Below are 144,179 nucleotides of genomic sequence, written 5' to 3'. Positions count from 1 at the left end.
CCCCTCATCCAGGTCATTAATGAATATATTAAACAAAATAGGACCAAGTATTGACCCCTGGGGGACACCACTGGTTACAGGCCTCCAACTAGACTCTGTGCCGCTGATCACAACCCTCTGAGTCCTGTCCCGCAGCCAACTCTCAATCCACCTCACTGTCACCTCATCTAGCCCATACTTCCTCAGCTTCCTAATGAGGATGTTATGCAGTTATACATTTAGTGGAGCTTCTGAGGTGATTTAAATGACTAAATATAAGGGTGGGGTTCAGTTGCTTCTAGCTGTCAATACAAGATGGCTCACTTGTCAAATCTCCAGATTCCATGTACGCACCAATAACACTTTACAGCATTTAGAATAGCAGCTCCTCTAAATGTCTACATAGGCTGAGATGAATTTTTCCCTGATCACCTCTGATTATATTGACGAGAGCAGACAGCTGGTTTGTGCACTTTAAATATACTTTTTTTTCTTTTTAAAGTGAATTGCATTAACACAAGTGACTATATAAGATAAAAACATCAGAAAAATGTCATATAACTACGTTCTTGAAGTTTCTTCAGAGAATTCAATAGATTTTTTTAATTAGCTTGAAAACATTTTCAAAGAGAGGAGAAGTTAATGATTTGTCATATAGTTATCCTGCTAGAGGGCAGACTGAGTTGATGAATTACATGAGTATACAGGGATGTCTCAATTTAGTAAGTAGAAGTTGCTTAATAATTCTAAGATTCAGTGCATGGCACTAGAATTCAAAACTTTGCAAACCAGCTCTTCCAGCTGTTTCCTTTAGTTGACTGCCATAGATAAGGCAAGTTGTGTTTCAGCATGCTGCTCATGAGAATAAGAGCTCAGAAATAACATTGTGTTATCAAGTCAGAATGACCTAAATAAACAGTTCCAGACAATATTCCAGATGCTGCTTAAAACAGCAGTAGCTACTCATCTCAGTCACAACAGAAATCCTTGTCGTCTGTGTACAAATATATTCAGGATGTATACCTCCGAAAGGAGAGTCTAATTTAATTAATTTTAAAATTCATGGTCTTTTAAACCACTCGTTCCCAAGTTTTAGTGGTAGTTTCCTTTTATCTTCCCCCCTCAAATAGGGATTTACCAAGAATATTTTAGCTGGTTATTAAGTTAAGTGGCCAAGTAAGAATGTAATTTATAATTAATATGAAAGTTGCTATGTGCTAATTTAGTTACAGTATATCTTTAGGTAAACATTGGGAGGTTATTTTGCTAAGTAGGCTCTTTCTTGCTAATTTTCCAATCTGAACATCTTTTTTCACATCAGCAACTTCACAAATGGCTTTTAGGGACCTTAATTTCTCGTATCTTTTTTGAAAAATAACAATTTCTTCCTACTCCTGTATCCCCATCATTACTCTCAGACAAGAGCGTGTAACTCTCTGACCAAAAAAATAACATGCTGTTTCAGGTTGTTTCCTAACCTCCTGTCTTTGTTAAGCATTCATAAGGTATTCTGTGCTTTAACATGATTAAAGCCTTAGAACACTTCTCAACTCTTTTTGCATTAATCTAGTGTCAGATTAGAATATTCTTACCAAGAACCCTTTGATGTAGTAGTTCAAATCTCATAATGAGAAAAAGATATGATGAGTAACAATAACCAGGGTAATTGTGGCAACAGAAGCCGGAAACTACAAAGTACCTTGTTTAAATGTAATTCCTTCCATGTTTGCATGTCATTTATTACATATTCACCAATGACCTAACTCAGCTACTACCAGTCTAAATAGTTCCACTAATTAACTTTAGTAAGAGCAGAATTAGTCTTTGGTAAGAACAAAATTAGCAGAAAAAGAGTAGAAAGGAGTCTAAAAAAAAGGAAAACAAAACAAAACAAAACAAAAACAAAGCAGTCCACAATTAAAGTAACAGCTGTTAGGGAGTAAGAATTAAAGCAAAGAACTAGAAAAGTATATCCCTGTACATTTCCTTCACCATATAACTTCAGCCAAATTCCTAAATATTTTCCATTTACTTTGATATCTCCATAAAATCCGATATCTTTAAAACTAATTAATGTAGTTAGACTAATACAAAATCAATATATGTTATCATTTGACTTTTTTGTAGTCATTTCTTATTTTCTGAATGAAGTGTGTTTCTCTAGGCTGCTTAATGAGATTATCTAGCTGAAGATTATTACTTGTCTAGCATTGTTATGTCCCTTTCTTTGACTATGTGACATCTGTTTTAGGATGGAATGAAGCTCCCGGAAAATCTTCTGTCTCTCTTTCTCAAAGGAAACCAGGTGATTAACAGATACTATGTGCCAAAATTAAAAAAGGTCAAAAGCAGGTAGCACAAAACACATGCATTCTCTAGGGATAATAGCTCTGGTCTCTAAATGGATTGTTGTAGCTTGTAAGATTTTTAAAATAAGATGAAGAAAATAATGCATATATGTTTCTGGTATAGCTGAGCTTTGGCAGACATTGAAAAAGTATTCATAACCCCTCAGTTTTCTTAATCTATTGCAAAATCTTTTACTAACACATATTACACTGCCTCCTGCTTACAAAACCCAACAACTTGCTCCATTTGCTAGTTTCCTTCAAGGCATTAAGAATAGTTATGAGTAATTGATAAGTAGAAAAACCATTATTAGCCATTTACAAGATATATGTATTTTTATGCCAGATCTGAATACTGGTATGTTCTGCAATGACTTCCTCCTTCAGAAAGGTCTTGAGATGGACAACACTTCTTTTAATGAACATAGTTGTTTTGGAATGAACTAGACAAGGTTTTAGGAAGTTACTAACAAGAAAGGAAGATGGTCATCCTCCTGATCTCCACAGAGCCTTCTCTTCTCCAGGCTGAACAGCCCCAACTCTTTCAGTCTCTCCTCTTAGGGGAGGTGCTCCAGCCCTCGGATCATCCTCGTGGCTCTCCTCTGGACACGCTCCAGCAGGTCCCTGTCCTTCTTATGTTGGGGACTCCAGAGCTGGATGCAATACTCCAGGTGGGGGTCTCACCAGAGTAGAGAAGTGGATCTTATTCCCATGATGAAGTTTGCAGGCAAATTCATTCAAAAGCTTGAATTTCCCTGGGGAAATTTAGTAACCGTGTGTCTTCCTAGATCATTGATACCACAAGAAGACAAAAAATTAGGAAAAAAATAGAAAAGCAAATCAAATAAAACACTATATAGAGATGATGTTAAAAGATAAGCCTTTGGTTAATGAGGGAAGGTAACAGAAATTTTAATAAAATCATGAGTTCCTTAACATCTCAGTCATCCATGGAAGACTTTCTTTTCATCATTCTGCCTGTAAGAGTATTTTTGGGACACCTACAATTCAGATATCCAGCCATAATACATGTATAGCAGAATATTATTTAAAGGTTTAGAAATTGTACCTTCTAAATCCATAAGCCAGAGAAAAGTGAGGGGGAATATAAAAACATCATTTAAAATGTCTTCCTTACATTTAGGTCTGCACTATTATAATAAGGAAACAATGATAGCCAATATACCCATCAGGTTACATTAAGATGCACAGCATACTGTAATCTTATATAGAGATTCGGAATAAGCAGGATAAAATTGAGCATACACAGCTCCATGTTTCTACAGCTTCCAGGGTCTACAGTAGCATAGTAGCTCCTCACTTTATTGCAGTTTGCAGTATATCGACTTCTCATTTGCTCACTACAATTTCTTTTGCTATTCCCGGGCAGAATTTTTAATCTCTTCAAGTCTTTATTCCCATCAGATCTAATCTAAAAGTTGTACTTGGCTTGGCTTTGTTTTTATTCTTTTCCTTGCTTGCTCTTCCCCTTTTACAGACTTCAACGAAGGGAGTAGAGGTTGCATACATGAATCAAGAGAGTCATTGACCTCCTACTATTTTGACATCTTCCATTTGAAGACCTGGAGCTTCTTTTTTCAGTATTCCCTAACAAGAGGGTTCTAACATTAATTACTGTTTGTGTAGTAGTAAATAATAGATCCTGAATAAATAAAAGATGCTGCAGATAGAATGCAGAAGAGGAACAATGTTCAAAGAGTGAATGAGATGTTTACAGGGAGATGGTGCACGTGTGTTGGGTGGAACTCTGTCGCCAGCGGTATTTGTCATAGCTTTATAGCAGCACTAGACTGCACATGAAAGAAGACAGTCTGAGCCTGAACGCTGGAGTTCTGAATATGGAAGTGTAAAAGCAAAATTATAGTTAAGACTTCTCAAACCATTTTTACATTCATTAAATTCAGAATGGATCATTTTTAATAATGAGATTTTGCAGCTATTTAGTCACTGATCATTTTGCCAGTTTTAATTAATTCCAATTTTAAAAGATGGAGTTCTGGGTACACATGGAAGAATTGGAAATGAGGCTTGCCTTAGCTTGGTTTACAGCAATAATTTAGATGTAAATGGTTATAGAGAATTAATCCTTCCTCAGAAAGTTTAGAGTATCATAGGCTGAAGACATGATCCAGGGTAATGCTGTGTGATTCATCTAGAGCTGATCAGTACTTTCACTTTGTTTTGAGGATGCTCTCAACCCTCCAGGATTAATCCTTTACTTTGAACTTCCTCCTACGTATTGAGAATAATCTATTGAGAGACAGAAACAGAGATGGAACCCCATATGTGATACTATGCCACTTATATGTGAAGTTACTATAGTTACCGTTTTGCCTGTGATGGCTGTAATGAATTACTGTTTTCAATATTCTCCATAGCCCAGTCTACCAAATAGTGTATGTGTGTTTCTCAAAGCCTAGCCCAACAGTCTACAGTTATTCAGCATATGAAGGAAATTTTGTACCAACACACCAACTCTATAATCAAAGAAAAAACACTCTGCCTTTACAGGGTAACTTCTACAGCTACCAGATACACACTTTCCTCCCCCCCTCCTCCCAAAAAAAAAAAAAAAAAAAGATCTATCTATGTATCTTCAAAGATTATGTTGGTGAAAGAAAAAAATCTTCTTAAGGTCTATATTTTGTCAGCCATGGACAATGACAGAGATCCTCTGTGTTTGGGTTTTTGCCCCAAAATTATCAGGGCTCATTAACTGAGCTTTAAACTACATTTGACAGGGGAAGGGAGAATTATCGGGTTTGCCTGTGACCAGCCAAGGGATGTTGTACCAAGGAAAGAAGAACAGGGTGTTGGTGAGGGCCTGCAGCCATTTGCTCCAAAATGTGCTGGCTATGCTGCAGCATGCTCAAAGTCTTATGTAGACAAGCCAGGAGCTCCTGGACCAACAGGAGCCAATGGGCAGGAGCCAATGGGGAGGCACCGTTAATACACGGCAAAGGAATGCTGCCTGGAGAGCAGCACAAAGTAATTACAGCTGTTCCAGCCAAGTCAGCCTCAACAAAGACATGGCTGAAGCGCCTCTATGCAAATGCACGGAGCATGGGGAACAAACAGGAGCTAGAGATGTGTGCACACCTCCAAGGCTACAATCTCATTGGCATTGTAGAAACTTGGTGGGATGACTCCTTTGACTGTTGGTATGGAAGGCTACAGGCTCTTCAGGAGAGACAGGCAATGGAAACGAGGAGGAGGTGTTGCCTTGTATGTTAACAAGCAGCTGGAATGCATGGAGCTCAGCCTAGGGACGAATAAAACGCCAACTGAGAGCCTATGCGTCAGGATTAAAGGGAAACTGGGAGCAGAGGACATTACAGTGAGAGTCTGCTACAGGCCACTCATCCAAGAAGACTGAGTGGATGAAGACCTCTATAGACAGATAAGGGCGGCATCAGGTTCACAGACCGTGGTTCTCATGGGTGACTTCAACCACCCTGACATCTGTTGGAAGGGTAACACAGCCAGGCATAGGCAATCCAGGAGGTTCTTGGGTTGCATTGAGGACAACTTCCTTCTCCAAGTGGTTGAGGAGCCAACGAGGAGAGGAGCTATGCTGGACCTTGTTCTTACCAACAGGGAGGGGATGGTAGACAGTATCAAACTCAAGGGTAGCCTGGGCTGTAGTGACCATGAAATGGTTGATCTTGAGATCCTCGAGGCAGTGAGGAAGGTGTGCAGCAGGCCGACCATCCTTGAATTTGGGAGAGCTGACTTTGGCCTCTTGAAGAATCTGCTTGGTGTGGTGCCATGGGATGAAGCACTGGAGGGAAGGGGGGTCCAATAAAGTTGGTTAATATTCAAGGACCACCTCCTCCAAGCTCAGGAGCAATGCATCCCTACAAAGAGGAAGGCAGGCAGAAAAGCCAGGAGGCCTGCATGGATGAACAAGGAGCTCCTGGGCATGACCAAAAGGAAAAAGGAGGCCTATAAGGAGTGGAAACAGGGGCAGGTAGCCTGGGAGGAATACAGAGGAATAGTTCGAGCAGCCAGGGATCGGGTTAGACAAGCTAAAGCCCAGATAGAACTAAATCTGGCCAGGGATATTAAAACAAACAAAAAATCCTTCTTTAAGTATGTCAGCGAGAAAAGAAAGAGTTGGGAAACTGTGGGCCCTCTCCAGAAGGAAATGCAAGAACTGGTTACCAGGGACAGAGACAGAGCTGAGATACTCAGTGACTTTTTTGCCTCAGTTTTCACTGGCAAGGACTGCAGCTGCACTGCCCATGAGGCAGAATGCAAAGGCGAGGATTGGGAAAATGGAGAACTGCCCACTGTAGGTGAAGATGAAATGAGACCACCTGAGGAATCTGAAGGTGCACAAGTCCATGGGACCTGATGAGACATATCTGTCTAGCAGATGAGGTGGCTAAGCCATCATATTTGAGAAGTTGTGGTGGTCTGTCAAGGTTCCTGCTGACTGGAAAAGGGGAAACATAACCCCTATTTTCAAAAAGGGAAATAAGGAAGACCCAGGGAACTATAGGTCAGTCAGTCTCACCTCTGTGCCTGGCAAGATCATGGAACAGATCCTCCTGCAAACTCTGCTAAGGCACATAGAAAACAAGGAGGTGATTGGTGACAGCCAGCATGGCTTCACCAAGGGAAAGTCATGCCTGACAAATTTGGTGGCCTTCTATGAAGGGGTTACAGCAGCAGTGGGCAAGGGAAGATCAACTGATGTCATCTACTTGGATTTGTGCAAAGCATTTGACACTGTCCCACATGATATCCTGGTCTCTAAACTGAAAAGACATGGATTCAACAAATGGAACACTCAGTGGATAAAGAACTGGATGGATGGTCACACTCAGTTGCTGTCAATGGCTCGATGTCCAAGTGGAGATCAGTGACAAGTGGTGTTCCTCAGGGGTGAGTACTGGGACCTGTACTGTTCAACATCTTTGTCGGTGACATGGACAGTGGGGTCGAGTGCACCCTCAGCAAGTTTGCCCACGATACCAAGCTGTTTGGCGAGGTAGACACGCTGGAGGGGAGGGATGCCATCCAGAGGGACCTGGACAGGCTGGAGAGGTGGGTCCAAGCCAACCTCATGCACTTCAACAAGGCCAAGTGCAAGGTCTCACATCTGAGTCGGGGCAATCCCAAGCACAAATACAGGCTTGGCGGGGAAAGGCTGGAGAGCAGCCCTGAGGAGGACCTGGGGGCACTGATTGATGAGAAGCTCAACATAAGCCAGCAGTGTGCGATCGCAGCCCAGAAGGCCAACCATATCCTGTGCTGCATCAGAAGAAGTGTGGCCAGCAGGTCAAGGGAGGTGATTCTGCCCCTCTACTCCACTCCCGTGTGACTACATCCAGCTCTGGAGTCCCCAGCATAAGAAGGACAGTGACCTGCTGGAGAGTGTCCAGGGGAGAGCCACGAGGATGATCCGAGGGCTGGAGCTCCTCTCCTATGAGGAGAGGCTGAAAGAGTTTGGGCTGTTCAGCCTGGAGAAGAGAAGGCTCCGGGGACATCTTATTGCAGTCTTGTAGTGCCTAAAGGGGGCCTACAGGAGAGCTGGGGAAGGACTTTTTACTAGGACATGTAGCGATAGGACAAGGGGAATGGCTTTAAACTAGAAGAGGGCAGGTTCAGATTGAACATTCAGAAGAAGTTTTTCACTTTGAGGGTGGTAAGGCACTGGAACAGGTTGCCCAGAGAGGTTGTTGAGGCCCCATCCCTGGAGGTGTTCAAGGCCAGGCTGGACGTGGCCTTGGGCAACCTGGTCTAGTAGGAGGTGTCCCTGCCTACAGTAGGGGGGTTGGAACTCGATGATCTTCAAGGTCCTTTCCAAACTAAACCATTCTATGATTCTATGATTCCAGGAGAGACAAGATTAAGATATTCATACAGATTTTGCTGTCCCTGATTTCCTTCAAGAAAAGAGTTTCTATCCCTTCAGACTGCGAAGATAGCTTTGTTAAATACACTCTGAACTTTCTGAGTCTACAGATTCAGAAGCATCACCCTAAATGCAAATGCCCATCTCTTACCAGAAGTTCCACTATAATGGTAAATTACATTCCCATGGCTCAAAACAAGAAACAAATTATCGTATACTGCATGAGCAGAATATAAATTAGTGGATGAAAGGATACAAAATCCCACTTTGCGCCTGGAGAAATGAAATCTCATCTTGAATGTGTTTTATTTACTATTGCTGTCCTTACATATTAGTTTTAGTAGTGCATATACTATCTCAGAATATAAGATAATTCCTGAACATAAAGTGAGATATGGCCTTCCTCAAAGGCGTTCAGAGACTAATTTATATAGATTAAAAGTACTTAAAATACAAAATATGATAATGTAACAAGGCATAATTATGGCAATTCTTATCAGATGAGTTGATTTTAAATAATATTTTAAGTAGAGATTTTCTTTTTTTTCTACTCCGTTGTCCACTTCTAGTACTATGCCCTCTATTGAAAAATCACATATATCCTTTCTTCTTTCAGGGGTTTTATTCCAGCACAGCACAATTTAATCCAAGGAAAAACCCCACACAATATCAATCTTAAATGTATTTAATTCTACTCTGTTGTGGTTTAACACAGCATGCAGCGAAACGCCACGCAGCTGCTTTCTCACTTCCCCTCCTTTCCCCCTCTGCCCCCCTTCTCTGGGGAATGGGGGAGAGAATCAGAGAAAAAAAAATAGGGAAGGAAGAGAAAATAATATCAATAATAATAACAAAAGAATATACAAAACAAGTGATGTACAATGCAATTGTTCACTAGCTGATCACTGATTCCCAGCCCACTCCTGAGCAGCAATTGTGGATTCCTGCCCCCCAAGCCAGCCCCCATATACTGAGCATGATATTTATGGTATGGAATATACCCTTGGCCAGCTTGTTGTGTCTATGCTCCTTCTCAGCTTCTAAGGCAAGCTGAAAAAGTCTTTGGCTTAATATAAACATTATTTACTAACAATTAAAACAGTATGTGTTATCAACATTATTTTCATACTAAATCCAAAACACAACAGCTACTAGGAAGAAAATTAACTTATGCCAGCTGAAACCAGGACATACTCTCAACACTGTTTCTATTGCTGAGCTTTGCTGTCTGTTGAACAGAGAACAGCAGTGTCCCCATTTCTAAATCTTGGCCGGGCAAAGTATGTCCTGGAGTTTTTTTTTTATGTATGTGGGCAGGAAAAAAGAGATGGTGCCTGTCTCCTAAGGAATGTCACATATTCTTTCCTATGCAGCAAATTGGTTGCCCTTGATGGCATATAAACAAACCCTGTCTCACCTTTCTACCCTTTTTCTAATTAATTGCTCCCAGAGAAATATTTCTTTTGCAGAAAACACCAGCATAACTTTGCAAGCTATAGAGATTAACAAAATTAGAAAAACAGTGAGATGTCTTTGCCTTCAGGTTATTCAGAAACAATATGAATATTGACATCAGAGGAATCTTATTTACAGAATCATAGAATCACAGAATTTTCAGAGTTGGAAGGGACCTCTAGAGATCATCTAGTCCAACTCCCCTGCCAAAGCAGGATTGCCTAGAGCACATTACTCAGGACTGCATCCAGGCAGGTCTTGAAAATCTCAAGGGAAGGGGACTCCAAAACCTCCCTGGGCAGCCTGTGCCAGTGCTCTGTCACCTGAACCGTAAAGAAGTTTTTCCGTGTATTTGAACGGAACTTCCTGTGTACTAACTTGTGCCCATTAACCCTCGTCCTGTCACTTGGAATCATTGAAAAGAGCCCGGCTCCATCCTCCTTCAACCCACCCTTTAGATACTTGTATGCCATAATAAGGTCTCCCCTCAGCCTTCTCTTCTCCAGGCTAAAGAGTCCCAGCTCTCTCAGCCTCTCCTCATAAGGGAGGTGCTCCAAGCCCTTAATCATCTTAGTTGCCCTTCGCTGGACTCGCTCCAGCAGTTCCCTGTCCCTCTTGAACTGGGGAGCCCAAAACTGGACACAGTATTCCAGTTGTGGCCTCACCAGTGCAGAGTAGAGGGGGAGAATGACCTCCTTCAACCTACTGGCCACACTCTTCCCTATGCAGCCCAGGATTCCATTGGCCTTTTTGGTGACAAGGGCTCATTGCTGGGCCATGGATAATTTACTGTCTACCACAACCCCCAGATCCTTCCTTGTCCTCAGAGCTACTTCCCAGCAGCTCCGCCCCTAACCTGTACTGGTGCCTAGCATTCTTCCTCCCCAGGTGCAGGACCTTGCACTTGCTTTTCTTGAACCTCATTAGGTTCTTCTCTGCCCAGCTCTCCAACCTGTCCAGGTCACGCTGGATGGCAGCACAGCCCCCTGGGGTGTCAGCCACTCCACCCAGTTTGGTATCATCAGCGAACTTGCTGAGGATACACTCTGTCCCCTCATCCAGGTCATTAATGAATATATTAAACAAGATTGGACCAAGTATTGACCCCTGGGGGACACCACTGGTTACAGGCCTCCAACTAGACTCTGTGCCGCTGATCGCAACCCTCTGAGTTCTGTCCCGCAGCCAACTCTCAATCCACCTCGCTGTCGCCTCATCTAGCCCACACTTCCTCAGCTTCCTAATGAGGATGTCATGGGAGACAGTGTCAAAAGCCTTGCTAAAGTCAAGGTAGATGACATCCACGACTCTCCCCTCATCCAGCCAACCAGTTATAACATCATAGAAAGCTATCAGATTGGTCAAGCACAATCTACCCTTGGTAAATCCATGTTGACCACTTCCAATAACTTCCTGTTCCTCAACGTGTTTGGAGAGGACATCCAGAATGAGTCGCTCCATTACCTTCCCAGGGACAGAGGTGAGACTAACCGGTCTGTAGTTCCCTGGGTCTTCCTTCTTGCCTTTTTTGAAGATCGGAGTGATGTCAGCCTTCCTTCAGTCCTCAGGCACCTCTCCTGTTCTCCATGACCGTTCAAAGACGATGGAGAGTGGTCTAGCAATAACATCCATCAGCTCTCTCAGCACTCGTGGGTACAATTTAAAATTGTTGGGCTTTTTTTTAGGATTGGGAATAAAGGCCAGATAGATTGAGGTGGGTAGGATAAAAGAATTTTGTCAGCTCTCCTTTTTTTTTTAAAAATAGTGTTTTATATTTCGAAATTGGGCAGACTTCATGAGCCTATGCATTGCATCATTTTCTTTCCTGGGTGTAAAATAGTTGCAATGTCTGGCACATTTGGAATGGACATGGTATTTTCTTTCTCGAGAGGACATGACAATATCAGTTTATCGACTGGAGAAGAAGCATCACTTTAATGTCTAGTAGTATGAGAGAAAATAAATCAAAATAGTGGCTATGAAAATATGCTTTAAAACTGAAAATAATAATCTTACATCTTACTGACCTGGAAGACAGCTATTGTATAGTCTCAATATTCATAACAATCAAGAAATAATCTATGAACAATCCAGAAGGCATTTATGTCAGTTTTGACAGTTCCCTTCCTCCCCTGCTCCTGGTATGCATCTTTGCCTGCAGCCTTTCTGTAATATTCATTTGGCAAAATGCCAACAGCCTAATTTCTGCAACCATTCATAATGTTGTCCAAATGTATTAATTTTTAAAGTCTTTCTTACCCAGGTCTCACAAATACTTAAAGTTATTGTCTGAAAGATAGAATGATCCAGAGAACTTAAGCCCAAAATTTTCTCTTAGCAAGACAGACAAGAGGTAACTCCATCCCACAAAGAGGGGCATTTTGCTATAACCGATATACTAAGCCTCTCAGCGGGACTTTTTATTTCAGGCTCAGCCACACAGGTGCAGAATTCTTAGTATGGAGTTGATCCTTTGCTTTCTGGTTCAGAAAACAATTCAGTTGTGTCAATCTGAATGACAGACAGATCCAGAATTAGAACTACTGTAAGCAGATTCACTTACGTGATTTCAAAACCCATAATAGCACTGGTCCTACCAGATCTCCCCAAAGAGCTGAAAGCGATTAAAAAAGTTAGCGATAACAGATGATAGCAATTACATTTTACTATCTTGCATTATAGTACTGGGGAAGGCTACTTATCCTAAATTTGAGTCTGACCAGTATAATAGCTTTCTTTCATTCAGAATTAATATAAAACCAGCTGAACCCTATTAGGAAATAATTAGCCAAAACAACAAGTCACATACTGGGCTGGTGGAAGAGTAGAATTAGTTCTAACATTTCTAATAAGTGCTGTGAACACGAGGCACTGACTGTGCTGCTTTTTGTGTGAAAGACATGGGTCACAAAGAGGACCACAGGCTATGGAGCAGAGCCAGAGGATATGTAACTGACTTGAAAAAGGTGAGAAGAGATTTGTGGATGAAGTGGTAGTTAAATTTATACGTGGAATAAAAAAAGAAACATATAGTGTTTGGTTTTCACTCTTTTTAAAAGGATTTAATTTATATACCCTTCACTAATAACTATGATTTCACAAATGCTTAACTTTCTTAGTTTTATCTTTCTTCTGTTTCTTTGCTTTTCCTTATAAAATAAATTCATGGAGCCAGAGTTTTTGTCCATCTGCACCAATAAATCTCTGATAGCAATGATTCTATAAATAGTGAAAATAGATGTAGAATTAAAATGGTAAATAATTATAGTATTAAGACTAGATTACAAATCATAATATGCTCAAAAGTCATGCACAGTTAAAAGTTCAGGACTGGGGAAAGATTATTTTTTATTTTAAACTTCTTTTTTTTCTTTTACTGGATGTTGGATATTCCAATTTTAAATTTATATCCATTGTCGTATAGGCAGAATTTAATATGGAATAATCAGTCCAAATTCTGCTTCTGTGGGCTTGTCTGACAAAAGATCATGTTATTTTCTCCTTAGAAAACTGCAAAAGAACTATACTCCCCCAAAAGCAAACACACACATCTTACAGGGGAACAATTACAGTGTTCCTAGGATATTTGCTTTGAATACTAGAGAGTATAAAGACTTTTATACAATACTTTTCTGTAATTCCTCAGCTAGTATTACAAGAGACTTCTGTCTCTCACTAAAAAATAACACCATATAACCATAAGAATTTAGTCTTAATTTTTGTTCATCTTCTGTGAGGGACATTTACTAGAACTTCTCTTAGTCTTCTATTTTCTGAAATATGTTGTTTGTAATTATTCGACCTCTTTTTCTCTTCAGTGGTGACAAGCTCAACAGGCCATCAGTTTTGTCTTTTTTAAAACCCTTAAAGATAGCCAAAAAGAAAAAATGTTACCTGAACATTTCTGGTTGCTGTACATCCTAATGCAGCAGCTGCCTTAGATAACATTCTTCTAGCTGTCTTCAGACTTGCTGTCTTCCTTGGGAAGATGACGTATATAATTCTGGGTTGATTAACAGCTAGAGGATCCATCAGGCTTTTGGGGCTAATGACTTCAGAAGAAAAATATAAACTCCTGGCTTTGTGCTATCAGCAAACGTCATTCAAATTGCTACTATTATCTGCACGTACAGTTGTGGCTACAGCCTGACCAGATATCTGGGTTCTTCCAGTCACTCTGTCTTTCAGGCCAGTTACCTGAGCTATCATGCAGACAGGACATAGGTCCCACAGCAAAACATTTTAATTCACGACACAGATTTTAGTCCAGCTAAGGTCAGCAAATCTACTACCAAAAAAGTGTTGCCATTTTAATTGAAATTTTAATAGAAAAAAATATTTTTTAGCATGTTCCAAAGTACCTTTATCTAAAACATCATTTTTGAGATATATATATAAGAAGCATTAAAGGAAGTACTTTCTTTTTTATTATTAACAACTGTTATTATTAATTAATAGCACTGATAATGGGCATCTGTCGTGGTTTAGGCCAAAATCCACTACTGGGGACCTGAGGGACCCCAGATGGGACCAACAGATGCTCCCCTCTACCCCTCTTCAAAGAGAGAGGCAGAGGAGGGAAAAGAGACTTATGAGTTTAGAAGGAACTAAGCTACTTTAATGAAATATTAATAATACAATAAAAAGAAATAGTGAAAAAAATATACAAAACCGTATCAAGCTCCCGAGATGACAATCACATCACCGGCTGGCACTGGGGCAGTCCCTGGCTGGACTCAGTGACAGACGGGAACCAGATTCTGGATTTGCATTCAGAATCAGGATTACAGGCAGATGAACAGAGTCCTCCTCAGACGTCGGCCATTGAAGGAAGAGGGCTGACCCTGTGATCTTTCAGCTTTTACACTGAGCATGAGGCAGATGGGATGGAATACCCTGTTGGTCAGTTTTGGGTCACCTGTCCTGTCCACTCCTCCCTGCAGGTGAGACCCCACTATGCTTTTCCGCTTCCGACCCTCCAACGGGGCAAATAAAGTTGGTTGCCCTTGGCTGTTATAGCAGTAAGAATAAGCAGGAGCCTCTCTGCATCCCATGCCTGGGCATCAGCTATAAACAATTGGTCTTATCACTCTGAGAGAGTGAACACTGTCTGCACAATATGCAGTTCATTTCAGTAGTTAGAAGAAGCCCAGCTAAGAAGCGAAGTTACTGAACAAAATTGGTTCTGTTTTACCTCAAACCAGGGCAGCATCTTAAAAACATGTAGGGAGATTATCATGTTTTGAATGCAAATCGGGATATGTTAAACTGGATCATTGCCGGTATCGTTGATTTATCCAAAAAGCAAGTGGGAAACACCTGTCTGGGAAATAATAATGGTAATAATATTTTTCCTTTCTTTTCCCCTCCAAGTAATTATTGAGAAAATCAGATTTCTATTTGAAACACAAGACAGGAAGATATATGCAAAGTACTTAGAAATGCAATTGTGATTTGGTTTTGGTGAAATGCAGTTTTCACTAGAGAAATCCATTTGTTCATAAAGATTACCTCTGTAAAAAGCCAACTGTTCTCCGATTCTTGTTTATGCTCAAACAGGAAACTTATTTTATATATGAAGCCAAGAATTCATGTTTGTTATTATTTAAAGTCTAATTGAAAAATCATTATTAGTCTAGATCTAATTATTACAGAAAAAAAAGACAAATAATAATACTAATAATATTTCACTACAAAGAAGGTCTCAATAATCATACAATTAAAATTACAACTTACATATTTGTAGTTACTATTCCTTTTCTTGAGGTTATGCTTACCTTTCAGTTGCTCTTCCCAGTCTTAAAGCCAATAGTTTCAGCTGCTGGAGAGGAAAACACTGTTTCTGGAGTTCTTCATCAGAAGATATTTCATGTTGATGTACATGTTTTCTTCTGCTCTTTAGGATAGATTTGGTGTCACTTTTACATATTTGCTAACAGACATTTTCTTCATTGACCTGCATCTCCATGTTACATGTCTGTTGCATGTTAGATACTATTTCTTCATTATCTGTTACCCCTAAAAACACTTTCCCCCTTCATCTACAATTCTTTAACTGACTCTTTATGAATTACTTTTGTCTGTGGACTTTATAGTGGCAGACCTATGCCCCATGTTTTATCACTCTATGCCTGTACTCCTTCTACCCTGCACTCTGTCTCAGCTTCTCAAGGCCTTTCCTATCATACACACCAGGACAGTATTTCTCTATACTACATCATTGTGTTAAGAGCTGGAAATATCACTCATAGAATAGATGCTTATTACTGCTGTAAAACTGTGGTTGTATCACATGAAGACAAACAAACAAAAAAATTAGTCCTAGATGCCTGGTCAATTAGAGAAATTAGTGTCATACCTACACCAAGTAAAACAAAATTGCAGGCAGATCAAGAAAAATTCAGCCAGAGCAAGCCTGACAACACTCAGCCCTGAAGCCACGCAAATTTGGTACGACTCTTATGGCCTGTCAACAGCAGTGACAATACTATATTACAGGGCTACATGGTTACACAACACACAGACTAGATACCACTTTTCGTTTGAGTCATTAGAGGAAAAAAAGGAACTTTTTCAGGAATTCTATATGGTGAATTTTACACTGTGGAAAAAAAAAAAAAAAGTGTCTTAAAATAACTTCTCTGTCATGGTTCTTATTAGGAAATCTCAAGAAAACAAGTACTTTTTTTCCCAGAGTGAAGAAGAATTAACAAAACAAATAATACACCATAGATAAAAACTGAAAAATCATGATAAGTAGTTGTACCATTTTTGATTATTCCAAAATGGAAAACTGATAACTAAAGCAAAAAAGTAATTTCCATTTAAAGCACTCGGGTACCTTGACAGATGACATAGATATTAGTTATTCCATTTCTGAAAAACATATTTCGATGGCTGAGGTATTACTTCTGAGATATGATAGCTTTACACACCTATACTACTGTTAGGTCAGGTCAACAAAAAGATTCTAGGGTGATGGCAAGAGAGTTCTGAATTTTATTTTTCATCACTGTTTTAAAAAGTAGAAAGACAAAGGCTATTTGTCCAGGTGCAGTATGGGCAGGGATTGCTAGCCTGTCAGATATGATTAATAAGAAGATGGTCATGCACCACTAATTTGATTAATTTTCACAGGGAAATGACAATGAAACCTGACAACAGCAAAGCATTATATATAATTGACTTAGACTTCAGTACATCTCATGGTACACAGGACCGCATGAAATATTTTTTTAATAAAAGATTAGGAGATGAGGTATTATGGATTAAGTTCTGAACTGGTGTAACTGAATTCATATCAGAGTGTAACAGAAATGGTATACAGATAGAGTAGGGATGAAGGCATAGAGTCCGTGCAGCTGTGGTTGATGGGAGACTTCATTCATACTACACAGTATAGAGGGTGAAGGACCAGGAAGGTATTGGAGTATGGCTATCGATGGCTACAGGTTGTTCAGAAGGGACAGGCGAGGAAGAAAGGGCAGAGGCCTTACCCTCTATGTCAAGAAATGGATAAGTGTGTTAAGAGCTGTCTCTGAAGAATAGTCACAAGCAGATTGAAATCTTATGGGTAAGAATAAGACACTGAGGCAACAAATGGAGCCTTGTGGTTGGTGTCTACTACAGTATGCTCAATCAAGGGCAGCCTGTTGATGAAGCCTTCTTACTCTAGCTACAGAAGTCATCGTGTTCGCAGGCTCTCATCCTGCTGGGGGACTTCAACCACTCCAACACCTACAGGAAAAGTAGCATGGCAAGCTCTAAGCAATCCAGAAAACTCCTGGAATGCATTGAGGATAACTTCTTAAGCCAGGTAATAGACAGCCCTACCAGAGGGGATACGATACCAGACCTGTAAGTCACCAATGCAAGTGAGCTAATCAGTGACGCCAAAACTGGAGGCAACCTGGGCTGCAGTGATCATGCACTGGTCGAGTTCATAGTCCTGAGGGATATGAATCATGCAAAGAGTAAAGTCAAGACCCTGAATTTTAGAAAACTGAACTACCAGCTCTTCAAGGAGTTAGACAATAGGACCCCCTGGGAAACTGTCATCAGGGTCAAGGGAGCAGAACAGAGCTGGCAGATCTTTAAAGACACTGTCATAGAGCACAAGAGCTCTCAATCACCAGTGTCCTGGTTTGAGATAGAACAGAACCAATTTTCTTTTCTGTAATTGTATTTTTCAGTTAAGTCTCTTCTAACTGAACTGTACTCTCTGAAATTAATAGTGTATTTTTCAGACTGCTTCCAGATTGATGAAGTCTGATGTTTATAGTGAATACCAATGAATGATATGCAGAGAGGCTCTTGCTTGTACTTATTGCTGTAACAACCAAGGTAAATTAACTTTGTTGTGTGCCACACTGGAAAGTCCAAAGTGGAAGAGTGTAGAGGGGTCGCACCTGCAGATAGGACGGTGACCCAGAACTGACCAATGGGGTATTCCACCTGCATCATGCTCAGTATAAAAGTTAAGTGACCGAATGTCGTGGTTTGGCCTCAGCCAGCAACAGAGAACCACGCAGCCGCTCGCTCGACTCCCACAGCCGTGGGAAAAATCAGCAGAAAAGGGCAAAACTCGTGGGTTGAAATATTATAATTTAACAGAACAGACAAAGGGAAGGAAAAAAAGAAAAACAATAACACTGGTAAAGGAATACAAGAACGCAATTACAGTACCGCCGTGAAGCACACCAACCAGACCCACACCACCGCAGCCAGCCCCCAAGTGGCGACTGACTCCCCCGCCCCGGCTAGCTCCTTTTATAGCTGGCATGGGTCACGTGGTATGGAATACGTGCCTCCCCTGCCGGCTCCTTGGGGAAATTAACCCCATCCTTGCCGGAACCAGGACACCGAAGGAGCCAGTATCTTTCTTCAATGGCCAGTGTCCGAGGAGGACTCTATCTGAAAAGTCTGTTTATCTGCCTTTGATCCCGATATGAGCATTCCTGAAACCAGTTCCTGAATCCAGTTCCCATCCATCTCTGAGTCCAGTCTGGGACTCTCCCAGTGCCTGCCGGTGATGTGAATGGCATCAGGGGAGCTCAATACTGTTTATATATATAAAATATATATATTTCATTATTTTCTTATTATTTTCTCTTTTTATTATTATTATTTCTTTAAAGTAGTTTTAGTTTCTTTTCAACCCATGAGTCTCTCTCCCATCTTCTCTCTCCCCACTCTTCTAGGAGAGGTTAAATAAAACATCACCCACACCATTGACGTGATTGGAGTCATTTGAATAAATCTGTTGTGGTTTAGGCTGGGCTGGTGACTAAACAAATGACACTCAGGTGTAAGGAATCAGGAAAGGAAGGCAAGAGACCAGCATGGTTGAGTCAAGACATGCTGGCCAAACTAAAGGGCAAGAAGGAAATGCACAGGCAGTGGAAGCAGGGACAGGTATCCTGGGAGGAGTATAGGGACACTGACTGTTTGTAGAGGGATGGGGTCAGCAGGACCAAGGCACGGATGAAGCTGAACTTGGCAAGGGACACAGAGAATAACAAGAAGGGCTTCTACATGTATGTCAGCCAGAAAAGGGAGGCCAAAGAAAGTGTATTCCTCATGATGAGCAAAACTGGCAAACTGGTAACAACGGATAAGGAGAAGGCTGAGGTACTCAACAACACTTTTTGCCTCAGTCTTCACTGGCAATCTCTCTCCTCACACCTTGAGTGGATGGACTGCAAGTCAGGGACTGGGGAAGAAAAGTCCCTCCCACTGTAAGAGAAGATCAGCTTCATGACCACCTGAGGAACCTGAACATACCATGAGTCTATGGGACCTAATGAGATGCATCCCAGAGTCCTGAGGGAATTCTCTGATGTAGTTGCCAAGCCACTCTCCATGATATTTGAAAAGTCACAGCAGTCAGGTGAAGTCCCCGGTGACTGGGAAAAGAGAAACCTTGCACTCATTTTTAGAAAGGGTAGAAAGGAGTACCCTGGGAACTACCGACTTGTCACCCTCACCTCTATGCCTGGGAAGGTCATGGAATAGAAGCATATGGAGGACATGGAGGTGATTTGAGGCAGCCAGCATGCTTCACCAAAGGCAAGTCCTACCTGACTAACCTAGTGGTATTCTATGATGGAGTGACTACATCAGTGGACAAAGGAAGAGCTATGGATGTTGTCTATCCGGACCTCTTTAAGGTTTTTGACACAGTCTCCCACAACATCCTTCTCTCTAAATTGGAGAGAGATGGATTTGATGGGTGGACTATTCGGTGGATGAGGAATTGGTTGGTTGGTCGCATCCAGAGGGCAGTAGTCAATAGTTCAGTGTCCAGATGGACACTGGTGACAGTGGTGTCCCTTAAGGCTCTGTATTGGGACCAGTACTGTTCAGTCTCTTCATCAATGACATAGCAGAGTGGAGTGTACCCTCAGCAATTTTGTGGATGACACCAAGCTGAATGGTGCGGACAAGATGCCTGAGGGATGACATGCCATCCAGTGGGACCTGGACAGGCTTGGGAAGTGAGAAGGACAAAATTAAAAGAGATTACTATTTCACATACATGCACACTGGTGCAGTCCTTGTTAGTCACAGCACAGGATGAACATGCTTCAGATGTATGCTAAATGGTTTCATATGTGCCAAGCTTAGCAGGACATAGTTCAGCTACAATCAGTTAATTTTCTATCTGAGCTCGAAAGCAGAAGTATAAAACAAACCTTTTACTCTTAAGAGTTGATTAAAAAAAACCAACAAAATCCTATTACAGACACTTGGCAAAATGTAATGGGTTTATCAACTCCATGGAAAAAGAGCAAACATTCTGTTTTGTTGGAATACATAAAACAGGGCATTAGATTTAAAATATATTTATGTACACAACATTGTAAGAGCATGGAGATGCTTTGTCAGTAGTCCTATTTGTATGGTTATTGAAAAAAATATGTTCAAAATCATCTGCTTTCCTTCTTTTGAAAATTAAAAATATTTTTAATGGTTTCTTTTTCTGCCCCTGTCCATTATCTTTGGTCATAATGTCATATTTTAAATTCAGCAAAGCAGGTGAATTTTCTTCAGAAAAAATATTTTAATAACTATTAAATATTATTTTAGTTATCAATACATTTTTTACATTTATACTGAATGTTTCTATTAATTATATTTATTATGGTTTTAAATCACTGGAATACAGTTTAATTAATTTTCCCTGTTGTAATTTGAAATGGACTATTTTAGGTGCTTATTCATGGACAATATTTATTTTTTTTTATTTCCATTCTTAAAAGATTAAATTATTATCTTTTGCATGTTCAGTGCTATTCAAGCTAGAAAGTAAATTTATGAATCTATGACAATATATACCATGACCTGATCTGATAGCTTGTTGCATTTATTTTCTTCCTATCTGGAATGTCAGGTTGCTGAGATTTTAAAATCAATTTATCAAGGGTTGAAAGGGAAATTCAGAAAATCTTAAACAGTATCACCTTTGCTTCATTCACAGGTTATTAATGAAACTGAAGCTATCTGCTTTAAAGCAAGTCTCATTCACACCACTAATACACCAGAAGAGGGAAATTAAGTGTATTCTCACTCATCATCCACATGATAAAATCAAAATTATCCTTCATCTCAGGGAGATAATGGAAATATAAAAATAAATGAAAAGCTTAGTCTCATTTATTTTTGCTTTTTCAAAAGCTGCTTGTTACAAGCATGAAAGAGATTTTCTTGGCTATTCACAACATTTAAAGACTTGGTTCTTTTCCAACACTTATTTCCAATCCTCAATATATAAGATTTTGGGAAAAGGGAACAGGAAGGAACACTACCCGCATATGTGAGCTAACATTAAGAACTTCAAAGTGTCAGGGAAATAATGTCATTTAAATGAGAAAAAAAAAAAAACAAGACGGAATGAGTGTTGTGAATATCTTCTGTACAAGGAATGACCAGTTTCTGAAAGGAAGTAAGAAAAGTCTAAAGCTGTTGGGATCTTTCCTTGCCTAAAACAGATACATAGCGGCATCATTGTCACAGTGGAAAAAATACTGTTTTGCTAATGGATTTCCTTCAAACTATTCACTGCTCAAAATGATCCTATCTGAAGTCTTAGCCATAGGCCTCATTTGAACATATTAAAAAAAAAAAAACAAACCCTAGAGAGATAAAAAGACAGCAACAGTGAAAATCCCACAAAACTTTGTGGCACTATAACTTTGGTACATTTAAATGAGACCTAAATATCTTTGTAGATCTGGCCCTATCTTCTGTGGCCTAATTAAACTTCATACACATTCACAGTTTCTTATTCAAAATAAATTGTTTCTCTTTTTTTTTCCTTTAATGACCATGTCCACTTAGATTCCAGTGCCTAATATTATCATTTGGAAAACCTGATTTGGGAATTAAAATTTTTAGCAGAACAAGCTGTGTGGAATAAGTAGATATATTTGACAATTCAGTAACAGAAAACTATCTATCAGATGCCTTTTTGATCAGCTGTACTCCAGAACTTACCCATCAATGATAGGAGAGCTGAAAGCCTACTCAGGGATTCAAGTTCACAGATTTTTTTTAAAAAAAGCCAAAACCATTGCATCCATCTGAGGTTCTGTAGTGCAAAAACTAAAGCAAAAATAAATGTAATCTAAATGAATAAATGTCATCTTAACTCTCTTGTTTGTTTGTTTGTTTGTTTTTTATGTCCCTGTCTCTTGATAAGGCAGCCCATTGTCAGCCTTTCTAGAGTACAATGTCAGAGCATGAGCTGGCACAGTACAGGGCATCCAGAGTCAGCCTGCAGGCTGCCCCTCGGATACCCTCATAGCCGGAAGGGGGACTGGTGCATACAGTCTTTCAGGCTTCCATTAACAGTTATAAAAAACATGGCCTCTCCCTAAATTCTACTAATGAATTTTTTGTTGTTGTTGTTGTTGTCATATGAAATAATTTTCCAGGACCAAACTATGCTATCCAGTGATAAACACCTTAGAATCTTTTATTCAAGATACAATAGCAAGCAGTGCTCAGCTCTAAGCGAGACAGATGATGTTTACCTTGACCTTTTAAACTTGGTTTGATGAAAAGAGGTGTTATTGATTCATGCAGACAATTCATTTCAGCCTCACCACACAAAATAATTTCAAGTTAATCACTGTTTTTATAAGAAAAGTAATATATGTCCTGAAAATCAAATACTGACTGCTTAATGTGTTTAAAGCTATCACAAGCAAACTCAAAGCTATGAGCACATATTTTAGTACGGTATATTATTGCTGATATTTTGCTAATATTTTGCTGCCTTTCTGAAGTTAGTGCAGAGTTTTCTTCTTTGTTTAGAACTTTTTACATAATTTAAATCCAAAATGGGATAGGTAACAAAAGTACCAAAATTTAAGGATCTCCATCTTTTATTTTCTTTTTCTTGTTTTTCTTCTTTGTGTAAATTCTCTACTAGTGATACTAGTGATGAAGTAGCTCTTCAAAAGGCAGTATCCCTAGCTAATGTATCATACAGATTTTCTGAATCACAGATTCACAGAATGGTCAGGGTTGGAAGGGACCTCTGCAGATCATCTAATCCAACCCCCAAATTTTATGGTAGGTTAGTACTCAGGAAGTTCCATTCAAATACACAGAAAAACTTCTTTATGGTTCAGGTGACAGAGCACTGGCACAGGCTGCCCAGGGAGGTTGTGGAGTCCCCTTCTCTGGAGATTTTCAAGACCCGCCTGGATGCAGTCCTGAGTAATGTGCTCTAGGCAATCCTGCTTTAGCAGGGGAGTTGGACTAGATGATCTCTAGAGGTCCCTTCCAACTCTGAAAATTCTGTGATTCTGTAAGAATAACATTCTTTAGTGTTTATTGACTTTATTAAAAAAAAATAAAAATGATCAAACAAAATCAACCAAAAACCCCCAAACCAATCCAACTGAGTTCAGGGCATAGTCTGAAATGAGATTTATAAGTATGCCTTTATTTTGCTTACTGTGAAGCGTTGTGATTACTATAAAGATCAAATTAAACATTTACTAGGATTTTAGCAATAGCCAAAAGAAAAAAAGACAGATCAACAGCACCACAGAAATTTGTGTTTCAGTTAAGATCTTTATAGGTAAATCAAAAAGCAATAGCTATGTAACAGGTACAAGAAAAAGCCTGTCACCAGAAAAAACTAACCCAAACAAAAAATAATGACAATAAAAAAACCCCTTAGACTTCAAGAGGCTCATTTCTTGTGCTGGGTACGTGACTGAAATGTAGTACATTGTGAAAGTACTTGCTGGTATCAAATGAGTTAGTAAAAAAAAAAGTAACTGGAAATAAGTTCTGTTCAAATACATAATGGGTTGTGACAGAAGAAATATATATAAAATATTCTTAAATTACGTAGAAAAAAATAATATCCATACTTTCTATTTTTGCCATATAATTCAATAATTACAACTTTTAAACACAATTAATACTTCCCTGGCCTCCTTTTCACCTTTTTTGTAAGCTTTTATTTTAGTAAGATGTCAACTGGATATGAAGTGATCCAGAAGCATTTATGTTGCATGATATAATATCAGCGAGTGACCTTCTCTAGACATTTCTCACTTCTTTCACCCCAGTTCCCAAGGATATCCATGCTTGAGGGGGTACCAACTTTTGAAACAATTTGGGCACTTTACTATGCAGAATGATGAAGGTAAACAGATTCTTGCAGTCTTACCTGTTGTGTAAGGAAAGGGAAAAAAAGAAAAAAGGAAAAGAGAAAAAAGAAAAAGAAAAAGAAAAAGAAAAAGAAAAAGAAAAAGAAAAAGAAAAAGAAAAAGAAAAAGAAAAAGAAAAAGAAAAAGAAAAAGAAAAAGAAAAAGAAAAAGAAAAAGAAAAAGAAAAAGAAAAAGAAAAAGAAAAAGAAAAAGAAAAAGAAAAAGAAAAAGTGTCCTGGGTCACTTAGGTAAAATGGATACCTAAAGATCAAAATCAGTAAAAGTTGAATGGGCGTGAGAGGAATAATGCCTCCTTGAATTTTCTGTGTCATAGAATATGTTTGAGAAGAAGGTCCTTCCTCCAAATGACTCTAAGAAGAACATGAAATTTATACTGAAAACATTTTAAGACCCGTGCCTTGGGTTTTAGACAGAGAGTGAACCTTTTGAAGGGTTAATTAGAGAACACAATATATCACAACCACAATTAGACCTGAATTTGTTCATACTTTTGGGGAATGTAAATGCCTGGTAAAGTTTACTCTACACTGTCCAGCTGGTATTAGCTGCCCTTAATCTTTAGAATGTTGAAGCTAAGGAAAATGCAGACTCTTAAATAGCTCTCCAAATGTGCTAGTCATTTCCATAAATATAAAAGGAAGTAGATTTATAGAGATATTCAGATAACATAATTTCTTTGAAGATTTGAGTTCCATTTTCCATACTTGAAAGATACAGTAAGCATCTACATAACTATTTTTAAAAAACTAAATGCTTCATTAAGCTACTACATTTTCTTTTCTAAAGAACATTAGTTTATAATGAAAGGCCTGCATTTTATATTTCTAATGATACTGAAATAACTCCAAATAAAGTTTAGCTCAGAGAAGGTGATTCAAATTAAAGAACAGGGTAATCTGAAAAACTCTGACAAAAGTTTCAAAGGCCCTGATTGACGTAGCCTTACTACAGCTGCCTTATGTCACACAGCAAGTACTTTTGATGTGTGGCAAATAAGCCTCATGATTTCACTGATGTTTCTCTAACCTACAATGTTTCAAATACAGAAAAAGGAAGACAGTTGTGCTAGTCTATGAAAATACTGAATAAAAGGAGACCAAGTCGGCACTGAAGATAATACAACACAAACTGAGAAAAGCTCACAGAAAGAAAATATTATTATGTCCATGCTATAAAAAAGGAACTAGAAATAGGAAAAAGCAAGTGTCTTAGCTTTGGGCTGAGTAATAAATGGTAAAACAGAGAATACAGTGAACTGTAGTACAACTTAAGAGGCAATGTTAGTAGTAAATGGGTATGTGGAAATGTGATTTGTGAAGCAAAGATTGAAATGAGACACTTGCATTCTGACAATTAAATGCATTCATTTTACTAATGAAGTAACCTCTTCTGCTATTATATTCCCCGATTTCTTAAATGTTGTCCTCTTAGCTAAGTGGTCCTCTAAGATCCAGAGGTGGTTCCTAGTCACATCCCAGTCACATAGTAGGACAAGACAGGAGCACATCTCAGATCTACCCTTTTTTTTCCTTTTCTCCTCAGTCCCACATTTTCATCTTTGTCACGGAATCATGGAATCATGGAGTTTTCAGAGTTGGAAGGGACCTCTAGAGATCATCTAGTCCAACTGCCCTGCTAAAGCAGGATTGCCTAGAGCACATTACTCAGGACTGCATCCAGGCGGGTCTTGAAAATCTCCAGAGAAGGGGACTCCACAACCTCCCTGGGCAGCCTGTGCCAGTGCTCTGTCACCTGAACCGTAAAGAAGTTTTTCCGTGTATTTGAACAGGACTTCCTATGTTCTAACTTGTACCCATTGCCCCTCGTCCTGTCACTGGGAACCATTGAAAAGAGCCTGGCTCCATCCTCCTTCAACCCACCCTCATTCAACCCCTCCATTAATAAGGTCTCCCCTCAGCCTTCTCTTCTCCAGGCTAAAGAGTCCCAGCTCTCTCAGCCTTTCCTCATAAGGCAGATGCTCCAAGCCCTTAATCATCTTAGTTGCCCTTCGCTGGACTCGCTCCAGCAGTTCCCTGTCCCTCTTGAACTGGGGAGCCCAAAACTGGACACAGTATTCCAGTTGTGGCCTCACCAGTGCAGAGTAGAGGGGGAGAATGACCTCCTTCGACCTACTGGCCACACCCTTCCTATGCCGCCCAGGATTCCATTGGCCTTTTTGGTGACAAGGTCACATTGCTGGGTCATGGATAATTTACTGTCTACTAGGACCCCTAGTCAGCAGTAAAGCCACACATATGATTTGAAAGGAAGAAGCCCATATTAGCAGTCTATCTTCTGAAAGTTAGGCCATGTTTTCTACTTCCTCTAGATATACCCAAAAATCTGTCAGCAGAAAACCTAAGCTCAATAACAATTAAAACCCTCTGTCTGGATGCCCATGCACATCAGCTAATCACATCAGACTGGCCTTCCATATCCACAGAGAGCTGGACAGAATTTCTTTCAAGCGACTATATTTCTTTTATTAAGCAACTGTAAACAAGTTAGGAAGTTGCATTTGTCAATCAATAAAAAAATCTTTAAAAGTGAATGGAAATACCTGTGTGACTAGAGACCTCTATTCTAAGCATCCCTGAATTAGTGCTGAACAAGATAGTTTAACTTCCTGTAGGCATTAAACATCACGATAACAAAGCACTGCATCAATAGCCGCTTAAAAGCAATAACAAACAGTCTGGGTTCAAAAACTTGCTCTTACAGAGTTTAATCTGTTAGGTGAACAACGTCATCATATAGGCATTTGCAATTGCTCCCAGGCAACTCAGAGAATGCTAATAAAACACTGAATAGCATAAAATAAATGCACTCTACAGACCTGTCCAGACAAGGTCAGGCAGGATCAGAACTACTACAAAAACAGCAGTAAAGTGTGTAGCTCAGAGGAAAAACTGGCAATATTTCCTAAGGTGCCAACATCTTAAAGCTTCATAGTGTCAACAACATAGACATATTTTTCAGAAATTGTTGTTTAAGTAAAACATATTATACTAGTCAAAAAAATGTCATGCTTTTAATTTTACATATTTTTTGATGGGGAAAAAATTACCACTATTATAGCCTGTCAATAGGCATTGAAAAAGTCCAGACCTATATCCCTATAAAACAATACTGGATTCCAGTTTGTATATTTTCCAGATATTTATTTCCACAATAAAGTGGAAGTAACCTTTTCAGTTCCTTTTTCAATTCAATAATGATATAATAAATAAATAAATTCCAGGAAATAATAGCTATATTGAGTTTGAATTTGAAAAAGTATCTACCAGATAGTTGGGCTTTTTGTGAAACCAGTTAATTTTAGTAGCTTATATCATAAAAAAAAATGTCCCTTTTGAGTTAGTTAAGGGCTTCTGGTTGAAGTATGTCAGTCAATTATGTTTCTATTTTTCACTGTTTAAATGGATTCTGTTGAAGAATACCTGGCAAGTAATTATTTTAGATTTTTTTTTTTAAATTCTTGCAATAAAATAAATAGGATATTTGGAAGAAAGAAGAGATCAGTATTTGCTTAACATCAAGGATGTCTGCTCTTGCCTCAGTTGAAATAAATGGGGATATGAAATTATTGTAGCTATGTAGGGTCTTTAAGAGGCCTAGTGAATTGCAAAATATTCTACTTTTACTTCCCCAGATACCAGACTGGAATTATGGAAAGTCTTCTTTAATAATGCTAGTTCTCACCTAGCTTTGTTAGGTTTTTTTAATGCTTTGATTTTGCTATTGATTTATACTCTGTTTTTGAAACATCCTACAAATACTACATCATTCACTATGTCAGAATAACCTTTTAAATTCTAGCCAGTTAATTTCTTCAATGGTAATTAAAAATTATGCTTTATGAAAAATAACAATACCTCAACCTTACATTGTGATGAATAAACTCCAGTTTGTAAAAGAATATAGAAAAAAAACCCCAAAGTTTCACAAGAAAAGACAAAAAAAAAGAGAATGATCAAAAGAATAAAGAAGAAAACTTAAAAGAGAAAGGAAAAGATATTCTAACAACAAGAGTTTATAGCATGCCATGACTGAAAGAGTATCCAGGTAGAGAACATTCCCCTAGTTGCTTCAAAATAGGAAAAAAATCAAAGAAAATTTAATGTACTAAATTATTAATAAAGCATTAAAAAAAAAAATAATCCAAAACAAAGAAAGACTTCCAAGAATAGAGAAGAGAAAATGTACTAATTTTGTGTTTCATAGCCTTCAATTCAGCTCCAGTCAATTAACATAATAGTGAGTTTACGTTATGGTCTTTCTCTTTCTGGAGAATTTTGCAGGATATATATCTGGGAATTGCTTTGTAAAAAAGAAATAATAATTTCCCTTCTTACTAACCAAAGCCAATTATGTGATGTAAAATTGATATTGCTTCATGTTGAAGAAAAATACAGTGCAAAAAAAGAAATAGCAGAAATAAGAGAAAGAAAGAAAAGAAATAACAAAAAAAGCAGAACAAATATACTCGAATTACAGTTTTGAATGACATACATTAAAAAAATGTTTTGACGTAATTCAAAAAGAAAAATAAAACCCTTCCAGGTTTTCAGAAGAAATGTATTCCACCATGTCGTTGTTGGGATGGACACGACACTGAACATCAAGTTGCAGAAATCCAATTCTTTATTTTTCAAACAGTGCTTTTTTATATCCTTTTACCCGGGTGCTTATCTATCCGTATATTCTACCATTCTACTTTTGCCCAATCCGCTCTCACATCACACGTCAGCCAGCCAATACAATTGTTGATCACGCACTGTTCATGCTCTGGTCAAAGCCAGGATGTTTGCCAACCCTTATCTTTTTTACTCAGCTCTTCTCAGGACCCCCCAGTCTCTTCAAGGGTACACGGATATCTGCTCAAGGTCAATGTTAAATTTGCATTCTGATCCCTCGGACCCGCCAAGGTCTCCCACACTACCAATGAAACTAAAATAAGTAGAGACGATTAAATTTTCTCCATTAAGGTTTCCCTCTACGTTGGCAATCTTCTTAAAAACTGCATCTTTATCAAAAAGCTGCTTGGCCTTATTTATTTTCAAAATAAAAATAGCTTTTTTACTAATCTAACAGCTAGAATACTGATCCAAAAGAATAGCAGCACCTGAGTCATTTTTACATTAAATTCTTCTTGTGAATCAATTAAAAACAATTAAAGCTATAAGCATATAGTGACTGCAGTGTAGTGCACATAAGGCAAACATATCAGTATTTATTATATTTTGAAAGTCCAGGACAGTTTCAGCATGCATTGTTTTTTTTTTGTTGTTAAAATTAGAACCCTCAACCTTTTTTTCTTTCCAGAAAAATGTTAAATTGGACTGATATAGTCGACTGCCAACTATATTTTTTTTCATAATCAGAGTGTGGATTAACTATGTTACAGCTGTAAACACATATCTAAACCAGTTTGGGTTCAGGAATGGTACATTTATATTTTGATCAAATTCTTCGATGTGGATTCACTGTCTCAAGTAACTAACATACATCATACATAAGACAGAATAATGGGCTTTGTTTATAAAAAGATGAGAGATACCATACATCTTTAGTAAGGCTTTTCCATTTGGAACCAAACTTTCATATAATTAAAAAAAGAAAACATCATGTCAATGAAACTTTTACAGAATTAATGTAAAGTTGTTAAAAAAAAAACCACACCACCCCACATTAAAAGGATAGCTACATTTCACCATGCAAATGAAAGGAATACAAAGTTGTTTGGGTTTTTTTTTTTGAGAGGAACTTTCATTAATGCAGTTTCTATTTGATATTTTCATTAACATCATAGATCATAGCAGGGGCAGCGTACAGAGTAAATGCACAGACCAGAATTCTCCAGTGGCCTGAATCTACATTTAAACAGGAATCCTGTATTCAGCATGAAACATCATACTACTAGATCAACTGTGGATCAACTTAAGAGTGATAAGAGGAAACAAGAAGAGAACAAAAAAATCTTAAAGACTTTATAAGAAGGAATGTATAAACTGGCATTGGTTAGAATAGAGAAGATTTTATATATATATGATAAAGCACTTAAAACATAAATTTGTGGTAAAAAAAAAGGTAAAAAATCTGTTCTACATGTTAATGGCAAAGTATCAGATGCAGTGGGTTTAAATTATAACAAGGAAGGTTCAGGTTATACATTAGGGCATTTTTAAAATAGAAGAGAAAGTAGATAACCAGAATAAATTGGAGAAGGCATGCTGTCCCTTACACTAGAGGTCTTCCAGAAAAATTTAGTCATGAGTAATGAATATATCCAAAGGAAAAAAAAAAAATTAATGTTCATGTGTAAAAGTATGTTAAAGATAAAATACATTGGTAACGCTTATAATAATCTGCAATCATTGGAAGGATCAGGCAATTTATGTTAAAAAGTCACCCCATTTTTGTGAAAAAAGGTGTTGAAATATAAAAACAAACAAATAAAAAAAAAAAAAAACAAAAAAAAAGAGATCAATGGATGATTGAAATAGTTGTTATTTTTTTGGCAATCCAAATCATTTTCAAATTGTCTTGTGAACACACCTATGTATACTAGAAAGTTAGGACTTTGTTCTACTTAAATGAGCCCACAACAGGCTCAAATACTTCACAGGTAAGCTAATAAGATACTCTGTGGAACCACATTTAAGTCAAAGTCAGGGAATGGCCAAACTTCTCATTGATTTCCACACAGGAAAATTTGCTTCTTTGTTTGTTGTTTATTTTCTCGAGTAAGGAGAAGGTAATTGTTATAGACCCTTGATAATCACCTTACAAAAGACATCTGATAACTCAAGAAAACTCTAAACAGACACTAGGCAGTTATTTGTGAGTGATGTGAGAAAAGCTGTCATTCATAACTGCAGTATTACATGCAAATGATGGAACCAACTGTAGTAGTACTTTGATTAAATTTGGATTGCTTTTTGGAAACTGTTTAATATGCAACTAAGGCAATGTATGCAGTAGAAGCCAAACTACATCCCTAGGCATTTTCTTTCAAAGAATTATCGAAAGCATCATAACATGGGCTGTAATATTTATGACAATACATTTTATAGTATGATGTAGTTTGCTAAAATAGAACATTTTATATTCCAAGTAGCGAGAAAGGAACATGCAGCTACTTAAAGAGATTTCAGGCCCTGAAAATAATTCTGCCCTTCAGTAAACTGATTTTTTTCAGCTGTGTTTAGAAACAGAGAGCAAATGCAATTAGAAATATAAATGGAAATTTCTCATTGTTAAGGACATTGCTACAGTACAGAATATATTACATCCTACAAAGATTCTGTTCAGACCATCCAAGCTTTTGCATTCTGAACTTCTGCAACAGTATTGATCCAAGTAGAGCTCTACTCAATTTTGCTATTAAGAAAAATAGTTCTCTCTTATAATTTTAGATTTCTCTAGTTTTTGTGCATGAGTTAAGATAAATTTGCAGTAGCAACCCTCTGTCTTTTTATTGTCCTCATATATGAAGGAGAATTATGAACTCTTAAGATCTCAATATTTAGTTAAACAGTGTAACTTTTTACTATAGTTACTACCCTTTGAAACAGTACGATACCTATGTAGTATCTACCCAGTGTTCTTTTTTTTTAAAAAAAAAAAAGTGTAATAGTTCTACAACATGGCACAAATGATACTACGATTATCTGAAATAACTTTATGCATATATATAAATGGGTTTGTATGCACATAAAACTCACAAGGAAAGAACTCTAAGGTAAATTTATACTTCTGCTACCATTAATCAGCCCCTCCAGAAAGAAACATCCAATTACTCTTCAGCCGGTTCTCTTTGGGACCTGTTTCTTTTGATCTTTTATAGCATCCTCTTTCCATTCCAGTGCCCATTTCCGTATCCTCCCTGGATTATTTTCCACATCAAAGCAGGTCTTCCTTGTCTCTACAGACTTCTTAATTTTGATCTTTCTAAAGTCGTCATGAGAGAGAGAAAGCAGAAAAAGTAATGCTAATTATACACTACGTCAACCTCTATTGTATACAGTGTTTACCAAAGCACTATCAAGGAAACTAAAATTTTGGTTTACCAAAAGTTTTGCTGCCAAGAGAATTGCCGTGAGAAGAAATACTAGCTTACTCATCATTAATCTATCAGTTCCCCTCTATGTTTAACCAACCAATGGTAATTGTTCATTTGAGAGGTCAGTGCTGTAAGGAAAACTAAAAGGTATTTTCACCTCTAATGTTTTAATAAATAAACCCAGTTCCTGCTTACTAGCCTAAAAGTATGGAATTGCTTTGATTTGTTCAGACTATTAATTTTGATGGACTTTGATTTTAAATAAATGGAACAAATAAAGTGTCCTACATTTTGGGGGAAAAATTCGCAAAGGAACAAAAGTAGCTATTATACTCTCATCGAATTATTTGTTTACCTTAGATTTATAGTAAGCCAATTTAATTTAGGAAGAGTGGAGAACCGGCAGCTCGGGGGCGGGCTGCTGACGTGGCAGGGGCGGAGACAACGTCAGGCGCGGCAGTTCTAAACGGGCGGCCCCGCAGCGCAGCGGCCGCTGCGCACCCAGCACGCGGGCAGCCAGTGGGCATCACCCAGGCCCTCACTGCGGCACCGCAGCGGGAGGGGGCGAACAGGGCGCAACTTTTCGCAGGTAGGTCACTGAAAGCCCTGCATCTGAGCTGAACGCAAGCTGGGCAAGCGCAAGCAGAGGAACATCGGCGTGCAGGGGCACGGGCTCAGGGCTTGCGGGAAGCTGACGGCAGAGATTCAGCACCTCCTGCCACAAGAGAAGAACATGCCCCCAAAACGGTCAAGAGCTGCTGCGAGGAAGAATGTGGGAACTCAGACCGAGCTCCCACGAAAGCATGTGGCTGTGCAGGTTTCGGGCTGCAACGAATGCCTGAGCCTGGCACTGCTCTCACAGGGAGCCAGAGACACTGCCTGCATGCGGTGTGATCAAGTAAATGATCTGCTCAGGCAGGTGGTCGAACTGAAGGAAGAGGTAGAAAGGTTAAGAACTATCAGAGACTGTGAAAACGAAATAGACTGGTGGAGCCATACCCTGAGGCAAAGGCAGCAGGAAGAGGCTCCATTGGAAGTGGATGATCCCCTTCCCTCCTGTCACCAGGCGGAAGGAGAGAACTTAAGGGGTAAGGGGGAGTGGAGTCAGATCCCTCCTCAGAGAGGCAAGCGGAACCCCTCACAGCCCCCTCACCATCCCAATTGCCCTTGCAGAATAGGTATGGGGCTTTGGAATTCGAAGACCACGCGACTGAGGATGGGAAGGATGATCCATCCAGTGAGGCGCCCAGTGCTGGGCACTCACCCCGCCGCCTCAGGACTTCCTCAACCATGAAAGAAAGGAAGGTAATTGTGGTAGGTGACTCCCTTCTGAGGGCAACAGAGGGCCCTATCTGTAGACCGGACCCATCCCACAGGGAAGTCAGCTGCCTCCCTGGAGCCAGAATTAAGGACATAAGGAGAAAACTCCCTTCCCTGGTTAAGACATCAGATTACTACCCACTACTGATATTTCAGGTAGGTGGTGATGAGGTAGGTACCAGAAGTCTAAGGGCAATGAAGAATGACTTTAGGGCCCTGGGACGGCTGGTTAAGGGATCGGGAGCACAAATAGTGTTCTCCTCTATCCTACCATTTGCAGGGGTTGACGAGGGGATAAGTAGGAGGAGTCAGGAAATTAACTCCTGGCTCCGAGACTGGTGTATCCGGCAGAACTTTGGCTTTTTTGATCATGGGCTCATCTACAGGAAACCATGGCATGCTGGCAACAGGTGGGGGAAGCCTAACCAGAAGGGGAAGAAAGATCCTGGGACAAGAGCTAGCAGGGCTCATCTACAGGGCTTTAAACTAGGTTTGAAGGGGGATGGGGACGAGACCAGGATTACAAAAGTGGTGCCTGGGAGAAGCGTACCAGTGCTTCTGGGTAAAAGTGTTAGCAAGGTCTTGCAGCCTGTCCCAGTGATGGTGGGGGATGGTGAAATGTGTGACAGCCAAGACACGAGGGGTAGTGATAATTTGGTAGCTACAGTAGTGTCTGAGTATGATCAGGTGCAAATTAGGGCTTGTTCCCCCAAGAAAGTGGCAGGACAATTAGCCCAGCTGAAGTGCATCTATACTAAGGCACGCAGCATGGGAAATAAACAGGAGGAGCTGGAGGCCATTGTACAGCAAGGAAACTATGATATAGTTACCATCACAGAAATGTGCTGGGAGGACACACACAAGTGGAGTGCTGTAATTGATGGCTACCAACTCTTCAAAAAGGATAGGCAAGGAAGGAGAGGTGGTGGGGTGGCCCTCTATGTTAGGGGCAGTTTTGAATGTCTGGAACTTAACAGTGTGGATGACAACATTGAGTGTGTATGGATAAGAATTAAGGGGAAGGCCAATAAGGCAGACATCGTGATGGGAGTTTGTTATAGACTTCCCAATCAGAATGTAGAAGCTGATGAAGTATTCTATAAGCAGCTGGCAGAGGTCTCACGATCATCTGCCCTTATTTTTGTGGAGGACTTCAACTTCCCAGACGTCTGCTGGAAATACTATGCAGCAGAGGGGCAACAGTCATGGAGGCCGGGCATACTTCAAGCAGGTGCTCTTAAAAGCGCAGGAGAAGGCCATCCCCTTGTCTCGAAAAACGAGCAGACGGGGAAGACAACCAGCCTGGCTAAATAGAGAACTTTGGCTGGACCTCAGGAAAAAAAGGAAAGTTTACATTCTCTGGAAAAGGGGGTTGGGAACTTATGAGGACTATCAAGATATAACAAATCTATGTAGGGGGAAAATGAGAAGGGCCAAAGCTCAATCGGAACTCAGTTTGGATACTGCAGTTAAAGACAATAAGAAGAGATTCTTTCAGTATATCAATAGAAAAAGGAAGACTAGGGAAAATGTAGGCCCACTGGTGAATGAGACAGGCACCCTAGTGGTGGAAGACACAGAGAAGGCAGAGTTACTGAATGCCTTCTTTTCTTTGGTCTTCACTGCTAAAGCTGTCCCTCGTGAATTCCATACTCTGAAGGCAAAGGGGAAGGTCTGGAGAGAGGAAGATTTTCCCTCAGTTGAGGAGGACGGTGTCAGAGACCACTTGGCCAAGCTGGACATTCACAAGTCCTTGGGCCCTGATGGCGTGCACCCACGAGTGCTGAGAGAGCTGGTGGATGTTATTGCTAGACCACTCTCCATCGTCTTTGAAACGGTCATGGAGAACAGGAGAGGTGCCTGAGGACTGGAGGAAGGCTGACATCACTCCGATCTTCAAAAAAGGCAAGAAGGAAGACCCAGGGAACTACAAACCAGTTAGTCTCACCTCTGTCCCTGGGAAGGTAATGGAGTGACTCATTCTGGATGTCCTCTCCAAACACGTTGAGGAACAGGAAGTTATTGGAAGTGGTCAACATGGATTTACCAAGGGTAAATCGTGCTTGACCAATCTGATAGCTTTCTATGATGTTATAACTGGTTGGCTGGATGAGGGGAGAGTCGTGGATGTCATCTACCTTGACTTTAGCAAGGCTTTTGACACTGTCTCCCATGACATCCTCATTAGGAAGCTGAGGAAGTGTGGGCTAGATGAGGTGACAGCGAGGTGGATTGAGCGTTGACTGCGGGACAGAACTCAGAGGGTTGTGATCAGCGGCACAGAGTCTAGTTGGAGGCCTGTAACCAGTGGTGTCCCCCAGGGGTCAATACTTGGTCCAATTTTGTTTAATATATTCATTAATGGCCTGGATGAGGGGACAGAGTGTATCCTCAGCAAGTTTGCTGATGATACCAAACTGGGTGGGGTGGCTGACACCCCAGACGGCCATGCTGCCATCCAGCGTGACCTGGACAGGTTGGAGAGCTGGGCAGAGAAGAACCTAATGAGGTTCAACAAGAGCAAGTGCAAGGTCCTGCACCTGGGGAGGAAGAATGCAAAGCACCAGTATAGGTTAGGGGCGGACCTGCTGGGAAGTAGCTCGGAGGAGAAGGATCTGGGGGTTGTGGTAGACAGTAAATTATCCATGGCCCAGCAATGTGCCCTTGTTGCCAAAAATGCCAATGGAATCCTGGGCGGCATAGGAAGAGTGTGGCCAGTAGGTCGAGGGAGGTCATTCTCCCCCTCTACTCTGCACTGGTGAGGCCACAACTGGAATACTGTGTCCAGTTTTGGGCTCCCCAGTTCAAGAGGGACAAGGAACTGCTGGAGCGAGTCCAGCGAAGGTCAACTAAGATGATTAAGGGCTTCGAGCATCTGCTTTATGAGGAAAGGCTGAAAGAGCTGGGACTCTTTAGCCTGGAGAAGAGAAGGCTGAGGGGAGACCTTATTATGGCATACAAGTACCTAAAGGGTGGGTTGAAGGAGGATGGAGCCAGGCTCTTTTCAATGGTTCCCAGTGACAGGACGAGGGGTAATGGGCACAAGTTAAAACACAGGAAATTCCATTCAAATACACAGAAAAACTTCTTTATGGTTCAGGTGACAGAGCACTGTCACAGGCTGCCCAGGGAGGTTGTGGAGTCCCCTTCCCTGGAGATTTTCAAGACCTGCCTGGATGCAGTCCTGAGTAATGTGCTGTAGGCAATCCTGCTTTAGCAGGGGAGTTGGACTAGATGATCTCTAGAGGTCCCTTCCAACTCTGAAAATTCTGTGATTCTGATTCTGAGAACAAAAGATCCCAAGCTGAGCTCCAGCCTTATAGCAAAACTTATACTCTCAGCTTTCTAAGGTTTTTTTGTGACTGTTCACTCTGTTGTCCAAGTAATCAATCCCACACACTCAGACAGAATAATTTTTAGCTCTAGTGACAAAACACAGCAACTTACAGCAATTTTAGATAAGCCCAGTGACACATACAGTTTTACCAAGTGGAGAAGCACGTGTGACCTTTCTGATTTCCTAAACAGAATCACTTTAGTAGATCTATATGGTTGAAGCAATCAGTCAGTTTTTGACTTCTTATAACATATTGGTTGTAATTTCAAAGCTGAGCCCTAATTATCTTTGGGTTTTGTTGTTTTTTTTTTTTTTCACACAGTAAACTCTCTCAAAGAAAATGTAAGATAAAAGAAGAACGTAATGAGAAACAAAATCGGGATGTAGAGTATTTGATAAAGTGACAGAAAGCTAGTTCAGGAGAAATAAGAAAGGAAATGCGGGATATGTTACTGCGGGGCTCCTGTTTTTCTAAAGTTCATGCCTCCAATTTAACACATAGCATTCAAAAGAGATTATTATGATGTGAACATGACAAAAGTACTACTATTCTATCACAATAAAAATGTTTTATGTTCTGCTTATCAGTAATTCTTGCAAGTCATGTCCCTATTTTGAGCAAGTATACCTTGACCGAAATTCAAAGTTCAGCAGATGTCTGTTTATTTTTATAGGTTTTATTGGTTTCTTTGTGTTAATTAGAAATATTTAGACAAAAGTTAAAATCTCAGTTATATAGCAGTTATAAGAGCTTTCCCTAACTTCAAAACTTGGGAAGGACTAATATCTTTGGACACACTCTGTATAACCAGTCTAAGAATGATCTGGAGTCACTATCTCTACATACTTTATTATAATCTTTGGTTTGATGAGATAGTCTCAGATATACAATCAGAAATGGCACGACAAAGTCATTGGAATTACATTAGACAAAGAAATTACATAAGTCTGAGAATCTATTTATTACTTACCAGCATACAGCCACTGTAGCAAAAAGCTAACGGAAAGATCAAAAGTTCTTGGTTTCCTAGAGTAATTTTTTTTCTCTTTATTTGTCAAAAAGCAATGCTTAGGAAATTTAAAAAGTGAGCTCAACTTCAGAAGTCCAAACCAGAAGTAATCTTAACCAAGAATTAGCATTAACAAAATTCTGCACAGACACATTATTTGCCACTTTTGTACTTAAAAATTGAAAATAGTCTTCCATAAAAATAGTAAACAAATACACACACACTCTGCCCCATCCCAAGAGTTGGCATCAAGAATTAAATAGTGTTCTCACCACAAGAATAGAAACTTCAAAACATATGGGGAATTATGTGGAAATGCTTTCTGATTAACTGTTGCTTGAACACTGCTCTTGGGAAAACAGAATCAGATTCACTCATTTAGTTCATCAGTTTCATTGCAGTGGTATAAATTCAGTCTTTCTGTCTAAACAGATAGTCAGATAACATCAGAGCACTCTTGATAGGCATGCTATCTTAAAATATTTTAAAGTGATTTAGAGGCAATGATGTATTAAAGCATGCCCTTATGAAAGGTGACCGTTTATCCATTACTGGTTGATTCTATTTGAATGTGATAACAAAAACAATTTCACCTAGTAAGACACAACCAGTTATTGACCGAACAATTTTAGCACAGTAAAATATTTAGAAGGGGTTTCTTACAATCACTCTTTCCCAATGAGTACTATAACTTATAAAACCGGTACAGGATTACTATCCTCTCAAGAAGTTTGTGCTGGGAAAGTAGACATCTGATAGGATTCAAAGGGGGATGACTTGGGGGATTGTGGCAGGTTTTTTTTCATTTTTAAAGCTATTTGGAGACCACTAAGATAAAAGGCAATCAGACACAACTACAAAAATTAAGAATATGGTATACAATTCTAAAACTGTATTTTTTTTTATTCTATCTCTGACATGATAACAAAACTGTGAGATACTAAGTACATAAAATAGTAAACATCTATATTGTAGATCTTAGCCTGAAGTGAGATAATGAGATTAAACAAAACTAGACATTTAACTTTTTTTTTTTTTTAAGGAACAAATATGTAATATATAAAAGCCTTGGTGCCTTTTTTGGTTGTTTCATAATCACTTTTGTCCAGTGATGAAATAAGACACAAAGAGAATCATAAAATGGTTTGGGTTGGAATGGACCTTAAAATCATCAAGTTCCAACCTCCCTGCTGTGGGCAGGGGCACCTTCCAGTAAACCAGGTTACTCAAAGCCCCATCCATATAGGCATCAATAATTAAAAAACCTCTTGTTTTCAAAGTATAATAATGTGATCCATGATGTGATAATATGACCCATATGTCTTATTCTCTCTATAACGCCATTGTTAGCAGTAGTAATGATGCTTGTGATAATAATGATGCTGCTCAGCCCCAGGAAATCTTTCTTTACAGTTTAGCACACAATGACCTCTTTACAATGAGTTCTTGTAGATGTATCTTTTTTCATCCAGCTAATAAATTTCCTCTGATTTTTTTTTTCTTATTTTCATTCTCATAAGATAGATTGCAGTTCATCAGAAGTTACTATCTGGGAATAATTAAAGAAATTCAATTTGTACATTTGATTGTTAAATTGCACAAGAAGAAATAAAAATAAAGTCACTCTAATGCAAAGGTACTTAATTAATTTTGACAGCAAATATCTTTATGGTTATTGACACAGACATACAAATGTCTTAGTAGACGACTTTATTTGATTAATTTTAATTTCAGTTATGAAGTAGAGTATTAGAAACACAATATATTCATGTTTAAATCATCTTGTTTAGCTATATTTGAATCCTGGTGAGATTGGACTTACGTGTCTGCTGGACTGCCTGTGTTGACAATATGTTCAATTGACATATAAAATTAATATGTGCTATTTGAAGTCTCAGACACAAGTAACAGCATGCTGGAATAACCTAGGGTGTAAAACATAGTTTCCTGAAGACTGATGGGGTTTTGCAGAAGTGACAGAACTGGAAAATTAATACACATATCTTGATTCTATCAGCAATAAATATATAGATATCAGCAGAAGCATTACATTCTCCACCAGGTATGTATTGTGTACATAGCCAGAAAATACAGCAGATGACCATGAGATTTCAGACTGAAATGTAGCAATAAGAGACCTATAAACCAAATTTACCTACAGAACTCTGTGTGGAACAATCTATATGAGAACAAACACACTTCGTGTGGTCTTTTTTAAGATATCTATTACTGAGAAAGACAAAGAGTTTATAGTGAAGGTATGCATCAGCCTTCATTGTACATGCCACCTGATGGACTTTTTTTTTTCCCAACATCTTATCCAGAAGATGATATCGCAACATGATCGCTTCACACACAAACTCTGAAGGAACAGCAGACACAAATAATATAAATAACACAGAAAAAATGATTGAAAAGAATGTGTATGGCCTTTTTTACCACAATATGTTCGTGCTTTTTCTTGTACAGAAATTGTTAAGAAATTCTTGGATCCAATCATATTTTCTATATTCACATTTAATTGTTATTACCTGTTCTTGTGTTACCATTGTATAAAAGGAAGTATTAGCAAAATATTAAAATACCCATGACAATAAGGCGTATTGTGTGAATTATTTGTTTGTGATAGTATCTGTTAGATATTTTGCTACCCATTTCCTTATTTCCAAGTTACTGGAAATAAGACAAATAGACAAAGCATTTGGAAAATATGCTGGTATTCACAAATTACGTGTTGCCTGGGCTGAGAACCTATTAACTGCTACAACAATAATTCGAGTTAGTATGCTGCATTTTATACATTGTGCTTTTAAACTGTAAGTTATAATTCACTGGCATAATCTTTGCAGGAGTCAAGTAAATACTGTGAGTTCCTTCTTTCTCAATCTAGTTTTCACTAAGAGACATTAACAGTTTTGAAGGGCTTTCTTCAAGTGAAGGGGTTTTTCCTGGATTAGGGTATTAGATTGGCTTTTGGGAAATAGTGGTTTAATATTCCAGACCATTCTTGAATTTTCTCGTGACTCTTTTTTGTCCTCCAAGTTCTCTATTTTGATATTGGCCTATCAGACTACTTAATTATCATGCAGTCACATTTGGAAGGAGACTAGTGTGTTATGACTACTCTTCAAAAATGAGATAATTTTCTTCAAGGTAGTATAAAAAGTCAAATTTAGGTAATGTAAAAAGAGTGTTACTCAGCGGAGTGGACACTGATTGAAGGCAGTCATCTTATTGTGACACAAGGCCATGTTTATTATGCTAGAAATTTGAAATCTGGATGAAGTTCCAATGTTTTATGGTCTATGGAAGATTTACGGGTGCACATGCATGAAAATGATGATTGCAACTACAATCAATTCCTCAAATTTTGGACAAAATTTAATAGCTCTAGCAGTTCTCAGTTATCACATTTCTTATATTTGATACTTGTGTTTTATATATGTATAGAGGTACAAATATTATCCTGAATAATTTCATTTTAAAATTGAAAACATTGATTGCAAAAGCACAAGTCAGTTAAAATTAATAGCAATCTCGTATCTAGGAAGGATGAGATGCAGTATTTGCTTGTATTTTCAATTTTCTGCATTTAAAGTGTTAACCTAGTAATACTATTGTTAAAGCTTCCTAGAGCTTTATTGATCACTTAATTCATCAAGTTTTGAAGAAGAAAGCCAGTAAAAATCCAATACCTTTGTTTGTAAACTAGTGTATGGGTTTTTAATACTGAATTCGAGGACCATATTAATTTTTTATAAAACCCTCCCAAGATGACAAAGATTTTATCCATATTAAATCTGGAATAATAGAGAGTACGTATTTAAATTTTAATATGAAATCTTGCATTTGTACCTCTAATGACCTCTTTCTAGAGTATATGTAAATGTTAGAGGAGTAGTTTCTATAAGCATTAGGCAAAATAATATTTACAATAAAATCTCTGACTACGTCTTGTAAATTAAAAATTAAAGAGTCTTCTTGTATTACACCTTTTTATTTGCTTTACTGAGAATGGGATTCTTTTCCACAGTTAAAATTCAGTGTATTATATTGCATATTAGTTTGCATTTCAGTGGATTGCCCTAAGTATATTTCATGCTGAGGTCCGGTACAATGTTAAAATGCATGATACCCTCTCTGAAGTCAATGGCATTTCAGAAAGCAAAAGTTAGGAATGAGCAAGAATTAGACCAAATATCAGCTCAAAATGCATGTTAAAAAGTTACTGTGACATGTATGCAGGTGGTGTGTGGTGATATTGTCAATGCTATGTGACCAAGGCTTGACCTCCATCTGTCTCCCATGGGCAAGAGGGCAAAGAAGAAAAATGAGACCCCAGTGAAAGTGTGGGACACCAGGACCTGCCTCTACAGACTATAAGGACTGTCTGGGAGAAGAACTCAAGGGTAAAAGGACACCCTCTTTCTAAAAGAAAAAAAGCTAGCTTTTTTCTCGGAAAAAGGGAATGTGTTTTTTTTTTTCTATAAAAGTTTTGACATTGGTGCAGTTGATGTGTGATAAACTTACAGGAGCCTGAGCAGTGGGCATTTCTCATGCCATGGCTTTCTTCCACCTTGTCTATGTGAAGTTTCCCTTCCCTGGAAACAAAAATGTTACTGGGGAGGGCTGGTGCACATCTTTATAATGTTTAAAAGTGGGATCTGGACATGAACAGGATACCTATTGAGACTGAAGATGCAAATCCAAAACCCAAGTCCCAGTAACAACTCTATAATTCGAAACAAGGTACTATCTGAATGTGGCCTGTGTGGAACTTACTCTGGTGGCCGCACAACACATGGGAAATAGGCCGTAGCTTCCTCTTTCTCTTAATCACCTCTGATTCCTTTCAGCTTGCACTACATTTCCATAAACAATGGTTTCCAGTGGAGCTGTGCAGGTCAAAAAACATAAAAATGTGTTTCTGTGTAGTGCTATTGTCTTTTATTGCACCAGATGATTGAGTTTGGAAAAGATAAATGAGTTTTTAAGCATCTTGTCTGTTAGTTGTATCATTATATATATCACATGCCTCTGCCATTTTAAAATAAAATTATAATTTTGTTTAAAAAACAAAACAAAACACCAAAAAACCCACAATCCACTTCTACAGTAAAGAATCACAAACAAATTTTTAATTATTTTGTTTATCAATTAAAGAAAAACATTTTGATATGGGAAGTGTTAGCTTATGAATTCCACTGAATCAAACACTCTTCAATTAAAAAAAATAAAAAAAAAAGAAGTTATAAAAATTCATTGCACTCTTTCAAATATTTTTTTAAACTCTTTATGTTCACAATTTTTATTTTATTGCCAGCAGAATAGAGATAGAATGATGAGAGTTAGCACACAGCAAAATTTTTGTTCTAGAATAACCTTAGATTTTCTAATAAATTTCTGAGAGATACTCAGAAGCTAAAGTTAAGTGTTATATCTTGTGTTACACCGTATACAGAGTGGCATGGGACATCTTATTGGTTTGTATTATGTGTCTGTTCCCTGAATGAAAACAACCATGCCCTCTTTCAAGATCTCAAACCAGCCCTTTTACACTCAAACATCACTTTAAAATTAATTAATTTTAAAACTCTTTGTTCAAGTCTAGTTTTTTAAGTTCTTTCATTTTTAAGTCATTTGTCTTTATTGGCAGGCTAGAATACTTTTTTTTTTAATCTCTACTTGGTATACATAGTGCATGATTGTTCAGTAGCTATTGCTCCTGGGTAAACATACACAATATTTCTTGGTATTAAATATATATAATTTTTTTTCTAGAGGAAGAATAAAGACACATCTGATAAAAATAGGAATATGTTCTACACAAATTTTTTATGCAACTAATATTGTATGAATTCTTGCAAGTTGTCTCTTTTGTTAACTCCTTCAGCAAGTAAATGTTAATATTTTTCTAGAGAGGTTGTTTACTGGTGCAGAAAATCTTGTCATTAATAGTCCAATTCACTGATACTGGATTCAGTAGGAAAACAAACAATGGGCCTGCTGTTAGCAACTTATCTTACCTATTTAGTTGTAAACAACACTTCAGATGAATAAATTAATTGTTTCAGTTAATCTAGCTTTCATTTGTTAATTACTTGATGCAGATGTTTTTGTTTCCAAATCATTTTATCTTAAAGCTGTAATGATTTATTGAAGGGAATCCCATAGCATAAACGCAGAACTTCTGAATCTTTCAGGAAAATCCCCTGTCTGTCAAAGAGCTCTATTGTAGATTTTGCTAAAACTTTTACTCATTCCTGCAATTAATAACTATAATGCATATATACATATATAATATATATCATTAGAGTAAAACATTGAGAACAAGATTAGTGCTATTACTAAATAATCTTTTATTATTATTATTTTAGGAATACCACTGGAGCTGACATAAAAAAGAAACTGCTTTAGAAAGGTGAAGGTTAAATGTCTGATATGCCAAATGAGCTTCTGAGGCAAAAAGCGTGGTATTAACCATTTCTGGAGTATTTGTACTATGGTAATATCAGGATTCTGAATAAGGAAACTAAATAAAACCAGACCTGTAATTGTGCCTTTTTTGAGACACGAAGGGTTTTAACCTTGGAATACATATTAGAGAAGAAAATGTAGAAAAAGAGCTATTTTTAAGGATATTTAAATACTAATGCTGAAATTTTCAGTAATATTTCATACATTATCTTTTTCATCTACCTACTGCTACACTGTCCTGTCCTACACACATTTGCTGTAAGGTGCCATTTAAATCAGCACTTTATGTAAAGGCAACAAACACAGATGTATTGCTCTTATTTTGATAATCACGGAATGGATGAGGTCAGAAGGGACCTCTGGAGGTCATCTGGTTCAACCCACTTGCTCAAGCAGAGCCACCTAGAACCACTTGCACAGGACCACATCCACAAGGCTGTTGAATATCTTCAAGAATGGAGACTCAACAGTCTCTGTGGGCATCCTCTTCCAGTGCTTGGTCACTCTCACAGTAAAAAAGTGTTTCCTGTAGTCATGTAAGGTTATTATCATCCATAACTGAAAAACTGTCTAACTGTCTAACAGTGTGGCCAGTAGGTCAAAGGAGGTCATTCTCCCCCTCTACTCTGCACTGGTGAGGCCACAACTGGAATACTGTGTCCAGTTTTGGGCTCCCCAGTTCAAGAGGGACAGGGAACTGCTGGAGCGAGTCCAGCGAAGGGCAACTAAGATGATTAGGGGATTGGAGCATCTGCTTTATGAGGAAAGGCTGAGAGAGCTGGGACTCTTTAGCCTGGAGAAGAGAAGGCTGAGGGGAGACCTTATTATGGCATACAAGTATCTAAAGGGTGGGTTGAAGGAGGATGGAGCCAGGCTCTTTTCAATGGTTCCCAGTGACAGGACGAGGGGTAATGGGCACAAGTTAGAACACAGAAAGTTCCATTCAAATACACAGAAAAACTTCTTTATGGTTCAGGTGACAGAGCACTGGCACAGGCTTCCCAGGGAGGTTGTGGAGTCCCCTTCTCTGGAGATTTTCAAGACCTGCCTGGATGCGGTCCTGAGTAATGTGCTCCGGGCAATCCTGCTTTAGCAGGGGAGTTGGACTAGATGATCTCTAGAGGTCCCTTCCAACTCTGAAACTCCGTGAATATGTAAAATTTTCTGCAACAAAACGAGAAGTATGTACTAAGCTTAAGGACATATTGAGTAAAAATCTCCAGATATTCACCAAAGCAGTCCAACTTTCTTTCACAAAGGAAATTACAAATATTAATACTAAATACTAAAGTTAGGATATAGAGAAGTGTTTAAAATGAGGTATTAAATATGCATATTAAAATGTTAATATTTGCAAATATTAAAAGAGTTATGTCTAGAGGAAAAGCAGTATGTGATATGTGATTTGATTTTAATACAACATTTGCATGAAATTATCACACTTAATAATTCCTTAATAAAGGAATATAGGATCTGGCAAGATCCTTTTGGATCAAGACAAGTTAGTGGTTCATTTGGTAAACTGTCTGAAATATAGTCAGTCTATAGCCAGTAGGAAATAACTAAAGAAAATAGGACATCCACTGTAGAACCTTTTACCAATCAGAAAACCCAGTTATGGGAACTATACATTTTTTTGGGTGGTGTAATTCTGTGGAAGGTCTTGGTGATCACTGCCCACACTGAAGGCTCTTGCAGCACCTGCAGATCACTCCAAGTGACCGGCAAAATAAATAGGTTAGATGTGTGGCTACTTCTAAATAGCTAGATACCTTTTTCAGATTTGTATCTTTTATGTAACTCTATTCCAGTCCAAGTTCAATGCACCTTATCAGCTATCTCCACCAACATGAGACTATCTCAGGTAATCTTGATCAAGGTATGGACTCACATTTTTCCCTCTCATGTTGCCCACAGTAATCCGAGGATTAATAATGCCTAAATTAGAGGATTTCTTATTTAAATTGACATTTTTCTTACACTATCTAATGAGTCAAAGAGGCTTTGCAATAATTTTACTTCATTTAACAAAAAAGAAGGGATGACATCCCACTTGAAAAATCCCCAAACATTAAAAATACAGTGTCCTTCTCCCTGTGCCTTCTTGTCAGATTCTGCTGCCATCACCAACATAATTCTTATTCACTAGCAGAAGAAACATGTTAGTAGTTTTTCATTTCCTTTTTGTTTTGTTTTGTTTTAATTGTGGAGGAGAGGGCTAGATTACTGGTGACAGGAAAGACACTACCAGCAGAATATATTCCTCTTTACAGTCCTCCTTCTTTTACCTCTCATGTTTCCATAACTATTCTCTAGTCTACTTTATCCTTTTTTTCAGATAAGTTTCTTGTCTGTTTCAGCAAATGTGACACTCTAAGATGCTGTAAAAGTAATGACCTCCTGTGAAGAAGGACAGAGGATCTCAAATCCATGCTGTGGGGTTCTCAGTTTGTGTTTTTGTCTTTATTATTGGAAATTATGTGAAAAACATCAGGAAACTCAAGCAAAAAATTAGGTTGTGACTCCTTTCCTACTGTGTTTTTAAATGTGGTAAATCACACTTAATTAGAAAACTATCTTCAGAAAAGATGGGGACACCTAATGCATAGTCTAGACACAACATTCCTGCTGGTGGCAGGAAATTTTGGGCAAGATGTATAATGTCTTCACTTACTGAATATAAAAATTCCATATCTAATATTTGGAATTGATCTACAGAGACAAGGACTTAAATTTTAAGTGTTGTCATGTTTAAGAAGAAATTATTTGAGTAGATACGCTACATTTTAATTGATAACAATGACAAAACCACAAAGTGTTGCTTCTTTGTCTGAATAAATTCGAGACAGGGAGCTTTCATACATCAGTGAATTTTCAAAATGTCCTTTTAGATATATAAACAAAATCTATTCTTCCAATAAAAGATACACTTTTGGGGGTTTAGTTTTTATCATTTCTTGCCTTTCAAAACTAGAAGTCCCAAATTTTTTTTATTACCCCTTCCTTTTTTTCTAAAATTACTGTTTAAAACAAACTCATATGGAATGCTTTTAAATTTCCAACATGTGTAATGCTATCCTATAGAAGTTCATGAGCATTTAAAATAGTTATGCAACGTTATGAAGCAAAATAATTATAAACTACATTTATTTTTATGTAAATATGTCAACATGTTTTTACTTTCCATATCCTTTTCTTCCCCCAGGAATTTCATTACAATTTTTAGGCTTTCCACATATAACTGTTTAGGAGTTCTGTCCGTATTTCATTAGAATTAAAATTACTATTTCATTGTTTTAATTTAGTTTTCCATCCCATAGCTAAAAGATATTTAAAATAGAGTCTTAATTTATCACTATAAACCTTTGCACTCTGGGCTTCACATTCATTAAATGTCATTAGATGCTCCAGCAACACATTAAACATATGTACAAAGAAGAATTTCTGAAAGCTTACGTAGAGTTCTATTACATTAATACAGCCTTTCATAAAAACTGAACATCCCCTGCACTAGATGTTATCAATTGCTCTTCAGGAATCTGCTAGGGAGTTGTCAAATCTGGTAGCCCAATGGAGGCAAGGACACCACAGCTCTGTGTCCCTAGGTCTAGGTCCAGCCAGTAGCACAGCTAAGCGTGTATTCCCAGTGGGCACACACACATATAATACACATATATGCATATATACACAGCTGGCCACACAGAACAACACAAACAGGAACACTCAGCACTCAAACACAAACAGCACTAATGGTTTCACCTTGTTCCTCTCTCTGTCTGATCAGAATGAAGGTCTATTAGTGGGAATATATTCATATGGTACCTTTAGGTGCAGTGTGGTTCCCTCCAGCAACAGGGCTCAAACACTCAGTCTGGCCAGTAACTGCCCCTGAATCCCAGTCTCCTCTCCACCTCAAGGTCCCTTGGGCTTCTGTCACTGTGCACAGTACATCTGAAGTAGTCACTTTCACTCAGTTGTAAGTTTTCAGAGCAGGGTACAATTTCGTCACTCCTGTCTGTCATCATTCCTCTGTGTTCCGTTCTGTGTGTGGAGATCAATTATTCTATCATATACCCTAGCAGAATGTACAGTATTGTACAGTATTTATATTATATTTTGATTTTTTTTTTAATAAGGCTGAAGAATCTAACCCTCTAGTTTATTAGGAAAATTCAGGACACATAAGAACATATTTTAAAATCTAGCTTTATTTATTAAAATTATTTTTCATTTGTACCTTTGATAAAAACATAGGAAAACTGCAGAACAAACCTAAACAAAATGAAAAGCATAAATTTAAAAGAATTTTTCTGTAGGCAATATTAATATCCCTTTAATATTCTCATTTAATGTTTCTAATATTAACTTTTTAATATTATTTTAAAATTTTTAAAGTGTACACTTCCAAAAGAAACCACCCAACCACCACCAACACATTCCCCCTCCGAGTTAGAAATATATTTCATTATACTATTTAGAAAATGACTTATAAAGATTTTCTTAAGAGGCAAGAGTCTCTCAGCCACCACGTTTTTCAGGAAAAAAATTTAGAAAAGGACTGTCAACACTCACCCCGGTTTGAATTGCTCCCATTGATTTTGGTAGGCTTTGGGTTGAGCCTATAGAGTTCTCATTATTGCATTGTTTGCTGTTTGACAAATAAACCCTGTGGACTGTTTACAAAACCATCCAATGTGTGTGTCACTCACTAGCCATGGAATTATACAAATGACTGCAAAAGACTAAAAGGCACTGGCTCTTCCACAACGGACTACGTGGAAATCCCCTTTAATCTATTATGGATTAGTGTTATGCATATTCTGACGCAGCTACAAGAAATAAAATATTTTATCTCCTTCACTAGAGTCCCTGTTTTGCCTTATTCCCTTACTCTCTCCCTTTACCATTATCTCTTCAATGAAATGGAAGAACATCCAATAAAATTTAATTTTCTAGATTTTTTTTATCTATTTGTTCTATTGTGTTTTTACTCTGCCCCCATCCTTTATGCTAATCTGAGTCTTTTTCGCCCTTGTTCTCTATTTCATTTTTACTCTTGCTTTATAAATATTTTGTGATCTTTTTCTTGTCTTCCATCTGAAGTAGTCACTTTCACTCAGTTGTAAGTTTTCAGTGCAGTCACTGGAAAGCTAAAGCCGTTACTATTCTTTTACAACAAAAACCTCCTGTCCACTTATATAAATTGGGTTTTTTTGTCAAGACTTGTAAGTTCATACATCCTTGATCCATATGAATTAAAGTTTTTCTGTAAGTCTCCAGAGCTTTTTTGTTCTCTCTACGGAGCACTTTTTGTAAGTGTGCAGCTTGTGTTTACAGAAAGGGAAATTGGGTAAATACAGTTTTTCATAAACTCATAGAATGGTTTCAGTTAGAAGGGACATTTAAAGGTCATCTAGACCAACTCTCCTGCCTTGGTCAGGGACATCTTTCATTAGATTAGGTTGCTCACAGACATATCAAAACCTGACCATAAAAACTTCCACAGCTGGGAAACCTGTTCCAGTGTCTCAACATACTCATCGTAAATAATTTTTCCTTATAGCCAATCTAAATCTGCCCTCTTTCGGTTTAAAAAAGTTTACCCTTGTCCTGTCACTACAGGCCTTGGTAGAAAGACTGTATCCATCTTTCTTATAATGCCCTTTATTTACTGAAAGGCTGAAATAAGTTCTCCCTGGAGCCTTCTCTTCTCCAGACTGAACAATCCCAACTCTTGCAGCCTTTCTTCAGAGAAGAGGTGTTCCAGTCCTCTCATCATTTCCATGACCCTCCTCTAACAGGTTCATGTCTTTCTTGTGCTGGGGGACCCCAGAGCTGGACACAGTACTCCAGGTGGGGTCTCACCAGAGTGGAGCAGAGGGGCGGGTGGAATCACCTCCCTCAACCTGCTGGCCACGTTTCTTTTGATGCAGTACAGGATATGGCTGGCTTTCTGGACTGCAAGTACACATTGCCATCTCACATCTAATTTGGCATTCACCACTAGCCTCAAGTACTTCTTGGCAGGGCTGTTCTCAATCCCTTCATCCTCCAGCCTGCATTGATAATGGGGATTGCCCCGACCCAGGTGCAGGACCCTGCACTTGGCCTTGCTGAACTTCATGAGGTTCACATGGCCCCACGCCTAAAGGCTGTCAAAGTCCTTCTAGATGGCAACCCTTCGCTTTAATGAATCAATTGCACTACTCAGCTTGGTGTTGTCCACAAACTTGCTGAGGGTGTACTCAATCCCACTGTCTGTCACTGATGAAGATGATATGAACCCTTCCCATACACACAGACCAAGGGAGTCTTCACACCTTCATTTGCAGTTGTAGTCTGAAGATTGACAGTTTTGGGGGAAAAATCTTGTTTAACATACCCATTCCGTTTGCATTTACAAGACTGGTTTTGCCGCTTTTGGGGTAAACCCTTCACCCCCATACTAATGGAGTGGGGAGGAGAAAACATGGCTTTAGGCCCATGCCCCCTCTGGAGTTAAGCCACAAAGCTACCACTATTTCTTTTAATTGCTTAACCTGGACCTGCTTCAGATCACGGGGAATCAGTGGCAGAAGATTCCTGGCCTCATATCACCATATAAAGACATACTGTAACTCTTTGTTTTTAGGGTTGTTTTTTTTTGGTAATAATAAAAATGAATGTTTTAGATAATAGTAGAAATCAAAGAACAAGATCATGATTAAAAATTATTCTACCCATTCTAACAACAATAGCTAATGAACATCCTTGTCAAAATTGTTCTAGAAGGATAGCAAAGCAGAACAACAACTTGTGTATATCCCATGTGCGCCAAAGTCTTCTTTAAATCAGGCTGCTTCTGTTAACAGAAATGCTTTTATTCACTCTATAAATGTCAGTCTTTTAGGATACTAATTGTCATTTAGCTTTACAATGTCATTTATGTCTCCTGTTGCACAGTGCTGGGCAATGTATTTAACAACCATCCCGTCATTACATATTCAAGATTGCCAGTGTAGTATGGGAAATTGTTTGTGCAATACTTCTTAACGATGCTATTAAGAACTGTTCCCCTGCAGTGAAACGTTTAAATAACAGTGAAATAAAAGTCAGCACTTCCAGAAAGCATACCATAAATGTAGTAGAGTGATCATTATCTAATTTAGTCTCTTCAAGGTGAACATGCTTTTTATGCATTCTAAAAAAAAAAAAAAAAAAAAAAGAAAGACATTACAACTTCAAAATAATTATATCTCTGGGATTCCTCGATGGGCTATATCCTGTTTCAATTAGGACTCCACGTAATTCTTATATATTGGAGATCAGCTGGTGGTTCAGTTAAAAGGTAAGGTTTTGTTGTTAGTTTGATCTGTTATCTGCCATCTCTTCCTTCATTAAGCTGTTGAGTTATTTCATTCAGGCCACAATATGGTAAATAACAACAGTCATTGTACTGTCCCTTACTTTTTTAGAGAACAACTTATTTATCTGTCATTCTTACCTCTCTAAATTGAAATGCTGCAGTTTTCTTGGCTTCAGAGTGGCCAAGATTTTAGCCTCTGTTCTTTCTGAGTATATAATATTGAGAAATACTTTGAATAAAGTACTACCTCCTGATTTTGATTCCTATGAATTTAGAAAAAAGTATAAAGTAAAAATAGGTCTAAAATGTTGTAGTTATTAATGTTATGGATGTTAAGGACTTTCTTTTTATAAGCACTATGCTTAAAGTTAGAAAGGTTGAAGGACTGAGACAACCTAGCTGTCTAAATAAGTGTCAATGTAGAAAGAAAGGAAAAAAAAAAAAAAAATAGACATTCATACTTTCTGAATGAGAAACAGACAAACCTGGATTTTTTGTCCGAAATTCAGACATCTGAAGGGTAGACCTACATCAAAGATAATTGCCTAGACTCCTATGGGAAACCGCTTTGACCTAAAGGGCTTCAATTTCCAGCTCTTTTAACTTGTAACATTGTAGTATCCCCTTTCAGTTTGTAACCTTCCACCTACATGCCCCTACATACCACTGTAACTACCTTTTACCCTCACACTCCAAAGTATACTTAATCTTCTTGGTTTGCACTGGCAGGTTCTGAAAACATTGTTATAGCTATAGTGTTAGTTTGAAGAAGGTGGTTGCCATTAATGTTTGAATTGCCTTTTCTTTTTCCTCCCCCATTTTACACAAGTTGCTTCGTAATTTTTGTTTAAAATCTTATACTAGGGAACAAACAGAATTTAGCAGATAACATTAATAAAGTAGCCATTTAGAGAGCCATAAGCATTTCAAAATAATGCACATGTACACAGCTTTAAAAGTCAATTAGCTCTGCAACATCTGCAACTGATCAAAGCATGCTCCAGTCTAGCACTATTACTATAATAAATCAGAGCAACAAGATTGAGGTGATCCTGTGGGAATTATGCAGTTACTTTGGAAAAGGTTTTTGGAGGGAGCATTTGTTGCACTGGAGAAGGTGCCAAGAAGAGGATACTCATCTAGAGAGATCCTCATTTTTTCTCTTCATTTCTGGCCCCTAGGAAAATATTTTTCTTTCCTTTTTTCTTCTTCCTTTTTCTTTTGTTTTTGTCATTGTCCTTGCAGGCAATTTTTACTGCTAGAAATGATTGGTACCATCAGCTACAGGTCCCACAGATAAATTGTACATGTAAGCCTGTCCCAACATCTTCTGTGGAACATTCCTTTTACAGTCGGAGGAGAGAAATAGGCACTTCTAGGGCCTGATTCATCTTGTCTTAATATAGAAACCTAAAACAGATCAGATGAATTGCACTACAAATGTTTATTTTTATTCTTTGATTTTAAAGGAGTTCTTGCTCAAGGTATAAATATATCCACTACAGACATCTGAACTTACATGTAATGAATGTATAAACGTTCTTTAACTTTATGTAGTCTTTTGATTGTAGTGCACTGTTAGAACTTAAATGTCCTGCTTCAAATCATCTGTAAACCACTGGCATGGTTTACCTCATAGTGTTCATGATTGATACAGTACTACACATACGTGTACCATTGTTTTGTTGTTTGGGTTTTTTTTTAATGTATGCAAATAACCCCCCCCAAAAAATTGAAAAGTAACAACATATACATTCTAGCTGAAATGTAGGGTTTTTACTTTTTCTGTAACCAAAATTTTTTTAATTGGTACACATTTTTTTATTTCATAGAAGTGAAAACTTATTTTGCACTACAAATTTTAAACGTTGAATTTTTTTTTTTCCAAAGAAATTTATTTCTTTATGCATAGACAGCTCTGATTTTTTTCTTAATACAAAATAAAGCTCAAATTATTTCCTATAATGTACTTTCATGTATTTAATACAGTACAACCACAAAGTTTTTATCCTGTGTGATTTAATTATTTTGTTTTCCTAAATGTAATTAATAATATGCCTTGTTATAACACTTGATACTTGGAGAACAACCAATGAGGTACACGACATTTTATCAGAATAATGGCTATTTTATTCTTATGACTTTATTTAATTAATATTTTTTTTTTCAATAATATAGGTCAGTTAATCATTAGCTAGGAAAAAAAGTGCCACCACAATTAAGGATGTCTGTAATTGATAATATCCAAGAAATGGGAGTAACAGCATGTTCCTCTGTCAATATAAGGCTTTTAGGATTATAGATCATGTAATTGTGAGAACTTTGAAAATTATCAAAAGAACTATGATGTAAATTCTGTCGGTCATGAAAAAAATGATTACTTTCATTAAAATGATTTTTCAAAACATAGTTATTGATTTTCCTATTTTTCAGAAATAGTTTATCAGAATATCTGATCAAAATAATACAAAGATAGAAAATAGACCTAAAAAGACAAATATTTCAGTGGTAAAGAAACTCATATTAGACATCACAGAAATTTGAGTTAAAATTTCTGCTTTGCCAAATTTAAACCAAACCTAGATTTCTGGCATTCATAGTGGAAGGGTTCCCCTCATTTTGACCATAATTCCCATAATGACATTCAAAAAATTTTCCTAATAAGTGGTACAGATATGGCAAACCAAAAGGTATGTCCTTGGTCCTGAGCAGCTGCATAAAGTAGAGCTAGAATTTTCACCCCCTATATTCCAGCTCAGTGCCTTTAGCAAAGGCTATAACTTTGGAGGCAGTAGGACCTCTAAAATCCTCTTTGAACTCTCTGTACATATAATATTCACTTTCTTTTCATATTTAAATTAAGACCAGTGGAATATGAGAAAATCAGGTCTATTTTTAAAGAACTCATAAGGCACCTGGAAAACACTTAGTCATGTAAAAAAAATATATCTAATCTACTTTCTGTGCAGGACATGAGATTTGACTAGATTTTTGAGAAATCCTGTATGAGTGTCTGGCTGAACAGTTCAATCAAACCTTTCAAAATGGAAGTCTGGATTCTGGGAGCTCCTTGCTCACACCAACTTATAGACCCGACAGTAACCTCCATCCGGTTTCCTCTGATACCTCTGCCTCTCAAAATAACAGTACAGTCTTTTTAGCTCAGATGTTGATATCTGAATTGTACATGTATGAAGTTAAGAGACACCACCTATCCTTTTGTTTATGTTTGGGTGGATGGGGTAATTTTATTCTTGTCTTTGTATTCTGATTGGAGAAATTGTGAAAGAACTTGATTATGATTTTATAGAATGAGATTTTTAATTACCAGTCTTGAAGTCTTAAAGGTCAGGAAAAATATATCCAGCTTTACAAGAATCCAAACATAAAACAGTAGGAATTAGGATACCTCAGCATAGATTTAGGAATAGCAAATCATGCTTCACCAAGTCGATTGCTTTCTGTGAGGAAGATGTTGGTTAGTTTAATGAAGCAAACATGGTAGACATAGTAATATTTCTTGTTTTAAGTAAGATTTTTTATAATCTTGGAAACTGGGATGGATAAGCAGTCTGTTAATGGTATTTGAATTTGACTGGACTGCTCCACTCTGACGGGACTGGTCAATGACTTGACTGATTGGCAGCCCTCAGTAAGTAGAGGTACACTAAGAGTCAGTCCTGGAGCAAAACAACAAATTGACACTGAATTAGAGAGAACGAACAGTTAAAGTGAGAAGTGCCAGAGTATCAACCCAGAGAGATCCTGATCAGTCAGAGGACTGGGCTAACAGAAAACTCATGAAGTTCAACATGAAGTGCAGCATTCTTATAATTTCCGTCTTCTTAACTCTGGAGAAGCCATGCCTGGAATAGAGTACAGTTTTGCTGTCCTTCCTCCTACCCAGGCTGGTGCAAGTAGGATGCTAAGTATCCAAGGCTCAGTTACTGAGGTGGTCAAGAACCCGGAGCTCGTCAGCTAAAAGGAGAGGATTGATTAGCTCAGTGAAGCAGAGGTAAAGGTGCAATTCAAAATCCACCTAAATCTTCTTGAAGAAATGAAGATGATGAAGCAAAATTGTTCTTGCTATCGGCATGCAAAACAGAAAGCAGCAATGGACACAAGTTGTGGGTTGTGATGTTCAAACTAGACATTAGGAACAAAACTTCCTCACTAGAAGGGGAGTGCAGAAGCACTGGAGCAGGCTACCCGGAGATATCATGGAGATCTGCAGCACTCAAAGTTTTCAAGTCTTGGCTAGAAAGTCCTAGCTATAAAGATTCAGCTAAAAAGTCTAGTCTTGGATAGACTTGGCCCTGGCTGAACTGATCTTGAGTGGTGAACATTGGTAACAGTCCTGCTTCAAGCAGAAAGTTGGACTCAGAGATCTCCTAAGGTTTCCTTCAATGATCAGTTATATGCTTCCATTATTTTATGATTCTCCTATTTGTTGTTACTTTTTTTCCAAACTATAACCTCATTGGAATGTAACCTTTCACCATCTGCAGTTACAGCTTCACCTTCACACATTGAAACGTATGAAGTGTTCCTCATAAGGGGAGAGAGAACACAAGAGGGAATTTAGGATATAAAATACAAGTCCTTCACAATATGACAAAATATTCTATACATTACTGTTTGGAAGAGAAGAAATAGAGCACAGATGACAGAACAAATGTTGTCCAAAGGAACTCCAGACTTATTAGCCTAACATCAGGGTTACTAAACAGTTTATTAGGAATTATTATTAACAAAGAATTAGAAATTAAAAATTGCAATTAATTTTTTTCAGAAACATTTGATGAAAATTAAACCTCATCAAGTACACTTGCTCTCTGTTTATTTGTTTCTGGACGGATTATAAATATGTATAATAAAGTGTTGCGACATAGAATACATCTAATTAGACATGTTGCAATTTTATATATATATATAATCAATTGAGTTAATCAATGCTTTTAGATGAAGAAGAATCTCACTGACAGATCTCCAAATCCAGTTGTTGGTAGTAACACTGCTCTTTTATCTTTCCCAATGCTTTCACTGCTACACAGTTTATAAAACACCTTTGCAATAAAGTTTTCATGTGACACGCATTTATAGGCTAGTAAATAAAAAGTAGGTATAAATTTTACAGAGTAGTCCAAACTATTCTGATAAATAAACACTGTTCTGCCAAACATATTTTAGTAGAAGAATCTTGATGTAATAACATCTTGGTGGAAATAACAAAAGCAATGTTTTTAGGACAGGGAACTGCAACTCAGTTTAGCAATGACTCAGAGAAGGATTTGAGGGTGTTCATAAATGACCATTTTCACACAAATTCTATGTGCAGTGCTGTAGCTGGTATAAAGTTTAATGTAATCATTCTGAGAATAAATTAAAAAAAAAAAAAGAAAAAAATCAAGAGGAAAAGAACTGGAAAGATTGTTACTAGAATATTATGTCTGATTTGGATGACCAGACTTCAAGAAGAAATACAGAAGACAGCAGAAGAAACATTAAAAGTATTTAAGTTCCAGAAAAAGGCCATAGCTGTGAGACTTGAAGACTTCCATCTGTTCATTTTGTCAAAGAGAAGTATGGGAAACATATAACTTGGTCACTATGCACTGTATATAACCAATAACAGTCTTTTTTCAGTATTGCATATAAAGGGATGACATGATCCAATGTCTTGAATTTGAGGTTAGATAAAATTAACCTTTAAATAAGATATAATTTCCTAGAATAAAGATAATTAAACACTGAAACAGTCACCACAGATAAGCCATGAACTGGAATTTAAAATGACATCTCATATCTTTCAAAAGACAAAATATCAACTTTTGGAAACACTGTGTAATCTACCTACACAGAAGGTAATTTTTGATGATCATAGATTTACTTTTGGCATTGATGTCTGTATATAAGTTTGCATCTTAAGTGAATAGAATTTTATAATTTAATATATTGAAAAGGCATTAAATTACCAATATTTAACTGCATGCAGTGCTCCCTTATAATCTGATCAAAGAAGAAAGTGTCTACTGCAGTTACATCTAAAACCTATTAAAGTAGCTTAGTATCCTGTCCTTAAGTGGAAAGTCACAGGTTTTATTTTTGTTGAGAGCTTGTTTATAAGCTGATGGGCTTTATAAATGCCACAAAAAATGGAAGTTCTACACAGCTAAAGTACATGATACAGGTGTCCTGTAAGCACATACAGGTCAGTGACTAAATATGTCACTGTCAGGATTCTTCTAGTTCAGCCATTCACTCAAATATCATAGAATCATAGATTCATAGAATAACAAAACAGTAGAATCATAGAATAGTTTGGCTTGGAATGGACCTTTAAAGGCCATCTAGTCCAATCCCCACACAATGAGCAGAGACATCTTCACCTAGATCAGGTTGCTCAAAGTCCCATCCAACCTGACCTTGAATGTTTCCAGACATGGGACATCTACAACCTCTCTGGGCAACCTGTGCTGGTGTTTTATCACCTTCATTTTTTAAAAAAATCTTCCTTATATCTAGTCTAAATCTATCCTCTTTTATTTTAAAACTATTATCCCTTGTCCTATCACAACAAGGCCTGCTAAAAAGTTTGTCCCCATCTTTCCTGTAGTACCCCTTTAAGTACTGAAAGGCCACAGTAAGGTCTCCACGGAGCCTTCTCTTCTCCAGGCTGAACAACCCCATCTCTCTCACCCTGTGCTCATAGAAGAGGTGCTCCAGCCCTCTGATCATTTTTGTGGCCTTCCTCTGGACTTACTCCAGCAAGTCCATGTCTTTCTTGGGCTGAGGGCTCCAGAGCTGGATGCAGTACTCCAGGTAGGATCTCACCAGTACAGAGTAGAGGGGCATAATCACCTCCCTTGACTTGCTGGCCACGCTTCTTTTGATGCAGCCCAGGACTGCATCAGACTGGTTGGCTTTCTGGGCTGTGAGTGCACGTTGTCAGCTTATGTCGAGCTTTTCATCCACCAGTACGCTCAAGTCCTTCTTGGCAGGGCTGCTCTCAATCCCGTCATCCCTCACCCTTTATTGATACTGGGGATTGCCCTGACCAAGGTGCAGGACCCTGCCCTTAGCCTTGTTGAACTTCATGCTGTTCAAATGGGCCCATTCCTTGAGTTTGTCCAGGTCACTCTGGATGGCATTCCATCCCTCAGGCATGTTGCCCACACCACTCAATTTGGTGTCATCCACAAAATTGCTGAGGGTGCACTCGACTGACTATGTCATTGATGAAGATATTGAACAGTACTGGTCCCTATACAGAACCCTGAGGGACATCACTTGTCAGCAGTCTCCATCTGGACATTCAGCCATTGACCACTGCCCTCTGGATGTGACCAACCAACCAATTCCTCATCCACAGAACAGTCAACCCATCAAATCCATCTCTCTCCAATTTACACAGAAGTATGTTGTGGGAGACTGTGTCAAAAACCTTAAAGAGGTCCGGATAGACAACATCCATAGCTCTTCCTTTGTCCACTGATGTAGTCACTCCATCATAGAATGCCATTAGGTTAGTCAGGTAGAACTTGCCTTTGGTGAAGCCACGCTGGCTACCTCGAATCACATCCATGTCCTAGATGTGTCTTTGCATAAATTCAGGGAGCGTCTGTTCCATGACCTTCCGAGGCACAAAGGTGAGGGTGACAAGTTGGTAGTTCCCAGGGTACTCCTTTCTACCCTTTCTAAAAATGAGTGCAAGGTTTCTTTTTTCCCAGTCACCGGGGACTTCACCTGAGTGCCATGACTTTACAAATATTATGGAGAGTGGCTTGGCAACTACATCAGAGAATTCCCTCAGGATTCTGGGATGCATCTCTTCAAGTCCCATAGACTTCTGTATGTTCAGGTTCCTCAGGTGGTCATGAAGCTGATCTTCTCTTACAGTGGGAGGGACTTTTCTTCCCCAGTCCCTGCCTTGCAGTCCATTCACTCAAGGTGTGAGGAGAGAGATTACCAGTGAAGACTGAGGCAAAAAGTGTTGTTGAGTACCTCAGCCTTCTCCTTATCCGTTGTTACCAGTTTGCCAGTTTTGCTCATCATGTGGATTACACTTTCTTTGGCCTCCCTTTTCTGGCTGACATACCTATAGAAGCCCTTCTTGTTATTCTCTGTGTCCCTTGCCAAGTTCAGCTTCATCCGTGCCTTGGTCCTGCTGACCCCACCCCTCTACAAACAGTCAGTGTCCCTATACTCCTCCCAGGATACCTGTCCCTGCTTCCACTGCCTGTGCATTTCCTTCTTGCCCTTTAGTTTGGCCAGCATGTCTTGACTCAACCATGCTGGTCTCTTGCCTTCCTTTCCTGATTCCTTACACCTGAGTGTCATTTGTTTAGTCACCAGCCCAGCCTAAACCACAACAGATTTATTCAAATGACTCCAATCACGTCAATGGTGTGGGTGATGTTTTATTTAACCTCTCCTAGAAGAGTGGGGAGAGAGAAGATGGGAGAGAGACTCATGGGTTGAAAAGAAACTAAAACTACTTTAAAGAAATAATAATAATAAAAATAGAAAATAATAAGAAAATAATGAAATATATATATTTTATATATATAAACAGTATTGAGCTCCCCTGATGCCATTCACATCACTGGCAGGCACTGGGAGAGTCCCAGACTGGACTCAGAGATGGATGGATTCAGGAACTGGATTCAGGAATGCTCATATCGGGATCAAAGGCAGATAAACAGACTTTTCAGATAGAGTCCTCCTCGGACACTGGCCATTGAAGAAAGATACTGGCTCCTTCGGTCACTTAACTTTTATACTGAGCATGATGCAGGTGGAATATCCCATTGGTCAGTTCTGGGTCACCTGTCCTGCGTGTTCCTCTCTGCAGGTGCGACCCCTCTACACTCTTCCACTTTGGACTTTCCAATGTGGCATTTCACTTAGTCCATCTTATTTTTAGAAACTGGTCCTTATCCTGAAGCAATGTGGAAATATTAGAATTCTTCCTTAAGGATAAAATAAATTCTTGTTGTAGCAAGTTGGAACCTAATAAATATTTTGTACTACTCTTAATCCTACATGGGAATCTGGAAGATTCTGCTTGAACCCCATGCTTGAACAAGGGAAAAGGAAAGGACTGTGGTGGGTTAATCTTCCCCGGCTCCCAGGTGCCCACCAACCCTCTCTCACTCCCCCTCCTAAGCAGGACAAGGTGGGAAAATATTATGAAAGAGCTCGTGGGTCAACATTAGGACCGGGAAATCGCTCATCAGTTGCCATCATGGGAAAAACAGACTTAACTTGCGGAAATTATTTTGACTTGTAGTCAGTTAATAATGAAGTATGATAGTTGAGAAATAAAAACAAAATTAAAAACACCTTCCCTCCACTTTCTTCCCAGGTTGACCTCCTCCTCGCCCACCTCGAGCAACACAGGGGAGATGGGGAATGGGTTTTGCTGTCAGGTCATTACACTTCACCACTGCCACACCTTCCTCCTCACACTGTTCCCTGCTCCATGAGACACAGTCCTTTATGAACTTCTCCAATGTAGGTCCCTCTCACAGGATGCAGTTATACAGGAACTGCTCCAGAAAGAGCCCTTTCCATGGGGTACAGTCCTTCAGGAACAGACAGAAAACCTGCTCCTGCATGGGCTCTCCATGGCCTGCATTGTGGATTTCTGCTCTGACATGGTCCTCCATGGACTTCAGGAAGACAACCTGCTTCACCGTGGGCTGCAGGGGAATCTTTGCTCAGCACTTGGAACACATCCTCCCCTTCTTTCTTCACTGACCTGGGTTTCTGCAGGGCTGTTTCTCTCACATTTTCTCACTCTTTCGCAGCTGCTGTGCAGCATTTTTTAACTTTTCTTAAATATGTTATCACAGAGGCTCCACCAGCATTGCTGATGGACTTAACTTTGGCCAGCAGCGGGTCCATTTTGGAGCTGGCTGGAACTGGTTGTGCCCAACATGGGGACACACCGGCAGCCGCCCCCGCCACCAAGATTTTGCCATATGAACCCAGCACAGGACTGAAGTAAATGTTTTGGACTGATGAACATTAGTGGATAAGATGAAGATGCGAAGAGTAATAGAGTAGTAAACAAAACTATTTAGAAGTGACCACCATTATCTCTCTGCATTAATTCATTCTTCACAGTTCAGTTCCTCATTAAAATAAGGAAATGTGAAAAGATTTGCCCAGCCTGGCTTAGTTTCGCTCTCACGGAACTTGCTCAGGTTTGTGCATGTGTTATGCTGAAGAAATCCATGATCATTGGGGAAGTTTTACTTTGCTTCCCTTGCATAAAGCTCCCAGGGCTCTGGCTTTGTACAGATGAAACCTAAGGAGGGGAAAGCTCTTATAAATCCCCATCAGTCAGGTTTTGGTACAAATTTACTAGAGAAATAAATGTTATCAGGAATTGTCTTCAGGCCAGAATTGTAGTTTCACAGATACATATTAAAGAATAAATGCTGTTAATAAATGGTAAGGCCCAATTATTCCACAGTGTTGTGGCATATTCCTTTATCAAATAGTTACTACAGTAAAGGGTGATACATTTTTGGACATTGTGTAGGTGAGTATCAAAACAGTAACAGAAAAGCTGTACAAAAAATAGATTTGGAAAATGTGATTAGGTCATGGTCAACAAAAATAGATATTTTGCAAAAGAGATTAAACTGGGGGGAAAGGAAGAAAAAAAAATAAAAAAAAAGGAAAGAACTAATTAATGAAATAACTGGATAAATGGGTGAAGGGTATGATTAATAGACAATATTAATGATGTCCTAAAGCCAACAATTTAGTGATGACGTACAGCTAACATTCCAAGAAAGGGAAAAGTTTGCAAGGTCACCGATATTAAGGGAGCTGCATTTAGACTGGAATCAGTGCACAGAAAGCTTACAGAATAATAAGGATAATGGAGAGTTTATCTTGCTGGAAGAAATAAAAGCTTTGGTTCATTAAACCCGGAAAATTAAGGTCTAAGTTTAATATGGCTGTTCCATCTAAATATACTGGGGGGCTGGAAAAGCAGAAAAGATAAACACTAGAAAGATATGTCAGCTATTTAAACTACCAATAATAAGAACAAATGGGTATAAACTGGCCATGAATAAACTTGGAATAGAAATTAAATGCATTCTTTACTATCAGAATTGTTATGGAAGATTTCTAATGGATGGAAACATGTTCAACTATTGTCAAGAAGTTTGCTTAGTTTTTAAATGGCATTATATGATATGCTTGCTCATGAAAGCAAAGGATTACAGTCAGCATCTCAAGAAGCCTTTCACAATTCTTCATCCCAGCCACCTAACAGAAGAGCAGGTTACAGTACCATAATACCTCTCCCACCCCCAGCATGTAGGCAAAAGTAGGGACTTCACCCTCTTTCCCAAAGCATGTATACATCTCTCTGGAGACAGTAAATAGTGTGTCTCAGGTACCGTAATTCATTCATAATATTGCTGTCTGAATTATTTGTCTTTAATCTGATTGAGACTCGAAGTGCAGAGAGTTTCTCTGTTCATTTTCTACAGCCAAACTATTGTGTTACATTGAAGGTAAGTTGCCTTTAACTTAATGTAGAAAAAGTTTTTCTTCTGCAGCTCTGTGCAATATCTAGTATGTACTTGTCACCAATTCAAAAATTCAGCAAAAAATTAACAAAATCAAAGTCTGCATGCAAAATAAGAACTAAAATTAAAATCATATTTTAGTCACCTTGTAAATCTGTTGTGGTCAACCCATAAAATTACTTCCAAGACTGGAAAACATTTTTGTGGCTTGTGGATCAAGGATTGGCTCTCAAATTGGACATACATACATAATAATGCGATGAAATTTAACAAGTCAAAATGCCAGATTCTGCACCAAGGATGGAGTAATGCTGGGCACATCTATAAATTGAGAGAGGAGTGGCTAGAGAGCAACCCTGCATAAAGGGATCTGGGGGTGCTGGTTGATGGCAGGCTCAATAGGAGTCAGCAGTGTGCCCTGGCAGCCAAGAGGGCAAAACACATCCTGGGGTGCATCAAACACAGTAAAACCAGCTGCTCAAAAGAGGTGATTATCACACTGTATTCAGCATTGGTATGGCCTCACCTTGAGTCTGTGTGCAGTTCTGGGCCCCACAGTTTAAGAAGGAGGTGAAGGTCCTTGAATGTGTCCAGAGGAGGGTAACAAAGCTGGTGAAATGGCTGGAAGGCATGTCCTATGAGAAACTACTAAGGACTTTGGGCTTGTCTAATTTGGAGAACAGGTGGCTGAGGGGTGACCTTATTGCTCTCTTCAGCTTCCTGAGGAGGGAAAGTGGAGAGGGAGGTGCTGATCTCTTCTCCCTGGGATGCAGCAACAGGACACATGGGAATGGCTCAAAGCTGCACCAGGGGAGGTTTAGACTGGACATTTGGAAGCATTTCTTTACCAAGGGGGTGGTCAAACACTGGAACAGGCTTCCTAGAGAAGTGGTTGACGCCCCAAGCCTGTCAGTGTTTAAGAGGCATTTGGACAATGCCCTTAATAACATGCTTTCACTTTTGTTCAGTCCTGAATTGATCAAGCAGTTATACTAGATGATCATTATATGTCCCTTCCAATTGAAACAGTGTATTCTAGTCTAGTCTAAGTCAATTTAGTATTACATAAATAAAGGGGAAATTTTAATCAAAACAGACACTTAAATTTACTTATTTTAAAATCACACCTGTAAACCAAAGCAGAGCACTATATTCCACTGGTAACTGAATGTTTATCAGTGTTACCAAATATCAGTACAAGACTCATTAAAAATAAATCTCCCAAGAGTGTTCATGTAAAGTAAAGATTACAGTGCAGCTGGAATATGAGGTATTTGTCATGGGTTTGCTCTATTATGTTCCAGCCTACGCATCTGGCCAACAGACTGCAGCTCTTCAAAGGATGGTGCAAATTTCTTTAATCTTTACCCTCCCCTGCTTTTAGACTAACAAGAAAATTGGAGAGAGAATTGTCTGTTTATGGTATATGAGGACAAATACAGCAACTTAGCCTTAGCAAAAAATATATTTTCTGATTTTTAAGAGTATGCAAGTAGTTTTCATAGACCTAACAATTTCTTATTAAATCTTAAAATAATTTCATGTTTCTCCTCAATTCCAGTTAAAATCCAGTTTTCTAGGTAGTGATGTAGCAAGCAAAGGGAACGATTCATCATAAGCATAGCAAATGTAAGACGATGTCACAGCAGTGGAGTATGTCATGGATGCCTGAAGGAAAATGACTGCTTAGAAACAGATTTACTTATCATACATTTATATATTTAATTTTATTTTACACAATTGCAATTATCTTTGAAAGTCTATGAGGCAACTTTTGTGATGCTTTCTTAATCCTCAAGAGGTATTTTCTGCTTGTCTAGAAGTTTCAGAATTTAAGGAGACTTTTCTTTTTGAGTATATACTAAAACAGCAAGAGAGAAACTAAATAATACAAATCCTGTATACCTTGAGTCTTTCAGTATAAAAACCCATAGTGTAGCTTTCAGAGAAGGGGTTCAGTAATTAACATTTTCTCTCCTAGTTCTCAGCAGAAGAGATCATGACATTGGGGCAGACATTTGTCTTCTCTACTTGAGTGTCCCTATCCATAGAAAAAAATATTCTGTTTATTCCCTTTTATGCAATCATGAAGACTAAATACCAAATAAAGCACTACATGTGGGTATACAGTAGGACAAATTATGCATGTGTTCTGTTGCTCAGGAACTTGATTATCTATATATTTGAACTTTTTTTCTTTTTTTGGTCTTTGTTAAAGTAATCTAAATGTTGATTTTTTTTGAGGACAGGATCCATCAAATCTGCTGAATTTGCATCAGAACTGAAAAATAACGGAAAAGACATCACAGAAGGCAACAAATGTAAATTCATTATAGGCAAATATACATTATATCACTGAGGTAATGTAATAAAGAAGATATTCCTTTAATAGCCTTACCAAACAACTTTTAATATAATCAGACACTTGATTGTAAATTCACTGAGATTCTCTTGTTTGTTCAACAACTAGCTTGGTAATGGGATGTGGACTATAGAGCTGGCAAGTATAGCTGCTGTGCAATTAGTAAATGTGTTTGCCACAGGAAGCTTTGAAAATGGGGTGGTAAAAATATACCATAAAAAGCAGGCATCATGATGATCATTCTGTGCTGTCATGCTTTGAGAGATTGGTCTTTGATTAGGCCAACTTTTCTTATGAATGTAAATTTTGAAAGCTTGACAATCCAAGAATGAAAAACATTTTCTTCTTTTAGTGTTTGAAAGAGCAATTGGGTAAAATAATATACTGTTTTTTATAAATTTTGATTATATAATAATTTGTTTTAGTTTTGATTATACCTCAACTTTAATCAGATTCACAAGCTTCTGAATTATGCTACAGACAGTACAAATTAAATTACAGCAAACATAATAAGTTCCTGGCATTACAAGATGAGTAACTAAAGGTTTTTGTAGATATGTCTCTGTTAAAACTTTATTTTGAATCAGAAATGTGTTTTCAAAGTAAATCTCTTAGTTGTCTCCACTCATCATGGCTGAAAACAAATTATAAGGTGTACTGAAGAGTACTATTTAGTGCTCCAGGTGCTAAAGGATATTCAGTCCATGGGATCAGACGAGAGCTACCACGAAATAACTCCCATGGAAGGACTGTAGTGTTTCAGTCTGCAGCACCACCACAATTGACTCAAAACACAAATTGTCTGCAGTCTGCAAGACTTTGTCACTGGTTAGCTATCCTCAGACATCTCACTCTGAACAGAAGCGCAATGCCTTGATAGAACATCTTTCTGTTTGCTGCCTGCCAAAAAGCACAGTAGCTATCTGTTTCTCTGTCAGTATTAGCACAATCATTTCAAGTTCTTTGTGCAATAATTTGAAGCAATGAGGAAACTACTTTTTTGCTTTGGAAAACTGTTTGAATTAGTTCAGACATTTTCAGCTTTTTATCCAAAGCTCCAAGAACATTACTAAAAATATGATGGGGTTTGTTACATTTGAATTCATGGAGTCTTATCATATTGACCCATATACAGGGGTTTTGCACATATTTTACCTCTCTTGATTTGGTATTATGATTTCTGTTCAATATTTGCATTTTGCTCATATTTATAAGACACAGCTAGAGAAATGTGTTATGTCCATAAATATTGTGTATAATTTACTCACTGTAGTAAAAAAAAAGAAGAAATATACCTATCCAGCCTGAATCGCAGAGATTTGTGCCAAGATGTTTAAAAAATTAAAATATCTCTCTCCCACTATCCTCTGAGAGTGTTAGAGTCAGGCCTTCCTTTACTCTGCAATACTACTCTTAGAGTTGCTGTATATGACCTACTTTTGAGAAAAATGAAAACTCTTTTTCTTTTGAAGTGCTGGTGCTGTCAATTAACAAATTTTATTGTTGTTGGCCAGTGGCTAACTGATTGTCATTCTTTCCAGCAAGTGAAAACACCTTCTTCTGTCTGAGGGAACTCATATTCATGTCCTCTGCTTCCCAATAACTATCCAAATGATCCATGTATTCTAGCCAGGAAGTAATGTATAAGTGTTACTGGACCATTTCTGTCTGTCAAACTTTTGTGGCCAACGATTTTTTTATTGTTGGATGCTATGAATGGTTAAGTTTCAGATATCAGTTTTCAACGTAGATGCTTAACAACTAGTTTGGGCCTTTTTGTGAAATGATTGTGGTACCCTTACTGATATTTGTGGCAATTTGTAATTAATGTTGATTTATAATGTTGATTTTGTTGTGCATCAAAATGCTGAAAGAAAATTTGAAAAGAAGTTAATGTTTGTTCTTAGGTGTACTGGTTTCGGCTGGGATAGAGTTACTTTTCTTTATTGTATCTTGTATGGTGCTATGTTTCGGATTTGCAGTGAAAATAGTGTTGATAACACACTGATGGTTTAGTTCTTTAATTATTTGTTATTTACAGAGCATCAAGGCCTTTCCTGTTTCTCTGCAAGTAGGCTGGGGGTGCACAAGAATGACCAAAGGGATATCCCATACCATGTGACATCATGCTCAGCAATAAAAACTGGGGGAAGAAGGAGGAAGGGGTGACATTCAGTGTGATGGCATTTGTCTTCCCAAGAAACCATTAGGTGTGATGGAACCCTGCTTACCTGGAGATGGTTGAACACCTGCCTGCCAATGGGAAACAGTAAATGAATTCCTTGTTTTGCACTGTTTGCATGTGCATCTTTTTTTATTTTATTAAACTCTTTTTATCTCAACCCATGAGTTTTTACCCTTTGGATTGTCTCCCCCATCCCACTGGGGGAGTGAGCAAGTAAGCGGCCGTGCAGTGCTGAGCTGCCTGCTGGGGTTAAACCACATTAGACAATTGTGTCCCTTAGTGTTCAATAGATTTACTGTACAATACACAGCATGACTTTTAGTTTTCTTTTTTTCTTTTTTTTTTTTTGAGGACAGCTATCAAGGGAAGCACAAAATTGCAACTGCAGAAACAGATGGTCACATGATGAAAAGTAGTTACTGAAACCTAATATAATACCAAGTACATTTTAAATGTAAATCCTGATTGTGTTAAATAGTCGTGCCAGCTGTTTCAGCCTGCAGACCACACTTATTGCAGTGCCCTGGGAATCAGCAGGTGCTACGTGCTATGCTAGTATCAAATTATGAACAGATAGTTTTAAATGGACGTTTCATCGGTCTGTAGCTCTGGGACTAGCAACATATGAGAAAACAGAATATGAAAACATGAAGAAGGTAGTATGCTGATGGAAAGTTTTAGTTCTACTAAATGAAAAAAAAAAAAAAATGGAGTTCAATTCCCGTTCATCTTTTCCCAACCTTTTCTACAGCACATTTATCTGTTTATATTTTATATGTAAATATGAATAAAGACTTTTTACAGTAATCATATGTAAAATGCTATATATAAGTTGCTATTTTTTCTATAAATGCCACAAACACAGTGAATGCCATAAAAGGAAAATCTCTATTGTCTTACCTTGATCTAATTTCCGCATGTATTTTAACTTATGTTAACACATCAAGGTATAGTAAAAAACACAGTAGCTCCTCAGGGGCCTAATAGAATGGGAATAATGATATTAGGTCAAATAGGAAAAACAAGGGAAAAAAACCCACATACCAAAAACCTCACCAGATTTTCTCTTTGAAGCAGGTATTTGTCATTGTAAACTAACAATTCCAGGAGATTCTAAACAACAGTGTTAAGATCTCTTTTTTTGTATCCTGTACAGTATTATGTCTGGTAATAACGCTCTTGTATAGCTCACTCATTTTCTTAGGAATCATGAAGAATTCACCAGAATATAAATAGGGGTATCAGAAAGTGAAACTCCTGTCTTAATGAATGTTACAGAATAGTAATGCATTTGTCAGTCAAGGATAAAGTTTCAAGAAAGAAACATGGATTTCTTAAATGTAACCTCTGTCAAATGGAATGCCTGTTTTTTTCCAGGAAAGAACTTTACCATTTCACAGGTACCGCTTTTGGGATGTGTCGTGGTTTAGGCCAGAATGCATGGGGGAAAAAAATCCCAGAACACAAACACAACCTCCTGTTCCTTCTCAGTTGTTGTATAAGCTGCTTGCCTAGTGTCAAAACAATTCTGTCTCCTTATTTATGACTTCAGTGTTCTTGTCAATCACATTTAAGCACACCACAATAGTGTCAGCTTTTATTTTTAGAACCTCCATGCCCTGAAGTAGTGTATGCTCCAAATATTGTATGCAATTCTCTAGTGATGCAGTTCTAAGAATCTAGAATATAGATCAATTTTGGATCCATCTGGAGGTGACATGGAGGTTTTGGAAGTGGAATGTGTTCCTACTTAGATTTGAGCGTTTGCTTATTTCTTTGTTTGTTCTTTCACATAAGTAAATACAAAAAAAAATGCATTTCAGGAAGCATAGAAAGCATTTTTTTTAATATAGACTGAATTGAACTAAAATAGGTCCACTTAAAATAAAAATAATAAAAAAATCAGTACACCTTTGCTAAAGGAAATGTTCCAGAAATGCTGAGACAGCGTGACACTTCAATGAAACTTTTGAATTTGAATTATTATTTCCCTCATAGCAGAAATAATTAATTTAACAAGAGAAAAGGGGAAAGCTTTCATAGCTTTCAGTGTGAAACAAAACACTTCATTTCAGTTCAGCAGTGCTGTGAGACATCAAGGTGGTATGTGTAAATATGCTTTGTAAAGATTTATTTTTTCTGTTTGTTTCTTCAAGCTCTTGGAAGTACATTTTTTTTGACCGGAACCATTTTCTGTGATTTGGCTGTTACCCTAATAAATCTAATGTTTCCTCATTTTTTCATCTTGTACATTTTCTGCACAATGAAAGAAAACTTTTTCTCAACAGGTATCATTAACAGCCCATATTTGGAAATGTATTTATTGTTTCTTTGCTTAAAATTAGCCTATGGTTAAATCCAGTCATAGAAGGAAGGATTGCAGAAAAAGAGATTGACTTACTTTCTTCATGCAAAGAACATCTGTAATGCTCTAAAATTAGCAGTAACACCACTTGTCCTTCTTCCTATGGAAGAACTATGGCTGTCATCCTCCCTTTGTATCAAGAAGAGGACTCTCTTTCCTACAGAACAAAACAGAGTCACAATCTATTGGTGGTACGGTTGTCAAGGTTCACTGTTAAAAGTTGACACAGCTCCAGATATCAACTCTTCTAGGAGCACTGAGAAAGAATGACCAAAAAATGTATTCGATGCTTGAACTTATCTGATAATTACCTACATAACTATCTCTCTCCCTTTTTTTTAAAGCCTTATGGGACATTTTAAAGTTCTGGAAGTTTGAATTTTCAGGGAGCTCTATTAGCAATTCCTGTTATTTACTAGGCAAAGCTAAATCTGCAGATCAACTTAGCTGAATGTTATGATACACATTCTGAACAGAAATAAGTTTTCAGCTAAAGTGATTAGATTGTTATCCCATGGTTTGGTATAGAAAGCTCTTGAAACTTGTTGGTTTTACACAGCTGATTCCAGATTGGGGAAGTTAATGTTGTTTTACTCATACACATCATTCAATTTTAGTTCCACTACACACTACATGAGTAATATTTTTTTCCGAAGGAACCCAAACCAAGGCAAAAAAACAAACCAAACCAAAACAAAAACAACAAAATCAAACCCTGGAATATTTCTTTATGTATATTTTAGTATGGAGATCTCAGTACTATTGTTTTGTTTCATCTTTTTTTTTTTTTTTCATCTATTTTTCAAGTGAAATTTTCATTGAAACAAAAGAATTTAAGGCATATGTTCAAGCTCAAATATCTTTGAGAAGTAAAATACATGCTATGGGTCGCATTAAATGCCTTTAAACTGAATGAAAAATAGCCTAGGAATTGCCATTTGCGTTGACTGGTATGATTCTATGATATTATTTTGTCAGAACTTGCAACTAAGCCATATAATATATAGGAAATCAAAACAATGTCTCTGGATATTTTTGCAACTTCCTATTTTCAATGGTACCTTTCAAATATGAGTATTTATTTTGTTTACTTTTTTCCTTATTCCTTTAAATATTGACGGGTTTTATCTCTTATTCTTGTGTTTCATTTCGATGGCTAGATGTCTGAATGACATTTCTATTTAAACAGACCCTTGACTTTTTTATTGAGAATATAATCTAATTAAATTCTTACTATTGAAGTTTACATGGTGTTTTTTTTCTCCCCTTAGTGAACACTTGAAAGAACCCACTCTTAATTTTTTAATATTTTGAATCTATTTTTAAATTATCCTCAGTTTCTCATTCTCATGTTAGTTTTCTTCTTTTCTTTTTCCTCCAAAATTGTGAGTAAATTGAGTATAAGAGCTGAAATGAAACACTTTTATAAAATAATGTCACCATAGCAACAAAAAGTAATTTCAGTTTATCACCTACAGTAAAAATAAAAGGTGAGTTATGCAGGATTCTTATCAACTACAGAGAAGCTAATCAGACAAAATCAATCTGCATCAGTAATGAAAGAATTACTCATACAAAGACAAATCTAAAGTGATTAAGAAACCATCCTATTATTTCCTGAGAAACTAGAAGCTGCTTGAAATAGAAGTGAAGGTACTGCAAAGCTTACAGATAGAGAGCTATTGTTTGCAATAGCTCATATTTCCAAACAAAAAGTTTGTTGATGTTTTCTTATATTCATCATTTGTATAAAACCTAGGGCTTTCTTGCTGTAGCACCTCAGGAGTATCATGTTTGTTACATGTTAAGTTGTCTATCTATTGAAAGGTTATTTTTTGTCTGTTCTGGCTAGTTAACATACACAGCATAAGTGACTGAAGGCATATTTGCAACAAAGCATCGTAATATTTTTGGTTTTAATATATTCTAAGAAATTCGTATTCAGGTCACAAAGTTCATTTCTAAAATTCAGGTATTAAATTCTGGCCTAGAGTTATCTAAACAAGAATAAGTTATGACACATTACTGAGCAAGTGGAGGTGCATTTTGAGTGCCAGGTGAATTAATGTAAACTTATAAACAAACGATGAACTTGCTGTGAAAAATTGTTTCTACTGGGATAGTGACGTGAAAACTCTAGTATAACTTTAGTGGTCAAAGAGACACCATACAGAGGGCATACTTTAAATGAATTCTAATTTTGCAAAGAATCACTCGATTTAATCAATCATTGTCAATTACAGAAATTTGAGGGTGCGTGAGTTATTGTGTCAGATTTCCTGTGTATAGACTTCCAGTATTTGATGATCAACGAGGAGTGAATCAGGCCCCAGTTTTTTTCATAATGAAGTTTTAAAACAGATGTATGGTTATTGCATCTATGTTACTTAGAGCTGCACCCATATGTGTGTGTTATATAAAATAGAAACAAAACCATATATGGGGTTTTGTTCATAGTTCAGAAATGTTCAGTCAAAGTAAATTTAATTATTGGGTACCTTCGTGCTGATGTTCTTTGTAGAGGTGATGGGTTAGGTAAATATCCCCTTCAGGATTGTTAGCAGAAAAAATATTATTCAAGTCAACATTAATTTGCTTTCCAAACACCACATATTTTCATTGGGAACTTTCACCTGCTATTAAATTATTACTTTTCCCGATGACTTGGCACTGAGGAAGGTCTGCTGCTAAATAAGGGTTGCCAGAATTTAAGGACAAGTCTTACAGGAAGAAGTAATGAAAATACTCAGTTTCCTTTACTTCCATTCTACTGGGTTGTTTGGTTTTGTTTTTTTTTTTTTTTTTTTTATGTTTTGTCTTGGTTTGTTTGGTTGTTTTTGGGTTTTTTTTTCCAATTTCTTTTTGGTCATAATAGGTTATCTCAAATGTAGGATCATAGCTAACAGTGGTTAAAAAAATCTCTAAGATCAAACAGTCTGACTGTTTTCCAACAACCTTATCATATAATCCCATCCACATTTTCATCAACCTCTATTTTAGAATAAGATAAATTATTAACCCCTGATTCTTCTCCCCTCTCCCTTCATATTTATTTTACAACCTTGCTCTTTCCCTCAAAAAAATGGAAAAAAAAAAAAAAAAAAAGAAATCACAGAAACATATTTCTACCAGCAATGTTAATCTTGCTTGATAGGCAAAGTTAGTAGAGACATGTAATTTCAATTACATAAAAATAAATACTCAACAATCTTATTACAGGAAGAAGAGTTGAGATATCTATCTTAAAGATTTTTTCCCCATAGGAGCATGTTTCTGAGATTTTATAAAAATGTACAAATGAAAAAAAAATTAAAACAGAAATACAGTAATGTAATGATAACAAAACCAGAAAATTTTCTCTTCTTTCTAACTCTTAGGACTCCTTTAAATTAAAAAAAAAAGAAAAATATTAAATTACTCTTCTGACCTTGTTTCTTTTGAAGACTTATCTCAGATTTTATTTTTTTCTGGTGCAAACATATTCTCAATTCCTAGATATGAGCTTTAAACAAAAACAGACCCAAAAATACACTGCCCATCCATTCTCTTCTCTGCCACTTTTTTACATCCTTTCTCCCTTTCATCTGCAGATCCACTGACTAAATCTTTGCCCAGACTTCCTCTGTACTGAAACTCTTTTTCATATCCTCTCTTATCTGACATACACTTTCTTGGGCTATCATCCATCTCAGCCTGTCTGACATTATTTCTAGTTGGTTCACAGTCAGCTCAACGTGAGTATGGTAGAGACAGAAGTGTCCATTACCTTTCCCATCTTTTGTATCTATCTTATGCCTGGAAATTATAGAATCTCTTTCGATGCTAGCTTCCCTGCATTAGACACAACCTAGCAACTATTTTTAATTACATTGAAGAATTAAAAAAATAAAATCTCATTAAGAGAAAAATAAACCCAAAATATTTTTCTATATGATGACGTTTTCTAATGCTCATTATACTGCTCTAGACAGCCCTTCAGCCATTCCAAACTGAAGATGACTCATTTTTTCTCACTTGTCTCACTTACATTTCCTGGAATCTGACTCATATCTCATTTCTGTAGGTAGTTTCTCATTCTTATTTTCAAAGTCCTTCACAGATATATTGTGTTTTCATATTAGATTTGTCCTTTACTATTTTACTGTTTTCTATGTAAACAAAACATAAATTCTGGCTTTTTGGCCTATTTATCCAAACTGACAAATGCATTTCCAGAGTATTATCCTTGGCTTTCCCATTGTTACATCATAGCTGAAAGGTGGATGACTGGTTTTCCAATGTACTTCTGAGAATTAGACTTGAAATTTGTTGATATATATGATTTCAAATTAACTCTGGTTATCTGATATTATTTCAGTCCCTTTCTACTCAAACTATCTTGGACTGAATGTGACAACATCATGTTAATCTACATTTCAAAAAAAAAGTGAGGGTTTTGTTTTTATTAAACTTTTCATATTTTATTAAAATCACTGATTTGTAACTACCACAGATCCCTGGTAGTGCAAAGTAATAATACATGACAAGACTTCTAATAAGTTTCTGTTTCAGAAAAGTCCTTTACTTCAAAGGAAAATCCAAATGGTGTATTTGCTGAATATTTTTTTTTAATATATATTTAACTGACTGGAAAAATGCCGTAACAGATGTACTTCATCAATGTAAGATATTAAGTGTTACAGTGAAGGAATTTGTCTTTCACCATCTTTCAAACTGATTTCTTTTGGTAAGCCCTGAATTGGTCAAGCGGTTGAACTCGATGATCACTTGAGGTCCTTTCCAAGCGAACTATTCTAGTCTATTCTATTCTGTTCTGTTTTGTTCTGTTCTGTTCTATTCTACGCTACTCTATTCTGTTCAACTCTCTCAGTCTTTATGCAGAGAAGAGGTTTTTTGATCCTCTGATCATTTCCATGGCCCTCCTCTAACAGATCCATGTCTTTCTTGCACTGGGAACCCCAGAGCTGGAAGCAGTACTCCAGGTGGGGTCTCATAAGAGCAGAGGAGAGGGGCAGAATCACCTCCCTTGACCTGCTGTCCACGCTTCTTTTGATGGAGGCCAGAATACAACTGGCTTTCTGGGCTGCAAACACACATTGCCAGCTCATATCTAATTTTATATACACCAGTATTTCCAAGTACTTCTCTGCAGGTCTGCTCTGTACAGGCTACTACAGGCAACTTTGAATTACAGAGCCTGTAAAAGCTTATATGACCCATTTTCCTAATTTTTAAGAAGTAATCTTCTGAATACAGTTTGAAAATAGATCTATCCTTGGTTTCTTATTTTTTTACATAAAATAAAAAATAGTGGGTGCATGGTCAGGCTGTTTCCACAGAATCTACTCAGTCACTCTCTCTCACTTGCTATCCCCTATACAAATGTGTATATATATGCATACGTATATGTATATTTAGGTACATATATTTGAAGAGTGATCCATAAAAAGCCAGAAACAAGAAATCTGCAAGTTATATTAACAGATGTAGAAAGAATTGTACTGAGATATATATTACAATATTTGTAGATGTAACGTCTTATATAACAAAAGATATTTGGATACATGCTGTGATATTAGAAAAAGGATACCTCCTTTATCCAAATTCTAACTGAACAACTCTTACTTATATCTGCATTACAAGGTATTTACACTTGTGCCTTTTTACACCTTTTATAAGGAAAGGACATTTTCAGCGTCTAAAAATGTTGTGGTTTGACAAAACTCAGATATAATGCATAAAAAGGTTAGCTGCTGAGCAAAACAAGTGGGTTTTTTTACACATATTTTAGTATTTCATATATACTTTTGTGTGTGTGTTCACCTGAACAACTTTTGTGGTTTAACCCAGCAGGCAGCTAAACACCACACAGCCATCCACTCACTCCCCCTGAGTGGGATGGGGGAGAGAATCAGAAAAAAGGCAAAACTGGTGCCCTGAGATAAAGACAGTTTAACAGGACAGAAAAGGAAGGGAAAATAATCATAATAATAAAAGGAAATACAAAACAAGTGATGCATAGTGCAGCTGCTCACAACCCACAAGCCAGTGCCCAGCCAGTCTCCAGCAGCGGCCGCCACCCATCGGTCCACTCCCCCCAGTTTCTATGCTGAGCATGACATCATATGGTATGGAATATCCCTTCAGTCAGTTTGGGTCAGCTGTCCTGTCTGTGTCCCCTCCCAGTTTCTTGTGCACCCCCAGCATCCTTGCTACCAGGGCAGTATGAGAAGCCCCAAAGTCCTTGACTTAGTGTAAGCACCGCTCAACAACAACCAAAACATCAGTGTGTTGTCAACATTATTCTCATCTTAAATCTAAGACACGTCACTACCAGCTACTAGGAAGAAAATTAACTCTAGCTCAGCTGAAACCAGGACAACAACACAGACCTTTAATTGCCTATTTCACTTATGTTAGTTTAATGTGACCATAACAACATTTAGAAGTTTGCAATACTTTTAGTCTATAACAGAAAATTTGTAAACAATATTAACAAATCATGATTTTTTATTAAGAAATCATTAGTTCTTGTGTGTAGCTTCTCACATATTTGGCTGATTTCTCATATTTGTATAATGTGTCCCTACAACAAAAAATGTTGATAATTATAAGTAAATAATTTGCTCAAATGGAGATCTCCGATTATTCAAGATAAAGTTCCATGCTGACATTAATCTGAACTAACATATTTATACAGGTCTTTATTGCTGTAAGTAGCTGCACTTGCAGTCCTTACCTTTGCTCGCTTTTTAATGCACACTGGTTTTTGGATTATTAGATTCTCACTGCTGACCACTACTGAAAATAAAATCGGTTTCATTAAACACCAGAAACTTAGGCATCTAATCTTCATTAGTACCTAGCTGACCCTTTGTGCAGCAATGTATTTTTAGTTCTCCTGTACATTTACAACTACTTCTTCTTGACCTTCAACCATACAATCAGATTCCAGGAGTCTGAAGATTGCAGCTGACCAAAATGGCTGGAAATTTAGGAAAACAGCAAAAAACATAGGTAGTTCTCTTGGGCATACAGAGTTGTTCACTTGCCTAAATATGGTTACACATGCACATACACATTCACATATGTGCACATACATATATACATCTAAGTGTTGGTAAATTGTACTCTTGATAATATCTTATTTTAGCAAATGACTGGCCAGTCAAATACACAACTTAACTCAAAAAAGTGGCCTTCTCTGAATAAAACGCACCATTCTGTCTACCTTTATTCCGTACATCTCAACTCCTAAATAAAGCTGAATAAAATTTATTTGATTGTTGACTTGAAAAGATAAGAAAATGCAGTTTTAGAGCGACCAAATGGATGGGAGTAAATTTTTAAAAATAACCTTTTTCAAAAGTTCAGAAAATTTCAAATAGTTTTACAGAAAAAAATACATATATGTATATAAAGTTACATTTTCCAGGCAAGATTCATAGAAAAAAGGAAGAATTTGTAATAGGAATAATAATTCCAACCTTCTTTGGGAAAACAAATTTCAGTGAAGCTGTTGGTGTAGTTGTTGTCTAATCCCAGTTTTCAGAAGATAATTAATCTAATTTCTTAAATTACTGCCTCATTTTATAACCTGTAGATTATTCTTAATTTATCCCCTACTCCTTGTGGTCTCCAATGGATCTATTCTTCCTCATATCACACTTTTCAGAAAAAAAGTTAAAGCATGTGTGGCTTTTCCCAGGTAAGTCTCACCAAAATATAGATTCACTTTCTGTATGATTCACTGAATGTTATAAATGTGGGTAAAATATTATAAATTTAAATGGAAGGATTTGACTTGTGCCAAGAAGACAGTTTCATTTGATTAAAACCTTTTTTTTTTTTTTTGCAAAGAAACAGAAAATACAATAATTTTCAGAGCTTTATATATGCTTTACTTACCTCTATCTCCCTCCACATGAATAATAAAAAAATAAAATTAGATTTAGAAGTTTTTAGTTATTAATCTTTTTGTATGTATGAAGGTTCATGTTCATGAAAATTTATTTATATAGCATTTTGGAACAGATTGCATGCTGTCTGTGCTGTACCTTGAGACATTTGTGTGTTTCTAGGAAAAAACTAAAAACAAACAACAAAAAAACCCAACCTGCCTCTCTTTTGTTTCTTTTTTCTACGTCAATGAAAGAAAGTTCATACGTGACATCAATTTTGAGAAGGACCTCAGAAAGCTAATGTCTTAAAAATTGATCCAAATGAACAGGTAAATAAGGGACCTACAGGATCAATTTTAAACATCAGGACAATTTTATTAACAATCATCAAGAATGGCATGTTCTCATTCATTCTGTTATTCTGGATATTTAATTAGTTCCAAAGTACAGAAGTACACTTCCACCACATAATCAATAAATTATGCCATATCATCTTCAGTTTGATTTCCTCAGGGGTCAATTAATTTTTTAATATTACATTCTTCACCCTGGAGAGTCTACAAATTCAGTTCTTCTCCCTCCTTCAGAGCAAAACCTCCTTTTTTTTCATGTGTTTCTGAAGTGGACTATTTAACCCTTTTCTGCTCCGGTAATTGAGCAAAATGAATTAATATTTTTTGTTCATTCACCATCCTTTGATTTTAAACCAAAAATGTGAATCCATAGTACTTCAGAGAATGATAGTGGGGTTAGACTTGTGGCTGGTGAACCCAATGCCCCCTTCTAGAATAGTATTTATTTGAAAAAATGGGGAAAAAAGTCTTTCAGAATGTTAGAATAAGAGGTTTACCAGACCACTGAATTATGAGAAAATCCAAGCTTAAGTTTTCTGCACTATGGAGATAATAAGGTAGCAAAGTAGACAAGGTAGAAGGTTTTTTCTCTCCCATGTTTACCTAAATATAAATGCAAAAGTATGTAATCAATTTGTGCTATGCTTCTAAGGAATGAAGTGATGTCTCCAGTAATTATGGTTATTACCAACAGTATGAAGTATCTGATATCTTCATGGTAAAGTAGAAAAGTTTTGCTAAGTCCATTTTACAGAAGATGCAATGACATTAAAGGTAATCCTATGTCACACATATCAGACATTGCTTACATGTATATGAATTAATAGAATAAAATCTTGAGACACTAAACCATCTTGCAGCCAGTCTACACTGGTCAACATTTTCTGGTTTTCTTTTTTGGTGTTTCTGTGTTTTTTGACTGCTGGTTTTGTTTGGTTTTGTTTGGTTTGTTGTTTTGGGTTTTTTTTTTTGGTGATACCTGCAGTTCAGTTATTCCTAGTGTGTAAGTATATGGATATTTGTATGTTTGTCTCTGTATGTAAGTATTTTTGAGTGATTTTCTACAAAGTTAAATCTCTGGAGAGTTTCACTTATACCTTGGACCTTCACAGTGAAAATAAAAGTAACATAGAATCATAGAATAGTTTTGGTTGGCAGGGACCTTTAAAGGTTAGCTAGTCCAAACTCCCCTGCAATGAGCAGGGACATCTTCAACTAGATCAGGTTGCTCAAAACCCTGTCCAACCTCACCTTGAACTTTTCCAGGGATGGAGCATCTACAACCTCTCTGAGCAACCTGGGCCACTGTCTCACCACCCTCGTAAAAAAATTCTTCCTACATCTAGTCTAAATCTACCGTCTTTTAGTTACCCATTACCCCTTGTCCTATCATTACAGGCCCTACTAAAACATTTATCCCCATCTTCTTGCAGGTCCCCTGTAAGCACTGAAAGGCTGCAATAAGGTCCTCGTAGAGCCTTCTCTTCTCCACAGAGCAAGCCTTTCTTCATAGGAGAGGTGTTCCAGCCCTCTGATCACTTTTGTAGCGGAGTAGTGGAGCTCTTTTACATTAGCTGAACATTTGAAAATCTACAAAAGTAGAAGCACCTACAAAATAAAACTCTAAAAAAATATATGATTACAAGATTTCTTAGTTACATCGTCTCATAGTAACATTACCTCATTTACAGTCCCTAAGAAGGTGGTTTATTATTCCTCATACTGGCAAGCAACAAGTCTCAGATGAAGGGGTAAGCAAAAAAATGGATGGCATATTGAAAATACTGCATCTCAGGAGAATTTCTATCTAATGTCTTGAAATATAGGACTTTATACTCATTCTGGTTTTGCTGTTTCACTTTCCTGAGGATAACAACCCCATGCAGCGCTACAGGCTTGGGGTGGAATGGCTGGAAAACTGCCTGGCGGAGAAGGACCTGGGGGTGTTGGTCGACAGCAGGATGAATATGAGCTGGCAGTGTGCTCAGGTGGCCAAGAAGGCCAATAGCATCCTGGCCTTTATCAGGAATAGTGTAGTAAGCAGGGCTAGGGAAGAGATCATCACCCTGTACTCAGCACTGATAAGGCGGCACCTCGAGTACTGTGTTCAATTTTGCGCTCCTCGCTATAAGAAAGACACTGAGCTGTCAGAGTGTGTCCAGAGAAGGTCAGCAAAGCTGGTGAGAGATCTGGAGAATAAGTCCTGTGAGAAGCAATTGAGGGAACTAAGGTTGTTTAGCCTGGAGAAAAGGAGGCTCAGGGTAGACCGCTTTCTACAACTACCTGAAAGGAGGTTGCAGTAAGGTGGGAGTCAACCTCTTCTCGCCAGTAACAAGTGATAGGACAAGAGGAAATGGCCTCAAGTTACACCAGGGGAAGTTTAGATTGGATATTATGAAAAATTTCTTCACAGAAAGGGTTGTCAAACATTGGAACAGTTTGCCCAGGGAAGTGGTAGAGTCGCCATCCCTGGAGGTATTTAAAAGACGGGTAGACGTGGAGCTTAGGGACTTGGTTTAGTGGTGGCTTTGGCAGTCTTAGGTTGATGGGTGGACTTGATGATCTTCAAGGTCTCTTCCAACCTAGAAAATTTTATGATTCTATGTTTCTATGGTTTACATTATTATAAAATGCTTAGTGCTGAAAATTATACGTCTCCAATCTCTCTGAATTTCTGCAAACAAATTAATGTAAAAAATAAAAACATATTTCATAACATAAGCAAGTAGTAACAAGCAATTACAATTCAATCATAATATTTGTATGCTTTCTGTTTGCTTTATTTGAAATTGGATGACTTCTTTCTTCAATTTCTGTTCTACCTAAGCAATTAGTCTAGCTTTTAAAACGCAATTATCTTCAATGATAAACCAGCTCATTATTGTGTTTCAATTCTACTTATTGATAATTATTATAATAAAATTGTATGCAGTACTTGAATGATACAAAGAAACATGAATTAAATGTTGCAGAACCAAGAAAATATTTTCTTATTTTCAGTGAAACAGAAATTGTTTTCAAATTTTACCTGGGTGTACTGGCAACACAAAGGTAAACAGAAGGTTTCTGACAGATTCATATTACTGAAACACTGAAAAACTACTGGAAGGCAGAATAGTTTCTGCTGTGAGGAAAACAATACAGATTTTCTATTATTATTTTTCTTGTCTTCTTTGCTTCTTTAAAAAAAACTGAAAAAGTACAGAGGCAGATGACTGGATAATGGGTGGCTAGATAAATGGACAGATGGTGAAAATAGTGAAAAAGTTGCTATTAGAATCAAATATATAATAAATGATATCACAGCTGCTGAAACAATCTATACAATAGATTTTAGTTAACTGCGTGCAGTGCTTTGATTTTAGTATATTGCACCAGACAGATTGGAGCTCTGAAAGAACTTTAAACGCTGTACCTCTACATGAAGAGAATAATTTACAGGGATACTTTTGGCAGCCTTTGGAAGTTAAAGAAGTTAGCAACGTGGCTGCAAGTGCTTGGTCTGGACCTTTTCAACAAAGTAGATAAAGGTAATATATATAAGCATGTCCCAAGAATAAAAAACAGAATAACGATAGCAATCCAAACAACTCCTTATAGATTTCTATTTTAAAATCTAATTTGTGGGCACCAGACAGCTGTATGAAGTACACATTACATATCATACAATATCATTGTATGTCTTGTTCTATCAACCTGAAGTTTCATGTTGAAACTGAATTAATTGAAAATTATCTGCTTTCTTCAATGAGTTTTTGCTTCATACATTTCTGATCTATTTTGCTGTTTGAAAGTGTATTAAATAATATAATCAAAGAACCATAAAATAATTTAGCTATGACAAGAAAAATTGTTGTAAATGGATTGAAATAAGCTGTATATTTATATCATGCTGTTCTCATCTTACTTGCTATAAACTCAGCCACAGGAAAATAAAACATGCACAGCATCTACAAATTTGACATATTTTCAGTGTTACTTTAAAAAGTTAGCAGTTACAATTATATATTACTTGTGTGGCATTTATATATTTTTGAAAATTACTTCTTGACAAGTTAAACACCAGTTTCATTTTACAGTGAGTTACATTACTTTGTGTGACAACTTAAAAGCTTTCAAGAGCTAATACACGACATAACAGTTTTATATGTTGCTAGCTTTGTTTTTGTAAGTAATGTCTTTTTACCTTGCTCTTCAACATGGAGGTAAATAAAGAATAAAGGAAATAAAGAATTCCAAGTTCCCCCTAAAGAAGACTAAGTATTTCCAACTTCCCAAAAAGCAACATCTTCCTATCTACAGCTTTTAGCAAAATATAATTGCATTATAAAAACTACTTACACATAATTAATTCTCAAGAGTTCATTTTAAAACTTGAAATAAATCTGGAGAAGACAAAGTTATGTTATTAATAGAAGGGGAGGGGTTGGTGTTTTTTAATAAATTTAATCTGATAGACTTCTAGCGATGCAGAGTCCAACCATAAGAAATAATATTAAAAACAAAACAAAACAAAACACACACAAAAAACCAAGAGAAAATTAATTTCTTGCAATTAAAAAAAAAATGCCTAGGTTTTATAAGAGGAAAATATACAGCTATGCTATTCCAGTAGCAAAGCTGTGAAGCCTTATAAATGTCTTTCTGTATGCTTCTTATGAAACCAAGGACTCTGTCCAATGCACAGCATAAAACTTAGTAGAGAACAAGCAAGCATTCAATATTCTTTTTGTTGTGGTAATTTAACTTCAATATATAATATCTTTTTTTTTTTTTTTTTTTTTTTTTTTTTTTTCTGAATGTGTGGAATCTGAAATGAGATCTGTATTTTCAAGCCAGGGAGATCCTTCAAGGATTTCAATGTCAAATGTTAACTTGTTACGGCACATGCACAAATGTTTACTAACTTTTTAAATTTAAGATTAAAACTTAACAAAGGCTACACCATCTCTTTTTCTTAGAGTAACTGAATGCATCAAAGGCCTGCCAGTTTTTAAGTACATGTTCCAGTGCCCTAAAAAATTTATGTTCCCGTCCTCCAAACTGTTGAAAATATACATTTAAATATAAGCAAAATACCATTACTCCTACCCTTATTCCCATAGTTAATTGAATAAATTTAGCTAAAAGGGTCTTTTTGCTATAACTGATGATGTAAATTCATCCTGAAGAGTTCAAGTTTGAGAAAGGAATTGTTCTGTAAATTTAACTATAGGACTATGACCTATGGCTTGTTATGCTGTTACAGCTGTAATAAAAGAGCACATATCTAGGAGAGGAAAACAGAAGCAAAAAGTAGAATACTTATTTTTGGACCTTGCTGAAAAGATAATATTAACCTCTATAATTACATCTCCAGATGTGTAACTACAATACACGAATAAAAGTAATAGGCATCCTTGCTCTGCATTTCTTTTAGACATCTGCTTGGTATGGCCCTTGGGATCTCTCTTGTTGATGTCTGCAGTCTGGGAAGCAGTCCTTCTGCCTAGCAGAACCTGGTCACATTATTAAACACACTGCAGCAGCTTTTCTGTTTGGTAGGCTACAGAACAGTAATAATCTACTATAATTTGTACCTTAAAATATCTCCCTAAAAAAAAAAAAAAGGTATATTTCACATATGGGGTGTAACAAACGCTAGTCCTATAAAAGGACTGAATAAAAGTGGAGATAGCAGGAGAAAGCATGTTTGAGGACTAATGTCTACCAGTCTGGGAGTGCACAGATCCAATTTTCAGCATCTGCCAGGGGTCACGGCACAGTGGCAAAGTTTAATTGCTTTTGAATCTTCCATTCCCTTCGCTAATGCTGAAGAAAATGCATGCAGAAATTTTGATTGCTTATCAGGCTGGTCATTCTTAGACTACAACAGTGACATGTGAGAAAGTGTGAGTGAAAACAGACTGGGAAACATTTGCCACCAAAGCAAATAAAGATGTGCTATTGACTTCTGAATTTTGAATGTACTGTTACAACTGGTGCATGTTCAAGGGCAAACCAGTTAGATTAAAAACCCAGACTTTATACTCAGAGAGTGTGAAGGGGCACACCAGACCAAATGTGCAAATCTGTTAAATAATCAGTAAGTCATTCATTCCATGTTTTTAGTTTTTTACATGCTATCTTTGAGAGTATCCAAATAGAAACAGGGCCTGAATTAACATATAGGTGATACTGTGACAAAAATATTGTCAATGATTTTTTTGACAGATGATTTCTATTTATTGTCCCTTCACAAACTCTGTGGCAGAGCCAAATATCATAGAATTGTAGAATTATAGAACAGCCCAGGTTGGAAAGGATCTTGAAAGGTCATGTGGTCGAAGCTTTTGTGGGAAAGGGAGACTTGATGCGATTATCTAGCACTCTGTCTAGTCACTTCTTGAAATCCTCCAGTGATGGGGACTCTACCACATCCCTGTGGAGGTTTTTCCTGTGATTGGTTATTCTCTGTGTGAAAAATTTCTTTCCTATATCATGATGAAACCTTTCAAGGTGCAACTTGTGGCCGTTACCCTGAAATATTTTTTTCCCCCCTCAGATGTAGTGCATTTACTTTAGTGGAAGAGCAGATTTATTTCTTTTTACTATAACTGAATTTAAGTTTACATTTGGATCTTTCATTCGAGATCAGGTCTTTAAACAAAATTGTGACCAAAGTAGATCTGAGTATTTATGCAGTCTTCTACCAGGTGGACCTCATTTAGACTTCTAACAGATCCACCACTTAGTTAAAATCACAATAAAGTTAAATAATAGTAAAAGATGTTTTCCTTAAATATACTTGAAAGAAGGAATAACTAAACAATTATTCAAAGAGCACTCAAGTATTGGGCAGTTATTTAAAACCGGTTGTTACTGGCTACTGGAACGTGAGATTTGTTTGCTATTTTTCCATTAATATTCCATTATTTCTATTATTTCATTTGCAGTAATCTATTTGTGGAATGCATTCCATTGCCAGTTTAAGTGGTAAGTACTGAATTTCCTACAGTATCCACTAAATCTGTCTGCAGTAATATAAAGACATCTATCGTCATCAGATATACAGATCACTAATTGAAACTGTGTCAATCTGAAACAAGTATACGATTGTAATTTTTAAGGATCTTGCCACTGATTTTCTACTAACGTTTCAAGTAACAGTTTCTGCTTAGGACTAGTTTGAAAGTAATTTAATAGTTCTTTAGCACTACAGATGAGATTTAATGCATGCGATGTGCGGTATAAATTTGTCTGGCTCATAAAAAAAAATTCTGATATGTAAAAATTATATTCGAGCTATCGTCAAACTTAGCAGGTGTTCTAATGGGAATAAAAGACACCAGTGAACTAGTTTACTATAAAAATGCAATGTTTAATAACATTTTAATCATTTTTTGGTCAAAGAATTGTAGCACTGACATTTCATAAAACCTTGACAATCATGAACTATTTCTTTGTGTATGCAATGCATATACCGAGTTCACGTTGACAGAATAGTTAGAGGGGTAACCTTATCTGTATGCCACAGCACTGAACACGAGAAAAGATCACCAATTTTGTCAAAGCCTTTCTGCGTGATTTTTTAGAGATCACTTACGTAGCTTCTCATTCTGCAGGACTTTCATGTCTGTTTGTTTTGTATTCCTGAGATTATGCTACGGAAAAGTAAAATACAGATCCGACTATCAGAGCCCCTTAAACTATCTGCAGCATGGATTCTTTCAGCAGCATTGCATTTCTCTTTTAAAATCCTACCTGATTTCCTTTTAGATTAAATTCCCTTTATATATATACACATATACAAAGACTCTAGTCTTTACTATAATCAAGTGTTTTTTGAACAAATTGAGAACAAATACAGCTTCTAATCTAATTGGGCTTCATTGAAGGTAGGCTTCAACTTTCCCTCTAGCACCTAGGTTAAGACTGTCTATATTCCTTTGTTTTGCCCACCCCACAACCAATAATTCCTTCAGACTGAATCCGACCTTGCCAGCCATGGTGGACTGCTGTCTACCAACAGAAGGCATTCAACATGAGTGGTGTCATCCTCTAATTATAATTATCTAGATTAAAAGCAGGCCTGTCACTCTAAGCTATTGAATCTGGTTCCTCAAAAAGTATCCTCTCCTAGAAATGTGAAGAGAAAGGACATTTCTCCTCTACTTTTCCAGTGGGAGGCTCCTGTTCCTTCATGCTCACTTCCATTTTTCTCATGCTTGGTGCATAAATACACCATCCTGACAATCTTTCTGAGGTTCTTCACACTGTCAACCACCGTTTAGTTCTGCCTGCAACATACCTTGCCCTACATTGTATCCAATATGTCACTCTGCTTCCTGCACAAGCTTAGAAAAACCTTCCTGCTTTCAAGCCTATGCTCTCGGGACAAAACTGAGGGCACAAGGTACCAACCAAATGATGAATAAACTCTGAAACTGGTCATTTATGTCCATTCAATTAAAACGTTACATATTAACATTAACATTAACATTAAATGTTAATGGATTGGAGAGGGCAATTTCAGTGGCACTTCAGAAGTTTTCTGAATGGTCATTTATCCATCATCAGTTATGCTAAGAAACCTGGGAAAGCTGAGACAATGGAGGGTATATATTGTTTTGGGAGTCCAGTTACACCGGAAAGCTAACAAAGAGATAAATGTAGGAAAATTAATCATAGGAAAGCTAATTATGTGAAAGCTAAAGAAAAGATCAATATATTTTCCAGGGCCACCTGTGAACTTCTCCAGTAACCCAGGAGCCATCAACTGAGTAATAATAGTTGATAGTCCAATCATAAGATAAAAAGAATGTCTAATCTGAACATTCAGAAAGTCTGATTAGAGGTACTGGTGGTGTACAGTGCATTTATTCACTTTACAACTTTCCAGATAGTTCTTGTATCATTGTTACCTTATTTAAAGCCTGAATTTGTTTAGCTTCAGCTTCCTGTCAATGTCTCATTACATTTTCCCTGCCTGATTAAATAACGTTTTCCTATTAAGATTCTATAAGTGCTTGAAAGCTGTGATCGAACCACCTGCAAACTTCTTTTAACAAGCTAAATAGATCAGATTCTCGGGTTCTAAATCTCAGGAAAAAAAAAATAAAATCACTCTGTCAATAATTCCTATGACTGTTCCTTCTCATCTTTAATTTTTCAGAGCTATTTAGAATGGGATATTTCAGAATCAAATCTAGTGATCCCATTTTGGCCATATACAGAAGTAATGAATTTTTCCCCCTGTGAGGTTACATTCTCATTCGTAAATTCAAGAATTGGACCAACTACTTGGATAATAATGTCACACAGGAAGATTGTGTTTGGCTGATTTTCCTAATGACCCCAGGTCCTCTGCAAGCCACTGTTTTCAGAGATAAGGTTACTGTACAGAAAATACAGCTGGTAATTCATTAATTTTACATGCAACTGTACCGGGACAAACCTTGTCCCCCTGCAAACAGTTTACTAAATAAGTCAGAGCCCTGTGTTATTAATTTTTCCCTATTACTGAACACATGCATCATCTCTAAACAAAATGTGTGGATTATTTTCTTTCATGTCATTGTTAGAAATAATTAATGACTGGTGAAGAACCCACATATCAAGATATTTTTAAATGTCATGCCTTCAGTTATGTCATACATTTACATTAAGACGCAAGTCATTGAGTCATTTTTAATCCATGCAGGCAGTGTCATTTTAAATTCCATATTATTTTCTGCTGAGATATGATGGGCACCAGATCAAGTACCTTGTGATAATGAAAGTGAATAACATCAAACCTATTACTATTACCAACAAAATGTGTAATTTTGTCAAAAATGTTACCAAAACAGTTCTAAAGGATGTTTTTATCATAAACTTTGTTCACTGAAATGATTTTCATTTGTGTCCTTTAATTCTTTATTCACCTTTTAATTTGTAAGGTGTTCCTTATTTTGTCCAAGATCAATATTCTGGCAAGCCAATAAATAACTAAGTTGTCTCTGTAAGCATTTTCAAATACTGCAACATTAGCTGTCTTCCAACTCTGTAGAAGTTTTCTACTGTCCTACAACTTATTGAAAACAAATAGCAAGGATTCGACTGATTCTTTTGAAGCTCTGAGATGTGAATTATCTTACCAGTAAGACTGTAGTGAGACAAAATGCCACATGAGATCTTGATAGATCATAGAGGAAGATCTAGGGGGGTGTTTGTTGTTGGTTTTGGTTGGTTGCTTGGCTTGTTTTTTTTTCTACAGAGGAAATGAGTGTGTTCATTTCTTTTCCAGGAACTCAAAAGAATGCAATCTAAGATAAATTTTGCCTTAAAAAAAAAGACACATGTAACAAAACATAGCACTTGATGCAGACTTCCAGAGTGAATTATTTGCTTATAATTAGTAGGCCTTCTGCTATTGACTTCCATCAGGGTAGGAGTCTACTCTTCTTTATACAGTAAGATTTTGATGTTTGAGACAGTTTACTTCTCTAAATATATATATATATATATGAGTCTTTTTAGCACTTTCATGTATTCTTTATTCTCCAGCTTCTAAAGCAAATTACGTTGGGAGCTGTAGAAGAACTCGGGAGAACTATAAGTATTTCATACTTGAACTGTGAATCCTATATAAAGATATTTTTGTGTTGGTGTTGGTTTGGTTGAGTTTTCTTTGTTTATTTTCAAGAATACTGCTAGACATAAGAGATCTGTGTGCTGCAGTGATGTTATTTCCTTCAGATATATTTCCTTTGCAAAATGATTATAATAATTCAGTCAGTTATACATTTCTTCAAAGTAGTATGGGTTGTTATAATACTGCAAAAATTATCAATGAACTTCCTCTTACACAATTAAAACTCAATGAAAATTTGATTCTTGATGCCTTAATTTTCAGGCTGATTTCAAACTACTGAATGATGAGAAGAGAGAATTTAAGTTATAATGATAAGCTTTATGGACAAAATTTATTAACTATTTCATAAGACCACTAACAGTAGTTACATCCAACCAGCTGTCTGTAGCTAGCACACAGTTTAGTCATTATTAATCTAATCTAATACAGCTACTTTGACAAAAATCAGTCACTACTGTTAAAAACAGTTTTATTTAATACACAAAAATATTTGGTTAATAAGCTTCATACAGAAGGGAAAAAAGGATGTTCTAACATCTGTCATTTCCTTGAAAACAGATAGGGGTATGAAACTACAAAAGACTGCAATACTTTTGCATTTAGTGTCTACTTGTTAGCAGGGTCATGAAAAAAAACCCTGTATTTAGATATTGAGGTAAATGGAAACTTGTAATGGAATTGAAGGTCACACCAGATGACTTAGTATACTGTTTTATTGCCAGTGGGGAGAGAGCTCAGTGTAACTCCAAAATGAAACAGCAGTACAAGTGAAAACAAAAGCAATTATAACATAAGTGATTTAGTATCATGTTCCTGTGCTACATTTCAATTCAGTTCAGTTAAGCAGCCCTTGGACAGTACTTGTTCCAAACCTAAAACTCCCTAAAGCTAGTCTAACAAGCCTAAAAAGAAATCAATTCACAAGTAAATGATATTTTAAACAAAAAAATTCAAAATTGGGTAAAAAGTGTATAATTGCATTATATTAAATCAAAGCCACATTTGTCACAAGAAAAAGTCTTCACAAATTCAACTGAACTATAATCTTGTTAAATTCAAGATAAATGTATATAATTATTTTCTCACTTTGAAATAATGCTTTAGTTACAAAATTCAAGTATGACCAATTTGGAAAGTTTTGCTTTAAGCAACATTAATTCTTATTGGTTTGTAAGTAATTTCCTTAAAATAGTAATCCAAAACTAATTTAGAAAAAATGAAGACTCAGCCTGGGCCTTGAACAGGCTATAGATATATCAGGATATTTGGAATCTGCACAGAGCCAGATTCTAAAACTTAGCAAATACTTATATACATTTTCAGAGCGAATTGTTAGGCAACAGCTTAACTATAGTCACACGTAAATTTCATTAAGATAAATGAGATTAAAACACATATTTAATATCTATGTTGTATATAATACATTTTAATATTAATACTAAAGATAGTCTATATGTTTAAATTCTTCCAAGTGAAACTTTAATTTTCTAATATAATCATGATCACTGAGCAAAATTATTTTGCTTCTCTTAAATAACTTTTCCTGATTATTTCTTATCTAATTTAGAAGTTGTGACTCATGATAATAATTCCAAAATGGTGTGACTCCCTTGATTTTACTATGGAATAGAATTGGCTGGCCCAGAGCAATCTCAGTTATTCCTAGGGTATGAGCAGCTTAAAATGACTGGTCTTTTGAACAAGAGCTTTGAAGGGAAAGAAGATATTTGTTGGGGAGCAGAAAACAATAGTACCAAGAGTATTAAAAGAGATTAAAAAAAAAAATCAATAAAGGAAGAGAAAGAAAAAGCACCTTACACACTGAAAATTAAAATAATCTTAAAAGACCAAGTTTAGAGAAAAATTATTATAGAATGAAGAAATGAGAGAATTGGTCCTGGTACCTATTCTTTTCCATCAAGACCAGCAACTCCTACAGATACGTGTAGGGAATCAAACCGTAGACCAACTTTTGGGGGTTTCTATCATTTGGTGTGTGAGTGTATATATAAACATATGCATATATTATTTTGTATGACAAGATTTTTGTTGTCTAACATTTATCAAAGATGGTTTAAAAATAAGTCTTAACAAGAAAGGCAGCTGTGAGAAAAAGGTGAGAAAGATAGCTAGAGAGAAACAAAAGAAAGAAAGATTAACTTTAGGAGAGGTTCCATGAATTCCTTGTTTTGGATAGGAACTTTCATTAAAATCATATATATATATATAAGATGGGGAACTTGTTAAAAATGCAAAGTGTGAAGATACAGCAGGTTAAAAAAAAAAAACAAAAACAATCCAGGAAGACCTGTTGTGAGATTAAAGGCTTTTCTTCTAAAAATCTTCAAAGGGAGTACAAATTATTAGCACACACAACAGAGATATGCTCTCATTAGGAAGGTGGGGAGCATGTAGATGAACAGGGAGGGATCTGTGCCTGAAGATGAAAATTGAAGAAGAGGGTTTTGAGAGAGCATACAATAACTGGTTAAAATGTTCAGGCTGTTAAAAGTTCAGCAGTAAAACTAATGTGATTTTTCAGGGTCTCAGCATTCTGTGGAAGAGATGGGAAGGGCAAGATCCCCATGTAATTTGAGAAATGGGAGTTTCTGTCCCAACTGCTGTTGTCCTCAGACTTGAGTGTTTATGAGGATGAGAAGGAGCAATGTAGATGTCCTTTTTTCCTGCCTCATAACACAAAATGGGAAAGGCTTTTCCATAACCACATTATTGTCATTGTTTGATGAACTTCATTCTGGTCATTCTCCGCAGGAAGCATTGAGAAGTAATTTTTGCTGAAAATGTTAGACTACAAGGGAATAGCATATTGTCTGCCAGGTGTGAAAATGGGTTAAGGGTACAAAAATTTCTGTAGAGTGATGGAGTAAAACAGGATTTGATAGCAGAGAAACTATATGAGAAGTTACTTGTGTTTTCATGTCACTGGTCACGTCGGGGTCACCGTTTTTCACTGTCGGGATGGCCAGACTTCCCTTCCATGTCCCCAGCGGCTCACCTACTACAGGTGTCTTCTTAAATTTGATCCAGATCCATCAACAGCTCTGCCCGTTGTCTCTCAGACTGTAGATGTAATGTCTGTAACAAACTCCATGAGATCTAGGCAATGTCACACTTAGGAAGACAGGATGATGTCAGGCATTACTTATGTCTTCCTTCTGTGGGATGGGATTCCAGGACTCACTGGGACCCAGGAGCTGGAACCTTTTTTGCAACTCAGAAATGTTTCTAAACTCTGCCGAGTGCTGTATTTAAAACTGGAGCCATAGCTTGCTCTATCCCACCCTCAGCTTGCCCCATGTCTTGGATACAAAGTGAAAGTGTCTGAAGGCAGAACAGTTATTTGGGCATTTTACCCTTCCATAGGTTGTGGCGCAAAATAACAGGAAATGTAAAAGCAAATAGAACAAGCCAAAAAACTGTCCCTCAGCTCCATCTGCCTCTGACAGCAAGATGATGAGTAAGTAACAAAATCCCATGTGCTGTTGACAAGACACTTGCCTCTGTGATTCCCTCTGAAATAAGAGAACAATATACATCTAAAGAAAACTAAAGCAAAAAGACTTCCCAGGTTGGGAACGGACATACAGCATCCTAAATGGACTTTCCACTATTTGAATGAAACACCTCTTTTTCTGAAAGATGACAAATTGTGTCGGGGAGCTTCATGATAGCTCTGAGTACAGTTTAGAAAGCAGTCAGGGACAAACTAAATGTCTTTTTTCTGCTTTATTTTTAATCTAAGAAGGAAACCAATTCTTTTAAATGTGATTTTACCAACCCATTCTTATGCAGATCACCTGCACTGCATATGCAAAAGATTTATTTTTTTCTAGTGTTGTTAGGCTTTTTTCCATTTTTTCCCCACTACGAATGATTTTAATTCATGTCTGCATTTTTCTGGAAGCCACCAGTGTCATCCACAGAAGGGAATTCATTTTAATTAAACCTGCTTTGGCATTCACTTTGATGTACTTTTGTAAACATGTTTGTATTGTTTGTTTTGTTTCTTTTTTCCCACTTTCATTTGCAGGCCCCTTAAATGGGGGCAAGAGGGAAAAAAGCAGAATTTCATGGAAAAAGCAATGAAATAAACTATTTTATCTAACTCGGACACCTTGATTAGATAAACTGTGTTTATGTTCTCAAGGAGTAGAAGACTAACAACCTTCTGTTATTTAATTTCTTTTTTTCACAAGAAAAATGTACAAAGTTTTAATAGAGCTTACATTTCAGCTTTCTTGTTGATATCACTGATGTTTGTTTTGCAAGTGCATGGATTTAATTTAGGATTTTGTTATATATCAGGCTTTTTAAATGACAATTCACTCTCATGAGCAACATCTAACATTAAAATTCTGAATTCAGATGGTAATTTCCTGGCAGTGAAATTAAAGTTGAATTACCATGGACTTTCAGACCACCTAACACACATCTGACATAAAATCTTTTTTGTTGTATTTTGGTGTCTTAGAGCTCCTCAGCCCAGACAAAGAAATCACGTTAAGGGCTTAGCATTACTCAGAAACACCCTCTAAGATCTAATAAGAATCATTCTGTTGTGAAGGTTGATGAAAGCTGTTAAGATAGATCTTTCAAGAAGAAACAAGTTTCACACAAAGCTGTCATGACACTTAAAGCTACGCAACAAAGTTTACTTACGTAGGAAAAAGAAAATAAAGCTGACTTTAAGATAGGAGACATTCTAAATCTTTTCATACAACTTCTGTAGCACTGACGATAGAGGGATTTTGGTTTGGTTTTACTCACTAGATATAGTTTTTAAAACTTTTTATTTAGTTTGGAAATGAGAGAATATGACACATACATATGATACAGTTAACTGTGAATATGCTTTCTGAATCTATAAAACTACTTATTTTTAGACTGTACAACTAAAAACGACTAAAAAGAAGTATGATTTAGTTTTGTGATATTGGCAACTCAATATTCAAGAAGACCAAAGTTATTAATCTGTTCATATAATCATAGAATGATTTAGGTTGGAAAGGACCTTGAAGATCATCGAGTTCCAACCGCTCTGCCGTGGGCAGGGACACCTCCCACTAGACCAGGTCCCCAAGGCCCCATCCAGCCTGGCCTTAAACACCTCCAGGGATGGGGCCTCCACAGTTTCTCTGGACAACCTGTTCCAGTGCCTTACCACCTGCAAAGTGAAAAATTTCTTCCTAAAGAAAGAAACTTCCTGTAAACTTGTTTAACGAACATACAATGCATACTCCTAATACCTATACCTCAGATTCATTTTAAACAAAGCTCAGAGTCCACGAACATTTAAGTACATAAATACTTTTTTTTAATTTAATCCTTCTAACAAGGATGTCTCCAAAATAATAGAATCTTCAAAAACAATACTGGGATTTTAGAGAACGTGATTGAATTATTTAATGGAGACTATATCTTATTTACTGCATTTTAATATTTACTTTTTTCTTATGATAGCATCATAGATAATACTGAAATAAGGATATGATTCTTAATCTACATTATTTGCAAAATTTTGTCTTCTGCATACACAACTGAGCTATAATGACTTTAAATATGTTTCAAGAACATAAGGAAGGGAGTACAGAGAGAGAAAGACTGGAAAGAATTTGCTTGCCTTATATATTTAAAATTTTCTGAACACAGAAAGTAAAATTGGTTTTGTATAACTTTGTATTTGCTGAGAATGATACCAACCCCGATCTACACAGTAAATCTATTGCAGTCAATGGAAATAAAACTTTTTATGAGATAAAAAAATATGTAATTCCAGAGGCTTATATCTTCCATTATTAAGCTGTATGCTTAAACGGTGTAATGACACATTTGCATTACAATTTCAATAGTCTGAGTTACTTTATATTTCAACCAAATTTTTCATTGTCTTCTATTGAATGTGCAGGCTAGCAATCTCTACAGCAATCTCTGAGTAAGCACTGCCAAAAAAGAACCTATGTAACTTCTCATGACTATTAAAATTGTATCTTAGATTTTTCCTCTCTATTGACTACAAAGAAATTACACCAAATCTAATTTTTTCCTCTTATGGCGGATAGAGCGTTTTATGGAACTGTAATAAAAGTTGTCTGAAGAATGCCACAGCCAAACATAATATAACAACAGAGCTGCATTTTAGCTTGGTGGTTTTATATGCTTTATTGCAAAGAAAACACAAGGTCACTATCAAGACTGAAAGCAAATATGTTTTCTCATTAATAGAATTGAATTTTTGAAATACAGTGCCAAATTCTTCACTAGAAAAAAACGAACCAACCAACCAACCAAACAAACAACAACAACTGCAATATACCTTTCATATGCTGTTAGTATGGGCTGAGGTCATGAGAAAAACATGAACAGTAAAAGTTAGTGAAATTATCCAGAGATTCTTGAACCTCAAAAAATCATTCTAAACACAAGCAGTAATTGAGAAAAATATATTCTTACTCTATTCTTTCAAAACTAATTTGGTTACCCTAAGCAATTTCATCGTCACTATGTTTGACACAAGAATAAAGTTTGTTAGTAAATCTGTTTATTTCAAAATTTTTCAAAACTCTTCATTACCATTTGGATTATAATAAAAATAGAAAAGAAAGAGCAAGCCTAAGTAGTGCAATTTTCCTTCTCTTATTGTTTTTTATAAGGAAAGACAATCAATCAGAGTATAAATTGCATTTTGTAATTAACATTAAGATGTTCTTAATTGAAAGAGAAGTTCTGCAACGAAAGCTGGCATTCATGAAGTATTTTTTGGTAGCAAAACCAAACCCTTTATCAGATTGCCATCACCTGTGCACCTCTTAGGGAAAAAAACAAACAAACAAACAAAAAAAAAACACAAAAAACCAAAACAACAGGAAACAGGCATAGGATAAAAATAGCCAACAGTGCTTTCACAATCTGTACACCTAGAATGGTAATCAATGTAATAACCAACAGTTGCCAAATATTTCCACCTGGTTTCAGTGTCTCTTGAAGTGTAAATAAGCAAATGGAAAAATCACTTACCGGTAGCTAATGACAAACTTGTCTGTTTAAATGCCGTGAGAATAATACTGGAGTAAACGATTCTACGTCTGCATAGCTGTTTACATTACTTTTTTTTTTTCCCCCATAGTAGATGATGGCAGTAAAATGGCATAAATAGAGGCTAGGATATCCCATCTTTTAAATAAATAAATAATTGTAGCTTTACTCAAGGTCCTGAGAAAGAAAGTTCGGGAGTGTTCTTAAACTATTTTTATTGGTAAGAGTTGACTATAGTCTCTGAAGTATGTTTTGTTTCATGGCAGAACCTCTACCCCTATGTTATCCGCTGTATCTCTAAACCAGCTTGACCTGTAAGTGCCTTGAGGTGCAGGATGGTCTGTGTGTTTGCTAAATACATACATCGCATACTATGATCTATGGTATGGGGCATCAATATGCCATCAGAATACAATAAAATATTTTTCCAAACTTTAAAATGAGTCTGAAATTATTTAGTGACCAGGTTAGCCATAAAAATTTGCTCACACTTACAATATATTTAGTTTATATTTACTTAAAAGTAAAATATTGTGAGTTATTACAATTGCCAGTGAAATAATGCTTATGAAAGAACATTTATTTGCAGGACAAAACATTTTTTTGCATTGAACAGTCTTCTCACTTGCCTGTGGGATATGATGCTCCACAGCGTTAAAAGTAGGGTATCAAGAGCTAATAGGTAGAAATTTCATATGAACACAGTTAAACAGCATGATTAGACTTAATTGCATGGTGCAACTGGGAAGATACACATAAGATCCTGTGGCTTAGGTTTGTTAGTATAACAGTGTTTAATGACACTTTTGAATATGTTCAGGTAGAGCTGGGCTTTAAACAGAGGTAGAATTCCATTAAGTGATGGCATCGTAGAATTTTCCCAAAAGTCACTAGGGAATGTTGTTGCACCTGTAAAGTGTAAAGGCAAATATTTGCTGAGAACAAGGAAGAAGTATGTATTTTATGACCCTTTATGAACTGTTTCTGATAACTTGTACAACCCATTAAATTAGAAGTTATGGAATACCACATCTGCTGGGTAATATCCATAATAATTTAATTTTATTTCTCTGTTATTTCAGTTTCCAAAGGTTCTTCCTAACCTGTTGAACTTAAACGTAGGTATGATTTCTTGTGACATATTTATACAGATACTTATAAAATATAATTTGTTTTCTATGTTATAATATTTGCAGATTTAGCATAAGTTATTGTAGTAGTATTTCCATATGCCATTCTTTTACAGATCAGTTTGGTCATCATCTAGTTTGTCTATAACCAACTTCCTTTCTTTTCTTCATAGAATTAAGCACTGGGTCTAAGACCGCTGTATTTATTCAGTTATTCAAAAGCCTTCCTGTCACTTGCTTCAGGTGGCACCTGTCCCCAGAGAGGCAGTCTCTCCTTCCTGTTGCTTCCTACCAGATTCATTAAACTAAAGGCCACAGTGAAACTAAAGACATTGGGTTCAATGAAGTTTGATGATTGGGACTGGGGATAGACCAGGAATTCATTTCACAAGCAAAAAAAGGAAAAGAATTGTCCACTTAACCTGCTGAGATTAGAGCTGATGTTTCTGTTTCTTTTCTAAACTTAGATGCCTCAGAGAAAGAGTACAGGAAAAAGTCATAGTGAAAATCACTAGCTTGTTCACCTCCGGCTCTGCTCTGTGAGGAACAGAGAAATAATTAACTTTTTTTTTTTGAATGACCGGTTGTTTAAAGTTCTGGTTCAGCAATATTGACATAAAATGTGAAAGGGAAGGACTCTCTATTTAAATCTGGGCTCTTGGTTGATCAAAGTCTAAATTGCCCAGATGCTATAGTGGTGCATTGTGGGAAGGGAAGGTCTTAACATGTACATATACATGTGTGTTAATAAATACAAGCAGACTTGACACATATGAAATCTTTTGTCATATTTTAGAATCTGCCATTAGAGTTATAAATTAACCCAGGATAGGGTACGGCATACACTGAGGACGTGGGTTTAGACTCCAAAATAACTTTTATTTATGTCAAAAGGCAATACCCTCTGTCAGACTGGTCACATGGACAGGAGTCCATCTCACCTTGTCTTTGCCAACCATAAGTCAAGCATCTAAAGAAATCTGTTCATCAGTATTCCCTTTTGGCTCTGTGGAAGGAGAAGACCTTTGCCAAAAAGTAAGTCATACCATTCTGAGATGAATACCTAAAGTAGCTGGTATGAGTAGCTGGTGTAAATCATGTTTTTTAGGAGTTTTTCTCTTTTTTACTGTATCATAAGACTAGACAATTGGATGAAACTAAACACATGACTTTTAGACAAAGTGTTAGAAGTGAACTTGTTTCTTGTCAAACAACATTGTAGCACACTACTACTACCTCCATAAGATGGAATATGGCCAGAATTAAAACTGTTATTTAGTTTGGTTTTGAGATGGAGGAGGACATTAGAAAGAAGTTATCCTTGCTTCAAGGGAAACATAAGGTTTTATTCAATTTGAGTTTAGAATATGCTGCAGAGGAAAAATGATCACATAAAGTGCATTGATCAGAGAGAAAATGAACAGATATTTTTCACTTTGATATGTTAATGAATAAATGACACTAACATTTATTACAGATCAAAAGATAATTAATAGTTGAAATTCTACTTGCCAAATTTCTGCAGTTACAGAAAATTTCACTCTAATATATAAATGAAATATTCTCTGTGCCAGCTTCCTACGGATGTTGAAATCTTGTAATTATCACTCGCTATTTAAGGTGTTTAGAGTGTGATCAATGCAATATTTTGGCACTATATTATTAGAATAATTGCATCCAAATGCCATTTCAGCTTCTTTCATTTCTCTTTCTTAGTGGTTGTGTTGCTTGAACTAACTCTGTCTGAGAACTACATTCTACTTATTTACTGTAAGCTATTCCTTCTATGTAGGTAAGTTCTCTCAAAAAAACATTGATTTGCTTTACAACTGAAGGTTTAGGAAACAGCTTTTGCAAAGATTTGAAGTTGGTACAGTTCAATGTCAATAATACTTGTAGGTGCAATAGAGAAAATCCCTGGCCTGTGAGAAAAAATATTAGGCAAACAATGTCTCAATGAAATGTCTCCATGTGGAGACAGGGAGGAGATCTTCCATTGGATGTGAAACATTTGCATGTGTGTGAATGTAGGAACACAGAGAAGTCCAGATTACAGATCAGGACAACAGGTATTTTCTGCTTCACCCTTTCCATCTTATTTGTTTTTCTGCAGTGTGCAATGACTTTCACTGCGATAAAAGCCAAAGACAATGACCAGAAGAAGCACCAGCCCACATTTCCCAAACAGGTGGCTATGCCCAGTGGAATCCTGAAACTAGAGGACTAAATCTTGTGACAGGAATAAACTAGTCTGGCTGCTCTGATGGAATTTCCTCTTTCATTTCTGCATGGTCATGTGCTTTGTTGCTAAAGAAGACCTAATTTTTCTGTGAAGTCCCAAAAGTAAGTCAACTTTTGCACTTATTTAACCATTTGTATTTCTAGTAATTTCATCATAGACTTGTATTCTGTACCTATATTTAAGACGATATTGTGGTAAGAATAAATATGAAGTATAAAGGAAAGAAACAGTGGCCATAGTCAGCTGGAATTTTGTTTGCTACTAGCATCTTTACTGAGCAAACACTAAGGTCACTACTGATCTGTAAATTGTAAACAGGCACTTACGTCAAACAAGTTTAACCCCATCCTGCAACATAGAAAGGATTATTATTAAAAAACTGTAAGAAACACTGACTGTATTTAACTGCATATGTGTAATTTGCATTTGAGCTAGTCATCCATTTTTTCCTTTCTCCTCAATGTAGAAGACTAGGCACTTGTGGGACATGATATAAAAAAAATTATTAGATGCCTACAGTAGACCAAGGAGAACTAAAACATGATGCTCCTCTACATTCATAACAATAGGAGCCTGAAGTGACTCATGTTAACAACGAAGATGTCTCCAATCAAACTAAACAAAGCTCACCTTCAGTGTCTGTGGTCCCAGGTTAGTCTCACTTTGGATTGAACAAATTTTTAAAGGTCAACTAGAATTATATGTTATTCATTCTAATACATACTACTTGTACGTGTGTATGTGTTTATACATAAACATACATGTAGCTCTCATTTAGGATAGTTAAACATGGCAACAAAACAAGAGTTTTCATTACTTACTATGTTTTTCACTCCTTCAGAACTTAAGCAGAATGTTCAGCTCTGTACTTATGGTGTTTACTGTTTCAGACCTAATTAAATCACTAATATTTTAAACCACAAGGCACTGATATACAATTTTATAAGAATTTGGATTACTTTCAGGGCTCTGTTTCCTGCTGTAACATGTGAGCATTCCAAATCAGTTTAATCTAAAACATTAAATGTGCTTGCCCATCAACCTAAGAGGGAGGGAAGTATGGCTAGGAATTAAGGAAAGGAGGTATAGCAGAATACCATATTGTTTACCTAAAACAGTCCTACTGTGATGGAACAGGACTTGCTAACTATAGACAGCTAGAGTCTATCTGTGCCCTATCATTTTCTTACTATCAGTGAGGTTTTGATCTTTTATTTTTTTTTTAAAGTGTTGTAACGTGCATTGTTAGCTTCAAAATTAGTGTTTGTACACTGCCATTTATATCATATAATCATAGAATGGTTAGAGTTGGAAGGGACCTTAAAGATCATCTAGTTCCAAGCCCCTGCCATGGGCAGGGACACATTCCACTAGACCAGGTTACTCAAAGACCCATCCAACCTGACATATATATACATGTATATACACATATATATACATACAAAATCCTCACTATATCACAACGGTAATGTGTGTCTAATCTTTTTTAGTAGAATCAGAGAAGACAAGCCTCTATACAAAATTCTTCACATTATATAACTCCTATCCATCAGATATGTTATACACTTACGGAATTTTATAACAAGATTTTCTGAAAAACTATCCTAATCATCAGTGGGCTCAAATGCTCAGCAAGAATTAGTTACCTATTAAACTTACGGTCAAGTTTCAGAAACGTTTTCAATTTTACATGGCCATTCTTCACTCATGTCATTCATTTCATCTGTACAAACAATAGTTATCCACTGAAAATATAATTAGTTGGACTAAGCTGGTTGGCTATTGATGTTGCTTACTGTCTCAGAGCCAAGCATTATTTCCGTTGTAGGCTGATGAAGAAGGAAACACGAACCTTACAGACCTGGAGGCAAAGGCTGACAATATCTTTTAGAGCTCAAGGAGGATGAATGGAGGAATATATTTTTTTCTCTGAAGGTTTCAAGCTTGGAAGGGCAGGCAGGAAAGACAAAATGGTTGCACATAACTTTTTTTTCATGTTAACTAGAAACAAATTCCAGATAAACTTTTATCCAGTACATTATAATTCAAACAATATTTTATACATCCAGTTGTAAGAGAAGAGTAACAGCAAGGGCTAAAAGTTCTTAATTTTTTTCTTAATTTTCTACAATTTTTTTTCCCCTTCTCTGCCTTCTAAAGGTCTTTTCAGAGTGTGCAGAAACTAGAACAATAAACTGACACTGTTATGAATTTCAATATCATTACAAAAATAGGTTAGGGATAAATTAATTATGCATGTCTTTTCTGTAGTAGATTCAGGCTAAAACAAAATCCAAAGTATTCCTTAAAATGATGCAAAAGGCAAAGCCTTTTCAAGATGGATAATTAAAGAGGGAAAGAAAGGTGACAGTATATTTTCTTTCCAGAACAGTACTGTAGAGACAACTTTTAACGTTATAGCAAAATTGCACAAATGTCTTTATATCCCCAAACATGTAAGCTTATAATACAGTGGATTTTTTTTAAACACCACCATAAAATAAATAGAAGAAATTTTTGGATTGCTTGCAAGACTTTGTGCATATTTTGTCCAAGGCTGCTATTATAAACCAATTACTGCTACTGAAATGGATATGGGGATGTTCAAAGATCTCTCTGCAGGCAGAATAAAAAGATTTGGTGCACCTGTGGTTTAAACGCAAATAATCACTCAGGGGTTAGACTTCACTGTGATTGTTTTCTCAAGAGAACTGAAGGGATAAATTAATCTGAATGAAAACAGTTCTCAAATATCAAGCATAATTTTCTACACTGTTGTGATTAGATATATTTGGAGGTACTACATAAATACCGGTGTACCCACAGAGAGACAAAGTGGAGGGTTATATTTCACTGCAAATGACTCAGGAAAGAAAATGTCTAACACTGATATTAATAAAAAGGTAAGATGAGGAGCAGCATATTTACTGTGACTGTAAAGGAGTTTGGTTGTTTTGTGGTTGTTTTTTTTTTTTCTTTTTAAATAAATTTGCATTTTAAGAGACAAAACCCAAAGATATGACTTTCTCAAACACATATTTTGACTGGGGAAATAAAGCAACATAGCACTGTTCTTAGTAATTCTCTGTTACATCCCTGCAAATTGTATGTAGAAACAATTGGACCTGTGTGTTACTGATGATATTGTACTGGTCAGAATATAAGTGTGCTGTAATAGGACATGGTCAGTAATAATGAAAAATTCTTGTCTTTTCTGGTATCTATTGCTGTCACTTTAAAATGAAGGTTGACAACAAATTCTCCTTAGCTTACCTGAGCAAAGATCTGGTTCAAGGTCTTTGCACTCCTAGTCACTAATTTAATTGTTTACAGCAGGCTTTAAATAATTTTTACATTTTGCATAATATTTGCATAGGGCATTCATTATAGGGCTCTGTGAGTGCAGTATACTGCAGCATATGCTCTGTGGCAGAGTACTGAGGAGAAGCGACACTGGTATTCACCTCTCAGGTCTCAAAACGAAACATATTTCCAATCATCTGTTCCAAACCAGGTAAGACTTTTTGCCCCAGCAAATGTGAGCTTCTGGTTTCTAAGCTCTTTACTTGCTTATTATGGATCACAGGCATGGTAAATCTGACCTTCTTAAATAATCATGCATTCATGTCCTAGTTTTGTTGACTGAAGTTCCAGGTTACAGATGAAGTGCATAGAATATGTATAACTGCAGCAAAGGAAAAGTGCCTCACATCTCTCTATTTTATATCAAACTGTCGTAACAAGTAAACTGTTAATTTCAAAATATAGAGTTGGTAATAAAAACTTTATGTAAAGCAGCATATTTTACTGATTTAGGTAGTAACCATTAACTAGTTCATCTGCAAGAGTCATGAAGCCAAAATAAGTATATAAAAATATAGGATACATAGTATCTTTATGTTTCTAAAATAATTTAGTTTTTATTTATGCTCAATTGTTTTGTGAGAGCTTTTACTTTTCAGTAAGTGGATGCATAAATGTAAAATACACACAAACAGGGAAAACAGAGACATTAACAGACAGGACTGCTGAACAAAGGTCCTGGGACGAGATGATCTCCAGAGGTCCCTTCCAACCTCAAACATTTTGTGATTCTGTGATTCTGTGAAATTGAATGTATTTGCAACTTGATGCATAATTTCCAGTTATGTAATGTCCTGATTATCTCAGGTACTTTTAAGATGACCTCCCCCTATTTCTGGAATACGTTAATGGTGTACAGGTTGTTAAATATTTACCTTCACACACTTACGTCAGAGAGGAATTGAAGTACAGTTGATCACAATCCCACAACGGAGGATGCCAGTTTCTCTCCACTGATAATATAGGAAGTCTAGGACACTTACGGGACTCACGTTGTTTTGCTGGTTCTTAGCTTTAAACACCTTTCAAATTCATCTTAATTGGCTAGCATGAATCTGGGTTTATGTGAGTCGCTCCTTGTTATATACTACGCTTATGACGGAGTGGAGAAATGCGTTCACATATTTCACAACCCATTTTATCTCTCATTATCAGTCCATTCTTTTACTTCATAAATCAACATGCCTCATATTACACCAGCTAAGAATCTACAAGGAAAAATACAGAGAGGAATACAACAGGATATATCTGGTTCCTTTGGGAAATTGTTTCCATAAGGGTCCCACGCAGTGACACTGTTAAGGAATGCACAGTTTCAAGATTAAGATTTTGCGATTCTTACAGTTAAGAATTGACAAAACTCATCAGGTTTAACAAAACCAAAAGTTTCCTGAAATAACATTTGTATCACTGTATACTTATAGTTCTTTCAAAATCTTGATGGTTCCTGGCTGTGTATGCTGGAGGTATAATCGATGGGTGCAAACATTGTGGGCCCCACCACCTGAGTTACTGGTCAGGAAGGAGACTGTGTTTTTTTAACTGCTGGTCAGTTGCTCTGGGCAGTCAGAGGGGCAGTGCACCATGAAGTGCTTTCTCCATGCGGTGCTCAGTCTCCCTTCCCACACACCCCTCCCTCAAGTCATTCTGCAAAGAAAGATGTATTACTAACTACAAACATAATATATTGCAATGATCTTTCCCTGAGGAAACTCCTGGTCCTCTGGTTTTGCCTCTTCATTCTGTGCACAGCTGTACAATTGAAGATTTGGCATTTCACAGTTTCCATGTGACTGACCAGCATTTGATTATCTGCAATCAAATGCAACACACTTAACTTACTGGTCTTTTCCTCTACTTTACTTTAGCTAAGAACTAAAATAATATATTGTTGGTTGTTTGGGTTTTGGTTTGGTTTGTTGTTTTTTTGGGGTTTGTTTTTTTTTTTCATTTTGTCTTTCCTCTGAAGTACACACTACAAAAGCTGTAGGAAATTCATGCTGAGAAATAACAGAGCAAAATGCATTTCTTTCACTGCAAAGGGGAATAGGCTAGAATACTGCAGGCAGTCAGGCAATTCAAAAAGTGATAAAATCAGGAAACAAGCAGACCAACTTTTTCCTCAGACTGAGACAGGGTGTCCTTGCGTTTCAATTTGCTGAGACTCACTCAATGCTGCCAGCTCCACCTACTTCAGAGATAGAATAGGGGGTTTAGTAGTACTCCATCTTACTTTTTTGAGTGAAGAACAACTGACTTGCTGGCTGTATGGAATTCTTGGAGAATAACTGCCGTTCATGCAGAGTCCTCTTTGTGTGATACACTAAGCATATAATGAGAAGATAATTTAAGCTAGCCAAAAAAAGTCAAGGCTTAGGATACGTAATACCAATATATTTCTTGTTTTATCAATATCAACAGCTCTGCTGTTCTTCATCAGTGGGAACCAAAAACCTCTGGACTGCTTAATCCAATAAGTAAGGGTTGTTTCTGCCAGATGGTAATCTGGGTCTCAAATTTGCATCTAAACTCAGTATCATTTGTAAAGAACCATTTTAGCATGGCAGGAGCAGTTGTAACAATTTCTGTAGATAGTGGCCATGGGTCTTATTCTCCATGATCAATGCGGAACCTAAACTAAGGCCTGTGCTGTTTTAGCAAGGATGCTGATGCAGCATTTACTTGAAAGCCAAAGTCAGTGGTAAGAATGAAGCCACAACATATTAGGTATTATTGCCTTTGATTTCCAAGTTTGGGCTGTTTGGTTTTTTTTCTACGTAGTGTTGGATGGGGGAGGGTAGTGTTGTTGTTTGATTATTTTTTAAGTTATATTAGGAACTATTGGCCAAAAGATTAGTTCTTCTGTCTATGCAGTAGCTGTTTGGGTAGGAAGATCAGCTGTTTTTAAAGAATCCGTTTCCTTCTCTTGCTTTGTTTATTGACTTATAAGCATTCAATGCGCTTGCATTATTTGGACACAGACATTTCTTACTTATGCTACATTATAAATCCTTCACTTTGCGTGAACATTTCACATTCAGAGAGTAGTGATGTGCCTTGACTTCCAGACAGGCAAGGGCGCAGTGGAGTGCTGCCGTGCCAGACTGCACAGCTGCGCGGGTAGCAATTGCCAGCTCCTCGGTAACTGCCTTGTAAATAAAGCAGCCTCTGAGCAGTTTGAATTTGTTGCTCAACGTGACAGTAGCTCAGTACTGAAGAGGCATTTGAGCAGTTGTCAGCCCTGGAAGGCACACCTGTTTTTTCAATGTTTAAGACTTTTTCTGTTCTCTGTATTATTTTTAGTGGCATGAGGTTCACAGCTTCTTGGATTCATGTTCCTCTCATGGATCATTTATCATATGTGATAGCTTTTGCTCTCTATAAAACTTACTCTTTCATATAAAGTAGTATACACATGATTTTGAAAATTCAGTAACTTCTGTTAAGTTTTAGGTTCACATTAGAATTAGATTCTGTGTGGCAGCTCTAAAACTAGATCTGCTGCCTTCTTTCTATTTCTGTTGTTTTGTATTTATTGTGAAGTCTTTCAACCAAGTAAAAGTAGTATTAAAGAGTTTACAACATATTTCATTCTAAATGAAATCAAAATTACTATTAAACTAAAATGTTTTTCTTCTCCATTTGTAATTTTTCCATGCAATTGCAAAGAAATTAGTGCATCTCTGTTACTGATCAACTATTTGTTCATTATTGCGAAAGCTGGCTTTGAAACATAATGAAACTGTGACATGAGAACCTTGAATACACATATACCTCTTTACTTAAGGTAGAAATCTTTACACTATCCATCTTAAAATCTGCAAGATGAAAGAAACACAAACAAAAATACGTGAATGTCTTGCTTTTGTGTCATACCATTCAAATGTCAAAGGACAAATAACCAATTAATTTCATTTCTGATGGAAAAGGTTAAAGAAAATTAACAACTCAATGATGTTAAGACAAGGTAAGTTTGCTATGTGTCAAAATGTAGAAAATACAAAGCCACATAATTGACAGCTTAATCTGCAACAGATACAGGAGGGGAAAAACAAGGTAATATATCAGAGGAAGGTAATCAATACTCTAGAAATCTATGACAGAGCTATGAGTAGGTACAAATAGAGTCAGAAGTACAGAAAAGCTCTAAAGAATCGAGTCTAACTGGATAAAAGGATGCAGTGAGAAACTGCATATGAAACCTAAGGAATATGACAAATTTACACGAGAAGGGATATTATAAAACAATAATCTATGAAAGTAAAAGAACAACATAATTTGTCAGAAAGATTGCCCTCTGGACATGCTTGCTAGACTGCACCCCAAGTGTACAAGGCTTCTGTGGTAATTAGTGGCAGCTTTGATGTTTTTAGCTGTTGAAGAGTCTCAACAGAAAGGTTTCTGGTAGGCTTGTATATGACAGTGTGTGTTTTTGCAGGGGGTTGTGTGTCCATGTAAGGCAATGGAGATTTCAAAGAATAATACACAAAACAAAAACAGTGTTAAGTTTTTCACTATCAAGATAATGATGGCAAGAGTTGGGGACTTTTCTATCACCAAACTGCCAGGGACTAACATATGACTACTTAGGCTGAGCTTGAAAGGAGTTATGTTGAAGAACGGTCCTTTGGAAGATAAAGTAATTTCCTCCACCTCCCTGCCCCATTTTCCATGCCATATTTAGGCTCCGAGGAGATCTTATTATGGCCTTCCAGTACCTAACAGGGCCTACAGGAGAGGAAGGACTTTTTACTAGGGCATGTAGCAATAGGACGAGGGGGAATGGCTTTAAACTGGAAGAGGGCAGGTTTAGATTAAACATGAGGAAGAAATTTTTTACTGTGAGGGTGGTAAGGCACCGGAACAGGTTGCCCAGAGAGGTTGTTGAGGCCCCATCCCTGGAGGTGTTGAAGGCCAGGCTGGACGTGGCCTTGGGCAACCTGGTCTAGTGGGAGGTGTCCCTGCCTATGGCAGGGGGGTTGCAACTCGATGATCTTCAAGGTCCTTTCCAACTCTAAACCATTCTATGATTCTATGATTCTATGACTCTATATTTACTAAATGTTATTTCCTCATTAGTACTTTCTAAGCAATAAATAAACCATACTGTTCTTTATTTGTACATTGTTGTCTTAAACAACAATGGTATAAGGCTGTTGTTATGTTACTATGCGTTACTAATAAGACAGTGACAGAAAAAAAAAAAAAAAAAAAAAAACACCAAAAACATTTTAGTGAGTTTTTTGAAGGTCTGGCAAGGATGGGCCCTGTTATCCTCAAGATAACATCCACCCTATGAAATGATATGAGACATCACATACCAAAAAACATCATAAAAAGAGCAGAAAAGTAGTAAGCAATGAAGAGGAGCAAAAAGAATTACAATGGTGAAGGTACATTACCTACTTAAAATTTCAGAACATGCATACATGTCCTGAACCTCTGGGAGCAAAGAGCACAACACAATATAAAACATAGTCACTAAGCTATTTAAAATTACATGTGGTTTTGCAGTTTCCCTTTCTACTAGTTGAAATTTAAGGAAATCTTGGGTTTTGGGAGAATACATAAGACATTTCTTCTCACTTAGAACAATATTCCAAACAAGAAAAGGCCAATTTAATTTCATTATTTTCCTGTACAAAATAAGCTTTTAATTGAAATAAAATGCACCCTACTTTTTTTCTAAAATCCTGTTGGTTTTTTGGTTGTTTTTTTTTTTTTGTTTGGTTGTTTTTTTTTTCACAGTACAATCCCATTTAAACTCTGGCTGGCTTCAGCATAAAATTTCCCTTTTCCTTCTCTTCAGTACTGATATAGTCAGAGAATAACTTTTGAAAGGAAGAGTTATCATGCATCATCTAATGCTAATGGAAGACATGTTTGGGGAAAAGACCCCTACCACTTCACAGCAGTAGGCATATTGAGTCTGACTGGCTCTTTGTTTAAACTAATGTGGTTTTTTTTTTTCTTTTTTTGTTGTTGTTGTTTGGTTTTGTTTTTTTTTTTCTTTAATTTATTCATATAGAAGAGATTCTATGAATATTAGAATCTTAATGTTGCACTAGGAAACTGCTGCTCAGTTTTGTTGATTTTTGGTTTATTTTTTTGGGTTGGTTTTTTTTTTTGTTCGTTTTGGGTTTGGGTTTTGGTGGTTTGTTTTTTTTTTTTTTTTTTCCTGCTATCCATTCTTGGAATTATATTGATTTCCAAACAAACATTATATCTAAATGAGCAATTGAGATATGTGATGTGCTCTGGGCAGTTTTCAAGTCTTTGGAAGATCGTATATATATACATATATAACTTGATAAAGCCACACTTGAATACTGTGTCCAGTTCTGGGCTCCCCAGTACAAGAGAGATGTGGACATGCTGGAAAGAGTCCAACAAAGAGACGACTAAGGGACTGGAGCACTTCTCTGAGGAAAGGCTGAGAGAGCTGGGATTGTTTAGTCTGGAGAAGAGAAAGCTCAGGGAGTATCTTCTTAATGCATACAAATACCTGAAGATAAATAAGGCAAATAAGACAGAGCCAGGCTCTTTTCGGTGATGTCCAGTGACAAGACAAGAGGCCATGGGCACAACCTGAAATCCAGGAGGTTCCCTCTGAATATCAGGAACTGTGAGGGTGACCGAGCACTGGCACAGGTTTCCCAGAGAGGCTGTGGAGTCTCCCTCCTTAGAGATATTCAAAAGTCTTGTGGACATGGCCCTGGAACTGGTTCTAGGTGGCCCTGCTTGAGCAGGGAGAGTGGACAAGATGATCTCCAGAGGTCCCTCTCAACCTCAACCATCCTGTGATTCTGTGAATGACTTGACAATCTGAAATGATGCCCTTAAAAAATATATGGTGCTAAAATCCACTTTCATGATAATGCAGGTACTATATCATTGTCTAGACTTCCTTTGGGTGAGCAGATGTTCCACATATACCCAGGAAATTCATCATGATCAGGTTATTTATCTATTGCACAAGCCAACTTTAGAAGTGCTATAAGAGTGCTCTACAGTTCATGTCCCTTTGGTCAAACACTCAGCAGGAGTAGCCTCATTGCATGCTTTATCAAGCTTTATACTTGATATAAGCTTATATAATTCCTGTTTTGGGGACTCTTGGGATGCCATCTGTATGGAATGTTGTATGCCAAGCAATACCAGCCAAGTGTACAAAATCCTTAAATTCTTCTCAGATGAAAGCTTGAGATAGTTGTACATATCTGGAGAGATCCATGTACTGATGGTTCTACTGAAGAACATGTCTCAGACTACACAATAGAAAGGAAGTTTTGACTTCTAGAAGGAACTGGTGGAGATGGAATACAGCAGCACATATGCAAAGTTTCTCACTTAATTTTTTAGAAATTATTTACAAAAACAGAAACCTACAAACATCAGAAAATTGGATATTAATGGACAGCAGAACAACTATTGTAATTTTTGAGATCTATAAACTTAGGTGTAGATGATAAATATAAGCATTAGAACAATTATGTGAGACACACTTTATTATTAATGAGACTAGTCTGTCAAATATATAAAAAATAATCAAGCCTATAGATTAATTTCCTGGTCTTAACAAGTATATTTGGATAATAGTGCAGCATTTTTATTTGTAAATCCTGTTGACAATAAATAAAATAGTATTCTGAAATCCTTTATTGATTTTAGCTATTGACATAATGGAAATTATTTCCATAAAATATGTTAATGGTGTGTTACTATAGAAACAACGGTACCAATTCTGGAGTCTGTAGCCAACTGTCTTCTTTAAATTAGCTTAAATATAGTACTTCAGATGTCTTCACTTTATTTTAGTATTGTCAGAGCTGAAAAAAGGATCTTCCAAATTATCCCAGATGCATTCCTTGAAGCCAATTTTTATGCTGCAGTTTCCATTTCTTGAAATATACAAAAAAATATTTAACATATAACTAGAAGATCAAATAAAAAAAAAATCAGGAGAAAATACTGGTCATATCTAGATACATAAGCAAAATAAGCTGAGTGAAATCAGTATTGTTTTTATCAATCTGGTAAGATCAATAATTTTATAAGGAGATAATATATCTTGACTAGTTGGTATTATAATAATTCCTAAATTAATGAGCTTGTTGTTCCACAAGATTTTAATGTGTTAAGGATTTAAATGTAGGGCCATCAAAATCAGTATTGATTACCAATAACTAAAAAATGGAAACCCAACTAAACTTTCAGAAGTTTTGCTGTTGGAATTTAATGTGGCTGAGGTGGTAGAGACCAGGTAAATTCCTTCTTGGATGCTTGCTCAGAGTTAAACAACAGTAAAATAGAGAAATACTTACTTCTCAGCACTCATAAATACGTCCCTAAATATTTGGAACCCTGAAACTGAAATTCATAATTTGAACCACAAGTACATTAATTTCAATCTTCCCTTGGAGTTCTAACAATAGCCTCTTATTTTCAAATATGTTGAAGAGAGATACTGGAGTTTACAGTCTTAGAATACTAGTTCAAGAAAGGAGAGACCTTGCAAAGCTGTCTTTCCATAAGTACAAGATCATGAGGTGACATTCCTTTGCTTCAACCTTATAGCTGCTCTGACCCACAGAACATCCTTGGAGATGGCTTGTATCAACTGGAAACTGTCTTAGATTAAGAAAGGCACACTACTTATCTCTCTTGAGGCTAACATGAATACACTGATCATGGTTTCATTTGTGCAGGTCTGAGTATCAACTCAGGACAAACTTAGGTTCCCAAAATAACTAGCATCAAATAAAATTAATTGTGTTACAAAATAAATATGTTTCTAAAGATTAAATATTTAAGGAAGATTGCGAAGGTAGTCCCTTAGAAATGGGTAGCTAAATTCCATTTGAATGACACTATGCACTTCAGTTTTCCTTTGGTATCTTTTAATTTCAGCCATATTGATAATATCTGTGTATATCAATCAGTAAAGGCAAATCTGCAGTTCTTACCAAAATAAAATATTGGCATGAACCAGCTTCTCAGTTTGTGAATGCTGCTGATGATAATTATTTCCATCTCATTCCCTCCTTAGTCCTTTAGTGATTTTTTTTGTCCCTCCTCATATAATATAAATGTAGTAACTTTTAGAATTACTTGAGTGAATAGTGCTTGCAAGGGGTGAATGGCACATATGTGTGTGGCCACCTAATTCCTACTCATTTTTAACAGGGGATAGAAATTGAACAGTTTGGGTCAGTTTTGACCACAGAAATCCTTTTCCCTCGGTGTCACTGAGCTCCTGTTCTTGACTGGAAGCATTAGATAGTTAATATAAAAGAAACAACAGTAATATGCTAACACCTAGAATATATTTTTTAAAGTATTCTATCCTGAGAACAGTAGCCCAGAAAATGAGTGTTGCAAAGAAGAAGAGTTCCCCTTTGACACACATTAATTTACTCTTTTAGAAGGAGTATAAGGCTTTGTGAGGAATTTGGGAATTCAATTTCTCTTGTTTGCAGTATATCCAGAGTAAAAAATTATTTTTAAATTCCTAATAGTTACTGTATATTCTGTATGGAATATAAGTTGAAGGTTATTAATTCAGGTAATTTGTAATGGTTTAAAAGCAATTTTATAGTGGTTGATATCAGTGATACTGCTGTTTAGAAATTATAAAATGGTCTAAATACTATTGGTTTTGTTCTGTTAGTTTTATTGCACTTTTTATAAATGGCTGATTATTTAAATTTGAACTTACTGGCAACCTAGAACCTGGGAATGACAGTTATGGTACCTGATTTGTAAAATATAATTACTTGTTTACTTTTTTCTGACTTTCAATTTCAATAAGGTGCATTTACGATCATTTAAAATATAGCCGTAGCTGATGTGACATGATGTTTTTATAAGTTGGTATTTGTGACTGCTTCATTATTTACATAGTAAGCCATTTTTAAGGTAGGTTATGCTAAATAAAAACTAATAAAATTTCTGCATCATGTCATACTTCATCCTGTATATTCCACATTTTGTACAGGAAAAAGAAGATGCATTCCGTTAAATTGTTTTACCTGTGGAAAGTATGTATGTAAGACTCAATGGGAGAAAAATGTGGAAAGCTATACAGAAGTAAACTTAAGGAATAAACATACTAGATTTCCTAAACATGAATATGTCACAGATTTAAAGACTAGAATCTTGGGATATTCAGCTCAATTACAAAAGATATCCATCTATTAAAAAGGGAGAGATCTGTAAGGCCTGGAGCTGATTACTCATAAGTGTCTTTCTAAATATGCAGGCTGATATTTTTGTATTAGTTTTGTGTCTTACATCAGTATTTTCTTTCTGTCTCTACTTTCAAAAGATGTATTAAAAACCAGAATTGTAGAACACACATGTTTTGCCTTTACAAAAAAAAAAAAAATCTCACCAACAAAATAAATAAATGTGGTATATGATTCTTTCCTACGTATGTTCTAGTGTATATGAAATTCTGAATACAGTTGTTCTGATGTGAGGAATATGATATGTTTTTTCCATATTTATCTATGATATATATTTTTTTTTAAAAGCAGTTCACAAGTAGATATGTCCAATTTTTACAGCCTTTTTTCTATAGTACACACTTTCAATCCTAAATTGCAGAGCTTGTACAGAATTTCACAGTAATATTTTCTCTATGGCAGGAAAAATGGGTTTAGGAAGACAGAATAAAAGTATTCCTGTTAATGACTGTTAAAGTTTACAACTCATTGTAACAGGCTAATACTTAGGCTTCTGGAATAAAAGCTCCACCAGTCTTATCTACTACCAAAAAGATCATTGGTAAACAAAGCATAATTTTAGGGAAAGACATCTGAAGGTGGCATAAATATAAAAGATCAATTTAAAACATCTGAAATGAAGGAAATTATGATAAAAAACCCCCTTCTTTGTTAGCACATATAGCTTCTATAAACGTAATAGCCCCTAATTTATTTTTATTTAGTAGTATTTTGTTATATGAGCTAAATCAAAAACATAGTTTGTATAAGTCATATTTGGATCACTTTATCTAAAAGTATCATTTCCAACTTAGCATTACCTTTATCTGAACCCTGCCTGGACCTGTACAAAGCATTTGACACTGTCCCACACAATATCCTGGTCTCTAAATTGGAGAGACACAGGTTCGACAGATGGACCACTCGGTGGATAAGGAACTGGCTGGGCGGTCACACTCAAAGAGTTGCAAATGCCTCAATGTCCAAGTAGAGTTCAGCTATGAGTGGTATTCCTCACGGGTCAGTACTGGGACTGGTGCTGTTCAACATCTTTGTCGGTGACATGGACAGTGCACCCTCAGCAAGTTTGCCGATGATACCAAGCTGTGTGGCGAGGTAGACAACCTGGTGGGGAGGGATGCCGTCCAGAGGGACCTGGACAGGCTGCAGAGGGGGGCCCAAGCCAATCTCATGCAGTTTAACAAGGCCAAGTGCAAGGTCTTACATCTGGGTCGGGGCAATGTCGAGCACAAATACAGGCTCAGCAAGGAATGGCTGGAGAGCAGCCCTGAGGAGAAGGACCTGGGCGTGCTAATTGATGAGAAGCTCAACATGATCCAGCAATGTGCAATCGCAGCCCAGAAGGCCAACTTTATCCTGGGCTGCATCAGAAGAAGTGTGGCCAGCAAGTCAAAGGAGGTGATTCTGCCCCTCTACTCCACTCTGATGTGACCCCACCTGGAGTACTGCATCCAGCTCTGGAGTCCTCAACATAAGAAGGACATGGACCTGCTGGAGTATGTCCAGAGGAGAGCCATGAGGATGATCCAAGGGCTGGAGCACCTCCCCTTTGAGGAGAGGCTGAAAGAGTTGGGGCTGGAGAAGAAAAGGCTCCGGGGAGACCTTATTGTGGCCTTCCAGTACCTAAAGGGGGCTTACAGGAGAGCTGGGAAGGACTTTTTACTAGGGCATGTAGTGATAGGACGAGGGGGAATGGCTTCAAACTGGAAGAGGGTAGACTTAGATTAGATATTAGGAAGAAATTTTGTCACTCTGAGGGTGGTGTGGCACTGGAACAGGTTGTCCAGAGAAGTTGTGGAAGCTTTGGGCAACCTGGACTAGTGGGAGGTGTCCCTGCCTATGGTAGGGGGGTTGGAACTTGATGATCTTCAAAGTCCCTTCCAACATAAAACATTCTATGATTCTGTAAGAAAGATCCACTCCCTTGCACTAAAGGCTTTCTGGAAGTAGTAGAATGGAGGAAGTATTCTGCTATGTATGAAAGGGGAAGGAAGAAACAAAGGGTCCAGGGAGAATCAGGGGAAGGTAACGTTTAGGGTGCAGCATGTGAGAGGTTGAACTAGAGGGTGAAGACAGGAGAGCATGGAGTGCAGTAAAAACTGGCAATAAACAGAGTTGGAGGAAGCTGCAAGCTAAAGTAGCGTGCAAGAGATTGAATGGAAGCAGAGCAGAAAGTTAGCAGGAGGCAGGGAATAGTTGTAAGCATTTGACAAGGGTAAAGATTAAAGTGGGCATATGAGGTATGCAGCAATGTGGGGCTCCACAACCAATAGACTGCACATTTCCTTCAAAAATTGAGAGACCACTTTTTTTTTTTTTTTTTCCTTTGTGCAGCCTCTTTTAACATCAAAGGGCGGGTCTATGCAGGAGCCAACCTCAGCCTGAGTAGAGAACACTTCACTCCTGTGGTATTAACTTCTCTCATTACTATCTGAATGCAAAACAACTATGCCTGCATCCAAATATTCCTTCTCTCTTCCTGCACGTGTAACTTTCTATCAGGATATTTAGAAACAGAGTGCAAATAATATAGGATAAGGCCCTCGAAGTATTATTATACATGAATTGGTACTGCTTATGATACTGATGCAGCATATTGTATTTTCTTTCTATAAATTGCAATTAATTGACAGTAACCTGGAGCAAAAAGATTTCTTGACCTGCTATATTTAGACATCAAAACTAGTAATATTTTCTATTCTTTCTGGATCACTTCCATACATAAGAACTACTCTATCAAAACATAATAAAAATCCTATTTTTTTAAAGTTGTGATTTGTTTAAATTGATAATAAAAAACAATTAATAATTAGTAATTACTATCTCAGGAAAAAAGAAGTTATATCCAGTTAATACAATTTAGGGTTTTTTTTTCTGAATTGTTTATTTAGTAGATTTTAAATAATTTAGTGATTTCAAAACCTCTTCTACCCTTCATATTACAGCAAAATATATCATACTAAGAATTTCCATTTGGTCTTAGAGGATTTGAAGTAAGAAGTGCTCACCTTATGAGTAGATATTTCTTGGATCTAGAATAAAGGCTGCAACTAAAAGTATTTCCTAATCTTCATAAGCAAATCTTTAGAAAATTCTTTTAGTTAAGAAACTCTTATTAAAAAAGTATACTGACATTTCTAGTAAGAAATGTAAATTGCACATACTTTACTTGGGAGAAAAAAATCATTTGATATCTCTTTTCCATTTGGCTAACCTTATTTTCTGTTGTTAAAACCTTACTTGCTGCCGCTTACAATCAATTTTAATTTATTTTCATTTTTAATCCTTTTGTACACTTCCAGCTGAAATGTAAATTAATTCAAACTTCTATTTGGAAAGTACAAATGTGAGTTGAATGTGAACTGTATGGCCTTATTCTCCCATGTTTTCCATAAGAATGACTGGTTTGGCTTTGGCAACTACATTAATTTTCTTTTCTGGAAGGCAGAATGGGTGGAAGACATCAATGCATAGTTTTGCAACTTTCATATTCTAGTCTTAGGCTCGCTGAACAGACTGTGTACAATTGTGGGCAATTTATCATTGGTCTGTAAAATCTTTACAAATTTCTGCTTCTTATGGCATAAATATGAATAAATGCTGAAATAAGGACAAGAAACATAGACACTTGTTGGGAGGGTACATTTTTCCCCAAAGATGGATGGTTTGTTTTCATTTTGACTACATATTGAAACTTTTCTTTAGCCGCATCAAAACTATTAACGTATAAAAGAAATCAGTTGCTAACATTTTTCTTAAAGGTTTCTGAGTATTTGAATTCAGATTCTTAGTTTAATTTAACAAATCCCAAAACTTTAAAAAAGTCTCTTATTAGAATCATGTTTTGGATTTTACCTGGATAACAAGAAAATTTTTGTACTCAGAGTTTCAAAATATATTTTCTTAAATAGTTCTTCTTTCTACTTCACACCAAGTATCAAGTCAGAAGCAAAAAATGAAATACAGGGTTTGCTGGGGAGAATACCTTAGGAAAAATAGTCTTCAAAGTCCAGTTCCTTAAGATTTTACAAGGAATCACTATCTAGCTGATTGTTTAAGACCAACTGTTTCTCAGGAGCATTATCTCTGCAAAGCTAATTGTTTGCGGCATAAAGTGTCTCAATTAAATACTTTTGGCTTTCCACCGCTACTTTAAGAGTGTGATAAATTTCACAGAGAATGTGTGCATGTTATGGAGCTGACAACAAGTAACTGCTTAATAACTTTCCCTTGATATATTTTTAACTGAGATGTAGTTTCAGTGACTTAGAAACATTCTCATTAGGAAAAAATAAATCAATACATGAATTTGCACTAAAAATATTGAGTCTTTTTCACAGTTCATAAAATAATTCCATTTAGTCTTTATCACTAGTTATTTAGTTTATTAATTATTCATCGTCTGTGTTTATCATTAATTTTAACTCTTATTATAAATGAGAGTGACAGTGCAGGAAATGAGGGGTGAGTAGGTGAGTGAAATAGAGCTTAACTGTGGTTCTTGACACTATCATCTAATCACGGGATATGAAATATTTCAACAAACAAAAGGAAATTATTCCCATTCTTCTTTCCTGTATTCCAGAAGTTCTCTCTTGTAAAGGAAATTCAAATATAAAACAAAACAAAACAAAACAAAACAGAACCAAACCAGAGGTAAAATGAAAGAAATCGAAACTCCTGCCTTTTTCCTCCTACCAAAAGTAAAATGAAACAAAACCCTCAAAATTAACAAAACCACGAAAAAAAAAAAAAATCAGCCTTTCAGAATCCAAAACACTAAGAGGTTACAATCCTTTGTTATGGATTAGGAGGAACTACGTACCATGAGTGAGTTCACCATGTCTCTTTCATGCTGTGGTTTTGTAGTCTGGTTCAGAGACATCCCTGATTGTTGGAAACTGGCAACAGTTACTACATCTTTGCTGCCACTTAGGCCTTCAATATAGGAAGCCTAATGTAGAAGGCTTTCATTGAGGACATCAGAATTATGTCCAATATAAATTATTTAAATAAATTAATTATGCAAAAATGAATTTATAATAGACTAAATGTTGCTTGTCCTCTGCTGGCCTTCAGTCATGTTACTTAACCTAAGAAGTTTAGAATTGGAAGTGAAAATTCTGCATCAAGTAGTACAGTTCATGAGACACTGTATGTCCCATTCTATACCCAGTATGGCATGTAGTTTCTTTTAAGGAGCCGATAGTTTCATAAACCATATTGAAGGTGAATTCTGCTAGAATGAATTAAACATTTCATTAAAATGAATTGAGAAAAAGAATGATCATGTAAATAAAAGACCATTTGTATACTGTTGCTCTTAGGTAAAAGGAAATGTTGGTTTCTTTAAATGAGCTGAAGCGATTATATTAGTGGGAAAAATTACTCTCCAGTGGTGTCTCATGGGAGTCATTCAAGAATATCACTGAACAGGCCAAAGTCTGCTCTCCTGATCCTGTTTATCTGCTTTTTTCTTCTTCTCAGAATCCTGAACTCTACCATTTCATGGTCACCACAGCTAAGGCTGCACCCAGCACCATAGGGATGTAAAGCTGATCACAGCTGTTCAATAGCTGTTCATAGTTGAAAATTAGTAAAATTCTTCGTCAAAAATATGAAACCAAAAAGAGGTCAGAAAGATGTCTGAATAATGTTGTTTGGATATTTTGCTTTTTTTTGTTTTGTTTTGTTTTGTTACAGACTAACGGTAGCATGATCTTGCAAAATCTTTTTTTTTAATTTTCTTTTGTTTTTTACAAAATAGTCTTGTCTAAAAAAGCCTACTTCCATACTGAAAAGGGCAGTGTTTTTCTGTGTGTCTGTGTGTCTGTATGTATCTTCTTTCCCTTTCTCTGAAAGTGATAAAGATTCTAACCTATATCTGAAATAATTCCTGTTGAAAAGGTCAGCAACATCAATACACCTTTGCGATGTTTCAGGTTTTGGTGAAATGTATATTTTGCTTAAAATGTTCCATCCAGTTCTAGTATGGATGTCCTTGTTTTTCTGCTAGTAGATTCTCAGAAAGCTTTCAGTGCCACTGGACACGTTGTTAGTGATGCTCAAAGAGTTACTTTACTCAAAAAGTTAGGTCGGTATTAAGTTGTGTGACTCCTTTTGCATTGCTGTTTGTGGCTTAAGGATGGATAGAACCTAACACCTTTATTTCTTTTTAATAAATAATTGCCACAAAAATCTTGCAATACCATCAACCTCTAAATAGACTAAATGAATAGTATTTTTCTCATAGTCTGTGTGACAGGCAGTGTTAATCGTCATTAGCTCTCAGCTTCACGCTTTGTGTACCAACAGAAGTTTTGCTCCAACTCACAACATGGGACTGTACCTCATTCCAGAGACCCAGAGACCTCTGATTTTATAGCTGTTTTTCTCTATTTTTAGAGGAGTCAGAGCCTTTTCAGAACATGTCCAAAGCTGTAGTACTCCCAATCAAGGTACCCAACACATTTTTCAGCCTTTTAAATCTAGTGAAAGTTGCTCTCTTGGGAGAGGCTGAGAGAAGAAATATCAGATGACAGGTGCTAGTTGCAGTACTTAATCTGATATGCACAGATAACATAAGGACACAGGGCACAGGATTCTGCATAGATAAGATGCAGGTTCTTAATAGACCAAAATAAAAGCTTAAAAATTGCTGTACATTGACTTATGATTCCAAATATATTTTTTCACTACGAAAACAGCTAGGAGGTATTTTTAGAACCAAACTTAATATCAGTCCTGACATTTCTAGGTCTTCTATAGCATGAGCCTGAAGGCTGTTGCGAGTGTGGTTAATTCACACAAGCAGTTTTGCTCATTGCTATAGTTCTCCAGTAGCATCTTTGATGGTCTCTGACAACTTCCTATATCCTGTGTTCTTTTGTCCTTCCCATAGCATCCTCTCTAGCCTTTTTCTACTATCTAAAAATTCATACACAAAAAAAATAAACTTTTTCTTTCTTGTTTGCAAATGTAGGGGTTAGAAAGATGGTGTTAATATCTTCTTTATAATTTTAAACAATGAGTGCCTAGCCCTACAAATAGAAAAATACATATTTTCTTGGCTTACTTTTCTTTCTCCATCCTTCTTCCCCACCCTGATTCACACTTTTTTGTGAAGACAGTTTTTAAGCTTATGGAATTTTTTCAACTTAATTTATAAAAGTTATGAAAGCTCAGTAAAGGTTAATGCACGATTGTAAATCAAACATCTCCATATAGCTATCTATCTCTCTGTGACTCCCATTAAGTTTAAAGACAGATACATTCAGAGGGAGTAATATGGGGGAAAAGTGCCAGAAATGGTTTATCAACAAAATTAAGTTTTGGGTTTAGGGTTTTTATTTATTTATTTATGGTCGCCAAGCTCCTGATTATTTTTTTTTATCCTTTTTTTTTTTTTTTTTTGTCTAATGAAGAGATGACAAGTAGAAAATTATTGGGAGACTATTTTTATTTTTCTTTTGTTTTCCAGATTTCTCACTAGCTCTAATACAGACAGATGTAGTATAAAAGCTGGAGGTTCTCTCCTGAGGAATAACAAGTATGTTGACAGCAAAGTAGAAATAGGCTTGCATTTCAAAATATAAGGTTCTGGATTACAAAAACTTGTTTGAAGTCCATAGAATTAAACACATTTAAACAATAACCCTGTTTTCTGTTTACATCAAACAAACTTTGCAGTTATCACTGTTACAAAATCCAGAGAGAGCACTTGAAATACGCAATAACTGCTTCCTTATCCATTAACAGTGTATTTCTAGCAAAATTATCAAAGCTGTATGGTCTGTTGGCCTCATAAGGGCTCTTGGGCAGCTTGTGGAACCAGCTCAATTGAGGATACATGGTTCCGTTTCTGGCATGACTAATGCAATTGGGAAATATGCCAAGCATCAGGCTCTTGAGGGAGGAAGGAAGAAGAAGAGAAAGCTAGAAAGAGCCTGGAGGGGGAAGATCTAAGCAAACAAATACCACTGAGCCAGCAGGCTTCACCGGAACACCGTTTGACATTTGTAATGTTAGGAAGCCTGCAGCAATACCGAAGCTCTGCTGCTCTAAGGGGCATCACTACTGGAAAGCAAGCGATGAACCTCATGGGATCGAGGTTGAAACATGGACATGAAAGTGAACAAGCATAACACATCAACCCTCGTGTTGCACAGGGATGTAAAGCAGTGCAGGAATGGAAAAGGTTGTGAGGGACATTTTTTTTTTCTTGTAAAGAAAATGAAATGGATTTCAGCTTACAGAAAAAGCAGGTAGCCTTTTGTGATGAGAAACAAAATACAAATGACTTAGCCAGCCACTTGCCCCATTAATTTAATTCTGAAGCATCAATTAATGTGGAGGAACAGCTGCCAGCAGTTGGCACTCCAAGTCTGGTCCCTTTAAGTTACAATATCCTGGCAAAATAAAGTCACCTGTGCTGCTCGAAAGATGCCATGCAATTTCTCTGTCTAAATTACCTTGGTGCATATCAAATATAATTCTCCTCTTCAACGGAATGATAATTTATAGCAAGCTGCCAGCCTCAATGTCAAAAGGGTTAGGCTGGTGATTGCCCAATCTGAACTATGATTGTTTGCTTTCTCTCTTTTTTCTTCCCTCTTTTGTATCTGCTCCTGAAATGCCTCCTACCTTGGGAAAACAGATCCTTATTTATAGCACTGAAAAGATATTACAGCTGCTAAATTGAGTGAGTTCTTTAAGGTTCATGGCCAAAAAGGCTGACAAAGCTCTCACTGTTTTCCTCCCCTAGAGGGGAAAAAAAAAAAAAGAAAAAAAGAAAGAAAAAAAAAAACAACACCATCAAACCTGTATCTTTTGTTCTAGAAGATGATAAAAACTGCAGTACTGAGCACTGACAGTAATTGTCTGTCTCCAGCGTACTGCATGAGAAATGAATTATACCATCCTGTGACAACTGGCTTTCTACGTGGCTGGGAGGTAGCATTAAATGCTGTAGGATTTCGGAGGAGTTTAACAGTTGCTCAGCTGCAATGCAGGTAATTTGAATGAATTATCCCGCTTTCAATATGCAGCGAGTAGGTATGCTCCTTCATACGCACTGGTCAAGGTTACCGTGTCATACAGTGTATCATTTCATAATCCAAATCTGTTACAGGACGCACTGACTGAATGTAATTTGCATTGTGCAGGTATTTTTTTAGGAGTTTACATAGATTATGATCGCCAGGTTTTGGTGTTCCTCCCTTAGCAAAGCATTTCCACATTCTATAAAACAGGTTCCTCTCCCTGTTCAGCCAGTCCATGCTGTCTTTTAGCCAGACACCTTTGGCTAAGATATTATTTTGCATATTACTTTGCATGTGCAGAGAAGTAAACGTGATGAATACACCCGAAGCCTCGTTTATGCTGTGTGTAGGGTGGTGTTCTTCCATATTTTGTTTTTACGTTTTCATACTATAGGACAGTCAGTTTCAGATCATATCACTTTCTAACACTAAAGCTATTAATAAACTGTCTTCTCCCTTTACTCTCCATGTATTGACCTCAAATTGGCATTATAGGTCATTTGGATGTATTCCACTTTACAGGGAAAGTATTTTATTACCCCCAGTGACTGAAGACAGTAATAATTAAATTAAATCATGAAATATAAACTAGACAGAAAAAGTTGGAAGAGCTAAAAACTGCAGTTTATTACAGAAATAAAAGAAAAAAAGATCTTTAATACCAGTGTTACCACATTTCTGTTAAATAAAATAATTTTGTATAAGCAGCACTGGCAAATAGAAAAAAAAAATATAATTATTTCCCTCTTTGAGAAATGTGTATATATTTTTGTTGTCTTTAACCTCAGAGTTTCATTAGGCTTATAGTTACACCAGTGCTGTGTAAGGAAATAAGTTACTGAAGAAAATTATTTTCCAACTTGTGTTTGTTTCTGTATTGCTGACATTTCAAAATCCCACTGAGAACTGACCTTCAATAAAAGGAACTGCTCTGCAGTAATTTGTCTAATTTCCACAAAGGGTAGGGTCTCCCCAAAAACTTGTCTTTTGAGTGTTATATTCCTATAAAGGCACCTCACCTAGCAGTCTCTTTATTAAGCTAATCAGTGAACTGAAGTTAGTATGAGAATTTCTTTTTATTTAAAATTCTTTTTATTTAAAATATTGCTGCTAACAGACACTGACCAGAAAGTATTTTACAAAGCTTGTAAATGGGGGGGGAAATATGCTTTTCTTCTTCTGAAGTCTATGCCTGGAAGCCTGAAATTTGTGAAATCAATGCAAACTCTCTTTTGGTCAGCTATTACAGTGGATGATGTGGGACGTCACACCCAGTTCCATCAGTCATGTCAAGAGAAGGGTTTGTCGCGTAACTGAATGAAACAGCAAGACAGAACAAATTACAGAAAAGAAAATGATAAGCATTGATCTGCCTTGGAAAGGCACCTCAGGCTATAACAAAAATAACTTTTTTGTGTGCCACTGGCAATGAATGCTGCAGTGTTCACTGTTCGTGGAAAGGATTTTGCTGATGGTAAAACCAAACTGAACACTGAGATCTCTGCAGACCCTTGAACACACTTTAGGAAACTTTACTGGAACAGGTTACAGTCCAAAAAAGAGGGACAAAATATCTATAAGCAGTATCCAGCAAAGAAGCAAAGTCTTTAAATTACTGTCTTCCTCACCTTCGTTACCACTTTAACCTTGACCAATTATTGCACAGATGGAAATACCAGAGAATGTAGTCTTTAACATTATGGCTATAGTAACTTCTATACCACCTCAGAGTATATCTGCATAACACAGGAATGCTGTGTGCCAGTGAGTTGTCTTGTTTACAATAGTACACCACACGGAAGCCGTATCAGTGATAGCAGTGGTGTAACCACTTTTTTGAGTTGTGGTTTTTGTTGTTTTTAATTACCTAGCAAGAGGTAGACTTGGAATTTACTCTTGGACCCTCATCCTGTCTTCAATGGTGATTAATATAACAGCAGTAATATTTCCAGAAAAAAAAAAAAAAAAAAAGAAGAAACAACATCTGATACATATAATTAGGTTTTGTCTAATGACTATGGATTTGTTAAATCTGGACTATCAGATCACCTCCAAGTCTTTTTCAACAATAACACCATAAATCTGGATATTCTTGTATCCACATAAAAATACAGTTCCTTTTAAAAACTCAGTACATTCTTGGTTTCCACAGCTTCCTGCAGTAACAAGTCACACTATCTAATCCAGCACATTTTGTGCCAGCATGTTTTATTTTAGTTTTTAGTTGCTACCTCACAGGTTTTCAGAACAAACAAATTGTATGTATAACCAAGTGGGTAAATATCTTTGATATGTATGAAAAATCTGCCCAATTTTTGTCTTGCTTTGATAAGTCTTTACATTGTGATAGTTAATACATGCTGCTGTTGGTGTTAGAACATTAAACATCACCCAATAGTGATATGAGGGATATGTTAGCCGCTCATAAGTTACAAGGAGAATCCAGAACAATTCAACAAAGTGTGCATTTGTACAGTCAGATGTGCACTTGTGACACTGCCGAAGCAGTTAAATATATCCTCCAATGGATATATATATCTCCATCCAATATATATATGTAACTGCCCTTCAGTTAGAATTTAAGCGTTCCTAAACTCTCATGCTAAAGGTGATTTGTTAAAATCCAATTTACTTTCAAAGAAAGGGGTATCAGTGGTAAAATCCTGAAATACAGTTTTGATCATGTGCCAGCTCACCAGAGAAGGTTTTTTTGTAACATGTCATTAAAGATTATGCATTTCCTGCTCTGGGGCACCGCATAAGAAAATAAGAAAGTGCTGAAGATTGCAAGGCTTACAGGGTAACAGTCAAGGGTTTGGTAGGACAGACAAAAGGACAGTGTTGTGGCCTAATTCTTACTGCTGTTAGGAAATTACCATAGCAAATTATCTTCAGACCTTACTTGTAGTCATCTCAAACACAGATAGTTGATTTTCTCCAAAGGTATATCAGAAGCAAAATAAATATAAGTGTCTATGCTAGTTCAGACTAGGAGGGCACTTTTGAAACATATTATCACAATGATCCCTTTGAATGTGCTGTGTTCCCCATTGCAGAGTAGCTTTGGGTACAAGTGTCACGGTTATTCAGGAACTAGTAGTGAAATAGTGAATTAAGTTACTTGCTACGGTAGATAAATCAATACATATATTGATAATTCATTGTAATAACAATAATTTAATGCAAACAAATGGTGAAGAAAGATCTGAAGTAACTTTCATATATATAAAAAAAAAAAACCAAACAACAAAATGTCATTTTCCTGTAACTGAAGCAGCTGAGAGAACAATGCATTTGCGAGAATCCAGATGGGGCAACTTTTGAATTTCCTTAAGTAGGTGTCATCGCTTGCTTTTTTTTAAAGTGCTTTTCCTTACCCTTATAATACTAATTTAAAAAGGAAAGAAAACAAAACTGCAATAAAGAGATTTTTCTTGTGAAAATTCTGGGATTTCCTCTGGCACACCCATGTAACTGGAGACATGGAAGAATAACACGATATAGAAATGAGTTGGGCTTTTGTGTGTTGTTTAGTTGGTAAACACAGTTACCCAAACCCAGCTGTGCCTACATAATAACTTTATATTGCCTACACTGTCTAAAAAGAGAAAGCACAACAAACTGACCAGGTATATATTGTTATGTTTTAAATTCTCCCTTGAATTTAATAAATAATATACACTTGTTAGGTAAAACCTTGGATTCCCTAATTTTTATGAGTCCTTAATTGCATAATAAATTTGACCAATTTCAAATTAACATCTAGCGCATCCGAAGTGAGTGCTGTCAGGACCCTGAGGGTGCCTCCTTGGACCTCCCAAGTTTAGGGATTTAGCTGTCTGGGTCCAAGGACAGCTCTGATGTAGTGCAACTGTCTGGCCTTGAATGAGACATCTCGGGGGGGGGGAGGGAATAATCTGTGAGAAAGAGCTTTAAATGGAGCCTCACTGAGGCCCCCCTGTTTTCACTAGGGTTTGGCTCCGTTTAAGCTCAGAGCCCTGCCTTGTGCCTTGCTGAGCTGTTACAGGTATGCCCATGCTTGGCGACATACCTTGCTGTTATCCACCTGAACCCTGAGGCCCACAAGCCGCAACGCACTACAGCTGTCATTGCGCAAAATTTACAAGGAATGACAATCCAGACGACATTATCTTTAAAAACATGTATAAATCGGATACCTGCATAGTTCTCTTCAATTATCAAGAAATGTTACTCTCTTCAATTTCAACCCAATACATTTATGTTTTGCTTTAATATTTTATAGCGACAAGGACCAATAAAGGTTATTAATTTGCTCCAATCTCATTGTGAAACCGAAGAAACCAAACTATTATTTTTCTATTATTTTTTATTAGCACATTGCAATGGCTACTACAATCTCTTACAGTGGAAAGGATACTGTAAGACAGAAAATACTAACTTCCGATGAAACAAGTGTATGGAAATTGCAGTGGCTGACCTTTTAGTTATGATTCAGGGTTATTGTTTCAGTCTTCTACAATGGTGTTTCAATAATTAAAATGTATTCTATATTTTTATTTCTCAAAAAAAATATAAATTGTTGGTCTATATCTTGAAAATTGAACACCTTCTCAACGTATATTTTACTTTTATATAAAGATGTAAGACAGGTCTGAACTGATTTCAACACAGGTATATTTAAAAAATATTAATCTGAAAGCACTATGGAGCAGCTTAACGGGAGAGCAGAATCAGTTTCAATGGCTTCTCTTAATAATATTCATATTAACCTCCCTAATATAATAGTTTGCATCAGTTTCAGAAAAACTCAGTGGTCCACTAAAGATGCTATGGCCACCATTACTATTTGTTAACTATCCTGTCATTCAAAACATGGTGTATTACACAATGATCTGTCAAAAACACCTAAATAAATTATTGTTCATTTCAAGCTCCTTAATATTTAGAATACTTTCAGGGGATCTGCAAATTAAACTAATTCCTTGCCAGATAACATATCAACAATTCACTTTTGACATGACATTCATGTAATTTTTTTCTCATTTTCAGTTGTTCATAAGCAGAGTCAAAACAGGAATGCTCATTAGATTTTTCTCACCTCTAAAGGGAATTGAACACATTCAATATTGGAAATACATATTCATCTGCAGAAATACTACATACCATAATTCATCTTCTTTGAGCTATATTTCTGTCCTTGATGGTTTCATGTAGAGTTGATGTTTTTCATCCTCATGAACAATTAAAAAACAATTTTAAGAAAATGAAGAAAACTCAAATACTGTCATATTTACTCATTCTATAATCCATCATATGACCTGATCTATTCTACATTCTATCATGTGAAATCAGTGTTGTTTACAAGATATTTCTAAATGGTGAACTGAAGGCTTTCTTATCTCTTTTTTTTTTTTTTCTTTTCTTTAACATTTAGTAGAATTAATGTTGTTTTACACAAAGGTGTATAAAAACAAGGCTATGGAATGCTATGAAAGATCAGATGTGATGTTCAAATAAATTTTGGGATCTACCTCTATCCTAATATAAGCATTGGGTGGCTTAGGTAACATCTTCCCTAATCTTAACAAAGGAGTTAGATTTGGCCCAAAGGGGCACCAGAGAACATACCAAAATAAGTTTTGGTAAATAACATTATTCAAATATTATGTGTATGTTTGGTTGTGCACAAAAGTTTCTGAAATAATGCAAAAGACTTTATTTTTTTAAGTACTCATTTGGCTCCAATATTAAAACTATTAAAAGGAATGCATAGCCTTTCCACTCAGAAAACAAGAAAGTGGGGAAAAAAAGGGTAAATGATGAAGAACCCATCACAGGACAACATTGTGAATATTTGATCTGCTCACTGAACACATATAAAACTTACTTACATGTTTACAAAAGCCTTTGCAGTTTTGTTTCACAAAGATACTGATCAATAAAATGCTAACGTGTACTTGTTTGCTTCAGACTGGAAAGTGTTGACATAAGACAGTACGGTCTTCACTCGTCCATGAATTTGATAATTGAGTTTACTTTTATGCTAAGTGTATACAAGAAACATTTTTATTATTTTGAAACACATTTGATCCTTCACAAAATATTTTACATTTTCCCAATGAAGCATGAAACTTGTCACTCATGAAAAATAGAGTTCATGTTTGCAATAACAGCACTATGTTAATCACACTACCTTGGAAGATCTGCTAATATGTTTGCTAATAACTTGTCTGATATTTTTGAAACCAGCTACTTCCATGAATGTTAAGGAATACTGATTTTGTCCTTATGGTTTTTTTTATCAGTAAGGAAGAAACATCAATTTAGCAGTATGAAAATGCATTACTAATATTACTTATCATGTATAATACACAAATATGAAATCTACAGGGTCTGCGTTCATCCTTTTACCATTTCTGTAACATAATATCATAATGCCTGCTATATTACAATACTTAACACCAGGGCAGGCAAGGAAGAACTTGCATTTTCTCTATAATTTTTCTTGGGTTTGAAAATTATGTATTTATTCAGTATTTTTTTTTTTCCACTTGTAGTTTGAGATATAGTAAGTACATGGTTCATTTGATTATGCTACAAATGCATTTCATCTGTTTGATCTGCATTTAACAGTTACTGAAATAATCATATCACAATCCTGGAAAACAATAGATCCTGAGAAATAAAAGCAAGAATTACATATTCAGAGACAAAAAGCAAGAGGGCTGTTGAACCAAACAGACAAAATAGATGAACAAAATAATTAAGTTTAGAATTTGAATAAGAAATTAACTAAACAAATGAGAAAGAACTAAATTAGCATGGCAGCACAACAACTTGTCTCTATGTATTAACATCGAAGTTGTGCAAGCAGATCATACTTCTTTGAGCTTTATAATCCCTATGACCTTCTTTATTCCTCTTTTTTTTAACTTTGAAAAAGTAAATAGAAAAAAGTAAGTCAGAGTCAGAAACAGCTCAGCAGCAGTTTTACTAGTGGTGTCCTTCCACTCAGAAACATTCAGCGTGCTCTGATGACTGCTTGTTATCTCCCATGCATCACAGATGCTCCCCCACCTTGCCAAAATCCTCCTTTCCTCCTGTTTTCCTATGTAGTTCTGACTGGAGTGTTTGATAGCATTTTTCCAAACTGAAGGATAATTTGATTCAACCAAACACTTCCTCAGATGCCAGCATATATTCAGACAGTTATCAGACAGACGCTGCTATGTCTAGATTGGAGGTGGTTCTTTTGCAAGCCTCTGAAGGTGCTACAGGCAGATGCCCTGGCATCCAGACAACTACTTAATTCAAGACATCTATGTTGCAATTATTTTTATAACCAAATAGAAATTTGAGAATTAATATGAGTTTCATAGCTCATAGTTAATTGCTCCACTTTCTTATGTATGATATTTCTTCCCTAGCCATTACTTGCTTTGTCCGTTCTGGTTGTAAGCACCGCAGACAATGACTGTCCCTTCTCTCTGTTTCAATATTCTGAGAACACAGAGCCCTATTCTGACTGTACCCACATTAGTACTGAATACATGTAATAAATACATTTAAATTAATCTAACACATTTTCTTCAAAATAGATTTCTAAAAACACACTGATATTTTTAAGCAGATACCTCCATGGTTATGAAACAGATGAGACCTGGATTCTTATAGATCTGTTTTGTTAGTCCGGCATCAGGAATAACCAAGCATTTAATCTGAACCGTGACGGTCCAAATTGATCGATTCATGTACATGACTTGTTTGGTTATTAACAACTCTCCATAATTTAAACCAGTTATTCCACCACAAATGATTCCCCAAAATTAGTCTAGAACCTGTGGTACTCACCCAAAAATAAGTTCAGACTTCTGAAAGGGAAACATAAGACATGATGTAAGAATGTAAGACATTGCTTATGGATTCTGTAATCAGAAGCTGAGATCAGAAGGCAGCCTTGTTCTAAATTTGAGGGAGTATTTGATCAGTCCCAAAACCACTGTTCATGACTTTTTTTGCCTAGGCACTTACGGGCATTTTTGCGTTCAAACAGACACACCAAGTCTTCAAACGAGGAACCAAAACCAAGCAAAGCCAAATATGCATTGGGGTAGGTATTAAAACAGAATTCCCTTTAGTAATGATCAATTTTGTATTGTTGATTCTTCAGAAGAGCAATATTTGCACAGTTCAAGGGAGCTTGCTACAGTTGAGGAGACACCTAGAGCTGGCTTTGCCTGTGTTATTATTGTCAATCTTGATGATTCTTCACATAGTTAAGTTATGTGATCCCCATACAAGCTTAATTTGTTTTCCCACAGAAGGTTTATGTTTTTCTTTAATTTGATATCACTATTCATACTATTGGTAAATGTAAATTTTTACAGATAACTTGTTCGTATCTTTTAGAGAATACATTTTCTTAGTCATGCCAAGGTCATCTTTATACCAGCTATGAGGGTATATATGTCTACAGATGCAGATAAACATTCTTTTGAAACAACATCTTCTACAGGTTTTCTTCGAAATGTGATTCAGAATAGTCTCAAAGAGTATTTGGTCATGCATAAAGTGGTCTTCCAATATTTATTGGGCTCTTTTGACATTGAATTTACCTTGCAGCATTAAAAGAGTAAATAGATAGATACATACAGACATAAACAGATACATAATGGTAACATGTTTAAGATATATATGTGTACACACATGTGAGTATTTGTAATATGCTTCTACCTACTCATAAATAACATCTACATATCTAAGTATGGTAGCATAAGTGACAGCTACTAGAATTTTAAACTTGAATTTATATGATTTTTTACTCTGCAATATGATGAAATGTGTGCTCAGTGACATTAGGTAAACCATAAGTTGCAAGGGACGTGCAGGATCAGGAACTGATCAACGTAGGGGAAACCAGAGAGGATGTACTTACTGCAAATTAGGCCTCTAAAGGCAGAGCAAGCAGAGGATAAACAAGTACAGGAAGACGAAGGCAGAGCACGAACAAGAAATCAGGGATGAGCAAGCATGTGTCAAGAGAGGAATGAGATGACTGATTGCAGCTGCATCCAAAATGCAGTCTGAGCAGTCAGGGATGGAATGGTCTTGAAAAGGCAATAGTAACACCATTGACCAGCCTCTGAAAGCAGGCTGGGGCTGCCTAGGAGACTGATACCCTCAGAAGGTTGGGTGCAGACAGATCATCCAGCTGAGGAGGCAGGAAGGAGATCACAACGTCCATGTTCTCGTTTTTTTTTTTTTTTTTCAATCTAAACCTTCCCCATACGTCCTAAATGCTTACCATAAAAGTCAAGGCTTCTCTCCTTTGATGTGTTAGACAGTGTAAGCACTCAGCAAATCTTTCTCACATCTGCAGCATTTATACAGCTTTTCTCTTTTCTACTGAACAGAAATGGGGATGATTTTAATTATCTTTGAGTTCTTATCTCTCCATGAGATTTGTTTGAAAGCAGTCAACAAGGTTTAAAAAGAAAGAAAAATTAATTAGAGAATGGAATGAAAAGAAAAAGACTGATTAAAAATGACTTTTTTTTCAATAATCAAAAAGCTGAAGTTAAGCATGAAGAAACTATCCTTTGTATCACAGCAATAGTAGTAACTATGTGAAAAGCAGCCAGATTAAGCATACCTGTTTTAAAATGTTAAAGTGCACCGTGCTCTCTTGACCACATGTCGTTCATTAGTATCTGAAAATAATTTTGATATGCAGCCTGTCTAGTAAGGGAAGTTATATTGCTTTGCAGTTTTACAGAATCTTCTTTTGCCACTCAAAAAAGAATTTAGTAGAATGTGACACAGTGTTTAAACAACTAAGATTTATGTTAATGTTTGATGGCAATTAAGTAACTAGGAAAAGTATTGGAACTGAGCGAATGTATAAAATAAGGATAACTTTAAAATAAATATATATAGAAAAGAACAACTATGCTCTGTGTGTGTGTGTGTAAAATCTGTACACTGGTAGGAAATTACCTTCAAACCAATGAAGCAGGGATAGTGAGTGAAACTATTAATATTTACAAGATCCTTTATGATATTCTATATGTATAGTTTAGTGTTTATTTGAAGCATGTTGATGAGCTAATCTTAAAATACCTTCCAATATGAATTGACCAATTCATCAAATAGATGCAAACTAAACCAAAAGAAGAAACATTTAAAACATTTTTAAATTAATCAAAGTATTTAAGTAGGCTCCAAGTTATTTATCTTTGTTCATTTTCCTTACAAAAATACTGGCAGGATGTTTGTTCTCTATATTGCAGTGCTCCTAGTAGTCCTAGAAGACTATTGCACATTGAGGAGTTAGCACTCCGCATAACGAGTTGACCTGACTGCAGGCACGTACTGTGCTGTGTCATACTGCGCATTTCATTTGGTTTTCAGGACTGTGCTGTACCCATCCCCTTTCTGTGGGATATGCTTAGCTGGATAATCATAACAAAAGATCTTGGAGGCAGCACCCGGTTGCCATCAGCAGTGATACCACTGGCATGTCTTTGGCTTTATCTTGAAGTGAAGTAACACAATTTCCTTCTGTGCCACAATACTTTTAAGAAAATCCTAAAAAAATTCCTTTAAAGACCACAATACTGGTGAACCACACCACAGACAGTATTTGTAGAGCCTGCTGTGGCTGAACTGGGGGTATATCTTGGCTTTCCCAGCCTCAGAAAATATGTAAGATTTTAAAACCAAAAGAACCCGCGCAGCCCTTTGTGTGCAACATGTATGAACTAAAGGTCCCTTATTTGAGAAGTTCTAGTGGCAAGAAATCTAGCCTGAGTGCCAAACATTTCCCAAAACACAACCTTATCAGCCAGCTGATTTTTTTCTTTCTCTTTTAACAAGTGCATTTGTCAAACAAACACACCCGTTCATTATTTTGAAGAGGTTCTCGCCTGTTATGATCCTAGTGAGAAAAGTATCTAAGTACAAGACATGGATATGTTGGAGTAGGTCCAGACGAGGACCACAAAAATGATCAGAGGGATGGAACACCTGTCTTTTGAAGAAAGGCTGAGAGAGTTGGGGCTGTTTAACCTGGAGAAGAGAGGCTCCAGGGAGACCTTATTGAGATCTTTCAGTACTTAAAGGGGTTTTATAAGAAAGATGGGGGCAGGCTTTTTAGTAGGGCCTGTAGTGATAGGTCAAGGAGTAATGGCTTTAAACTAAATGATGGTAGATTCAGACTAGATATAAGGAAGAAATGTTTTACAATGAGGGTGGTGAAACACTGGAAGCTGTTGCCCAAAGAAGTGATAAATACCCTATCCCTAAAAAAGTTATAGGTTAGATGCAGCTCTGAGCAACCTGATCTAGTTGAAGATATCCCTGCTCATTGCAGGGGTATTGGACTAGCTGACCTTTAAAGGTCCCTTCCAACCCAAACTCTTTGATGATTCCATGAAAGTTCACTAATTGGAGCTAACATTATAAGTAAAGAAGATAGTATTGATAATATTACATCCCTTCAGATGCTGGAAACTCCAACTTGTGCAGTATTGAAGGGCTGTGAGTCAGGATGCGGCACACTTGTGGAAAGGTTACTTGACGTTTTGGTCTTTTGAGCTGTTACAAGATTTCTTAAAACAGGACAACTCTACTCATCATTTTGACTGCCAAATAGAAAGGATGTTCACCTGAGAACTTGTTGCTGCACTGTTAGATAAAGGCAAGGACACAAAGGTGGTGTAATCGCTGGTACGAAGTGGTCTCCACTGTTACAAGGAGATGGCCATGTTTGTTTTGCAGCCAAGGGACGTGAGCAGCACAACACAGACCTATGCGTGCTCAGGTTACCAGTTATGTGGACCACTATGTCCTCCATGGAGAACTGGCATCCAGTTGCTATCACTACATCTATGTACATTGAATGAAACTAAAAAAGCTTCTCACCATTCAACTGTCTTTTTCCACTTGCATGCTTATGAAGTAGTCCATTCCAAATGGAATTCTTCCAAAGCATCATACTGAAAAAGCAATAAGAAAGCAGGGGGGCAGGGCAGGGGGCGGGGGGCAGGGGAGGAGATCTCAGAATGGTCTTCATTCTGTGTTTTTTACATTTCCTGCATCCTCATTTAGGTCAAACATTTTCCTGTAAAACCAGAAGTTTGGTGGAAGGAAAACATTATTTTTTTACGGATCTGTTGAGAATATAGTTTGTACTGACTTCATATGAAGATGTTGTTCAGCGATCTTGACATTTTGTTTTTTTAGAACCAGAACATGAATTTAGGAAAATAATTATTGATATGCAAGCTTGAAAAATTTCAACTACATGTTTGAAGCACCAAATTTACATAAAATGTTTCCTTTCAAGTGCTTAATTCTTAAAACAATTTCAAATAACATGTAAACCATTACTGAAGCAAAATTACATTTCAAAGTGGTACACAGTGATCTAGCTGCTCAACTGTCACCAGCATTAATAAGAGTCACACAGCTTAAGTCCCTGTGCACCACTTTGAAAGTTTACTGCCGTGTGTCTCCATTAATCACATCACAGAGGGAACATCCCACATCAGCTGTTTTTTATTAAAACTGCATAGCTCCATTTGTATATTTTATCCTTATCTATGAATCATTGTACTGATACCCTCCCTCAAGCAATTATTTGCTATAAAATTTCATATTTATTCATATTAGCTATGCCCTTACTCTTAGTGGAAAGCCCAAGGTAAAATTTTAGAGTCACTTGGGACAGTAGAGGTAACTGTAGCTATTTTATGATTTACTAGTTTCATAGTAACAGCCATCTGCAGTCTACTTTTGCAATTCATTTAGTCAAACAAAGTTACTTCTTTCTTCTTTATTTTTTTGTTTATAATAACAATGTTTGCAAAGAGGATATTGAGCATCTTTGTTCTGCGGATAGTCAGGTTCCTCAAGATAGAAGACTGTTGATTACAAAGTGAAGAGGAAGGTCTTCAGGTACCCTTTTGGCACATGACTTTTTCTGATGCTTTCACCTCACTTATAAAGACAGCAGGAAAACAATGGACCTAGGTCTATTTAAGTCTATCAAAGGAAATGTGAAAGCTAGTGAGATCCCATTATTACTTCAAGTAATTTAAAAACACTTGAGGTGAGTAGACAATAGTAAATACCTTCCATGAAAAACTTCACAAGAAACAAACACCACCAAAACTCTCTCTCTCCCCTTTTTTCTTACATTTTTCTCACTATTTCTGATGAAAATGTCCAACAACAACAAATTCTACACTAAATGAGTGGACAAACGGAAATACAACTTTTCTGAGGGAAATCCATATTCATCAGTTGAATATTTTTGAAACTCCAGTAACCATCATTGATTCAGTGTTTTGCACTGCGTGTATCTTCTTGGAAAGGTGTTTTGAAATATTCACTTCCTTAGCATTGGCTAAGCATGTGTGTTATTCTCAGTTTCTAGCACAGTAGACTGTGCATTTGCCCTTAATCACTAAGATAAAATCATGTCTTGATATAAAGCAGTAAGATAAGGGTATGTTTTATATAAGTTCCTAGATTTTGACAACTACCCCCATATTTTCTTACACTTATTTGGCATCTGTAAATAACACTTTTTAAACAAGCTTTGCCAAAACTGCCATTTTGAATGATTGGTTGATGGAGACGGGGTTACTCCTTTAGAGACTTAAAAAATATATAGCACTTTGCTTAGAAAAGGCTTCAAAATGCTTTCGAGATGGATATGGCTACTGAATGAAAAATGTTTCAACACCAGTTCAGACACTACTTATTGAATAAAACATATTCCTCTAAACTAAAGAAATACAGAGTTTACAGCAATTCAGAAGAGGAAAGCTGAATGTTAGAAATAGGCGTATTGATTTTTTTTGGTGTTAGCTCAGATACCAGTCAGTGATACTGACTATAGGTGTATGCCCTTGTGGATGGGGTACTTTAATCAATATTTTATTGGCTGTGAGCACTTTTTCAACAAAAAAAAAAATGCAGTATCTGCCTATGTATCAAATTGGATTAAGTCATTTATCAGTATCTCCCGTTAGTGGTTGTCAAAACTCTGTCCATGAATGCCTTCAGTATATTGCAACCATATGCATACTTTGCTGGATTTGAATATTTTTAGTCAAATTTAATTATATTTCATCAAAATGTTTGTAGTCTGTGGGTCTTTGAATCAATGTTTCTCCTTCAAATCACTTGCACTTCCAGCTGACACGTATCAAATTATAATTTTCTCATTTGTCTAGGAGAAGGTTTCCAGAAACATATGTAAATGAATTATTACCTGCATGTATACACACATGGGAAACAGACGGAGCAGACAGCTAAGACTATGGAAGAAAATCTTGAACTTAATCTTAGTAGAAACTTTTTTCTTATTTCCGTTTTTTCATTCATATAACCCACACATCATGTCAGTAAAAGTACTACTCTTTGAAATCAAATCCTCAGAAAATCTGCATCAGAGGAGAGGACCAAAGCAAAAAAATGTAATTTCTGGAGAAGGGCCTCAGTGCAAATGATAACGTATTTCTCATATATATATACAACACACAGTCTTGTTAAAATTTGTGACTTTTTTTTACAAATAAATAGAGATTGCACATATGAAAATATCTTCATTAAATTATAAGATAAACAAAAATAAATCAGGTCATGCTTGCATTTCCTTTGCAATAGGTGTAAATGAGCCCTCTTGCTTCAGTGGTAGCACTATTCATTTCTAAATACACAGAGTATTTCTTACTATGAAATATGTCTCAAATGTTTTCACATTCTGAATACTGTAATAAAGAAGATGTTGTAAAGAAAATTTGTAAAGACAAATCTTAAGACAAATATTGAATACACAGTAGAAACAAAGAAGTCTTTAGTCTAGAAAGTCCTAAAGAGCTAAAAGCTTGAAAAGTCAATTGTACTTTTTTGCCATCGTCTGTAAATGAAAATGTTTGGAGATACAAGCACACAGCATTAATTAGATTTCTGTACAGAAATATTTTACTTAGTACAGCATTATATTTATAGAGTATTTCAAGAATAGTGGCACTCACAATGTGAGTCATTCTTAAATTTTACAGTATTAGAAAAAGATGGAAGTCACACAGCCAATCTATGATGGATGCAGGTTTAGAGCAAAGACTCCTGTCTCCCAGACCCGCATTACAGGTACCTCTCAGGTAACCAGGTACTGTTTGCAAAAATGTGTTAGTGACAGCTCTGAAAATATTGCTGATTAGAAGGGATTACCTAGCAAACAATAGATTCATTTTCCTTAAACACTTTCTGGAACGGAAATACTACTCCTATTTCACAGTTCTCTAGCCACATTGTTGGAGTATTCAGTAAGAAAATTACAAGTTGGTTAGTCTAACCTGTAAAAAGCGGATTCACATAAAAAAATGTTTTCATCATCTAAAAGAATAAGCCACCAGCTGCCAAGGTTACTTAAAGCTGAAAGACAGTATTAAGAAACTATGATCACGGTAAAATAGGTTAGGTGTCTAGAGTTGGATTCTTTATGGCAGCTGCTAAGTTACTATCTAAATGGGCAGAGAATAATAGGAAAGTAAGTAGACCTGCCTGGTTCCTTTAAAAATGTAGGTCAGGTGTTCAATGCCTGAAGAAGTTACCTGCTAGGTGATTCAGGTTGTATAGACCATTAGTTCAACAGCAGGCTGGTCATATATCACTGTCATATAGTGGAACAAGGTGAAAAAACATGATAAAAATGAAGAAAAGATTTGCAAAGGAGGACAAAAAAAGTTATTTATATTTTAATTAAGCTCCAAAGAAGTTTATTGAGTATATACATATTTGTCAGGGAAGTAGGTTTGATAGTGATGTCATAACAAACCAGTCTTTCAGTGCAAAACTCCTATCAAAGTTGCTCACAACATTAGCTTCTAAGCTAAACAGTACCACCACAATAAGTATGACATGATGTGATACATTAAACTACAAGCACATATTAATTACGCTAATACCGTAATAGGAAAACAATAAGAATTATCCTAGTATTACAAGATTCTTACTGCTATTTTGTAATAAAATTATAACAGATTATAAAGATTATAGTTAAAAATCATTTGATATTTAGAGAAGAGTGGACACTTGAACACATAATAGTACTACCAAAAATGTTGTTAGCAAATGTAGCTATTAAATTTTCCCGGTCCTTGTCTGGCAATTAACTATGTGGAAATGAATCACGTGTCTCACACAATGCTCCACTCAAGTGATAGCAGGATAGAAAATGCGGAGTCCTGAATGGAGTGAATGAAAGTATTGTAGCTATTATGGACTCAGAGGGTTTTAAGCTTTACTATATTACTTTAAGAGCTTGTATACCTTTATTTGTTAAATTGAAGATTCTTCCTCTGCCAAGGGACACTTTTAATTAAATAACTCTTGGACTTGAATAAGTCATCTTTGATAATCTAATTTCCTAACACCTCTCATCATTGAAAAGTTTTGTTTATGTTGCTTTTTCCTGAAAAACTTGGCTTTATGTTTCAAGTAATTTAATTGTTTTGTAATGATTTGTAAACAAAATTAAAAATCATATTTATGAAAAAGAAATGCAGGAATGAAGAATATGGAGAAGAAATGCAAAACCATACAGAAAAAAAAAAAAAAAAAGTGAAATTACAGAGGCTGTAGTTTAGCTTTAATTAGGAAGGGAAAGGACAGAAATTAAATTCATCTTGGGACACAGTCAGTCAGAATAGAAAAACAAATCTGAAAAAGATTTGGTTTTCAAAGAAGTTACACCTGAGAAGCAAAGACCTGTACAGAATGACAGTTACAGATGAGTTTATAACATGAAACAGCAGCAGAAAAGCCTCCTGAATATTGATCTGTATATTTAAAAGCAAAACAACTTTATACATTGCATTGCAGTCAAAACCGATGTATTTGATTCAATTTTGTTTTAGAGAAACTGTCTGTGGTTGAAGATATTGATACTGTACCATGTCCATCACAAGCATCAATTGTTTTTCTAATCCTTCACAGCTTGGAAATGAATGCAGATATGATGCTTAGTTGTTTCCTAAGTAAGTGCATGTTTATAAATCTCATTGGCTGTTCTGCATTGTGGTCAGAAGTATATATTATACTTACTCAAGTAGCAAAGGTCTTTGCAGTGGATCTTAGTTTCAGGTCTTCCTGTTTCATATAGATGTTTGTATAAGAAATAGTGGTGTATTTTGCTTATTTTTATAAAAAACATTTGTAAAACAAGAATATTAAAGCTGTAATTTGGAACATACAGTAGTGCACGTTTGAGAATGCCTGTGTAACATCAGTTTGCCTTTCTTGCATATCTACTTCATGATACTTTTGTGGGGTTCACTACACCCTTATATGGACAGGTAAATTAGTCAGGTAGGACTGAGCAGGTACCTCTCACTGTTAATTGAAGAGAGAATGCAAGCACTGCTTTAAGCAGTAGAAAATGCAAGAACAGCTTAAGTGAACAAAAATTACCTACACTACATTCTACTTTTTTTTTTCTTTCATTAATTTCACAATAAATTGGTCCTAATTTTAATTTACCTTAAACTATTTGGAATCAGGAATAGTGTCACAGAAATCTATGCTTAAAATGATATAAAATCAGAATAACTGATAGTAAAACATGTTCAAAGCATATAATCTTCTCTTGAAGAAACTAGGAATAATTTTACCTTCTATCATCTTCATGTCAATGTGTCATGAACCAGAAGCAGAGAATAAGGATGTGACTTTTAGGAAGTACTAGACTCCATTTGTTCATTTCAGCCTCTACCTAGAAAGGAATCTTCAATATATAATGCTGTAGTTTTCATTCTGTGTTCCTAACTAATTTTGTCCAAAATCTTGAGGCAGAAATATTAGCTAACAGTCATTGTAATATCCTTTATGTTGTATACTTTACCTGTATACTTTTATATATATATTTATATATATATATATACTTTATACTTTTTTTTTTTTTTTACATCCAAAACAAATAGGTTTATTTGTTCTAGAGCAAGAAACAAGTCTAAGCATCACAGGAATAAAAGAGACTGGCTTTTATGTATTTAAGTTATTTCTGAAGTGAAAAATAGAAATAAAAACGTATTTTTATTGTTTCTGCTTTTTTCTCACAGATTACATGCTTTTCTCTTCAACAAGGAATTCATTGCACTGACAAAGCTACAACACAATTACTCAGTGCTTTCAGTAGTTATTAATGGTGTTGAACCAATTCCTTTTAATTGGAGGAAAGGTGTTCCCTGCCCCCTCTCCTGCTCATTATGGTGATAAAACCTCTTATGGCTTTAATTAGAAGAGAAATGTTAAGAGAAGCTAATAGGATAAAAGCCTGCTAGGTTTTCCAATCCTAATTTTTCTTTCTGTACTGTGGTTAAAATTGTTAAACCCTCTGTGTTTTTGCTGGATTTTAGGTCAAGTGGAAGATGCTAAGAGTATTTATTAATATACGATTCTCTAATTAGTAATTTCAAACTTTCTTTAAAATACTGAGAAACAATATTGTTTTGTAAGACAGACTTCGCAGTTCAGAAACACAAAATCTGTTATATCAAGCAAAGCAATTTACACAGACAGAATCTGAACCATATTCAGGGTTAGGACAAGGCAGTCATGCTAAACATGCTATTTATAGATGATTTACACTTACTAACTGTGATCCACACAGTAGAATTTTTAGTAAACAGAAAAGTAAAATGCAATAAGGTTGACTACTTAGCAGGTAAGAACAAATTACACATGTGTAAGAAAGCTGTCGTATTCAGTGCTTTCACAGCCCTCCTGCCATGATTTAACTCCAGCCGGTGACAAAGAACCACACGACCACTTTCTCGCTCCCCCCACCTGAACGCATGGAGAACCAGAATAAAAAGACAAAACTTGTGGGTTGAGATAAAGGTGGTTTAACAGAACAGGAAAGGAAAGAGGAAAGCAGCAATAATAATACTGATAGAGGAACACACACAACACAGTCAATGTACCAGTGCAAACCAACTGTACCTGGGAAGCCCTCAGCCTACTCCCAAGCAACAATTTCTCCTGCTCCCCAGGCTGTATTGTACTGTACACAATACATTGTATTGTATACCAGGCATTAAGGCTTGAAAAACAATATTTGGAAGTATTATATGGTCTGGCTACTGTTATCTTTGACCATCAGTGACTGTTTTTCATAATTATAGAGGATACAGGATATCCTGTATGATTGGAAAAAGGGAAACGTGGTAGTTTCTGTTAAAAAGGAACAGAGAAGATTGCAAAGAATTATAAAAGAGTCAGTGTAACTTCATTCTTTGCTTAGGTTCTGGGAAAACCTATTTAAAATTGATTTCTAAATCTCTAGAAGTAAAATCAGATTTGCTATCACAAGACATTATTAGAAAAATATCTTTAAAAACTGAAGAAGTTAATTCTGAGTAATCTGTACCCATGTATACTGGGCCACACTTTAAAAAATAAGGAAAATAAATCACTGAAATCCTAATCTATTCTGTGTATGCAAGATTGCTCTGTACAATACATTTGTGAGTTGAATTGTGATTGTCTAAACCACCTTAATTTTCTAACTTTGGATTCCTTGAAATTGCAAACTCATTAATAATCTTTAGACATGATTTCCCAACCGTATCCTGGGCTGCATCAGAAGAAGTGTGGCCAGCAGGTCAAAGGAGGTGATTCTGCCACTCTACTCCACTCTCATGAGACCCTACCTGGAGTACTGCATCCAGCTCTGGAGTCCCCATCGTAAGAAGGACATGGACCTGCTGGAGCGTGTCCAGAAGAGAGCCACAAGGATGATCCGAGGGCTGGAGCACCTCTCCTATGAGGAGAGGCTGAAAGAGTTGGGGCTGTTTAGCCTGGAGAAGAGAAAGCTCTTGGGAGACCTTATTGTGGCCTTCCAGTACCTAAAAGGGGCCTACAGGAGAGCTGGGGAAGGAGTTTTTACTAGGGCATGTAGTGATAGGATGAGGGGGAATGGTTTTAAAATGGAAGAGGGCAGGTTTAGATGAAACATGAGGAAGAAATTTTTCACTTTGAGGGTGGTAAGGCACTGGAACAGGTTTCCCAGAGAGGTTGTTGAGGCCACATCCTTGGAGGTGTTGAAGGCCAGGTTGGACGTGGCCATGGGCAACCTGGTCTAGTGGGAGGTGTTCCTGCCTATGTCAGGGGGGTTGGAACTCGATGATCTTCAAGGTCCTTTCCAGCCTGAACCATTCTATGATTTGTGTGTGACTTCAACATGATACTATCTAAAACCACAGAATCATAAATTGGTTGGGTTTGGAAGAGACTTCTAGAGGTCATCTGGTCCAATACTCCTGCTCGTGGAGAGTCTGCTAGAGCTGATTGCCCAAGGCCATGTCCACAAGGCTTTTGAATACATCCAAGGATGCAGATTCCCTAACCTCCCAGGGGAACCTGTGCCAGTGCTTGATTGCCCTTACAGTGAAAAAATGTTTCCTGATATTCACAGGGAACCTCCTGTGTTTCAGCTTGTGCCTATTGTGTCTTGCCCTGTCACTGGGAACCACCGAAATGAGCCTATCCCTGCCTTCTTTGCAACCTCCCTTCAGGTATTTATGCGCATAGATACTACTTAATATATTCATTATTGACATAGACATTGGGACTGAGTGCACCCTCAGTAAGTTTGCAGATGACACCAAGATGAGTGTTGCAGGTGACACACTAAAGGGAAGGGATGCCATCCAGAGGGACCTTGACAGCACTGAGGAATGGCCCAATGTGAACTTCATAAAGATCAATAAGGCCAAGTGCACGGTCCTGTACCTGCATTGGTGCAATCCCCGATATCAATACAGACTGGGGGATGAATGGACTGAGAGCAGTCCTGCGGATGAAAAATTGGACCTGAAACAGCAATGTCAGCCTTCTGAAGAAAGGCTGAGAGAGTTGAGGTCGATCGGCTTAGAGAAGAGGAGATTCCGGGGAGATCTTATTGTGGTCTTTCAGCACATAAAAATTCATGAGAGAGATGGAGAGAGCTTTTCTACCAGGGCCTGTAGTGACAGGACAAGGGGCAATAGTTTTAAACTAAAAGAGTGTAGATTTAGATTGGAGATAAGCTAGACTTTTTTTTTTTTTTTTAAGATGAGGATGATAAGACACTGGAACAGGTTTCCCAGAGAAGTTGTGGATGCCCCATCAATGGAAGTGTTCAAGGTCGGGTTGGATGGGGCTTTGAGCAACCAGATCTAACAAAAAATGTCCCTGCCTATGGCACGGGGATTAGACTAGATGATCTTTAAGGTTCCTTCCAACCCAAACCATTACATAATTTTATGATTTTTATTTCTTTAATTTCAGTGTCAACATGGAATCTGTGCTAGCATTTTCAGCTCTTACATCTAACAATCTGCTCTGATTGTCAGATTCTTACAGAACCTTAACAAGTGTTCACTAACATTTCAGTGATACTTTGGAATAAACCCTTTATTTACCACTTTAAAGGCCATCTAGTACTTCCATTTAGTCCCCGCTCTTTGTAACAAGTACCATTGTGGTAACCAAAACAGTTTATCACATTTTTTATTTCATGAGAGCCACTTTAAAAGCAGAAATATGAGGCTTTTATTTTTATTTGTGTTGTATTTCTGAAATATTTTTTTTCTGTTTTATTGCTATCTGCTTTGCTAGATGTAGTTTGTCAATTTGCTAGTTGTGATAATTCAATATTTGATTTACTTTTATCTAAAACCTTGTTGTTATATAAATTAATCAATGAAGGAGAAGTAACAAAAAATAAAAAAAAAAAGGTAAAAAGACATATTGGTGACCAGAATTACGAATGAAGGTTCCAAGTAAAACTTCTGAAGTGCTGATTTTCTGAAAAC

Source organism: Vanellus vanellus, assembly GCF_965231255.1.
Source record: "Vanellus vanellus genome assembly, chromosome: 1".
In the NCBI taxonomy this organism is placed as follows: Eukaryota; Metazoa; Chordata; class Aves; order Charadriiformes; family Charadriidae; genus Vanellus; species Vanellus vanellus.
The sequence above is the reverse complement of the archived record's forward strand: the minus strand, read 5'-3'. Positions refer to the sequence as shown.